At 37.8% G+C, this 112,082-nt stretch overlaps 2 protein-coding genes across 3 annotated transcripts in view; one reads left to right on the forward strand and one right to left on the reverse strand.

Annotated features, from left to right (window-relative positions):
• The first annotated feature begins 12,207 nt into the window (after window positions 1–12,207).
• On the forward strand, window positions 12,208–73,237 carry ICA1 (islet cell autoantigen 1). Its single transcript, XM_026090027.1, has 14 exons — window positions 12,208–12,275; window positions 15,999–16,170; window positions 18,184–18,256; window positions 19,974–20,097; window positions 22,383–22,581; window positions 48,032–48,157; window positions 48,354–48,452; window positions 54,944–55,038; window positions 56,772–56,821; window positions 60,173–60,235; window positions 60,339–60,380; window positions 64,306–64,587; window positions 69,743–69,838; window positions 72,324–73,237. Exons 1-14 carry the CDS (start codon window positions 12,208–12,210, stop codon window positions 72,443–72,445), a joined length of 1,611 nt encoding a protein of 536 aa, XP_025945812.1. The 3' UTR covers window positions 72,446–73,237.
• A 17,024-nt stretch (window positions 73,238–90,261) lies between these two features.
• Window positions 90,262–112,082, reverse strand: part of GLCCI1 (glucocorticoid induced 1) — a 55,344-nt gene continuing 33,523 nt past the window's right edge. The window contains exons 4-9 of one of the 2 annotated variants that reach the window (XM_026090035.1): window positions 108,737–108,853; window positions 105,166–105,318; window positions 98,183–98,393; window positions 92,130–92,250; window positions 91,884–92,005; window positions 91,011–91,081 (exon numbers count right to left, since the gene is read on the reverse strand). In XM_026090035.1, coding sequence (XP_025945820.1) covers window positions 91,885–92,005; window positions 92,130–92,250; window positions 98,183–98,393; window positions 105,166–105,318; window positions 108,737–108,853 — 723 coding nt within the window. In that variant the 3' untranslated portion in view covers window positions 91,011–91,081; window position 91,884. Of the gene's footprint in view, window positions 91,082–91,883; window positions 92,006–92,129; window positions 92,251–98,182; window positions 98,394–105,165; window positions 105,319–108,736; window positions 108,854–112,082 lie in introns of both variants that reach the window. The other variant, XM_026090034.1, reaches the window with a different exon arrangement.

Genomic DNA, 112,082 nt, shown 5'->3' on the forward strand with positions numbered 1-112,082 from the left:
GGCGCCGGTGCCCTCCGGGCTGGGGCGGACCTGCGGCGGGGTGAGGCACAAGATGGCACCTGCGCCTCCCTTTCGCCTTCGCTCCCCCCGCGTGCCGCCGTGCGGGCGTCTCGCCATGATGAGTGCACCGAGCCGTTCCTGCCTCCGCGCCGCACATCCTCCCTGGCCGTTTGCCCGCCGGGAGCGGGGACGGCGGGGAGGGAGACGTCCGCTTCTCCTCGGCGGTTTCCTGCCTCGCTGCCGGGCCCGGGGTTACGGTGCGCGTTGCTGGCCGCGGCGTGTGTCACTCTCCGGAGGGGCGGGCGGCCTGCGCTCCCCCGCGGGCGTCGGGGGCCGGCTGTGGGCTTTGGGCCTGGCAAAATGTGAGTCACGGGCCGAGTGCTGAGGCACTTACAGCTAATGAGACCGGAATAGAAAAAAATTATGTATCTTCTTTTTAAAGCTTATCTTTCGTGCAAGGTTAATCTCTCTAATCAGATTTCATCTGCATTCATCTAACTGGCACATTAATGTTTTTTGAACATATTCGTTTAAAAAAGAAGAAAAAAACATTACTTTCAAACATTATTTTTATGGCCAAGTCAGTTTTTAGTAAGCATAAAGAGCACTGTGCTGTTTAGTTAGTTGGTATCATTGCGTRTATGTTCAGGGCCAAACATATATAAATTGCCTGATCTGCACTCTCTTGGATAGTGCTGATAGTCTTAAGGTCCTGCGTGGACCCTCTTCAAGCAGTAATTCAGTTTTGCCTTAGTGGATCTAGTTCTAATCTACGAATGTGAAAAGGAAGTGATCTTGGGGTTCTGTGGACCCCCACAAACTTGTATTATATCAATATTTTTGATGCTTGATATTAGAGTAGTTCTTACTGTTTGGTTGCTCATCATACTGCCTCTCCGCACAAGCCTTGTTTTAAACCGAGTTGATAGTTTATTACCAAGAAGCACCCGTTATTCCCCCTTGTTTCCCTTGTTAAAACTTCCTCTTTCCTTCAGTTTCTGGATGGGAAAAGGATTTTATTTAATTGAGGTCTCAGAAGGCAACCCTGGTTCTTGTTCAGAGTACATTTCTTGGAAGTAAACTGCTTTCTTGCTTTTGTTTGGCAGGGCTGAGGCTGTCAGGAAAAAGATTTTCCTGTGTTTGTTTGTTCGATTTTCCAAAATGTTGCGCAGAGAAAATGGTAGGTTGGATTTTGCAGCCTGTAGTGCAGGCTGTGTTTTGTTATGACCTTTCATTTGATTTCTCTGTTAATTTACTCTTTCTCAACTTTGTCTATCCAGGGTTCCCAGGGAGTGGAAGTATCGCTCCATAGTGGTATCTGCCTGGCAGTGATCTAGGAGTTGCAGTTCTTAGTAGCATTTAGCATGAAGTCCATGAATGTGTCATTTAGACGTTAGTGTTTTTATACTGCTCTTTGAGTAAGGTAGCCTTTAAACTAGTAAAGTTACACTGTTGTGTGGACAGTYCCTTCATGTGATATAAGTAACTTTAAAAGCTTTATCTTAATGCCACTGAATTTAACTTAAGGCGACAGAGATCTCCTGTATAGTAAACCGCTATAACCGGTATAACCAGTCAAGTTTTTCTCGTGGCAAGCTCTACTGGAAGATGATGTGGCAGTTAAAAGCTGCCAGACATTGGTCAAAATGAGTTTCCAAACTTTTTTTTACTGTTTAAGCTTCATGGATGAAATACTGTTATTTCCAGGAATGTTCAAACAATGATATTGTTGTGAGTTAGATGCTGGTAACTGGAACTCACTGCTTCTTAATTGAGAAATAAAGAAAATAAAGAAAAAAGAAAGAAAAAAAAGTGCTTTTCAGGTACAGGTGACTCTCCATTGTCATCATGGGAGATGAGATTATATACGTGAGTTGAAAGTGTGCAGGTTCAAGAAGATCAATTATGACCATATGGAAAGGAAGGTTTCTTGAATATCTTTCAAGATTTACAAGATTACATTGATGGGGCAGGGGAGGTATCACATAGTGCAAAGTAAAACTGCTACTGAACCCTATTACAGGGCTGTGTTTTTTTTCCTTAGTAGAGTCTGAAGCTAACCTGTCTTATGCTCTCTTCTCAGTTATGCATACTTTACAGGGCTGAAAATTTGTTCTGATGAATTCCCAAGTAAACTTTTCTGGAAGAGTTAAATAATAGCCTCTTTTCACTCTTAAACTAGTGTTGAAAGCTGCTGGTATGAGTTGACAGGAAAACGTACCAATATCTTAGCTAAAACTAAAAGTTAGGAAATAGCCTCAAAGACTCTTTCTTCAAATATCTTCTGTAAGAGGGTTGCTCTGAAGTAGTTGGTTCTTCAAGATGTTTTGTCAGTGCTCAATCTTAAAATCACTCCAGAGACAAAATTATGCCACACGTTGAAGAAGCATTATAAATACAAAAGCCTGGAAAGTGAAGAGTGCTAAACAAAGAACCAAGCAGCCAAGAACAGTAGAAACATTTGACCTTTTGCACRTCGATAGTAATAATAGCCTCACGGTAGTTTTTCCTGTGCTGTTGTTAGCCATGGCAAACCGAGGGGCATTTTGACCTGTTATGTAATCACTTACGTCAGCCTTGGGAACTGTCTGTTCTGAATCGTTCAAACAGTACACAGATCCATCTTGCAAGTAGCTTCCTAGGGGTAACCACTGCTGTGGGACTAGTTGGCTGGTGTGCCAGGATCCAAAAGCGGTAACACAAAGGTTGAGTGGATTATGCATCTATCGAGAACATACAGCCTGTGTTGATCATGCACGTGCACTCAAAGAGCAGTGAAAGAAGATCACCCTGTATTGTTGTTGCTGTGCATGCTAAAACTGTGTTGTTAATCAAATCTCTTATTTATGGGTGTAAAATGATCTCCTGAGGGGTTTTAGAGAAAGTTATTTTCCCTCGTTCCCTCCCCCTGCATTATTCCCCCTCAGGTATAATAATATTGCTTCTTGGCATCTGCGTGGATGAATAAGGGAGGAGGTACTCAGAATACTGGGAGTGTTGACTGTGCCAGGAAATAGGGTATCTAAATAAGGGAGCCATTAGTTTGAACTTACATAACTACATTTGTCCATATTTGTAATGGTATAAATGTGAAAAAGGGGTTTCTGTATTTTTGTACATGCACTTCTTTTCTCATAGGTTCTATAAAAGTGAAGATTTCCTAAGATTAAGACTCTAGAGTTAAGGGTAGAATATGTCACAAAAACTAACTTCTTACTATCTTTTATAATCTATGCACATCAGGTATTCCATATGGCATTTTCTTTAGTAGTATTTTGTTACTAAGTTTAAAAATAGGATTTTAAGTTAGAATAAATGTGTATTACAAAACAATTTGATAGTCAGTTCAGAGAAATTAAGTAGGCCTGCATTTATAATGAGATTAAATACTGGGTTACATATTTCCCTAGCACTGATGCTCATTTGCAGAGTGAAGATCTGCCACTTGCCTTATCTCCAAACTGTTATTCCTTTAAACACCTAAAATACCTCATCCTATCCGAAGGACGTTAGCTCAGTGTTTTTCATAAATATAAATGGAAACTATTAGTCAAGTGAAAGCTTTTACATGAGAACAGACTGATACTGTGTGCTGTTGTTATTTCACAATAAGCAGATAGAAAAATCAATATAATCTGAAAAAGCAATTTAAAATTAATTTTGTGTCTGCTTATGTATATATCTGTCTTTCTGCATATATGGTGAAGTTCTCCATGCAAGGTAACTTATCTAGAAGGGTCTATTGTTTGCTGGTTAATCTGCCAACTACGAGTCCACCAGCATTATTTGACATATTTTGTTCTGAGACTGCATGTACTATATTGTGACTACGTGTACCGTTCTTATCAATGCTTTTGAGATAAACCACTATTTCTAGAAATTTAACATTCTGCTATTTAAAAAGACTAAAACCCAGCTCCACGTTTCATCTCGGTACATGTCATGCTCTGGAAACAAAGAGATCAGCTAAGCCTGTGAGTTGAAGAATTGATGCTCTTTCTCAATTTTGTAATGCAAAGTTTTAAAGACTTTTTTTTTTTTTTTGAGGAATAGTACTGGTATGGGTTATATAGGAGAAAAATAGTGTTTAAATGTTGATATGGTACCAAATTTCCACTTCTTCATGTAGGCTGAAGCTTTTATCTCTAACGGTTTGGGTGCTGAAAACCAATGGAGTTCAGATGGATTTAGACTCTTAAGTTTCAAGCATAAGCAAGAAGTAACCTTATGATGTGCAAACTTGCTGTATGTTATCTGCGACTGATTAATTTGTACATATTGGAGCTGGGAATAGAAAAATGGAAGATTCTAAATGATAGCAAAAGAAACGGGGCCCTAGATATCATAAGAAACAAGGCCCTAGATATCATCCTCTGTTTAGACAACTTGAGGGAATTAACCAGGGTAATTCTCAGTGTTAATTGTGTATTCTAAAATAATTATTCTACATTAGAGGCATAATAATTGTTTTTGGAATAAAATAACTCTTATAGTACTCTCTGCAGTAGCTACTAGTCATCTTCCCTGAGTAGACAGTATTAACTATGAGTTTAAAACTTAGTGAAACACTGATTGTTGTGTACTTAATGCCAGCAGTACTGCTCATATTGTTGGGTGTATTGTTTGCAGAGAGGTGCCTAGATAATGCTACAAAATGACAGAAAGAAGACCCAAAGCATCCAGGTTTCTTCATACCCTATGCATGATTTCTACTGGTGCAAGTCCTTAATCATACAATCTCAGTCATTTAATGCATCCACTTGTATTCCTGTGGTTTGTTCTCCACGCAATTTACTAGCCTGAAAAAGAAGGCAAAGGGAGTGTTATATTGGCTCAAACTACTTCCCTGTAAACAAATTCCAGTTTCACTCTGATTCTTCTGTTGTTTTGAGTTATTCATGCTTACATTTTTTTGTACATCTAGTTTTGATGTTAATACTTTTCTTTTGATCTTTAAAGGATCAAAACAAATTGTCTAGAATAAATGAAATTTTGCCAGTTGGGTCTCATAAATCTTGATAAAGAAAAGGAGAAAATGGAGAAGATCATATGTAAAATATGTTAGTTCCAGAAGTACTTACAGTGAAAGAGAAAATTGGTTCCAGCGGCCTTCATGGGATACACCATGTGCCAAGTGCAATGTTGCTCAACATACTGTTGAATTTTTTTCCCCAAGTGATTCAACAGATCACCATGATAATTCTGTTCTGAGAGAACTGGTGTAGGGAAGTGTTCATACTACCTGATTTAGCCATGTAATTCAAGTGCTTGATTCAGAAACTTTCATTTCTGTGCACTCRAAGGAAAGTGGTAAGGTTCTAATTTAGGTGCTCTGAGTTGCTCTTTGGAGGCACTTTTGACTGTCTGTGGTAGGTGGCTTAGTATTGCGAGGTTCATATTGTAACTTAGGCACCACAATTAGATGGTTGGAGTCAAACAGCATGAATTTTTTCCATCCTCTGGTGTATGGATATAGCGAAAGGAGTTATTCTTCTGTATAATGGATGTTGTTTCCACTGTGCTTCCTCTGAGAATGTGTGAAACTTCTTTCTAGATGTCAACTTCTGAAGTCAGTTGAAAGAGTGATTCTGTTGATAGAAGTCCTCTCTTACAAGGTTGCGACACTTCTTTTCCTAAAAAGCTGTGGATAACTATAAGTTATGTGCTTCTTAGAAAAAAAGCAAGGTTATGGATCTGCCTGTGATAAAGGAATAGACAAAAAGTTGTAGTGAATGGAACTAACTGTGCTAACGCAACACTTGCACACCAGTTCTGCAGACTTCTTGAGCTGATGAACAAGTGCATCAGTGAGTTGTCTAACAGAATGAAACTACTTGCAGATTTAAAGCTGAGCATGGATGAATCTGCAGGATTAGAACATCAGTGATGTGTGGTAAGAGCTTTAAAGGGAGAATTAAATCTTGTCATTTGTCATAGTGATATAACTTTAGATATATGTTAGCTGAATTACAGAGGTAGCCTTTCATGTAGTTAGACTAGGCACTATACTATACTATATACTATACCCAAGCAGATTTGCTTCCCTTCAGAGTACTTTACATAAATGAAACTATCACTCTTACAGATAAACTCTTTGAAGTTCTCCCTGTATTTTATTACGTAGTACCACTCTATTATTCCTGTTAGAAGTTTCTTGTAAGGCTACTGGTTTTAATAAAACTTTTGTAAAGTGAAGCAACTACAATGCCTGATTCTGCCACATTTGTAGCCATAAGTTGGGGTTTTTTTTAAGGTGCAGAGAACTTGTTGGGATTTGAGGATCCTCAGAACGTATTAGCTGCCTTGAAAGAATGGTTAACTGAGAGGATACTGCTAGCTATCAATGAAAGTACAAACTCATCTCCTGTGTCTGTTTTCATGAACACATTAACTTATGGCATGTTGGATTCTGCTCTGCTTTTCACTCTGTTCTCTTTTGTTGTTTCTGGATGCATCCCAGAAGAATGTATTGTTTGATCTGCGGCCTTCCTATGTAGCTATGGTAGGTCATCTTTGGATGTTAAACTTGGTCTGTAGATCAGCATTTATGATGTGTAGATAAGCTCTGAAGATATTTCAGCTCATCTCTTGGTTCTAAGAAGTTGTAGTTGAGTCAATAGTTTGTTTTGGAAACAGTTAAAAAGATTTCTGTTTGCAGTCTTTGGTTGCTTCTTGTTTTTTTCTACAGGATCTGTTGGCTGAGCAATTAGTCTAAGTGCTGTATAATCCACGCTCAGCCAAGGGCAGATACCTGAATGAGAGGAGAAGTTTCTGGGTTTTTTTTGTTTTGGGGTTTTTTTTGGATCATATCCCTATAACCTAGAAAAGCATTAAGATCTGAATTTGCCTTACCACATCGGTCATATATACCAGAAAATAAAAAAATAATCTGAGTTATGTTAATATGCAGCATTGTTTGTTATCAATTTGGCTATTGGGGACAAGGCAATCATACTGACTTTTTCCTATGAATAATCTCCAGATACTAACTGGATAATGTTGTTCAGCTCTTGGGAAATCAGACAAGTTGTGCTGCAACAAACTATAATATAATAAGGCTAAAAAACAGAAGCAAGCAAGTACAAATGGAAGGTAAGCATAGGGAACAGTAGACTTCATGTCCCTCAAATCACCAAGATAGCAGTTGTGATAATTTTCCTGTTTGCAGAGAACAGCAGTGGTGTACTCATATGATCTTGGAGAGTATAAAGAATCAGAGGGTTTTACAGCCATGTGGAATAGAAATGCCATTCTCTAATAAGGTGTCGTTCATCATGTTTCCTTTCAGCAGCATGGTTACTAAAATATTCAATTGGTGATGCAGTATGCTAGAAGTGTGATGAAGTTGTGTGCATTCCAGCTATTTTGGCTACCCATAGAAATAACTTGTGGATTAATAGTCTACGCACCAGATAAATTGCATCAGATGCAGAGATGCGATAGCTGACCGTTTGCAGAGCCATCTTGGTTCCAGCACGTCGTGTTAGCACATCTTGTTAGCTCTGGCAGAGCACTGCCTGAATTCAGCTGTACTGTTTCTAACGCCAGACTGAGTCTAGAAACAGTTCAGCTGTATTTCACAGTGTCCAGGCCAATACGCTCTGCCAGACCTGATCTGGCTAAATGCAGTCCTCCTGTCTAGTATCTGTATGCAGACAGGAAGGTTTGTGAAATATGGTGCTAAAGTTTCTTGATGGCTCCACAGAGGGTCATCTAGGGATATTCAGAGTGTCAGCAGGGTTTATGAACACAGCCAGGTTCATATGGAATTGGATGTTTTGGCATTGTGATCTCATCTTCTAGTAAGGCTTGTTATGGATAGGGCCAGCTCAGGTTTGACACTGAAACTGAGGAAGCCATCTGTCTCAGAACTTGGGGAAGCACATGAAGAATTACTGGAGCAATGTGTGAACTTCTCTAGAAAGCCTCAGATCCACCACTTGGTATGCAGCAATAAGCATGGATCTGCATACAGTTAACTGTAGTCTAGTACTGTTTTCCCTATCATGCTCTGTAGCACCTATTAACTTCTGTCTCCCTTATCCAGAGTATCCCTACCTTTTGTTAGCCAAGATAAAGGCAGCCTGTCACAGAGATCAGCTGTGATTTTTCGGAGAAGGTGGACTCTAGTTAGTATCATGTGCCTCCATTGTAGTCAGGCTTGGCAAAGGACAACTATAGTTATTTCTGTTCAGGACATTCATCTCTCATTCTTCGAAAGCATAACAGAGTTCAAAAGCTAAAGTAGTCAAAGGTTGCACGCTCACTCTTTGGCCTCTTTCTGCAGCCTCAAGGCCTGCATTTCATGACTGTAGGGATTCTTTATGTCATATGGTTGTGAAGCGTTCCTTATAATTCCTTGTTACTTGCCTGGACTGTTTCCAATCCCTGTTTATTAGCGTCTCTCATTTGTAGCTAGAATTCTGTGACTCTGGCATTTCTTTGAAAAAACTTGCTGCTTTCAGCTATCCCAGCTGTTTTTAATAATTTCCTTTGTCACAGCTGAACCAATATCTTAATGCTCTCTGGTTTCTGGACTTGAACTAGACAGTAATAATACATGAAATTAGGAATCATTAAAAATGTGAATGAATTCCAGCCCCATCACAAGCTTTAAGATGACTGCAAAGACAATTTTTCATAGCTATACATGTAGCAACATCTGAAGAAGGAAAGCTCTCTTAATGTTGAAAGATGTTTTCAGGTATGAATGAAAATCAACAACATGACTAAAAGGTGAAAAAATTTTAGATAACACTTGGAAAGAAAACATTCTGTACTCTTTTGTGTAATCACAGTGGTCATGGTGCAATATGTTATACTGCTGTCCCTTTATTCCTTTGTTGTGGAAAGTTTTCTGCAGTAGAACAATAGTGTCGGCAAACTTTCTTCTTCTAATATCATCACGTGGTACAAATTTTCAGAATCAGGTAGGTTGGAAGGGACCCCTGGAGGTCACTTTTCCAACCTCCTGCTCAAAGCAGGTCCAGTTAGAGCAAACTGCTCAGGGCTGTATCCAGCTGAGTCTTAAGTATCTCCAAGGACAAAGATTCCACAACCTTGCTGGGCAGTTTGTTGCAGTGTTTGACCACCCTCATGGTGAAAATTTTTTTCCTTATTTTAAGTTAGAATTCCATGTGTTCCAGCTTGTGTCCATGGCCTCTTGCCCTTCCAGTGTGCACCTCTGACAGTAGTTTGACTCTGTTTTCTCTACATCCTTGCATTAGGTAGTTGTAGACAGCAATAAGACATGGGTCTATTAGTCTGGTTTTCTTACAAACCCAGTTCACTCAGCCTCTCTTTGTATGTTATGTTCTCCAGACGCTGCCTGTTGAACCCGCTCCAATATGCCAGTGTTTTGCTTGTACAGGGAGTCTAAAACTGGAGAGTACTCCAGATGTGGTCCTGCAAGTGCCTTTAAAGATACCATGGGAAACTCTGACAAAGGCCTTGCTAAAGTCAAGGCGTACAACATCCACTACTCTCCCCTCATCCACCAGAGCCAGTCATCTCATTGTAGAAGTTAATCCGGTTAGTCAGACATGAATTCATGGTAAATCCCTTGGTAAATTCATGCTGCCTGTTCCCAGTCATCTTCTTGTCTTTCATGGGGATGGAAATGGCTTCTAGGAGGATTTTCTCTTTGATCTGTCCAGGAACTGAGGCAAGGCCGATAGGCCTGTAGTTCCCCAATCCTCTTTCTTGCCCTTTTGAAAATGGATATGATGTTTGCCTTTCTCCAGTCATCAGGCACCTCACCTAATTGCCATAACCTATCAAAGGTATGTCCAGATGACTTAAGTACTTCCTAACTTAATCTTCTTTACTGTGGGTAATGCTACATACCCACAGACCGGGGCTGGCAGAAGGCTCAGAGAGCTGGAAGGCCAGAGGGCTGACCTTCCAGTGAAAACCAAGGCAAAAGTGTACCTCTGCCATTTCCATGTTCTTTGTCATACAGTGAGCCTGTTTTCCTTAGCTTTCCTTTTGTTGCCTTTTGCATTCAGGCTGGTATCAACTCCAGTGCAGCTTTGGCTTTCCTAACTCCATCCCTGCCTGCTCAGACAATGCTTCTATATCCCTCCTGGGTAGCCTCTCCCTACCTCTGTCATCTTTGTACATCCATTTTGCATGAGGGTCGAGTCACAGATTCATCCATCCTGGCCTTCTGCCAGTGGTGCTCAAGCTTCTGCACATTGAAACGGGCTATTCATGTGTTTTGAAGAGGTTGTCCTTAAGATCAGCCAGCTGTCCTGAGCACCTTCTGAAAACCTCATTAGGGATATGACATATCTAGTGAAATAATATGTTCCTTAGAAAGAAAATCCTAACATTAAATCCTAAAAGTTGATATGTTTGCAGTTGAACTCAAATACAGACATTAGAATTCCTGTAACACACATCAGCTACATCCAGTTCAAGTAAATATTCCTACAGTACATTTTCCTCTACCTGTACCTCACTTTAATATCTACATTAATACATTTTTTCCATTTCAGTAGAGTTTAACTGTAATGCTTAAACATGAAATATAAATTAGTGTGTAGTACCGCAAATATTACACAAGTGTATCTACCTTGAAGCAAGTACTGTGTGAATGGAATTGACTTAGGGTGCCATTGAGATCAATGAGACCCAAGTCTGAACACAAATTTGTGGCCTAAGTTAAGACCAAAAAGAATGGAATGATTTTAGTGGAAATTTGGACTTTCCAGAGTGTTCTCAGTCACTGAGAAATATGAAACTCAGTCAGGGACTTCTCTGGCATAATTGGTTTCTTTATGAAAGTTCCAGTTCCTTGAACAGCATCTGAAATGAATGGGATCCAGGGAATTGTTTTGATGGAAATTATAGATGAAATACCACAAGACCTGTCAACAGTCGTCTGATTCTTTTCTAGCAACCACTCTTCTGTTTACTCACTCCCAGTCCTTACCAAGCTGTCTTTGTAGACCCTCAATTCTCATTAGGAACCAAAAGCTCGGTCTGTATTGCTAAATAAAACTGGGTGAGGGATTGAGCTTGAGAACTGGACTGCTTTTGTTCATGCACTTTAATTGCTGCAAGCTCACTGGCATGATTTTTTTGTATAACAGCTGGAGCTCTCTGGGACCTGTCTCTCTCCTGACACGTTTTGGGTGATACCAAATGCCAGGAACTGCTTGCAGTAGACGGTATAGGCAAGGATCAACCCTGGTTCCCTTCCACCCTGTTCAGCCATCCCAGCAGGCCTTGCAGCCTCAAACACCCCACAGGCCTTCATGTCCCACAGCAGGGCAARGAATACACACCCTCATTTTCATACTGTGAAAGCACTGTTCTAATGGCTGTGATACAGTCCTCACAGGCACTTTGAACTGGAAAAAAAAAAAAAAAAACACAAAGAATATCTTATGGGTATAGGGGTACTATGTAGGACTTAGAGCTGAGTATAGCCAAGAAGATCCCACGGCCAAATATAAGGTTAGATGTTTGGGGAAAAAAGAATGTGAGCTATACTTGCAAAATGAGAATGCTGCTTCGCCGTGACCCTGACTTTTTTTTTTTTTATTTATTTTTTTTAAGAGACACTGGTTTGCAGGAGAGTCAGGTGAACATGTACTGTATGTAAGGTCAGTGCCTTAGGTACCTGTTCCCTGGGTTGGTGATTACACTTTGTCCACGTAAATATGCATGTTATTTCATCTAGATAGGCTGTTATTTGCTTCCTGTCAAACCATAGTGTGCTGCTGAATAATCGAGTCATAGATGTGTATACAGGCCAAATCCTGTGTTCTTATCTCTTTCACACACACCCACAATTGAATTAAGGAGGACCAGCATTAAAACAGTGAAGTCGAGCATAGAAGCATTAGAAAATTCTGGAGTTAAGGTTGCCTGTGCCTTATGGCTCTAGAAGCTACAGCAAAGCAATGACTGATGCTATATGTGTTGTAGCAGATGCAGAATGGACAGCAATCGTAAGCATTTCTTTCTTCCTCTTTGTTCAGTATGTGGCTGTTGGCTTTATATTTAAACTCCACTGTGGAGACAGAGTTACCACTTTCCTCATGGTCTCTCCTGCAGTGCTTATCAGAGCAGAAAATTTTCATGAATTAGAATTTTTGTGAAGTGCTCAGCTCATCTTCCAGCATTGAGTTGCATTCTCATGCAGCTTGGCCAGGAAATTTCACAGGTACTGATAGCAAAGAAGTTAGAATCGGAAATATGGGATTTGGCTCCAGCCTCCAAGTGTATGCACTTCATGGTTGGGTATTCTCCATGGAAGTGCTCGGGTTTGATTCCCTTGTCCCACTTTCTCTAATCTGTCACAGTCCCTTTACCACTCTGGGGTTTGCCCTACTCTCTTGAAGCAGCTCCTTGGACATGTTTCCAGAGCCCTGTCTCCCCAGTGCAGCCCCCTTTCTCTCTGCCCCAGACTAGTGCTAAAGTTCACTTCTGGCACCATTAGCTTCCTAGCTGCTCATTCAGTCAGTGTTTTCTCAGTCAGCTTTCTGTGTTAGCGCAGCCTGTTCCGTATGTTCCTTCTGTTCCTGGTCTTACCAAAGGCCATTTTCCCGAAGCACTGTCTGACCGGCTTCTCTTTTGTCTCTTCTGTGGTCATGTTGGAGTGCCTCTGTTTGTCTGCTAGCTGTATGCTGGAGAATAGAGTCCTCTCTGAAAGCAGCAAAAGAAAAGCCACGTGCTCATTTTTCATAAGGAGAGTCTGGCTTTGTTTGTAAACCTGGCCTGGGAAGGAGTGTGCTCAGTTGCCTCTGGAAAAGTGGTGTGCCTGCCATCTGGTCAGCACCAAGTATAGTGAGAGTCTTGAGTACCCAAATTGGAGATACAAGCTTAAAGTTTGAAGGCATATAAGTCATAATCCATCCTTGTGGACTCTGATATTCCTCTTAGAAAAATCACCTGGTGGTTAAATTTCCTATCTGGGCCCAAAACATGAGGTAGCTAGTATTTTTCAAAAAGGGATCAATGGGACATTTGACTTTCTTTGTGTTTGAGCTATGTTGTGGCTAAAATTTTGGCAAAAGATCAACTGAGGCAGACACCTAGCACTGAAAATTTTGCCTTGCCTAGTCAAAAGTTACTGAATTTATTCCAGCCAAAAATATGTTTTTTACTTAAAAAAAAAAAAAAAAAAGCTTTAAGCAAATACAATAATAGGCAACACTTAAATGTGTTTGTCATGGGTTTAAATGAAAATTCTGTGTTATGTGAGGAAAGCATTTGGTCCTCAGGTTGATAAGTTTTGCCATAACGTGGTACGGAAGATGCTACAACATAGTAATTTCTATATGTGACAAGAGAGGGGTATTTTAGTATCTAACTTCAGAATTGCATTTTAAAGATGCTTGTTTTAACTGATAAATTTTTATTTTATTTAAGTGCCTGAAGAAAATACAGAAACATGGATGGTCATAAGTAGTAAGTACCTTGATCATTTTTCTTATTCTAAAGACCTAATAGTGTTAGGCATGTTGATTTATCGCTGCCTGGGTCTATCATGCATTATGTTCTGGCATCTAGTGTTTTTATGAAGTCACTGGTAGACATGCTGTTTAAAAAGAATAAAAATAAAAAATGAAAAACTGCCAAGTTATCATCAAAGAATGGATAAACAAGTGAATTGACTAGTTGGAAAATAGCATATGTTACCAATTTCCTGCTTAATGGAAAGAACTGTGTGAACTCTGTCTTATTTAAAAGGATTTATCCATGGTCTTCAACTTCAGAATAAAGCAGATTCTTCTTTTAGTTATGCTTTATTATATTTTTGATTGTTTAACAACACCTATATATATCCATGACTGCTTGACAAAACACCTATTTTAAAATTGACTAGTGTCTACCAGTAAAAATTGTTCACCGAATATTTTAGCAACATGATGATAAATCGTTCATCATCTTGAGGATAAACAGGAGTCGGGAATTTCCCCAAATGAAATTAGAAGTTGAATTTGTCTACTGTGATAGAGGATTATATTCCTTTTATTCCTCCAATTGGTTTATCAGTCTTTAATTCAAGAATCTGCATTAATCCCAGGATTGTTTTTGTGGCCTCGTATTAATAACTCATTTTTATTCCTTTCACCATACCCCCAGAATTTCTAGTGACCTCCAGTGAGGTAGATTTTAAGGCTGGGTGACAGCAAATGAATTAAGGTGTTTTCTTCATTTGACCATTGAACTGAGATTTCAGTTATTTGCACAGCTGTAGCACAAGTTAAAAAGCACACAACTAGTTAAAAAGCTAATGTCTTCATACCACCTTGTGATTGTTTTTAGAGTAATGCTGTTTTTATTGGAGTTACACTCTGGTATATTCTGTTTTCTCATAACGCAGGGGGATCTAGCAGGGATGTAAATCTTGTTATTATTAGAAGTTGTAGATTCTGCCTTTTAAAGATGCAACAGATATTGGTTCAATATATGCTTCCCCTGACTTGATACGCTGTCCATTGTCAGAGTATGTGTAATGATTTGTGCAGAATTGTGCATTAAATGTGATGCCTTTTGAGTATTAGGTATTTTGTGTTGTAGCACAAACAAAAAAACCCTTTATTTTAATATTATTGAAGTTTATAAGTAAACTCCTTAGTAATAATTCTTAACATAAATTTGAAGGGGTGCATATATTTGCTTTTAAAGCTTGAGGAGAAGCCAAGTACTTTAAATGATACATGCATTTTAAATTGTTTGTCCTTGCTCATTTCCAGTTTAATTTCATATCATCTCTTTGGTGATTAAACCACTGTCTCCTGACTTACAAATTAAAAGTAACAAACACAAATAGCAGATCACTGTCAAACACACTTCCCGTGAGGTTAAACTTTGTCATTAGTGACTGCGTAGAGCAGAGGTGCCACCCTTTCGGGGGAGTGGGTGCGCCAATGGCTGCTTGTTTCAGAATGGCCATAGCATTTCATGACTTAATGTATTTGCCATGCCTAAGGACTTCTCGGGGGAAGCATCTCTGAACTGTGTTGTGTGAACTGATCTAGTCAGCAGGATCTCACTAAGGCACCCCAGTTTGTAACCTCACAGATGGAGGGGGGAGGGTTTTATTATTTCTTAAATAAACTCTACCTCTTTAAATTTTCCTAGAATATTTATTACAGTAAGTTTCAGCAAACTTTTAAACATCTGCAGAATCACTGCAGCTTTTTATGTATGTACATAGAGGAAAGGGCATCTACTTTTACAGAAATCAGTAGTGAAATAACTCTTCCTAAAAGAGATCAATATTACATTGTAAAGCGATATTTCCTATGCTTTGTGTGGTTTAGATATTGTGGAATATGCAGATTCTGTTTAGATTACACTGTTTATTAGCTTTATTAGAGGGATGCCTGTCATCTCTCAATAGAAAGTACTTGTTGAAAAAAAATACCTTTTATGAACACATGATCATCATCTCAAACATCTACATAGTAAAAAAAAGGAGTGAGCTATCAATCTATCTTGCACATAGCAAGCTCAAAAGAGAGGGATTTTCTCCCTTTCCCTTTCCCTTTCCCTTTCCCTTTCCCCTTTTCATCTAATTCCATTCATAAAATGAACTTTGTGAAATCCTGACACTGCTGAAAATCGCATGAAAATTCCACTGTCTGTTTAAGCAAGTTCCTGTTAGTCTGCCATTCTATTAGTTAGATCTACTTATTCTTAATATTTTTTATGTATTTTAATCGCATGGGCTACAAATCATTCCATCATGTATTGGGAAGAATTATGTGCAGTTGATTATTTGGCAATACTACATACCTACATGTTCAAGTGAAAAGCAGTTTATTATTATCCAAAGTGAGATGGGTAATACTTGTGGAAATATAGCACTAATTTTAATAGCTTTATTATTAATACGTTATGAGGAAATGCATGTTAGAATACATGTGTCTGCATGCAAATATTATATTCTTGATGGAAGCATATTAACTAGGCTTGTTAGAATTATTTTTTAAGTGTCCTGTTGAAATATTGTTATTTTTTTCTTAATGTTTTAGTGGTTATTCAAGGGAATTTTATGATCAATATGCTCAAAGCCAAGAAAAATCTGTGGTCAATAAAATGCAACAGAAATATTGGAAAACAAAACAAACACTTATAAAAGTCACAGGAAAAAAGGAAGATGAACATGTGGTGGCTTCAGATGCAGACCTGGATGCAAAACTTGAGGTTTGTAATGTCTACATAATGCATATTCTTCAATTGTTAATCTTAAAAATGTTTTCATTTCTGTCAAGTATCTATGATGTGTGTGTGTATATATGTGTGTGTATATATATATATATATATAAAATTTAGTAATATATATAGACACTGTCACCATTCTTTTGTCATTTTACTGTTACTATGCTTTCTAATTTGGGACAAAAGTACTTATGGGGAGTATACTGGCATTTTGTAACACACAAACAAACACACAGTCCCTCAGACTGTATGTATTTTGAGCCTAACATCTCTTATATCCCTTTTCAGGTTTTTGGGGCAATTTTTTTTGGGGGGGGGGGCAGTGAGGGGGGTAATTCTGACTTACCATCTTTTGTGCATCTATCAGTTTAAAACATATTATTTTCTTAAAAATAAAATTGTAATCTATGCTATATACAAATAACATTCTTTTATAAAATACCACTATGCAAAGAAAGATCAAGGTACATAGTGCACTCTGCTCTCTGAAGCTTGTGTGCGGATTAGTAGTTTTCAATGCGTTGTCCAAAGGCAGCTTCTGAAAATTTGTAGAAGGGTAACCAAAAAAAGAATCATACTGTGTGATAAATCCAGTCCTACTGTCAATATCCCCAACCCCACTGGAAAAAAGTATAAGGCTCTACAAACTGAAAAGCTTGAAAATCTTTGATCCAAAGCAAAAGATAGAAAATGGGCTTCCAAAGTATAATAACCAAGATAGTGTCTAGCTAAATTTTATCAGTATAATTTTGTTACATAAAGGTAAAAGTTTTACATTACCGTTTTTCTTGCAGTCCTAGAAGATTGTTGACTTACTCTTCTCAGTTTTATACACATTTTAACTGAAATCCAAGTAGTTGTTTGGCAACAAAAAAATCTTGTGGTCTAGCTGATAGTGATAACTTGCAACATGATGATTTCAGCTGTATGGTCTTTATGATTGGGTTTAAGTCATGCGTGTTGATGTAAAACAAGTTGGAGGAACAGAAACAATATTTTATAAACATATCCTTGAGTTCCTACCATGCTGTTTGTATTGCAGATTCATCAGTAAGGAGGCTTTGTTAGCTCAGGTGGGATTGAAAAAAGGGAAATATGTGTTTACCAGCTAGAAAAGGACAAACGTTTTCACTTGGACAACTTCTTCATTGCAAGTCATGCTCTCAGTTTAAAAGACAAGGTCCATGTAAATGTACAGGAAGTCAAGCAGATGCGAAGGATGACAGGTTCTGTGTCAGCAGTCCATTTTGTTTATATTTGTGTAGTGCTTGATATAGTGGAGTTTAGGTTTAAGTTATAGATAGGAGATTTTAGAGGAATTGCTATGAGTCTCTCTGCCTCTCTGTCTGTCTCTAGAAACAATCTCCAAAGATAGTCAAGACTGTTCAATTTTTTCTCTATTTCCTTTGAAAACAACTGCTTTATAAATTTGGTCAGAGAACTCCAGGGTAGAGTTGTGCCAGTAAAGAGTCCGGTTAAAATCAGTAACTTTCCATCTTGACATACCTATTTGCAAGTTTGTGACACTCTACTTTGTGGCATTAAAAATCTAGTATATGTATTGCCATTTAACACATTTCAGTGAAATTCTTGATAGACATTTTGATAGCTTTTTGTTCTGGTGGGGGTTGTTTGGAAACAGTTTTGTAAATGTCTTCATATATATCCAAAGATACCAGTAAAAAAAGGGGAAAAAAAGTAATTTGATTAACTATCAGCTGTTTTGAATAAATGTTTCTGTCTTTATTTACCTTTTGTAGGTTTTGATTGTTCTGTCTGTAGTTTGAGTGAACAATTTGATTGAAAGAAAAGCACAGTTGATAAGGGAAAAAACTTTTTTTCAAGCTGGAAAGGCTACTCATTGTTCAAGGAGGAAATAGTGGTCCCTAATAGTTTTTACAAAAAATTAAGACAAGCTCTTTCTTGTATTTTAATATTCAGTGTTTCTCACATACACTTACAGGGTTTTTTTGTGCCTGTATTCTGTTTCAATTTTAGCTGTTCCATTCAATTCAGAGAACGTGTATGGAGTTGCTGAAAGCAATTGAACTGTATCAAAAGAGGATTTGTTGTAAGTATAATCAACTACAGTAGCTAAGAGTAGGTCTATAATACGGAATCATCTAACTAGCAAAAAAATAAAAGTGAAAATGGGAAACTGCTACTGTTTCATCCTAGTTAAACTTAAAGATAACCTTCATTGCAAACAGTTTTAAAGGCAAACTTGCTTATATGCTTAAAGGTCTCCTACTTTTTCTTAAATTTTGTGTTTGGTATTATGCAGTGATAGGCAGAAAGACTTATGGAAAAAGGCTTGCTTTTTAAGGGTGTTTTTTTTTTTTTCTCGTTACTTGCTTGGCCTGTCTAAATTAAAAAGTGCTTTGTCTTAGAAATTCTAACTGTTGTTTTTCATCAGGCCTGACTATGAAGAATATAGGGCTCATTATGAGTTTGGCTATTAAGTAATCCACACTGTTACAATGAATTTGATAAATGGCTGTAACAAGTGGACAGTCATTAGTGAGAAACAGAAATCTAATTTAGGAAGTTTCAAACAGGAGGTTGTATTAAATGAACTCCAGAGGTCTTCTCCAATAAGTATCTTTGAATTCTGTGCTGCTGTGATTTCTGGCCTGGAAAAGAGAATCAACTTTGCTGGAGACATCTTTTAATTTTTTGTTGTTGTTGTTGTTGAATGTCATCCATATTTTCTCTGTTTTCCTCCTCCAAAGAAGCAAATCGGAGATAATGTTTCAGAATATTGAAGTAAAATTAGAATACAATATAGTCCTGTGTATCAAGCACAAGAAGTGTTTCACACTAGTAGGTGAAATCTCTGATACAAAGATGTACACGCAGCATGTTCTACCAGAATATGCTATGGATCTGCATTGGATTTGACTGTCAAAATTTAGAAAAATGACAAGAGTACTTCAAAAGATCTTCTTTTATAATAGATACTATTCTCCCCCTTGAGAGAGGGAAGAAATGGATACTGTAAGAGACAGACAATTTGGAAGACTAATATAGGAGGCCATAATGAAATATTTATGTGAGAATGCAAGATCTTGACTAGCCAGGGTTCCAGTTTGGAAGTATCCAACATCTCAGTATATAAACACTTTTATTTTTCATCCTGTTCTTGTTTAAAAAACGCTTGGTTATAAGTAGAAATATTTCAGATATTTCAAGTAGAAATTCAAAAACAGTATTTGAAATGTGTAAATATTAGAATTCCATAATGATCCTGTAAAGTAATTTAAAAATAAATGGTGTTTAACATGAAGAATTAGATCCTTCATATAAAAAAATCAGTCCTGTAGTTGAGCATGAAAAAAAGGAGAGCAAGAGAAATAAGCAAGTGAATGAGTTTTAGGTAGCTTAACTCAGAATTAGCTTCAGTGAAAGTATGCTAACTTAGATCAACTGAGGTAGTCCAGGTGCTACACAAAGAATAAAAAAAAAAATTAAAAATACTCTAATCAGGCCACCATTGGGCCCTTTATGTAATCAAACCAAGCTTATTCAACAAAGAAATAGCATGTTTCTCCTGTTGCCTTTCAGCACTGATGTAACTTTGTGTTTCTTGTTACAATACAGCAAACCTATCAACAGATGTCTCAAGTGAATCTGATTCTCTGTTTCATAAATGCAGGAATTCCATGAAATTATTTATTTTTGCTGTGCAGCTTGGATTTGGAGTTACTTATCCTATTTGGTGTTAGGCTAGTGTTAAACTGTTTGAGACCTGTTAAATCACGTTTGACCGCTCATTTATTTTTCATTAGTTCTATCTCAGGAAGAAAATGAATTGGGGAAATTTCTTCGATCACAGGGTTCTCAGGATAAAACAAGAGCAGGAAAAATGATGCAAGCCACAGGAAAGGCTCTCTGCTTTTCTTCTCAGCAAAGGTATATATGTCATCATTACTGTCTGATTTACAAAGTACAGGGGATAATGGTGGTTGATTCTCTGTTGCCATATTTCATGTTGCCATTCTAAGTGTATGAGGAACCAAATGATACAAAAATTATTATTGGCCAAAACTGCTGTAGCATTGGCAATACTATTGGCTTGCTCTGTGCGGTTTTGCCTGATCCTGCTTTTAGGCACATAGCCCTGCTATGCTATGCCCTGCAGTTCCCCCACCCACACTTGTGCAGCTCTCAAATTGCTGAGCTGCACAAGTGTTATTTGCATGGCCGCTCTAGCAGTGGGATTGTAAAGAAACTGATGGCAGCTCCCTATTTTCTGCTTGGTGACCTTCTCACTCTACAGAGAAATGCTAGAGCAGGCCTGCTATGGAGGTGTCTGGGTCCTGGGAGGCCAGGGAAATGGGTAAGAGAAAGCCGTCTTCTGGGCTGTGGAGTGTCATATCCCAAATGGACAGCGGAGAAGGAAGGAGTCTCAGTGCCATTTTTTGCTTTACCTTACACCATGAAGTCCCCCAGGAAAAGAGGCTAGATTCCCACTGAGCTCAGGTGGATTGGGTAGGAGCAACTCAGTAAAAGGTAAGAGGTAAGGAATGGAGAGGGACATGCATGCACATAAACACTTGCTTTTGCCCAGAGCCATTGAGATATCGCCGAACCTGTGTTCGAAGAGTTTAAAAGTAATGATACTTGATGGTATTAAGAGTATTATGATGCTTTTTTTTTCATAGTATTGGTACTGTGAAAGTCTGAAATTATTTGTCATTTGCAAGGGAAAATACTATTCCATCACATGAGAAATTATGAATCAAATTCTGTGCTCTTAATTATTGCTGTGAAATGTTCCAGCTTTAGCTTAGCAGTGCAGCTATTTGGCTCAAAATAAAACATCACATACTGAGCACTGAGCATTTCATATGTTTATCTTGGGCTAGAATTTGGTCATTAGCACACCCAGTAAGAGCCGTGAGTGGGATCTTTGAAACACATGTAAGGCACCTTTGAGCAAAAGCCTTAACGATTTGCCTCTTAAAAAGCTTAACTGTTTATAGAAATCCCACTGTAAGACATGTCCACGTAAACTGAATTTTCCTTTGAATGGCTGGCTAGGTGCTTGTAGAATGTAAGAAAAAAATGTGTATTACACCCAAAAAAGCCACAATAAAAAGCTCACATTTAAATATCTTTTAATTGGTGCATTTTTTTTTCCACGCATCTTTTGAAATAAACTCACATAAAAAGAAAACCAGTTATTTGGCTTTCCTCTCTTCTTTTTCCTTCCATCTCTGAGCCATCCTCGTCTTAGACTCAGGACTATTCTTATTTGTCTTATCTGCCAATAGGTAGCTCAGTAGCTGGAAGTCAAGAAGACTTAATTTGCTGGCTATTTGGAGCTGAAATTAGAAATTCTATTATGCCTTGAAAGTCCTGAAGTAACAAATTAAACTAGCTTTACACCAGTGTTGAGCTAACTGAAACCATCCCAGTGAGGTGGCTGCTGGCTGCAAACAGGAAAACAAAAGCAGCAGGAGGAAACAGCAAAAGTTGGAGTAATTCTGTCTCGTTCTGAGAGCCCATTAGAAGCTGAAGTGATGGCGTAGGGAAGACAACAGTGTCCCCTACTGCTTCTCCAAAGTGCAGTGTCGGGAACAAACACTTAAGAAAATGCCTAAAACCTTCCAAAAGATAAATGTCCTTCAAAAGAATTGTTCGGATTCCTTAAAAAAAAAAAAATCAGATAATTATCAACTTGACAGATGACTTCTAAATTTACATGTACATTTGAAGATTAAAAGGCTAATGGAAGTGGTTTTTTTGAGGCTTAACATGACAATCCTGATGCATCTGTGGTATGTATCCAGTAATAAATTCTTAGGTATATTTTTAGAGTTGTTAAGTGCAACTTGAAAAAGGATTTTTAATAGCATACATGTAAGCAGTTTAGCTAACTACAATATATATACACATAAGGTTCCTTTTTCACTCATGTAAATGAAAGGAATAGTGAAAAATCACTACTAAAATGTGAAGGGTTGCATACCCAATATGCATGCAAAATTAACGTGTTCATATGTGCCCTCAATGAAGTTGTAGAACTGTCTGAAAATATAGTAGCAATTCAGTGAATTCTTTTGACTGTGTGTGCTACTGTTTTTGCTCGCTAGCAGAGTGGCAGTAGCTATGTTATTTGTCTGCCTTTGTGGATTTTTATTTTTATTTTTTTTAACTTCTCCTTCCTTTCATTCTTTCATGCCTTCCCCTAGGTTAGCACTGCGCACTCCTTTGAGTAGATTATATCAGGAAGTGGAGACTTTCAGATATAGGGCCATCTCGGACACATGGCTGACAGTAAACCGAATGGAACAGTATCGGACTGAATACAGAGGAGCACTACTTTGGATGAAAGATGTGTCTCAGGAGCTGGATCCAGATCTTTTTAAGCAGATGGAAAAGTTCAGGAAGGTATGAAGTTTTCCATGGTTTGCTAGAAAGGATGCCTGATGAATGACAATGGAGCGTGATTTTGATTCTTCTGAGGAAGATGTAATTCAGCAGCACTAAGAATGCTATTTATCATAATTAATCTTTTCCATGTGACAGAACTCCAGTTAATCTGATATGGAATACAGTATCCTTCACAGAAGAGGGGGCGGTAAGGAAAGATATGGTAGGAAGAAATAGCATTTTTCAGTAGTTGATTCAACTTCAATTTACATTTTGATAATTTAAATAATAAATATTTTTAAAGAAGTTTATCTAATTTTAAATACTTATCTGTGGTGACTGAATGACTAATGGAAGAAGATATATCTGCTCTCAGCAGGGGACAAGAAAATTGATTTGTAACTAAAAAGTAAGTCCACACAGAATAACAGAAGTCTTCTGCTAAATCTCTGGATGGAGTTAAAGGCCAGCATTTTTTATATTGGCTACTGTAGGCTTTTTGGGGGGAGTTGTGGAGTTGGAATTTGCTTTAACATCCTTGTGCTTTTCACCATGACTCTTGGGCAACTRATAACACTAAAACTGTTAAGAATGCACTCTCCATAAATCATGTTCATTCAGTGTAACTCAGGTTCGCACTCCTCCCCTCCCAAAGGGCTTGCAAAAATCACAAGCCATAGTAGTCTGCAGATTTGCTACCAGGTGTGACTACAGAAGCTGTTTGGACTGATTCTGTCCCAGTTGGTTCAGGAATCCTGAGGAGGCCTTTGCATTTGTTAGTGCAGCTCTATAGCTGATTTTGTCAAAGACTGTAATGTTCACAGTTTGCTGTTTATAAATCCTGACTACTATGAGGAGTTAGGATTGTAGGTATAACATGGTGGCTTGTGCTTTGAGTAAATGCAATAAGAATTTTTACAGAAGCTATGTGATAACCTAAAGCAGAAACCTGATAACCAGAAGTTGTGTTAAAGTGTGTGCATGCATATGCATGCGTGTGTGGCCTTAATACAGGTAATGTACAAAAGAGAACCCCATTTCAATGGTGGCCTAAGCAGTCTTCTTTCTGTGACTGAAAGTATTTGGAGATGAAAAATACTTCAACTGTGATTTTAAAGACTCAAATAAACCATCCTGGTCGGGAAGAACTGGCATGTATCTAGACTATGCCATTATTTGTAAACTGAACCTGTGACAATAGCAATTAAGAAAGGGGTGGAACAGATAAAACTACAGCTAGTCATCTAATCTTTATTTAATGCTTCAGTACAGGATATTCATATACATCTCGTGGCACCAGACTTGTGTTTTATTATGCCTTGTGGGAAATGTTTATAGTGGCAAGTCCTTGCAGGTAAAATAATTGGTATGGTCTTGGCCTCAGCCGATTGCTTATGTGTAATGGTTGATTTATTAGAAAAACACTTTAAAAATGGAATGTTTAAACGAATAAAGCAGTACTGGTAACGGTCTTACAAAACTGATTTATAGCTTTCTTGCAAAACAAATGCTATGAAAGATATAAATTATATAAATGGCAAAGTAATTAAAATAATGTATGTTTTGTATGGTGAGCTGCCGTAGTTAAAAAGTTACTTATGAAATTTCAGCCATCTTAGGCTGCTGTGCTTCAAGGTCAGCAGAAAGAAGACTTTTCAAAAGCTCTCACAAAACTTTTAGCAGTATTTAGGAGAATTTCCCCTTTTTTATCATGTAAGCATTTTGAAATATTTTTAATCTGAAATAAGTTATGTTCTGAGGTAAAGAAGCAATGAATGAGTTAGATGCAAGCGGATTGTAAATTGTGTAACATTGCCTCAAATAGCTTTAAAAAAAGCCGTAGAGGGAGAAGGTCTTTGAACCTCTTCTTTTCTTTGACTAGTTGTCAACCGAAAACCTTTTAGATCCTTTGTAATGCAAAGGACAAAAAAGCTCTATATTTTGTAGCCAACAAAGTAAAGAAACGGTCTTGGTATCGACTTTCCTACATAACCCATCTGTACAACAGGTATGTCAAACTAGTCTGAAGGTATTAACAATTGCAGAAAATGAATTCTTTCTTTTTCATTTTGGAAAAACTTTACAAAAATAAAATCCTAAAGCATAACGTATTTGGATAGATGTTGCCAAACAAGACACAGTAGCTAGTTTTTAGTCCTTTATGAACGTGGTAGACAAACATAACTAGTGGTGGATACTGCATTTCTAAATAATTAAGAGATGAGTTATTTTTGTTGTCTTTTTGTTCTATTCTTGCTTGCAGATCTTAATTGTGCCATAGCGTGGCAGTGTTATGCTAGGTTTTCAAGGCTTATTTTGTATCTGTAACAACAATTTAAGGAGTCATGCTAGTTTTGTTTTGAGAAAGATATCATAATTACAGATGTTGAGTTTTTCCTTCTAAAACATGGCATCACCAAAGAAAAAGTGTTTGATCTGGAGCTGCATATCTAGTCATACACCAGCAAACATTTAATGAAGCTAAAAGAAAGCCTGACATAGCACTTGGGGGAAAATTGTTCTCTTCAGACTTCTAATTGTAAAAATTTTAAGTATTTACTTTACTTTACTAGACAGCTTTCTAATTTTCAAGCAAACAGTTCTGTTTTACTGATCTTTAATGCAACTTGTGCATTAGCAGTATTTATATCACTTGGTTATAGGAATGTTTTTCAGGTGTGTAGCCTTTTATAATCCTAAATATATCATTATGTATACAGATACAGAACTTGCTTTTGGAGACCAAAGTTAAATCAGTCCAGATGGGTTTTTCATACCTTCCCTCAAAGTAGCTCAGGCTAAAAGATCAATAGTTGAGTCAGTATTTTCAAAGCTGATAAAATCTGAGTTAAAACATAGGCATTTTTGTAGTTCTCTTTCAAAACAATGAGGTACTTGAGACAAGTTTCTACTGCTGCTTTCAAGGCATCAGTGTAAATACGTTAGATCTAACAGTATTGCCACTTTGAAAGTGGTACAGTGTTTTTCAGCAATAATCTGCAGAACAACCTTTTTATGTTGTTTCTTGAAGATATTCATAGGATTGTAGTTACTTGAGTCAAACCAAGGAAGCAGGTAAAGCATTTGCTTTTCCTCACGCAGTTCCATAATTGCTGAGTACCTCTATTTTTTTTTCCCTCCTATAAACAGATTATATGGATGCTTCAGTGCAGTTCTAGAGTAGTGGTCTTCTGTCCCAAGTTCAGAGTTTAAAGTGCTGCTTRAGAGAATCTAAACAGTACCTTGGCAATGCTATGGTGTTTTAAAGAATTTGAATGAGTGAATACCTTTTTTCTCCCCAAATTTTTCACTACTGATCATGATTTTAAGGCTCTTAAATCCAGGCTGTTTTATCTGCTGGTGACTGTACACTCTAGCAGAAGCTTTGCTGTGGTGTTATAAAAGTACAGACCAAATAGCACAATTGCTGACGGCTCCCACCATGTCCTTCCCACAGTTCTGAAGAACAGGTAAGTTTTTTCCATGTGTTTTCTAGGACATGCCAATGTGCTATGCCACCAGGCAACAGCCTCCTGTGAGCACCAACAGAAACACAGAAGAGGCTCTGCTCTTCAATTTTACTTCATTAAGATGTCTCTGATGCTTATGCAGTGCAGTATAGACATTCTCATTGAACCTGGATGTTACAGTTTCTCCCTTAACTTAATTTTTCCAGCTCATTTTTTGCCTGTTATGCTGACCTTTAGGCTAACTGTAAGAAAAATTACATCTGTTGCATTGCAGGATGTATATCATGCTACACTTATAGAGCAAATTAATCCTTTCTGTATTTGTTTTTTGCTTCCATCTTTCTTCCACTCCTCTGCTTCCCCCTCATTCTGAGGTTTGAACTCTTGCCAGAGCAGCTTGGTGAATACCCAGAGTTGCCATACTGGGATCTCGCACTCAAGCTGAGCTGCAGTGGTATACTGGGAGCTGGGTATGTGGAGGGTTCAGCTCAGTTTCTCCCTCTTGTCCAGTCCTTTCTGTTTTACTAGAACCAGTTTTCAGGTGCTCTGCTTCTGTCCAAACCAAATGAAACTCAGAGGGGCAGAAGAACAGATTGAAGCTGTATAAGAGTAAAGAAATAATGCATGGGCTAGGTTTGCAGTAAAGCTTTGTAACTTCCATGAGATTCATCTGCTTGGAATGCAGTGCAAGTCCTGCATCTCTATGGCATTCAGATGGTTCAGAATTTGTGAAACACCATATGTGTTGGATGGGATACAGTCTGGAAGAAGGCTGGTTCTTGACAGAATGCAATTGCAGTGGGGAACAGGTAGCATGGTTTGTTCTGGGCCTCTTTCTTTCGGAAGGTTAGAAAGGCCCAACCCCACAGTGCAGAAGCCTGAACTACTTCAGTATTGTTGAAGAAGTTGGATAGATCTTATTATGGAAGAGAAGCATCAAAATATTCCCAGTTCCCCCAAAGATTCTCAACAGTTAYAGGATCCTTAATATCTAGCTGTTACTTTGCATGCAGTTTTGAGAAGCTTAGAGGCTTGCCATTGAGTTGTCTGCCATTGAGTTTATCTCATAGTTTTTCCTAGTTGTAGGACTTTTTGTACTTGAAATTAATGCACTTAAAGGACATTTTAAAGATAAGTCTGGCAAGAGGAAGGAAAAGCAGTGGGAAAAAAAAAAAGATCAACAAGAAGCATTCATAATGATATAACAAGAGCTGAAACTTGTTTTTATAAACCTACTAAGTGTAGGGAGTAGCTGATCTATGCAAGTTCTCTGTTAAATGTCTTTTAAGAAAAAGTTAGAGCTTGTGTGGACAGTTGGGGAATAATGAGGTGCTAAATAAATCAGTTGATTAAAGGTCAGAAGGGAAACCTTGAGGTGTAGGTATTTAATATGAAGATCTTAGCAAGCATGGATAAGTTACATCTGCCACAGTCTTACAGAGAAGGCTTAGGAAGCCATGTGCCCCTCCTGCCTCTCTTGCCTATTAGCACTGCCTGGTATGAGTGCACTTTGTCTTATGTGATGATGGAGAGGCAGTACCATGTTATACTATCGCCTGCTACTCTCCTTTCACCCACCTATCCGTTAGCATCACAGCTGCAAACAGCCCTGCAAACCTGAAGGCACTGTTGAAATATGCTGGTGGATTTTTTTAATTGTCTGTTAAATTTGAAAATTCATGGACATCTGAGGAAATGCAAGAAGACTAGAGAGGGAGAAAAAACAAATACTATACTGATCTTTGAAATAAAAATAGGTGTGGCAGTCACCAGCCTTTTAAACTAATTTCAGTTCCTGGTAAAATAATGAAAAAATCTGTAGGCATTTAGAGGTTAACAAAGTGAACAGTAGTAAACAACATAGGTTTATAAATAACATCACAGAATAGCATTGTTTTTTTAATTTATTTATTAAATTAGTAGAAAAAATGCACTAAATGTAGTAAATCTGGATTGTACAAAAGTGTTTGTTGCAGTTCCTTGTGAAAGATTACTGGAAAAATGAATTTATATTGGCTAGAATAATAAGTACTCTCAAGAATTTAGAAAACTGGCTATGGGACTCTAAACAAAGTTTCAGAGAATCACAGAAAATAAGGATGGAAAATACCTTCAAGATCAACTAAACTGTTTTTGTGCCAACACAAAATTGTGCATTTGTAATATATTTTCCAAGTGTTTTGGTACTTATAATAAATGTAATTCAGTTGAGAATGACTCTCTTAGAAGTTTTGTGGAGATTAGTGTTGTCCTAGTTTTATTAAAAAGCTCAACCAAAAAAAGTACTAATGCTAATTACATCTGCAGATGATATGAGGCAGGAAAGTTTTCTGGTTTTCCAAGCAGCAAAGTATACCAACATCTTAAAGAAAAATGTCTGTGGCCTTTGCAGTCACAGTGGTGTAATCAATACACTTTCAGCTGCCATAGTTACAAATAGCACTGTAAGTGATTCATGTGTACAGCCAGCTATGTTATTCACTGGTTACCAGCTTTGGTTTTAAAAAAATTGTTGTAGACATCAGTCATCTCCATTTCTCCTTAGGTAATACTTTCACATTAACTTTCAAGGTTAAGTTCATCTGGAAAATTTAAAGTGCCTTTGCCTTTAGGTGACAAATATGTAGGCCTTTGCATGTGTGAGAGCAGCCTAAGACTGGAAGATAGTTGTTTTGCTCTGGGGACATCAGGAAGACCTATGAGTAGCATTAGTAGACCACACATTAGATACGAGCTTTTTGTGGCACTATAATGTGAAAAATAATGCTGGCTTTCATAATACCTACCAGGAGTGTGAGATGACAAAAATCTATTACTTTCTATCCAATCTATCACAATCCATCTTTATCACTCTTGGTTCAAAATCTTCCCTTGAAACAAAAACAACAACAACAAAGCAAAAAGAAAACCCAGTCTGTTTGCTGATTTGGTTTACTGCTTCTCATTAAATTAATAGCTAAGGTTCCAGGAGACCCAATAATATTTGCTGCAAGTAGCTGTGTACTCTAGAATTAGTAATACAGTGTCTCTCTGTACTCAGAGACCCACATCCTCATGGAGCAATGTGACAATAGAGATAACTGGATACTGTTACAATATGATGATAAGCAACATTTACATCTGTCACTTGTTGTGACATGCCTGYGCTGCCAAGAGTATGTTGGGTTTCATTCTAATAGGCAATAGTACTAAGAACAACATTTCTTTTTAAAACATCATTGTTTTTTAATCTGGATATATGTGATTCTGGACGTGTTAAATCTGTGAGTCTATCTATAAGAATGATTTACCTGGAAACCATGGTACTGAAAAACAAAAATAAGTGCTCTTTGTAAGAAATCATAGTTTTTTGCTTTGTCATTATTGTCTCTCCTTGTAAAGGCAGATGGAGTTTCAGTGCTGAGAATATTGCCTCTGTGCAGTTTCTGCTGTAATGTTTTTCCCAGGTTCTCCAAAGTCAGATTCAGTAACATTAAGTGGAGAAACCAAACAATTCAAGACAGTTTACATACAAAATGCTCAAGCATTTTAAGACAAAATTATAAAAGATAGGCCTTTTTTGATAACATGACCTCAAGCAGAAATGTTCTCCACAATATAAACATTTTATAGTAGTATAACCTTAAATTACCATTTCGAGTACTATTTGTAAGAATCAGTGTAGACTAACATAAAATCAATAGTTTTCTGAAGCCATTTCATGTATATTAAATATCACTGATGATTGTTACTGGGTTAAAAGCAAAGTAACAATGTGCAATAGAGATGCCCTCTTAAAAGCATAATAAAAGGATGCTACTTAAAAGTAGAATCAAGCTTCATGGAACAGATTACATCATCTTAGGATGTACTGCTTGTAGAATATGCTTGCTTCCAGAGATTGTTGCTTGCCCTTGAGAGATTCCTCATCATCTCTTCAATTCTTTTTGAGAAAGAAGACTCTGAGTGATATCCAGCAAAAATGGCTGTAAAATAGAACAAAACTAAGTGCTAGGCTACAGATACAATATAGTTTTGAATGACCTTGTTTCTCATAATCTAGCTGAAATGCGAAAAAGGTAGACTAGGTTGAATTGTTTTGCAATTTCAGACTTAGGTTTATCTCAAGAAGAGGCAAACACATAATTCTAAAAATTGCTCATCATATAATTAATAGAACTTGTCCTGTTTCACCAGGATACAGCAAATAATCCAAAAATATGTAAGTAATTGATTTAAATGAATAGTAGTGCTAATAATTATTACATCAAATTTGGACTTGGTAGCCCTCGTATTAAAAAGGCACTCTCATATATGTTGTGACAAACTTCAGGTTCCAGCAGTTTTTGAGATCTAATTATAGAAATACATAACCATTAAATGTAATCTTCCGATTTAAAAAATGATTCAACCGAACACTGTTTTCACTTAATTATTCTACTGTATTCAGATCTTAAAATCAGAAAGAAATGGTGATTGCCTAATCAGTTTCTAGTGCTCACATGGAGACTGATTCTGCAAACCGGTCTGTGAGGGCAGGGCCCCTAACCCATGTGTATCATTTTGTGAATTCAGAGCCTAAATGAAGTGTGAAAATGTAAACAAAATAAGTTGTGAAAGGACAAATGAGATTTGGAAAATTTCCTCAGCCTTAACAATCTGAAAAGGCTAGGAGGAGAGCTAAAGAAATATTTTCAAAAAATAAATGAAATACAGATGTGACTAAACCAAGAGAATTCTGCAGGAGAGAAGAATAAACAGGAAGGGGAATACAGCTGTTGGGGAAAACATTGTTTACACAAGAGAACCAAGTTTTTCTATGGTCGCCACTGCCCAGGAATTCTTTCTTAGACTTTCCTAAAATGCCTAGGCACATTCATAATGTAGTCCATCTGCTTTTACTTCACAAGGCCTTTGCTGTTCAGTTATATACTACATAGGAGTTGAATAATTATGAAGGTACTATATTTGTTTTTTCTCTTTCACCTAATAAAACCAAATTAAAAATACAATTAAAAAAAAAAGTACCATTCTGACAAGAAAAAATATATGAGCTAACATGCCATTTCATCTCTGTTTTAGGGATATTCTACCTGAACCCTGTTTAGGTTTCAAATGTCTTGTTGTTTTTTCTATGATAGCACAATATGAAGTCTGAAGAGCACTAGAGAAAGATTTTTTTTTTTATGTGATATGTAAAATCTTTCTGAATTTTTATCTGGAAAAAAATATATATGTAATTATCATGAGGGAAATAGAGATGTACTTATTAATTCATTAAACACTAACCAGAAAACCCCGATTAGCCCTTATGTATTTATTTTTCTATTTAACAGCATAGTGAGTTCAAGTAATGTTATAGCTTAGGTGTGTTTATCATTGTCAAACTGGAGTAATAACAGTCCACAGGATTACATACAACAGATGCTGCGTTATCAGTGAATCTCAATTATTAGTGGAAATTATTTCATATTCTGTGCAGAAAGAGGTTTAAAAGAGTATAAAAACCTAAAACTCCAATATGGAAGTTCTGTTCATGCATTAGTACTGTGAACATTGTGGCTTTGTGCTTGGGAGRCTCAGAGCACCTAGGGACTAAATATTATTTAAGGCAACTTGCTCATCCTGGTCATCTTCCTTCAGGTAGCTTCCTTGGAGTGTATGTGTTGCACTAATGCTGCTAGGATTTGCGGCATCTCTGGCAGTGGCCTTCCTCAGCACTTCCTACATCKACCCCTGTCAAGCATACAATCATTCTTCCCACTTGCAAAGAGGATCTTGCAGGCCAGCTTACTGTTCCCTGGCACTTTTGCTGGGGAAAATCTTACTGCACCTGAACTGGAGCTGTTCACATCCCTTTACCTAATTCCAGTTTATTCACTTCCTCCATCTCCCTGTCCAAAAGGGCTGCAGAGTCACATAACAAGCTYGCCTCTGCCCTGAAGAATTCAATTTGGATGCAAAGAGATGAAAAACTAAAATGACATTTTCTAACTGTGAGGACATTGTAGCTAAAGGATTCAAGATCTCCAAAAACTCTTCAGTAAATGAGCTAGAAACTGAACTGTGTAATTACTAGATAAGTAAAATCATGGGCATAGCAGAGATTGGTGTTGTGGTATGTTGGACTTTTCTCTACATGGTCCTTTCGGCTGGTCTTTCAGTGTTCGAATAGTACTAATTACCTGCCCCTCTTTGCGCTAACTGCCTAATTGCTTTCCCCTTGCCAGCAACCCCCTAGTGTGCCAACCACCCTTTGCTCTCAAATTGTCTGACATGATTAACGCAATAACAAACTCTGATAAACTCAGAGCAATTCTCAGCTAGCTCGCTTAATACTCGCTTAATTAGTATGAGTTTAGAGCTGAAGAAATTCTTGCATACCTGAAAGCTTATTTCTTTGCTTTTCCATCTATTTTGGTTGGCCTGCTTCTTGCTACAAATTTTTGTGCATACATGAACATTTACAACTATTTTTGGCATCTCCTAGACTTCATCATATTAATAAAATGTGGCTCTCTTAATTTCAGACTGTATCAAGTTATATGCATCTGTGCAAAGAACTGTTGGATTTTGTCAGCTCCCTCATAGTCATTTGAGGTGATGTTCTGAGATATCAGAAGCAAACTCTAACCTAAAAAGTGTGTATGTTCATGCACAAAAATGTGCACCTGTTTGCAGTTTAGAATAGTCTGGGTCAAAGCATGCTGTTGTGGTAATTGCTCACAATTGCAGACAGACAGACGTGTGCTCATTATTAGAACTACATTCAGGGCTCCTAATGAAAATCTATCCCAAAACTTTGAAACAATGTTATAGATGAATGTTGCCTTGTTATTTGCAATTTAGCAGTCTCCTCCTGGTCAAAAGAGTAGAAGAATTATTGTTAATTATTTTGTTTGTATGTCATTGCTTCAAGGTCTGTATTAGTGTCAATTTTTTTTTCTTTCAAACTAGTATAGCACACATCCTGAGTTTGAGTAATACTGAAACTTGTGACAAACAGAAAGTTGAGGCATGTATCAAGGCTTCTTAAAGTAGAAAGAGCTGACCTTCTGTTAACAAAGTTAGAAGCTAATTGTTGCCTTCCTTTCTTTTAAATTATTTCATAATTGTTCCCTTTTTAAAATAATTTGCATATTGATCAGAGCTGTAAATATGAATAAAACTACTATGAGAAATCTTTCCTTTGTAATTGCTCGAGGAAGTTATGTTCTGTATTGGCTGATGATCAAAGAATATTCAGAAGGTATAAGCTTTGAGAGGTAAAGCTGATTTTATACACAATTTATTCCTGTAAAGACCTGTCTTGGTCTGGAAATTATTCCTGTCACAGGTTTGACAAGGACTTGGCCTGGTAAAGTGAGAGATTTGAGTGAGGCTGTTTTTGCCAGATGAATTAAAATAAATGCCCTATGCAACAAACAAAAAGACCTCAAGTAAGGATGTGGGTGTATGAAATTGTAACAGGCCAAGAATTACAATAATGCAAAAGTTAAAGGCCCTCTACCAGTCATGTCAAAATGGGTATGTTCTGCCCAGTTAAGGCTGCGCATGTAGGTTTTGCTGCCTTGTGTAGTTGCCCTGGGTGTGTGCCTGTCTTGTAGCCTGTCCACAGTGCTGCTTTTTTAGTTTTTTTTTCCTATGTTATAATGCCTTTTTGTGTCACAAATACCAGATCACCAGGGCAAGTTGCATTCACCCACTGTGAGTGAGTTACAAGGAGACACTGCTAGTGTTCCAGCTCTCAGCTGAATCAGATATCTGACTGTATGACTTCTCCTTTGATCCAGTTCAAAGCCAGGAGAAAATATAACCCATTTTCCTGGGGAGATGTATGTCTGTATGGATATACTACTCTTCTGAAAGGTGGGGCCTAAATGTAGTTTAATTGGTGCAAAATTCTGTGTAAATATTTGCTATGCTTTGAGAATAGCATATTTGAGTTTAGCTTAAAAATGTATTTTTCCCAGCTTAAATTCAAGTAAACAACCCTTAATTTGAAATAAGTCATGTGTAAACAAGCTTAGCATCTGTTTAATTCACAATCATTTTTAAAACAGTTTAGTTAAGCTGTAGAAAGCTAACATATCTCCTTCTTTTCTGCAACAGAGAGCCTGAAGGCTTTTGAATCTTATAAGGTGGTGTGACTCAGTAACTTTTATTTTGCTTTGCCTGATTTCTAGTGTGTGACTATGTTATGATCTTATTTTTAATTAATTAATATGCTATGATTTTAATTTCAATAATGTCCTGCAGCTTCTTTTTGACAAACTAAAGAATGCTACTCTTGTTGCTTCCAGCTCCTTAAATTTAACAAAATTGCCTTTATTTTATAGTAAAAAATAGTTAGAGTTATAAAAAGCACCAACATCTCAGATTTGAGTTTTGTTTGCATCCTGTATTTGATAGAATTCTTTTTTTTTTCTTTTTAAGGTGGCATGTTGCATTATCTGTGCATTTTGCTGTGTATGTTTCATTGCAATGAACTGATTTGCTAATAGACCAATTGGATTCATATTCTAGAATTGTGCTGTGCTGCTCTGTTTGTGAAAGCTGTTGTGAGGCTTAAAGCTTGCAGATTTTGTTGTCTGTTCTTTGGCTGGTTGAACTTGCTGGATTGTGCTCAGAAATGTAACTTTGATCAGGGCTGCATCCAGCTGCTGCATAAATGGAAAGGGTTCTGCAGAGGCTGTGTTCTCACCAAATGACATGCTGTGTCTGCCTACACTGGGCCATGCTAGAGGGGCAGAAATCAGGGAGAAGGAATGTGTCGTCTTAATTCCTGATAATTCCTGACCAAAAAACTTGAGAGTTTTTCTGTGCTATTGGGCTGTACCTTTTAGTCTTTTTTTTTTCCTTCCTGTGAAGGGACTAGATTATTTTTTGATAATGGAGGAGAAAGTATATTCATATTGCTGCAGGGCAGTTGTTCAGAAGTTGGTATTTAGCACAGAGAACACGGTTACTTGGGACAGACAGTTTAAATGTCTCGGAGAAATTTGATTTGGCTATAATAAAATTTTCCTGCTGCGTTGTTTGCAAGATACACTTGAATCCAGATCTCAGCACTACCACAGTAGTAGGGAGGAAAAGATTTCAAATTCAAGTTGAACTATTAAACAGACAAGGAAAAGAACTCATTCTCTTGAGATGCCTTCAATTAGAGTGCCATGTTGAYTGAATAACAGGAAAACTTTTGGCATCTGAATTTAGAGTACCTATAATTGATGGACCTGGTCTGATTAAAATGTCTAACCCAGTAGTAGAGCTATTCTAGCAATATTTATTTCTAGCAGACTACTATTCCCCCCCTTCTTTATTTTTGAGAAAGTAATTTAGCTGTATGCATTTTTCCAGAGGATTCACATAGACAATAACGTGGTTCAGTGTACCACTCCCCTCTTAAATGTCACGAGTAAAAATTTCACTCAGCAGATAACCCTCTAGGACTTGAACAGGAAGAGAGGGAGGCTGCCTGCATGCTTGGGCAATGGACGCTGGAAGCTAAGCTAGGCCTGTCCAGGTGGATTCTGTAGGTTTTGGCAATCTGTTTTCAAACTTCAGACCTCAAGTCTTAGTACATAAACAGACCTCTGCCTGTGAGTGTTCAAAATGTGAAAGTAAAATACCAAGATCTGGGATTCTCTCTGCACTGCAGTTACGATTTGTAGAAGTGTTGTAGCATCTGAAAATTGTGCATGCACCCCTCCCCATGAATGAATTTGTGTGAATGCAAAACTTGCATGCTCTCATACAGTTACAGTATATGGAGGTATTTTTACATGCTTTCTATTACTTAGGCATGTTTGGGCATAGGCAATGCTTGAATACACCCTGGCAATTGAAAATAAACCCTCTTAAAAACTTCTGTAATTCAACTTGGTTTTGAATTTTGATAATGGAAAGTCTGCTATTACACAGGTATTACAGCAGTAAAAAAGAAATTGCTAGCTTTTTGAAAAACCTTATTTAATATGTCTGTGCTGCATTACATCACAGAACAGCTTTCAGCAGCACCATGAGAAGACACAGAGCCAGTCTGTGTCCAGCACTGCACCTTGCTCACACACCCTTCTTGACCTGGGAACATACCATGGGATTACCTTATTCTTAAGGGTGAATATGGTAATAGATATAAAATAAAAGAACATCTAATCTGTCACCTGTCTTCGCTGGTGACCAGTGGTAGATACCCAGGGAGTTGCATAGGGCAAATATATGGTGAGATTTTCTTGCAATATTCTGAGCAGTGAAGGCATCATAACACTTAGGGAGTTCTTTTTTCCATAAAATTGTCCGGTTGCTTTTTGAACCAATGTAAAATCTGGCCCTCGCAACAGATCACTGTGTGATCAGAGAGTGCCCCAGCTAATGCGGGTGTTATGTGAGGATACACTGTCTTTTTGCATTGAGTTCAAACTGTTAGTTCTATAGGATGCCCTCTAGTTCTTGTGTTGGACAAGGCATGGTCTTTTCCGACTTTTACATGCATAGTCTGATGGACTTCTATCATACTCCTTAGTCATCTGTTTTCTAGGCTGAACAATCCTAATCTATCATTCTTTTTACAAAAGCTGTTTTACATCTGTGATCATATAATTTGTGCTTTCCTGCCTTTTTCTTCTTCCAGAGTAATACAGCTTTTCCCCCCCAATGCTAAGCCTGAGCTGATATGCTCTTGCAGATTCAAGCTGGCTATGGCTGGAGGAAAGATATGTATAGAAAAAAAATCTTCATGCCACTGTATAATATTCATGGCATCACCTGCATAATGTGTGCGGAGGTTCTAGTTTTTCTCCATCTCTAAGCAGACACAAGAGTTGGAAAAAGTACAGAGTGAAACAGCAGGAGTCAACACAGGGCYGGGAAGGAAGTTAGGAGGTGGAAAAAGGAACAGAGAAAAAGGAGTAAGATACATGTGTATGTGTTTGCATAAAGGAGAAAGGGAGAGCTACCTGGCAGGATTCAGTTTCTGTGATAGCTGTCATTGATTATATCAAGAAGATGGTACAAGCTCCTTTGCTTTTGAAGAAAAGGAAGAATATTCAAGCCAACTATAAATCTTACATCCTCACAGGGGTCAGAAAATTGCTCACATCTGCTGACTGTCAGTGGTTATGAAGTAAGCAGTAATGACCACGGCTTAGTCATTACTGTCAGGCTGAAGTTACATGGCATGTGAGCCAACAGACTCAAGGCAATAAAATTTTTACAAGCTGAATACTGAAAAACTTAAGAGGGAAGTTTGACATAAATGTAACACAAAGAGCAAATTTCATATCCCACTGAATAAAATCCACAAAGAAATAATGGTACATTTCCATGACCTGGCTGCTTTGTAAATATGATATTTTAAAAAAATCCGCTCTTGGGATTTAAAAATAGCAGTAACTATCTGAGAACGTACTCAGTAACATCTTTTGTTATCTTGAACTTTTATATTACTGTTAAAGGAAAAAAAATAAAGCAATGGTCACTGAGCGCTTTGCTTTTAATGTAACTTTGTCTTTGCCCCAGGTAGCTTACCACAAGAGAAAACACTGACAGCTGACCAGGTGACATGGATTTGAAAATGGGAAGGAAAAGGGTTGCATCTGACAAAGAATACTGAGAGGTTAAGAACACGGATATAAATTGAGACAAAGTTATATAGGCAGGAAAAAAGAAAAGCTCTTCAGTCAAAAAAGAGAACAGAGAATGGAAGTAGTAGCTTGTCTGGGATGTATTTGTATCCCCAGCACGATGGCAGTATGTCCAGTGATTGGAAATTTTAACAACAGGACAGCATGTTTGGAGTTCTGGTTTTTCCTGTGTATTTGGTTCTTTTCTCCTCTCAGGTGGCAGATTGCAAATCGCAGCTCTGCTGGTGTATATGCAAGATTTCTGCAATAGTTTTTGTCAAGGCTTTCTGTAAAGAAGTATCTTAGCTGTCAGCCAGTGGCAGTAGTCTCTAGGAAACTGATACAGTCTGTGTCAGTATAGATAGCAGTCCACATCTCTAGTTTGAAAACTGGAGAGTATAGAAGAGGGCAAGAGGTAATTTGAGGACAATGGGAAATTACATAAGATGGGATGTTTCTAGGTCAATCTATCTTATTTATCAAAGAGAAGATGGAGAGTTGACTTGACCATGGTATGTGAGTTGCTGCAGAGAGAGAAAATACCAGATACTGAAAGGCGCTCTGCTCTACTCATCAGAGTTTATGAAGTCGTTGCTTGGAAGCTCATGCTAGATGAATTGAAATAGAAAAAAGGTGCACATTTTGAGGTTATCATTAACAGTGAAGGAAGTTGGTTATTTTATGGACTCTACTTAGGATTCATCACCCCTAACTTCAGACATCAGTGGTTGTAGATGTCTGCGCTTAATCTAGTCAGCAAAGACTCCCTTTATAGTCAGTGGAGAGAAACGGGCACTTTTACGGTGAGATGAATCAAACTGTAAAGTCGATTGTTTATGTTCATCAGATCTGCATCAACTAAAAGTGATCTCAGGGTAACAGTGTAGATGTCAACATCTGAGCTAGGCAGATGGAGTCTACCTGTGAGGTCTTTCTGGAAGTCATTATAGGAGTAATATTTTATGATGTAAATTTAATGATATGTTCTGGCCTTAAACTCTCTATCCAAGTGCATGGCCTCTACCTAGGAAGACTTTTCTAGAAAACCTACAGAGATCCCCAAAGCTGGTACAGGTATGAATGACCAAAGGGATAGGAATTCTGTTGAGTATAAGGAAAAAATTCTGGCAAAAATTGAGCCAAAACAGTGACTGCGATTTTAAAGACAGCTTTGGGCTCTGCAGTTTATCAGGACCTGTATTGAAAATCACAGAATCACAGAAAATAATGGCTCCTTTTTGGTGCTTCCTGGATTTTGAAAGTTTATTAATCACAAATATCTGGATGTTTTAAATGAAGTGCTTTTAATGTACCAAAAAAAGGTAAATGAAGTATAAATATGTTTTACTTGAAATAGTATCATAAAATTGCAATATTCTGTAAAAGTGTTGGGTTTAGTAAAAATAATGACAAATCTGAGGTACTTTAAAAACTGTGAAAACTTATTCCAACACAAATAWGTTAAGCTTTCCTTATTTTACGATTACTTTGTTTTCCAGTTATAGAGGGTATTTAAAGTTGTGATTACTAATGGATTTAAAGTACTGAACATTATCATCCAACCTTAAGAGCTTTTCAGGTTGTTCTGTTCCATTTTGGAAGATGAAACTCTAATGATAAAAAAAAAACAACCCACTATGTGTGTATAGTTTAGGTTCTGAGTGATGTAACTTTGCAAAGTTCCTTATATATAGCTTCCTAAAAAGCTCCTGAAAATTCTTCTTTTCAAATTATAATTTATTCAATGCCATGAGGCAGTGTGGTATGTTACAAGCAGAAGTAAGAGCTGCCAGAATATGATCAGTTTCTTGATTTAAAAAGAAATAAAAATAAAAATAAACAATTATTCTATAGCATAGTGTGCAGTGTACAGTAGAGAGACAGATGGACCAGAACACAAAAAGCCTTCTTTTATTTCTATTAATTTCATGGACCTTAGAAACTGCATTGCTTTATCAGGTGCATGCTGCACACTATTTCAGAGTTATTTGTTGTATCAAAGCTATCGTGTTGGTGTAAAGTGTCCATATGGAACTTAGTTCTGTCATATAATCCTTGTATAGTACACAAATATTCTCATGCTTATAGCGTCTTTATTATCCCTTGCTGAGAAGGATAGAAGGAGAATGGAGGGGGGAGTTTAAAGTCTCGTGGCCTTGCCCATGAGACCTGATATACGGTGTGCAAGAGCACCCCTCAAAGTCTGCAATTTTAGGTAGAAGAGTTCAGTCTTATCTTCACACCAGCCTGCACACTAGGTGTGTTTATATTTTTATTATAAATCAGTGTAACAAAAAACCCCCTTCAAACTGTCATAATTCTCACATCAGGAGCACAGCTGTAGGCTGAAGTTCACGTGAATGTGTTATATAGACACCCAGTGGCAGCCCTTATGCTGTTTAGCTGGTAGGGATCTCAATGGAAAAGTCTGTAGTAGACCTGAGTGTGTGTGTGCCCATTTGTATAATGCAGTGGGGCTTTTGGAGAACGATGCTCTAGAAATCAGGAGTCGTGTAGGCTATTCATTACCATAATTATGTTTACAGGATAGGGATATGTAATTGTTTTATATGGAAAAACAGAAGAAATGGCTGCTACCTTGTAAAGGACCTTGAGCTTTTTCCTACTTTCTGCATTTTGTGCTCAGCCTGAGCTGCCAAGTGCCCGTCTCTGCGATTTTGGAGATAGCCAGGAAAATCGCTGCTCGGGACTCCTGTGCAGGTGCGTGATACTCCCTGCCAGCGGGTTGTGGTGCTGGACCTGTGCTAGCATGGGTGTCATCCACGCTTAGCGCTAGAGGAAAAGCCCTTAGGCCTGTACTTACATATTCCATAACTCTGGGATAGGTCTGTAATTTATTCAGTGCTTTTTGGTGTCTAGTGCAATGGGACCCAGTTTCATTAAAACCCTTGATAACTGCCACAATGCAAATGTTAAATAATAATAATGAGCAATACCATTAAAATCAAAGGGAATACTCACATATTCAAATGAAAATGTGAATTATCATCAGAGGCTATTGTTCTTATGCATGAATTAAAATTATTACAGCTGTTATGTTTCACATTCTGATTACAGAGGTGGGTAAAAATCCTGTTTTTGAATAAATAATCTCATTTTGTGAGAAGGAAATCTAAGTGTAAGAATTATTCTAAGCTCATACAGTTCAAATACAGTAAGACTGTGAAAATAGCTGACATATGGCTGGTGTCAATGACAAAGTTTGCCTGAATAGCTGCTGCATTTGGGGGAATAACATTTCAATTATAGTGTCATGTTTTACTAGTTTGTTTTTCTCTAGACAGTTTTGTCATAGTATAAGCAGAGTAAAATACATGTTAAAATCATGGAGATTTCATTGTTCTGACTAGAAACAAAAATTATTGTGAACTAAAGGAAAAATAAAACTTTTACCAGCATGTGATGTAGACTTTATGATCGTTCTGTTTGTAGACAGTTAATGTTTCAGATCTAGTTTGACAGAGAAATGTGATTGTTCYGATGTCTAACCTGATCCCAGTAAATATGGTGAAATGCTGCTACTGTTACAYGAATCCATATTAAGCTGCATTTCTTGATAGTCCATTATAGAATGGCATAATATTGCTTTTTTTTCTTTCTTTTTTTTTTTTGCCATACTGCTGTAGTGACTGGGAATTTGAATCATGGGTAGCAGTTCCACTCTGCTAGTCCTGCATAGGAATAGGAAGATGATGACTGTCTGTACAGCAAACATAGCTGGAGTTTTTCTTCTCAACACAGGGAAATACTTATTTCAAATTTGTCTTCTCTGTTGTTCTTTTGTGGCAAAAAGGCAGATCATACTTTTGTTGCTTTCAAGAGTAAGAAAGGTAGACATGCAGTGGTAATTAAGTCCTTTGTATGAACTGCAACATGATTGCAAATTTGCTTAATCAAATTTAATAGGATGAGGGAGTCATCCTTTCAAGTCAAGGGAATAGTTGAGTCAAAATATAGCTGGCAAAATGCAGAACATACCAAAACATACTGGAATCAGGTTTAATACTCTGCAAGACTCTGGAAGTCCTTATGTTGCACATGGAGCAGTTTAATTTCAGGCATCATTTTGTATAAAAAACACTATCTTTTCTGTTCTTAAACTAGCAGGCATCAATCTTGAATTAAAAAAAAAAATCAGTGAATACTTGTATATGTCGGTGTAAAAGTGTAATGGGTGCTCCTTGTCATAACTCCATAGCTTTCGGGTGGTTATTACAGTTTTGCCCTGAGAATCTGGTTCCTTCTGCTTTCTGCAACATATGATAAACAGTTTGTCCTCCAAGTACAATCTACTCAGTTTGCATTTAAGTTTCATGTAGTCTTTCCGATGATTATCTTTGCCAGAAAGGTATTATACTTATTTAATGCAGAGATTTGTGCTGATTTCATCTGCTGGTAGAGTTTACCCAGAACCCCCAATAGGAAGGTTTGCTATATTCCAGGCATTTTTCCCCTCTTGATTTACTTAATCCCCTCCCACCCTATGCACACACTGTGCATGCTTTTTGGATCGAGTAAGTGAGAAGTTGGGTGACAAACTAAATGGGAAGCATCTGTTTCTGCTTCTATGTTGAAAATGCTGAGACAAAAATATACTGTATATAAAATGAGTTAGTGCCATTTATCCCACCTAAGTTCATTTTGGAGGTGACACTTCACTAGCTGAATCGTCCCTGAAATTGAGCTACTACTGAAAATGAATTGTGCATTTTATGGTATACTAAAAGGAAGTAATAACACAGAAATATTAGAGAGGACATAAAAGTTCCTTGAAAATACATGATTAATCCATATTTTAGTTACTAAATGCACCAAACAGGTTTTTTGATTGATCCTGAACATTTCTTTGATGTTAGCACCCTTGAAGATTGGGACTTTTCTGTTTGCATATGGATTTAGGAACCTGTGTTTGCAAATGTTGACCCTTATAATCAAGCATACCAGAGTCTAACTTTCAAGCCCCCAGGACTTAGGATCTTAATGTTAATTTTTTGTCTTTTAAAACTATTTCAGTTTTATCTGGCTTCTTATATTTATTTAAGCTATCGATTTGATAACATACTGCTTTCCAAATTTGTGTTTTACTATGTGCTCTCTTTAAAGAATTCCATCCCTTAAATATAGTATTTTGATATTTGCATTTGGGGAATTAAAAGTAGTTTCTCCAGGTTGCTGCTAGGAAAAAGAAAAAGATTGAGAGCAGTAGCCTTTTTTTTTGTCAACTGTACCATGATGAGATTTTCTTGTACAGCATAAAATTCAAAGCTGTAGAGTGAAACTAGCAAGTGCTTTGCCCAGATGCTTAGGAACTGCCTTTTTCACTGTAAATTGTTTGTCACATTTGGATGGATGCAGTTTTCTAACAGCCAGTAGAATCCTAATGCTCTTTTGAGACCAGGATTTTGATGAAATTTTGTGTGTTCAGCTTTAATGAAGTTAAATATATGCATAAGAATTTGCAGGACTGAGGCCACAATGAGGTCCTTTTGTCTGTCGTGTCTTAAAGAGTAATTGCAGAGAAAGGAGAAGATTAGTATGTATTACATCAGCTTTTCCATGAGTAGAAAACCAAAGGTTCAGTCTGATAACTTGTGTGGTATTAAGTAGATTATGATTTGTAAGCATAAAGGTTTTAAACTTAATTCCTGAAGCTACAAGTAATCTTAAAAGATGTTTAATAATAATTTGAATTGAAAATGCATTTGTAGGCCCACATAAAAGGCAAAAGATCATGCTGATGTATTATGCAGTGTTTTTTTCTTGGCTGTCCTGCACTGCTGCTGTAAAATAGAGAGTACTGCTTAGCAAACGTTCAGTGTATCAAAATGCTGAATAACATCATTAATGTAATAGTTCTCATAGTATTGTCTCTTCCCTGATTGGCAAGAAAAATGTGAGGCATTTGGTAACATGACACTGCATTAAGTATTTTAATCCTCTGTATTGACATATCAAACATATAGGCTTGTATTCCACATTGGGTCAAGTGAATCATCTATTTCTCTTTATAAATATTCTAATWTTTAAAAGAGCCACTAATTGCATATTAAGATAAATGTTACATTGTTGTTTCATGCTAAATCTCTGTGAAGGCTGTATGCTAGAAGATCCTACCTTGCAGAAAATAAAATGATACATGCTACAAAGGGAAAAAAAGAATATCTTCTGTGGAAGTTTTCTAACTTTTTACTGAACTGGAAACTTTTACAGGTTTTTTGTTTTATGGATTTTTTTTTCTTCTAATGAATTGGAGACATAAGGTACATTTGATAGAGCCAAATCCAGTCTGAAACAGTATTTAGATTGCCCAGAGCTAATACTCTTTGTTCTCTTGGACTATAAGTATGCAAAGTCACAGTTGTTTTTTCTTTGTTTTCACAAAACCAGTGCTATCACATACTGCACAGGAAAGAGATTCTGATCTCAGAGGTACCATTTTAAAGTAAAGTATAGTTTTATACTTGAAGCAGTCCACTGACATCAGGTGAGTTTCTCTGGATATTCATGGCTATAACTGAGATTAGAATTTAGTCCTTCACATAGATATAATTGAGATCAGAATTTAGTCTTAAGTCTCTCTGGGTTTCTCAAAGCCCTGCAATATATCTTATTTAAATGCCTACCTGTTGTAGCAATTCTTGCTGGCAAAAGATGTCCGTAATCTCGTGTTTGGACTTCAATTAGAAGTTCCTTTTTTCACAGGCTTACAATTTGCTTTATAATTCTCCTTTTTAGACTTGAAATTCTAAATCCATGTTCTCAGACACCCAGAGCTAAAGCAAAAAAGGAATTTGAGGACCTGATGCAGGACACAGATGTGTTACCCAGTACTGCAATCCAAGGCTCCCCACTCCTTCTGCTACTGCTCACGTAACTCCTCTGTTGCTGCCTAATCTTGGAGGCACATAAGCTCTTTACCCGCCTGCCGTTTTGACTAGAAAATTCTGCGTGTGATCAGTATTCTCCTAGCACAAATAGCATGGTGCCTTGCTTGTGCTTCAGCCAGGCTGAGATCCATAAACTAAAAGAAGCTGTGTGAAGTCAAGGGATCCCAAAGTCAAGATCCCAAGCTAAGGGGCACTCTCAGAGCATGCCAGTGTAGTTCTGACTGGGTAAGGCTTTTCACAAAATATGGTCACTCTTTAGGGGAATATCTTGGCAGTTGTTGGTCCTTCCTTTTATATCGTAGCTTAGCATTCATAGTACTTGCCTAAGGAGTGGAAGTCACGGTTGCAATTTCCTCTTCCCTAAGGGAGTTCAAATCTGTCTCCACCTCACCAAAACGTATCCTACCTACCAAAGAATTCTTCCAGCTATGGAAACCCCTTTCCATGTGAAGCTCTTCCAATACGCAGCAACAATAGCACAAGTAGTCGCTAAGATACTGAAGTCTACTGGTTAGAGTACTGGATCAGGTTCGAAGAAATGTAGGATTTAGTTGTTATTACTGCCACTCAGGTTTTGTTAATTGATTGTTTGGTGTAAAATGTAGAGGTACCCTGAGAATAGGAACCGAAGTGCAAGACTTCTCCTCCTAGATGAATGCACTAACCACAACCTATTTTATAAAGGTAGAGTATCACTCATGTTTCTTATTTAAAAAAAAAAAGGAGGGGGGCAAGTTTTTCTAGGCATGCTGTCTTTTTCCATGTTCAAAATCTAACTTGTGAGAATGCTGCATTTGTCAGCGCTTTTGARTTATGGTAATTCGTTCTTTACGGAGAACTCAGACCTATGACATGTGCCACTCTACTATATTACTTATGCACAGCTGATCTGATGAGTCCGGTGAAAAAGAGTCGCCATGCACTCAGCATCCCCAGACGTTCCCACAATTTGTGTGAGTTGGTCATCTGAAGAATTTGTGATGCAGATCTGTTGCTATTTTTCTGCCTGGTTGAAATTCACATACTCTATAAATGAGTTTGGGAAAACTAGGTTAAAAATATGATAACCCTACTGCTTTGGATTGCATTTTGAGGTATGTATCTGTCCTTATGGTACAGGGAGCACAAGTATTTACTGCACAGTTCTGGATTCACTTCTGAGGACCAGGGGCACACAAGTTTGTTGGATCTTGACTTACTTGATTGAGTCCGTGTATTTTGAACAAAATATGTGTATTTTCTCTTGAGTTAGGCCAATAAAGGAAATGTATTTAATTTGTATTCAATGATTTGCATTCAGTGGCTGGGTAGATGAGGGGAGAGCAGTGGATGTTGTCTACCTTGACTTCAGCAAGGCTTTTGACACTCTCTCCCATAACATCCTCATAGACAAGCTCAGGAAGTGTGGGTTAGATGAGTGGACAGTGAGGTGGATTGAGAACTGGCTGAATGGCAGAGCTCAGAGAGTTGTGATCAGTGGCACAGAGTCTAGTTGGAGGCCTGTAGCTAGCGGTGTCCCCCAGGGGTCAGTCCTGGGTCCAGTCTTGTTCAACTTCTTCATCAATGACCTGGATGAAGGGACAGAGTGCACCCTCAGCAAGTTTGCTGATGATACAAAACTGGGAGGAGTGGCTGATACACCAGAGGGCTGTGCTGCCATTCAGAGAGACCTGGACAGGCTGGAGAGGTGGGCAGAGAGGAACCTCATGAAGTTCAACAAAGGCAAGTGCAGGGTCCTGCACCTGGGGAGGAATAACCCCATGCACCAGTCCAGGCTGGGGCTGACCTGCTGGAAAGCAGCTCTGCGGAGAAGGACCTGGGAGTGCTGGTGGACACCAAGTTAAGCATGAGGCAGCAATGTGCCCTTGTGGCCAAGGAGGCCAATGGTATCCTGGGGTGCATCAGGAAGAGTGTTGCCAGCAGGTCGAGGGAGGTGATTCTCCCCCTYTACTCAGCCCTGGTGAGGCCACATCTGGAGTACTGTGTCCAGTTCTGGGCTCCCCAGTGCAAGAGGGATGTGGCACTACTGGAGCAAGTCCAGCGAAGGGCTACAAAGATGATTAGGGGACTGGAGCATCTCTCTTATGAGGACAGGCTGAGAGAGCTGGGCCTGTTTAGCCTGGAGAAGAGAAGACTGTGAGGGGATCTTATCAATGTGTACAAGTATCTGAAGGGAGGGTGTCAAGAGGATGGAGCCAGACTCTTTTCAGTGGTGCCCAGTGACAGGACGCGAGGCAACGGGCACAAACTGAAACACAGACGCTTCCATCTGAACATGAGGAAAAACTTCTTGACTGTGAGGGTGACAGAGCACTGGCACAGGTTGCCCAGAGAGGTTGTGGAGTCTCCTTCTCTGGAGATATTCAAAACCTGCCTGAACATGATTCTGTGTAACATGCTCTAGGTGACCCTGCTTGAGCAGGGGGGTAGGACTAGATGATCTGCAAAGTCCTTTCCAACCTCAACCATTCTGTGATTCTGTGATTTTTTTTCACTGTGAAACTTTTTGGGGGGTAACTTTTTATTTTAACTGTGGAAGAATATAGGAAAATCATCAGATTTTGTGTTTTGATCATTTCCTATTTTCTTGGAAGAAAACTATGAAGAGCTGTATGCAGATTTTTCTGTTAATATAATATTTAGGATAGTATGTATATAAAGCTGTCATAAAAATGGGACATCCTGGACACAAAATGTCACATAACTTTCTACCCTGATATCTAACAATGAGAATACTAGTATTGTTGTCAAACATGTGGCTTGTTTAATAGACAGTGTCTTGTATATACCTAACAGGTGGTAAAAGAATAGTTTGAAAACTATAAATGTCTTTGAAACTGAAGCTGTTTGCCCATTTGTCCGTAAGAAAGGGAGCCTTCATATTTTTATTAAAATAGTAATAAATAAGAAAAGCACTCCATCTTATAAGAAAAACTTCAATGCGAGAACTTTTTGTAGCAGTTCAAAGTTATTGCAGTGCTGTACTGTGAACAAGAGCTGCAGATCGATGACTTTATAGTTTGTCAATGTAATTTCTTTCTTATGATAAGTACATGTAGATGTCTGTGTGTGCATGTATATTATGTAGTAAGCACAGTTCCAAATCTGTTGATCAGGCTTTAAACTGATATTTCTATAAAAAGACACCAAGATGAGTACATTGTCTAATTATTATCTTCTCAGTATATATTTAATACTTTACCCATCTTATGTAGGGGGGATAGAAAACAAAGTTTCTTCACTGAATATATTATAAGAATAGTAATGTAGAATATAGACGATAGTAAGAATTAGTACATTCTAGCCTGCCACATCTTGATTTCTGTGAGACTGATGCTATAATAAACTTATGTATAATTTTTTAAGTGAGTCTGTTCAGTTGTCTAATTTTCTTAAAGGTTTCTTAGTTTGCTTTTTGATGAAGTTGCGGTAGAAAAATGAGAATTTTTTTGTATTACTACATAAACAATTGTCCCTTTGTTTGAAGGTTCAAGCTCAAGTGCGGCATGCAAAACTCAGTTTTGACAAACTGAAGACTGATGTCTGCCAAAAAGTGGATCTTTTGGGAGCAAGCAGATGCAACCTCCTTTCTCATGTGTTAACAACATATCAGGTATCCAAAGAGAATGCTGACCTTCAAAAGAAAGATTTCCTGTTAATAAACGTTTTCAAAAAAGATTACTATGACAATATGCAGATATGACACAACTATTAATACAGCTAATAATGGAGGAGTGGGGTAAAACTTGCATTAAAAGCAGATTGGTGTTTAAGCTAACATTGTATTGAAATTTTACCTTCCCTTACAGACAACACTTCTTCATTTTTGGGAAAAAACCTCACACACCATGGCAGCTATCCATGAAAGTTTCAAAGGTTATCAGCCATATGAATTCACTATGTTAAAGGTAAGGAATATTCAGATATGTTTGTTTCTTTGGTGATTTAAAAAAAAAAAGGGACCATACAACTATGTAGAAAGCACACATTCGTATTTTGCGTGCTTGTCCAACAGTGGCTATTTTATCCCTGGTATTTTTTTTCATTGAAATATAGGTTGTCTGTCAAATGCACTTCCATCCTGTGGGATTAAAGACTGCATGTAGAGTGCAGTGATTAAGGACCTATTTCAGAAGATGTCATTATTCAAGGCTTCGTTTAAGTATATGTTTAAGTGCTCACTAGGATTGTGCTTGATTGGTCCTAAAGAATAGTAAAATCCAGCAGAATTAGGAATTTCTATTGCTTTCCAAAATCCCACAAAAGAATTAATACTATTTTGTTTTTGCATCTGTTTTTAAAACCTGCCCCTCTTTAAGAAGACCTTATCAGACTGAATATGAATACATAGACTCTCAGAGGTACCACACCCGTTTTGGAGTACTTGGACTTTCTACCCCTTAACTGCTCTGGAAAACATAGTTTTGCTTGACTAGTAGTATTTGGTGAATCTTCTATAAATTTTGAATATGGAATATGTGCAATATCTGACTGAACTCTATGAGTTCAGAGTTTAGCTGAGTATCTGAAAATAAGCACTCAGCACTGCGCCTGCATAAGAGTTTGCTTTGCCCATTGCAATTGGAGATTCGTTAAAGAAATGGGGAAACAGTGGAAAGGTGCATTAACTTTCCAGTTACCCCCAGATGTATTTGTCCTGTAGTTATTTTGTGCAGCCTAGTAACTATGTGATTGGCTGATTCTATTTGCATGGGAGGAAAATAGCATTTTAGTCTGGAGAAGGTCTTATGGCAGGGTTACCACCAGAAGAAAAGTGAAGAGTGAACAGCTTGTGGCAAAGTGCTGTTTGCTCAGAGAGACAACCCAGTTTGAAAATAATTATAAATCATGGCCTCAGTCCATGAGATGTTTGCGTGTATTAAGTGTAGAAGAGGAAGTTGGGCTACGCTGTGCTATATAGCCTGTGGCTGCCCCAGAGCTCCTGGAAAATAAGCACCTGAAGGTATAGAATTTAATTCACTCCAGACTACCAAACTTGTCTGTACATGACTATGCTATATTTAAAGTTGTTTTCTAGAGTGTGGATTGAAAGGGAACGTTTGCTGAACTTTGAAGTGCACAAAAGCTTGTAGGGACTGTTATTCCTGCAGCTTGAAACATCAAAACAAAACAAATCAAACAAACAAAGAAATGTCAAGCTTCAGTCTCTCCTGACCAGAGTTAAAAATAAAGAGACTCTGTTGTGGGCAGCATTAAAACCTCATAAACTCTTCCAGCTTAACCACCCACTGAAGAATTTTGTCTTGCTGGAGAAGTCCTCATTAGTATGAAGTTAATATAATTCTAAGCTTCCTACTGTCCTAGTCCGTATCACAGAAGACAGGGGTCCTAGCCAGAGTATATCTCCAGATTTCAGCAGCAGACAGTTTGGGCATATTTGATTACCCTGACATTTACCAGTAATTGCTTACAGGCTCCCCAGTTAAACTCCAAACCAGAAAGGCAAGTTTATTTCTCCACCATCACCTCCCATCGCAACAATGTCTAGTTCACAGTCCGAGTTCAGAATAGCCAGAGTCCTGTCCAGGAGGCTGGTACCAGGCAACTCAGCTGTCCTGCTCATAACTTTGTGATGTTTGAAGTTTTCTGAAGAATTTTTTCTCTATGCTTTAAAACAAACCAATTTCAGTCTAATTTGTGAGGACATCCTATACTTTTGCTGGATATATATTCTTTATTCTCTTGTATATCTAAAAAGTTGTTTATTTGAGCAAGACAAATGCTGTTTCAAAATTTATTGCAACATTTAGACATCTTGGAGGGAAACTTCTGTAGAAAATGCACCTGTTCTGGAGCATAAAGTACCCAGTTTTACCCAATAAAGATGAGATGTCTGCTGTTCATTTTATGCATTCAAAATGTGCAATCAGAGTATATAATTGCTTAAAACATGCATGAAATCTTTAAATGTACCCATTTCTACATATTTAATCGGGTGTCATCTCTTTCAGAATATTTTTCCTTGTCTTAAATCTTAAAAGAGATCTTTTCTAAAAGAAAAGAGGCACATGTAATTTTATGTAGTTTTGAATCTGGTGCTTGCAAATCATCCTAGTCTTTGTTATGATTTCAAGTTATGATATTAAAGGCTTACTTTCACTCACAAGTGATCCTTCCAACTTAAACTAATCATGTATGTATGTAACATCAGACTTCTACTTTAAAACAAGAATTTAAGGAAACAGTGTTAATATTTCATTTAGATGTATATTGTCCTACTGAAAAATTAGAAGGTGCTATGCACTGGAAAATTACTATTTGTATTTTGAAGTATGAATATATTCATGTGCTAGGTTTACCTCAGAAAAGAGACTCTTAAATGCCTCTCGGGATTGTTTCTGGAAAGAAAACATTGTCTTTGGAGATGTTTGCCAAACTCCATTAATGAAAAGCAGCCTATTTGGTTTTTTTTCTGCTTCAGGGTATATGCTGAAAGTAGTATAATTGTGCTATTGCAGCTGTATTCCTAACTGCTAGTTTTATGCTTGATGAAAGATGATTATTAATGTGCTAACAGCTCTATGTATTGTGATGTAGAAGTATCCTTTTCTGTAATATTAAAGATGATGGGCTGCTGTTCTGATAAAACTTAAAAGGTTTCATTTTCTTGAAATTACTATGTACCAAATGAATTCAAATTTTTGTCAAGGGCTGCTTTCCAAGAATGATGCCTCTTTCTAATTTCTGTAACTGTTTATTTGCCAGAGTTACTTCATAAATTTTTTGTTACATTTTCTATATTTCTTTACTATAATGCCAAACTTCCTGAATAGTTCATATGGCCTAGAAATAATAATGGCTCTGGGTAAGGAAGTCAAAAGACCTGGATCTCTGTGCATCCATTTATCTGTATTTAAAATGGGACACTGCTGCTTAAATAGTTCGGAGAACTGTGTTTGGAAAGGTACTACAATATTACTATGTTCTGCTGACCTTTGCTGTAGTCTGGTACCTGTTCTCATTTCTGTTTGTTATTGACTTTACTCACCAGGCAAGATTGCATAGAATTTTATATCTCTGGGTTCTCTTCTACGTGAATCTCCATGAGGAAATTCCGAAGCCACCTGCTTTTCCTCTTCTCTTTCAGAGCCCCCCACATGAAACATACCCACATTTTTGTCTCCTCACTGGTGTTACGCTTCCCCATATGTTGTTATGACTTCCTGAGACATATCCCTGGCTCCTGGAGCTGCTGTCAGCTATCCTACTTTGATTCTTTCTCAGCAAAGAGGATGTACATAACTTATGCAAGGCACTTGTGGGGAAACTGGGCACATTGTCGATGTTCAGGTGATTTAACTGTAGAGGAAAGGCTTTGTGTGCAGTCCAGATGATCTTGGCTTGGCCTGACCCAGGTTTAGGTGAAAGGCTTTTTATAAGGGAGTAGCAGTCAGCATACCAGTAGTGCCTGATTTGGAATTTGAGTTAACTTTGCAGTGGAGGAACCCCTTGCTGGCTTGGATATTTAGTCTGAGTAATGGGTGCAAGCAAAGTACCATTGGGTACCTTTCAGCTGGAGAGACATAGACAAGATAGGCAGAGTGACTGCGAACTTGCTCTACTATTGTGTACATTCTTACCCTGATTTTTATAGCAAAAGAGAAATAACGAACCCAGGAGGAAGGCTTTCTCAACATGAATGGAGCCTACCTTTGGTCACATGTTTGTGTGGCTCTGCGCAAAGTCAGCGTGAGTTCACACAAGCACCCAGACAAATACTATGAAGTTAGGCATTTGTTTCTTCCAAACCAGTGAAGTCAATGAAGCTTCATACACCAAACCGAAGTGTGCTTGCTTCTGTCTGAATTCAAGCTATATATTTACAGCCTTTTTTAATATTTACATTCTCCAGATAATGAGATTTCTTCCCTTCTTCTAATATAGCCTGAAACAATTACAGAATGTCAGTGGGTTGAATTTCTATGCAGGTTGACGATCGTGATCACATTACTGTGGATTCGCATTGAGAAAACAGTTGATGATTATTTTGTAACATTCAGTTTTATTTCATACCCATTCTTTAGCCTTTCTATCTTTTAAAAAAGACCTATCGGTTTGTAGTGCGCATGGGGATGTGGGAGGGAGGGAGGCAGGAGATAGGAAAATAATTTCATTATTTGCTGGCAGAATTTGAGGGAATATTGTTAAAAATTGCAGCAATATTTTAATGCAATAATTGTTTAACTAATTGTTTTGACATTTAGACAATTTTCATCATAATCCCTGAAACTGAGGCTATCTTTCAGCCATATATTTATTTTTCTAATACAGGAAATAGTAACTCCCATTATTATCATGCTGTTTCCTTCCCAAGGTACTTGTGAATTCCATTTCTATATGCTGTTTCCGTGGTTTGATCACAGTCCTTTAAAAATGGATTTCCTGAAACACTCTGAACAGTAAAGGAAGCATCATAATATAGTATATTGAAGGAGGAGGAGGATTTCTTTCCTTTTTTTTTTTTTTGTGAAGATGCTGGAAATTTTACTTTTGATGATTTTCTTAAGCTTTTATAATTAGGCAGTAGTTAAAGTAGCTCTGTTTGTTATTCAGAACCATTACACCCCTTTTTCTTGGGGTGGGCTCTGTGCTGCTATACTTTGAGGCAGAGCACCACACGCTGCCAGAGCGTAACCTCCTGGGTCTTATACTATGTAGCCTGCTGCGAAGGTGTCCAAGATAGCTTGGGTGCCAGAAGTAGTACAGTCCCCTTAGTGCAAATCTCAGTTATCTTTCTCTGCACTGCATTCTTGTGCAAGTATAATATGTATTCTTATGTTTCTGAATGCTAATCCAGATCCTCTTGGACTCAATGGAATTATTCCCATTGATTTTAATAGTACAAAAAGTACAATTTAATCAATATCTTGTACAAATGTAGTAAAGGGGTAATATATTCATTCACAGGTAATCTCAGGTGACAAGTGTCCATTTCCAGAATTCAAGAAGTCCACTATAAGCAGTTCTGATTAGTGCTGTTACAGTGTTTTTTAAAAAAAAGTGGCAATCATAGAACAAGAAAATTTTCCTTGAGTCCTCTGTTTATTATTGCTGCTTATGTGATCCCTCATCCTTTGATGCACAGTGTCTGCAATGCTTCAGGTGCTTATGGCAAATTATTTTGTGGAATGGAAAGAAGAAATAACTTACTGAGAGGAAAAAAATCCAACTGTAGCATATGAAAAATCCATTAGTTTGGTTTCTAAAATACTGAAGTATACATTTCCTCATAGAGACAAATACTAAACTAAGCAGAAATTGGACTGTCCCTTCTAGTAACTATGTTCTGGTCAAAGGAACAGTGCAAATATGCACTACTAGATGAGTGGGAATATTTTTATCATAACAGATGGGCTGAGGGCTCTAACCTTTATTCAACAGATTAGACAGAAATAGTGGTGAAATTTTTTTGTTGTTTTGTTATTCTGATGACATATACTAGCATTTCATTAAAACTCTAGACACAAAAAAATATTTTTTTTCTATTCTTTGTGTTTTGCATAAAAGGTGGCTTACTCATTTTATATATTTTAGAGCTTTTTCTTTTTGGGGGAGGGAGGAGGTGAGGCTGTAAGAGTATCAGTCATAAATAAAATTGATTACAACTGGTTGGAACTCCTCGAGTGAAACATGGTTTTATTTTTCAGAAAGCTGAGTTGGACTTTGGAAAGAGGGAAATATTTTCACCTGCACAGCAAAACCATTGGATAGACCCAAATATTCACACGTAGTTAACATCTGCAATTATTTAAATACTATCTTCAGCTATTTAGTTTTTCATATAGAAATACTAATTAATGCATAACAGGTATAACTAGTAGTACATTTATCACTTATGTATTCTCAAACAGTCAATATATAATGCTTTGTGTGTTCACTTGTTAGTGTGTCAAATTCAGGATATGGGCAGCACCTTCCCATTACACTACAGGTGCAAAGGTTCTGTAAATAATTGCGTCAGAAAAAAGAGAATAAAGATGCAGAGAGGAAAGAATAGATTGTAAAAATGAATCTCTCATCTTAAAGACAAGCCCCAAAAAGGGCAAAGAAACACACTTTTAGTGCCTGCCTTGCATATGGTATAGATGTTTTTTCTTAAAAACGTTGGGAGCAGAACATGAGTTTAGAAGTAGCCAAGATTTGCCTTCTTATATAAAGCGTATGAGCTTTGTGTTCCTGTGACTCAGCTGGAATGAGCATCTTCTAACATTTTTTGTTATTTTGCTTGTTTGATTCACAGGTGACTTTGACACAGCTCAGAAATATATTCTTGCTTAATTTACACAGGCTCTGTAGTGTTTGACCTTACATGCCCCACTTTGCTTCCCTGATTCTGTTGTGTTTTTTTCTTCTCATTTATGTATTGACTATGATCTAGAGCTTACAAGATCCTGTGAATAAACTAACATCAAGAGCAGAAAAGGAGGACCTGCAGATTGAGAGCACTAAATCAGTACAAGATCAGCAGAGTCAGTAAGTCACGTGTCCTGTATCTCAAAATAATACGTATTTTCATCTGCAGTCTGCTTTCTGGTTGTTAACCTTATTGAACATTTACAACTGGAAATACAGGCGCAACTAGTTTGAACACAGTAGCAAATAGTAAGCTTAATATGAGAATTCCTAAAAATGCTGTCATGTGTATGTGAGAACTACCAACCTTTATGGTGAAATTGAGTTTGAAGTCTCAATAAACCCTTATTTTAACTCTTTTTCATCTTTCCTAGTCTTCTCTCTATTTTTCAGCTTTTGCTTCATTTTTTTCCTTTAATAAAAGAAATGGTAAACAAATTCACAAGGGAGAAGATATAGGAGCATTGTATTTCTCTCTGCAGCAGYGTCTCCTTACACCTGGGAATTGGATATGGATTCCTGATTGCTTTGAGCAGCGATTAGTTTTTGTAATGTATACGGCATTGGTTAGTAATCCAATGAAGCAGTGGGTACTTAGTAAAAAGTACATCTAAGTGAGCTGATACTATCAAGGTTTGAGTTACCTGTAGCTCTGAGGTGAGAGAGACTTATGAATGGGCTGCTGTAGGGAGAGGTGAACAGGAGAACGAGATGTGATCCTTCCCCTCTGCAACCATCAGGATTCAGTTGCGAGGAGATGCAACATTGATATAATCCTGCTGCCACCTGTTGTTTTGACTGTCCATGGTTAAGTGAAGCACCCAGCTAAGGATCAGTTGTCAAAAAGCAGAGAACAGCTTGACTGATAATTAGTGGATTTTGCCTGGCTATTTATAACAATGTTTTTAAGAGTTCTGTTTTCCAGTTCTTTTATTTGTTTAAATGCACATCCAGTGACCAAAAGCAGTTTATAAACTGGTCATGTTTTGGTGCTAAGCAGATTAGAAAGGACTCAGCCAGGTACTGTTTGGCAGGTGGTTGTTTTCACAACAGTTGCATGAATCTGCTGCTCCTCATGTGATGACAATAATGAATTTCATGAATAATTGTTTTCTCCAACATTGAAAAATAAAATTCTAGAATAGATGCATGACTTATGCAAGATGTGTGTGTTGGCAACTACCAACAAATGCTGGGGATGCAATGTCACAATTGTACTTGTTTTTATTTACGGTTTAACTTTTTCTTTCGTAAGACTGGGGAAAAAACATTTCCTTGACATATTTCTTCCTAAAACAACTATAAGCATATAAATTTAAAATTCCAGAAGAATTAAAGAAAGTAAAATAAAGCTTTTAAAACCTTCATGTGTTTTCCACCCACACTAAACATTGTACTAGAATGTGGCCTCAGTCTAATGGTGTGGGACAAAATTCACCTGACTTGGTTGATTTTTAGTTAGTTGCTTTTACAGAGTTAAAAAGACGAGTACAACCTCTTCTTGTCTGTAACAGTTATATCTCCTTCATGATATTTATACAAATAAAATCTGGAAAAGCAGAATACACTGGGTATTTTTTATCACAGATATTTAGTTTGATTAAAATGGGAGGTTGGTAGATTTTGACAGTTGGTCTTCAGTCTAATTTGTCTTTAACAGACCTTTGCCAATGAAAGAATAAAAATTATCAACCAACTAGCATATATGACAAGTTCAGGAGTCCATATGAATTACTATTTGTTGCTATTGATACAATTCTGCTATGATGTGATTGAGAAAGAGAAAAATGTATTATACCATAGCCTTAAATTGCATTCTCTTTTTTTTTTTTTCCTTACCCTATCAAATTAAGGTTGATTTCATTAGATGAGGAGAGCCATACCAAGGAATCAAACTATTCAGGTATTAATTTATGTTATCATAACTTCTTAAATCCCGTAATATATGTTTTTCATTTTTTGTTTATTTAATATATGTTCAGCTTCAACAAGCAAATCCCTACAAATGTGTAAAACTTAAGGCCAGAAAGGTCTGTTAGAACATCCACTCTGATCTCTTATGTATTACACCCCACTACAWTTCATCCTGTTACGCTCAGGTGGATCACATAGTTTGTCTGTCCAAAACGTAATTCTTAAGTTGGGCACACCTTCACGGAAGGGTTCTTGTGATTACAGATAGCAGGACATGGGAAGTTTGCTACTTAGCTTACTAGTTTATTCCAGTCATTAAACATGTATTCTGTTAAAGCCTGATGAATTCAGTGGAACTTCTGGCTAAAAGCTAGGCAAATTCATATTCAGCTGTCTTCAACTGCCTGAATGGGTAGTTATGACACAGTGACCAAGCCAGGCTCTACTTGCAAGTGTACAGTGAAAGGACAAGAAGTGATGGATACAAGTTGCAGGAAGGGAAGTTCTGATTAGGTATTGGGAGAAAAAGAATGGTTATGGTGAGGGTGGCAAAGCACTGGAACAAGTGCCCAGAGAGTCTGTGAAATCTCCATCCTTGGAGATTTTGAAGACCATCTCATGCCTTGACTAGGCATGTCCCTGAGCAACCTAATCTAATTTCATAGCTGGCTCTACTTTGAGAAGGGGCTTGGACCAGGTGACCTCCAGAGGTCCTTCCGACCTAAAGTGTGCCATGATTCTATAAGGTGTATTTCTGTACTAAATAAATGGAGAATCCTTTTAATATGTGGTGTTTTATCCTCCATGAAGGTACTTGCACGTTAAAATTAAGACTCCTCTCAGTCTTCATTACAAGAGACTAACCATATTGATGTCTGCAGGACATCTTCTCTAGTACATTATTTTTGAAAATTTTGTTCCTCTTCTGTTTCCAACATCCCTTTTAAAATATGAAAAATATAACTATATAAAACATTTTTGATGTTGGTCTTACCAGTAGTGTTTCTAGAAGGTAAAATCACATTCCTCTTTCTACTCATCATCTTCCCATTTGTATATCCAAGAATGACATCTCATTTTACTGCAGCATCAGGTTAGAAACTCCTATTTGAATTTGTTGTTTACAAAAACTCAGTTCCTTTTGGTCACAGCTTTCCAGGACTCATTCATCCATTCTGGAGCATGGCCTGTATTCTTTGTTCCTGAAGATATAACTTATGACTTCGTGGTATTAAAATTCTTTCAGCTGTGGCTATAAAAACTGAATGACCAGCCTGAATGACCACCTCTAACAGTCTGTTAGTTGTTTGCACATTTTTTCAACAGTGATTCTGTTTACTTCCAGATGACTGCTAAAGCCATTGAATAGTGATGGATATAACGCTAAATCTTGTAGATCTAAACTAGAAAAACTTCCACTTCGCGGTCGTTTCTGCTAACGACTATTTTTTGACATCTGTTAGTTATGTTCCTAATCTATTCAATATGTTCATTATAGATATTATGCATGCTAACTCTTTAGCTGGAAGGCTATGCAATGCAAAGTCAGTTATTTCTAAAAAGATATCTTTATCAATAAAACTCATAGTTTATCAAAGGATGAAATTAGGTTTCTTTAGCTAGGTGTACTTTCCATAAAAACACTTTTTATTATAGCAGCATTTATTATACTCCTAGTTTTTACTGAATACCAATATGGGATTCAGTTAATGTTTAGCCTGGGGTAATGGTGAGCTGCCAGCCCATAGTTACCTGCAATTACTTGTGTCATTCTGTTAATTATTGTTGTTTGGGTCTTTTGTTTATAAGGAAACAACACTAAGACTTTCCCAGTGTTTTGAAGTTTCATTCATTTTGCAAAATTAACATCAGATCAGATGTCTGTTTGACCAGATCTTTTGGTAGATTTGGATACAAAATTAGACTTAAAATATTTTCTTAGCAGATGTTTTCTAGAATCTTTCTCAGATACTTATGGACTGTAAAATATTTCAGCATCGTCCATTAGTAAAAATACCTCATTCTGTCTTTCTCCATCTCCTCTGAAAGGAACTGAAGTATTTTGGAATACTTCTGCCTCCTCTGCTAAATGTTTCCATCTCCATATATTAGTGGGTCTGTGCCATGGCTAAGATTTTTTTTTTTTCTTAAAGTACTCTGTACCTCCTAAAGTAATGTGGCCATAGTGCTGATAGTGATGAAACTGTGTGTTGTCTTAGTTTTCCTCATGAACTACTGTTTCATAACTTCCAGTTGTATCATTTGCTCACTGTTTTCCTCTAATATCATATGGATTTTTTTTTTAATTGGCTCCATYGTGTTTACCACTGAACTGAGGAAGGCTTTCAGCAAAAGTTGTACTTTTTTCATTRCAGAATTGTGGCCATCCACATACCAGCTGTCATCAACTTTTCTTTCTATTTTTTTTCTTGCCAGTCAGTTTTGTTTTTTTCACTCTGCCTTTCGTGCATTGCCTTTTTGTGAAAGCATCGTTCGTATGTGTCCATCTGTGTATATATGTCTCTCTTATCTATATAGAATGTAATCAGAGTGTGATCATGGGTCCTTAAATAACCAGCTGATTCCAGTGCCGACTGCACATTTCTGTGCCATTGGTCTAGTCAAAAGCCTTGTTAAAACAGTATGATTCAAAGAGCAAACTGTTCTGTTTCACGTAGTTCTGAACACACCTTGAGGTTTTGCTTTAAACAATTTGACTTTCAATTTTTATTTCTCTTCAGAGAATTTTTTTCCCTTTCCAACCTCAAGCTTCAGGCTTTTAGCAAATCTGCGTTCTGGCAATACTGTGAAAGCCCCTTCGTTGGCCCTTAGAGCTACAGACTTGGTTGTGTAGAAGCTATGTCCCTTCAATGTTTAATGGGGAGCGAAAGGCATGTTCAGCAGGCAACTCATCCCTCATGCTTTACTGAATATCTTAAATGGAATTAATCAACTGTAGGAGGTGTCCCTCTCCTTGCCTATAGAGGGAATCTAGAGGATTATTTTGGCTACATGTCTAATTTAAGAAACTTCCTCAGCACTTAAAGAAGTTACAGTTGGGAGGATATATTTTCACTTCTCGTAAGCTTGTATCTGGAGATACTTTAGCCTGGAGAGGGGCTAGTGTGTCAGGCAGTGATTCAGAGGACAATCCCCCCTGTTTTTCAGAAACTTGACTCACGTAGAAATATTTATATCTTGGGTCTTTCATCCATTGTGACCAGGTGCATTTTAAACATGAATGCCAACAACTGTTGCATGTTGATCTTACAGTGACATTGTTTATGAACGTATTTCTGTGCCGAGTGCAATTTGACATGTGTATGCATCTTGATTACAGCTGGTGATGGCAAGGATGTCTTATCCACATTACAAGGAAATTTTAACCCCAAGCAGACCTCAGGTGAAGAGACTTAAGAAAACTACCTTTAAATGTATACATACTGATTAGCTAAAAAAATAGTGTACTACTAATCTTCCTTTGGTGCTTTTCTTTTTGCCATTAGGTGCCATAGATGACTTATTAGACCTGCAACCTGAAGAAAATGGTATGAGACATTTGTGCATATTTGTTTGATCTGCTTTTCAGTTAGAGGCACCAAATATAATTTTAATCTTAGGTGTTAATTGTTTTCCTAATCTGAAAAGTTGTTGTATTTCTGAATGAGGTTATTTAGTTACTGTACTTAAACAATGTTCAAGGAAACTCAGCTTCATATACATATACAGACACTATACCTGGTCTGGGGATGTAAAGTAAATCCTATTGGAGATGAAACATGTTGCAGCAGGCAATTCAGGACATTTGCCCCACTGAAGTATGCACCTTGCCCATTCTATAGATTTCACAGTCTTTTTTTGTTCTCTTCTTGTTGTATCACAATCCTTCACTTGGCAACTGCCAGTGACCACAAGATTTTATATCAGAAACAAATTATTTAGTCCTCTTAAAAACATACAAGAACTGGTGACTTCTTTCAGCCACATAGTTAATTAAATCTGCTGTTCTGTTTTCATTTACACATGAGAAAGCAATCTTTAATTCCAGGCTCTACTCCTATCCTTTTGCTTTTGTTAGAAAAGTGGCAGATCAAGGGGGTGTGCTGTTCTTTTCCAAAGTACTGTTTTACGATGTAACATCTACCATTCCCTGCATCCACATCTGAAGGGTCCAGCCAAAAGTTTTATAGTGAGTTTTCATATGGGGTAAGAATATTGCCTATAGTTTCTTCATTTGCTCTTCACTCATTTAGCTCAGAAGAATGAGAGTTTTTTTTCTGTGGCAACTCAAAAAGCAAGCAAAGAACCAAAGAAAAAAATTCCTTTGTGCAGTTTAGTTAGTCAGACTAAGAGTATTAGTTGGGGTGATTAAGGCACTGCCTTAATGGTAGATAAGGAAGAGAGCGTTTGCAAACATCTTGACTTTCGATATGCCATGGGTAGTCTCTTGTGCTCTGAGGAAATTACATCTTCACTCATGAAGGCAGAAAGAGGGAAAGTTCCTCAGCTACATATGCAGAAGGCAGCCCTAATCTGTGAATAGATAAGGTAATGATGACTTTTTTTTCTGTGGTGTAATAGAAAAGGTCATTTTGAGTCTGATAGAGGCCCTTTTTCCCTGGTTTTCCCCTCATTCAGATGCATTCTTGGACCTTCTTAGTGCAGATAATGCATAACATTTTTGGACTTATTTTAGCCATGTCAATTAGAAGCCTAATTTGGGGGGGTTTTAGTGAAATAGTTAAAGCAGTACAAAAGCAAGTGTGGGGGCAACTACATCACATAAAGATTCTTATGTTAATGTTATATCAACTCTTTACCCTAATTTTACATACTAACTAGCTTTAGGCTAATAAAGATTGTGTAATTTTAGCTGTACTAGTATAGTTAGAGGTACACTTTCATGTGTTTTTCAGAAGGTAGTTCTTCTCCTGTGTTTCTGGTCCTGTATTGTAAATATTTTTAATTTCTCTTTCCACTTGTTTATTTTTTTAATACCAGCAAAACAAAGTGTGGTTGCAAAGGAATATGATAAGCACTGTTACAGGCTTGTTCAAACAGAAGAGAATATGGTGGCATGAATTTTTTTCAGTGCTATTTTGGGGGTTTGGGGTTTTTTGTGGACATTTATATGGCTAGTGGCAGTATGTGCAGGCAAAGAAAGGATTTTTACTGTGCCAACGGGCAGTGAAAAAAGAGAAACAGGAAAAGAAATGATAGAGCCTTTTTGGGGGAGGTAAGAAAGTGCATATCATTCTAGTAATCTAGCATAGATACCATATGAGATGAGTAATATCTTGATGAGCAGGGCTGGTTTCAAGATAACCTTTATTACAAACCAGAGCTATATACCAAAATAAGAGTAGAACTTACTGCTGTTTACTTGAGGTAGCCACCATATGTACAACGTCCTCTGCCCTGTGTGCAGTGTCTCCGCAGGAAAACCAGAAAGACTGTTCAGACAAGAAGTGTGTCACTCCCGTGCTTTCTGGTGGTTATATGCAGTAGAGCAAGACCTAACTTATGATATAAAGCTACATGTTTTATTTTCTCCCTCAATAAAATTGAGACCACTGAAATGGGATACCCAGACGAAGCAGAGCTTTGCTCTGAGCTATGCTGCTGCAAAACTGTTGTTCCATTATAGTAAATGTAGTTTATGGCTGGGTGTAGTATTGGTAGTATGTTTTAACTGATCTGTTTTTAATGATGCCCTCCCCCTGCAACCTTCTGATTTCATGGAGGGGCCTACTGAAAGCAGTTTTGAGATGCTGTCACCCCATAGAGATTAGTTATTAAGTGCCTTTGAAATAGCAGATGTCTTTTCCTTACGAAAGGATTTACCCCTCTGCCCTGCCTGGTGAACAGTTAGAGAGTTGGAAGAACTTGTAGATACTTGGAGAATGTTAACAGTCTTTGCTGTTTCTCTGAAGTCAGGAAAGTGGACCAAAAATTCATGAAAACAAATTGTTTTCTATGGTATTTCGGTTATAGTCTAGTGGGAGTATCAGGAGAATAGACTTGTGCGTAATGTTTCTATTTTTTGGCCCTAACAAGGAATGCAGAGGTATATGGAAATGTAAATTAAAAAGAAGCTGAATCTCAGAGCTGACTTCAGTAGTGAATAAAAATCCTTATTTTATGTGTGTTGGTTTGTTCCTTAGTATGTGGGTGTGTATGTTGACTCATCATCCTATTTTAAAATACAGTTTTGCACTTTTTCCCTCTGACTCACTTTCAGCCATTTCATTATAAATTATTACAGCTAATAAAGAGAACTTACCTGAGAAGGCAGTTGCATTTAAATAATATGGCCTATTGCTCTGGTAGCAACCACTTTGCTACTATCAACCCTTTGTCCATTCTAAGGATCTTTGTATGCCCAAAAAGATTAAAAACATCTCTGCAAGTTGTACACAACCTGGAGAGCTCAGCTGATCTAGCAAAGCTTTGGAAAATAAAGTTGCTTCTGTGCCTTGCCACATGTTTGAAATGAGTGAAATTGAAATATACTGCTCTGGGTTTCAGTAAGGTGACATTATCAACCTTGTTAACCACCATTTTTGTCACTGGCATACTCCCACAGTGGAGCTCAAAATGTTTCTAGGTAAAATAACACTTGGGTTTTCATGATATTTCATTCTCAGAATACTTTGTAAGCTAGAGAAAAGGATCATGATCTTGGTTGCAAGTTTCATGTATTTTCTACAAATATTTAATGTTTCTAAAAAAGGCAAAAAAAATTGCTTTGAAGGTACAACTGCTCAAGCGATCTAACTGTCCAGTGCTAGATGGAAAACAGTGTCAGGAGAGTGAAAAGAAAAGTGGCCCCAGTTATTTCTCAGTAGCCTAGCAGYGCTCTGATTAAGTTAATGGCAATTTAACATTGATTTAACTGAGAGAAAAGTTACTCCAGCATCGAACAGTTTAGAAATCTCACTTTGTGTAGCATAAGTTATTCTTATGGGGAAATACCTGAGTAATTCAAGCACTGAGCAGAAAGCCGTAAAGGTTATCTTAAATACGTTCTCATGAAATTCTAGAGTCATCCCCAGCTCCCATTTATTTTCAAATTGTACCAATCTGATTTTTTTTTTTTGAGAGGAAGGCAACAAGGCAACAACATAAAAGCAGTCTTCTGCTATGTTTTAAACATTAGACTGTGTAATGTTTCTGTGTGTTATTTAATAGATCTTTAAGTGTCCTTGCAGTATTTTTTAAAGGGAAAAATAAGTCTTAACAGAAGTGAGGTTATCTGAAGATAATTAGGGAATAATTTGTTGCATAAGCTACAAGCCCAGATGTCCAAAGGAGCTGGATCTAAAATAGCAAACAAATATTCAGCCAGATATATTCCAATCAGCGTTAACATACAAAGTCTAGATTGGGTATTTTAAAAATACTAGTTTTGTTCTTGGTTTGTTTGTTTTGAATGTTGATTTATCTTTACTCTCTGTTTTGTTTCTGAGACAGCTTCAAAGGATCAGTTTGTGAGGTCCTTGGAGTCTGAACCCAGTGATAAGGATGACATGGTATTACTGAATGAGATCCTCAATGCTTCCTCCTTGGATGAGGGGGAGTTCAGCAAAGAGTGGACAGCTGTCTTTGGACAGGTTGCGCTTGCTGACCTCCCTGTGAACTCTTCAGCTGGAGATGTGGAGAACACTTCATCATCTGTGGCAGGGACACCATCCGGCTATTTGCCCTCACAGCTCTTAGACCAAAACATGAATGACTTGCAGTCGTCTTTACATGGTGAGATCTCATCTTGTTCTGTTAGCAGAAGGCTAAGCATCGAGTTAGTTAGCATCTTGTTTCTGTTTTATGCTTTAGAGTATGGTTTTCTGCTACCTTGAAGTGTGGTGATAGCTTATATTGTGCCATAGCTGCAGAACCCCAGAAGCATTTTATTATTCAAGCAAGGTGTGGCCTGGAGAAATATATATTAAGCTGCATATTTGTTTTTCCAGCCCTGCTCCTTCAGTGTTTGTGAATGAAGTGCCCTAAAACCTGAAGTCAAAATTATCTTGAATATTTTTTCTTATCTTGCATATTTTCATTGAGTTTGTTGAAATGTTCTGTAGGCACTTGAGACATCTTTCTGTAGCAGGAAATATGTTTGACTGGGTTTTACTGTTTAAATCACAACTGCTGTGTCTGTCTATTAAGGGGGCAAAGAACACTGAACAATTTTCATCACCGCCTCTGTTCCCTCTAGAAACCCAAATATGTTTTCTGTATTTTGTCTGGGAATACTGTTTCTAAGCAGCTGAATGAAAATCAGCTGCATTCATTCACTGTCTTTTTTTGTGTGTCCCATACTGTTGCCTGCAGGCACATGGGATAAGGGAGAATGGGTGGTCTCATCTAGCAGCCATGCAGGTGAGTTTGTCTTGTAAGCTGGTTTCGTACAAATGCAGGTAGCAACCCTTACTCTCCCCTTCCTTCTGTGCAGTTCATTTTCTTGGTCTTTCCAAGCTGCTGTGGGGAAGCAAAAGGAAAGAGGGGGAAGGGGGAACTAGAGCAGAGCTTTCCTGCTGCTTCTTTGGCCTGTGCTGAGCAAGGGTAGGAGGCTGGTGGTAACCAGTCAGCAGCAGCCACCTTCATCCTCTCCGCCGTCTAGCAGCAGTCAGTCTGGATTTTTCCCTAGGACATTGCAAGCTAGAGGAAGAATTCACCTTCTGGGGCTTTGTTGTCCCACGGTCATTTTCCTGTCATTTGAGGAAGGGTGATGTAGGAGAGTCTAGCAAAATGGTTTCAGCCTGAAGACTGCTTCTTGGATCCCATGAAGCTGGTATAAACATATATGATATGGAATGACCTGTGCCATTTTGGCAAAAATTAAAAAAAAAACAATTTTACCTTGTAATTAATTCAGTCACCATCCTCACAAAGGTAAGATATTTGGGTCCACTGACATGAACACTTAGCTGGATGCTGGGGAGGTGACATTTGCAATGCTATGCAGTTTTAGATATATTTTTCTTATGATGAGGTGCATGCATATATGAGCATGACTGATAAAATGAAGAGAGACTGAAAAAGCATAGGGGTTGACACCATAAAATATGAACTAAAAAATCATGGAAGAGATTTAGTGATTGTGTTGTCAAATTAAAACAGTATGTAACCAGAAGCTGAGATAGTATCTATTGAAATTAAGAAAGGTGGTTTTCATTGTTTTTTTTTTTTTCCATGACACAGAGGCATTAACAGATTTTAAACAAATTACTAAATATGGCAAAATAAATAGTATGGTGTTGACTTTTTTGAGAGTTTTTACTTGTTTTTAAATGTAAACTTATTTTTGAATGAAAAATATTTTTAAGATGTAAATGGTAAACAGGGCTGGATATCCTTTCTGAGAATGTTATCCCTTTCATTTGCAGGAGACACTGGTATTAGTATCTCAAAATTAAAACTCAAATATGTTGCATCAAAGGAACACTAGAAATGGAAAACCAGTTCTAGTCAGCAGGATATCCCAAATTCTTTTTGAATAAAAATATATAAATAGATATTGAAAAAGAAAAATGTGTTGATGTTTTCAAAGAGACTTCCAAGGCTTTGGTGGAAGATCATGATAAATTGATCTACTGACATTTATAAAGTAACAGCTAATCAGCTGAGTGACTGTATCTGATAATCAGCATGTTCCCAACTGACTCCAGTTGCCAAGTAAAATGCCCTATTTAAGCTAACCTTCAAGAATATTTTTTCTTTTCTAATTATTTGTTTCTTATTTTTGAATTGAAGGTAAAATTCTGTCCATCTTGTGTTTTGTGAAATCTCAATTTTAATCTTAAACTGCATTTCATTTCACAGGACTCCTTTTATACTTTGACCTTTGTCAATATATTTGGAAACAGAGGCTGCTTTTTAAACAAAATACCAACTGTAGAATAAATATATCTAGACATAAAAGCTGAAAATATTAAAATATGTGATTTACGGATGTTTTTACTGAGGACCTGTGATGCATATCCTACATTAGGCTGTATTTTTCTCCTAATTGCTAGAGTTGTTTAATAATTATACAGCGTGAGGTGCTATGCTAGAGCCTAGATGTTACATACTTCCTGTGTGAATTCAGCCTTAAGACCATAAAGATTCTTAAAACTCACATGCTTAACTTTAAGCATATTAACTTTTCTATTAACTTCGGTGGGATTACTTACTTATTTTACATTAAGCACACTCATAAATCTTTGGGGCTTTGTTTTCTCTCTGCCTCAGATCTTAATCTGTAAAACAGGCACAATGCTATGCAGGTTATAAACTGTTACAGTCAGGAATTCCCAACTCGGTTTTCTCTGGTTGAATTTATAGACAGGATCTAGCACAATGGGACTTTGAATTGCTATGGGACTGCCAGGTGCTGTTTTAAAATGTATATAAATATATGTGTGTGTCTGTGTGCATGTTTGTGTGTATATATATAAATATATATATATTTATACACACATACATATACATTAGAAGCAAAGCATGGTCTCAACAAATCCTTTATATTCCATTACACATAAAGCTTTGTAGTTTGGTTGTCTTTCTACTTTCTCATGGCGAGCATTAGCTTTCTTTTTCGTGTTTATGGCCCCATTTACTTATCCGTACCACTAAGGACTTCTCTTTACATTATCTACATAGGGGCTTATTTTAGTTGGTAAGAAAATGTGCAGCTTACTGATTGCATTTCTAAATTTAATTGTGGTAAGTGTCGTGAAGATGCTAGCTGAAAAGTAAGCTTCTTGGTTTCCTTGCTGTCTCGCTGATAATCTTTTGTCTAGTTGTGTAATGAAGCCATTCTGTGAATAGGCAAACCAGAACAGGCTAAGCCAACGGGTACTTTCAAACTGAGAGACTGCAATTTGTTTGTCAAAGACAAAGTTCTCTGTACCTTGCTGTGAGTGGGCACTAAAAATATGATACACAAAACTATTTTGTAAAAAAATCTGTGCCAGTCTTTCCTAAAAACTTGACAGAACCCTAAGTTCAAAAGCAGCATGTATTTTGTGGAACACTTTTGGTGGGACTTTTTTTGTTAGGTTCTTCTTTGTTTTTAAGTGGCACTTGAACTGCCTATGTTTTAATGAACAGAGAGCAGAGCACAGCATCTTTCATGGACATGCTGCTTACCAAATCTTAGTCTAGGGACAAAAAAGTTCCAAAAAAGAGTTAACTGCTCTGCAGGGTTTAGCTTTGTGGTCTGCCAGTCACATCAGTGTAAACTAACATCAGTGAATTCCCTAGGAGCCAATTCCTGATCTCACTGAAGTCAGTGGAACTTGCACAGAAAGTTTCCGGGCAACACTCCCATTCATTTCTACGAAATTAGAATTTGGCCTTGTTCACTTAACCCACTCAATTTATTCATTGCCATCCACTGACATATAAAATATTTTCTTTCAATAGACCTCCAGACATACAAAAGCCTTACAGTTTTCCATAGTTGTGTGCAATGTGCTCTGCAATTCTTCTCTTTTATAACACAGAGAAAATACCTAAAAAGATGTGTTGTTCTGAAGTGCCATACTTTTTATCATTTATAGTTCAAATTCTCTTAAACTCTTAAAAATCTCATTTTCAAGAGAAACAGACTGGTTCATAAGCCTTTGTCACCTTTGACTCAAACAAATATATGTGATCCCTCTGCATCCAAATTTTTGTGTGGCTTATGTGGCTGTTACAGTAGGTCTCAGGATGCAAGGTGCCAATAACTGACAGTAGTGTCAAAAGAGGAAATATTAAGGTGAGGAGGAAGAAGAGCAGAAAAAGGAGATGACAGCATGACTTTGTAGAAAAAGAGACTGAATAAGGAAATGCTAACTGTGCGTATGGATTAATATATCATATGTGATATTCCAGAATTAGATATACTAGATCCCTTAGATGGATGGATGATTGTCAAGTTCATACTTACAGAAGACATAATTGAATTACTGGGGGAAAAAAAGCTATCTACCTATAACTATAACGTAACTTTGGTGTTAGAAACATGACCTCTGTCCTCTAAATGTGATGTAACATAAGGATTTAAATATCTTAAACCAGTAATTTTAAGGACAAAAATTCTCCTTTTTGCCTAATATGTTTCCATGGTATGCCACCTCTAGTTCATCTTGCCAGCCTAGTTCATCTACCACTTGGCCTCATTAACTGTATTTATCATTACTCTCTTGTGGCTATGGAATGTGCATGTTAGAACAATAAATTGTGAGTACCCAGTTTCATTTTCTCCTGTGTAGTTACTCTCTCCCTGCTGAGAAGATCCTTACAAATGAAGGAAAAATGAAAAATATCCTATAAAACCTTAGTTTTAAGTTAACTTTAAGTCATACATGCTGAATTTCGTTCTTCAAAGTGCTTTGGACAGAAATGAATTTTTTTCAGAATTAATCATTTCAAAATTAATTAAAAAATCCGGGTTCTCTGCATATTTTTTCTGGATTTGTCAATGAAATGAAAGTCCTTGGAATTGTAAAAGGAAAGAGATAGAAGAAAAGTTTAGTATGTGTGAGATTTTTCAACCAAATGTGATATCCTTCTCCCAACTTCTGTGCTTGACTTGATTACTGCTCTGGCATTTGTGTAAGCAAGTGTTCCTGTGATTGGATAAGTGACAAGAAAATTCTTTTTTAGCTAGGTTAAAGTTTTGAGAAGTGTGCAGTTGCCTGAATCTGGGGATGGTGAAACGGATCAGCAGATAATCTCTTTTCCAGGATGTTGTTCGTCTGCAGAATCTACCTGCTAATTTCTTGTGTAAGAGGAAAGATACAATGGCTGTAAGCATAATGTAGGAAGGTTCTGCGCCATCAGCTGCTGGGAGCTTTGTCCTGCTAGATAAAGGGGTGTCAGAGTTCACAAAGTAATTACTACTTAACACTAATGCTCCTATGTTATTGAATTTTAGGATGGGCAGCTAACAGTGTCAGCCCTCCATCTATACCACAGCCAGCACAGAAACCAAACAGCCTGAATGTGAATGCTAACAAGACGCCCGTGAAAGGTGATATATTCATATGTTTTTTCAGTTACTTTGCTTTTCCTRTTTAGTTGTGAATCTTGTATCTTTCTGGTCTTCTCGGTTAATCCATCATAATAAAATATATTTTTATATTAGTTACACATCAAGAATCTTATGCTTACTAATGAATTACTCTGTTTCAGTGTTGGTTATGCATATGGTAAATGTATGTGTGTATGTGGCAGTGGGCTTTGTAGGCTTTAGTGCTGGTAGTATGTCAGGAGAGTAGTTTACTGTGTGATGAGGGAATTGAAACCACAGTTTCTTCTACTACTTCAATTTTGAGTCATAGCATCTTCATGCCCTTAGTCTTAGCTAAACACTGTTTGTTTTGAAGCTCTGGGAGGACATTGTAGCTAAAAAACATGCTACTGATTTGGTAGAAGAGCCCTAACTGCAAATCTCATTGACAACATACATCATTTCAGTAGTTATCTGTTTGAAACTTACTTCACTTGTTGCAACTGAGCTGAGAGTGCGTAGTCCTGCCATCTACTGAGACAAAGCCCCACTGATTTTGGCTATGGCTTTCTGGATAACTGAGCCCGGAAAATGTAGAATCCTTATCGCCAGCGTGTAGCCTATTCTGTGCATTCACAGTCAAACAGCCTACATTAAAGATCTTCAGTGCACAAGAAATGAATGATTATGTATTCCTTCCCTCACCTTCTGGGCTTAAAAGACTGACCTTTCTCTGCCCAGCAGAAGAGGATAGTTAAGAGGTTTTGGGAACTGTTTTGTAACGGAGTGAGACATCACAGCTATAATAAATGCACCGGAAGAAGGAGCAACATTCAGTTACTTTCAAATCTGTGTTTATGAAAGTGACAGATACTCTAGTTTTCCAGACACAAAGACAATAAAAGTCTTGCCATGCAGAGCCTTTTTTTTTTGTCCATAAATTCCTTGGTTCACAAGGAATGCTTTTGCTCAGCGCTGGAGCATTATCTCTCTCAAGTAGAAGACTGCATCATATTTCACTATCAATACAGTACATGTTAGCAGAGGATCACCAAAAAAAAAGGACAAGTGGTGATGCACGATCTTATAGCAGCCAAAGTCACCTCCTCTGTAACTTGAACATCTGCCCATTTGGAATGATAGGAGAAGGTAGGAACCCCTGTGACGTCTATATATCATTATAGACATATAGATGCAATAGTCCAGTGGCAGTAGTCTAGCTAGGCTTAAAGAAACCACTGCTGATATTAGAAACCTTGCAAACTATTGCACAATGCAGGCCCTCACTTCTGTTAACAAAGATAATTGAAGAGTGAGCAAACACCTGGTTGTCAGTGCCACTGCCAGTAATCTGAATCACCTTGCTAGCCTTCARCCCTTGTAGGATTGAGACTTCGTGCTCAGGTGACTGACTTCCTTCTGTTTTGTCAAAAGAAACATCTGTGCATATTCACTGTCTCTCTCATTTTGAGACAACTGATAACTGAAATACTCTTGTAGCTCCTTCAAGAAGATTCAGAGAGGAGAGAAAACAGTTTTGTTTTGACTTAGGTTTCTCCTTTCACACCAACTTCTTTTGGACACCAAAGGCAAATACTACCTTGGAAAGGAAAGGTTCTTTTGGATGGTTCAGGACTACAGGGCATTCAAATAGCAATTTCTGGCTACTTGCCCCAGACTACAGACATGAAGTTGACCACAGATTCACATGTTTGTGAACTTCCAGTGTGTTTACTGCTAGTGCTTCTGACAAGGAGTGAAGCTGCTATCCCTGAAAGGCTCCATCTGGTACAACATGCAGCAGCTTGTTGATAGTCAGTACATGCTCTGTGAACTCATCACTATGATCCTTGCAGTAAAAGTAGAAATCAATCAAAAAGCACAACCTAGTACTAGAAGCTGTACCTGGGACTGGATTGGCAATCAAACATACCCTCTTTCTCCAGCCAAGGCCTTCCCGTTAAAACTTCATTCCAGAGGGGTAATGACATTGTATGGCAGTGCAGGAGGGTCATATACAGGGGGACAGAATGGTCACATGAACTGGATTTAGACTAAGGAATTCAGTCCTGTAAGAGACAAGATGTGGTTGAATCTAAAACTTGCTTCCATTACCTTTTACTTTTTGCGGGCATACAGGTGCGCACACAAGTAAAATACCTTTCACAAAACAAAGCAGTTTCTGCAAAAAGCTAGACACAGAGAGATTATTTCTATTTTTAAATAATTAAATTGTTCCTGTACTTATCATTGCAGGAGCCATATAAAATGCACAGGCAAACAGATGTGCAACATTCATTCTTACAAAAATTTCATATTCTGTTGAAGATAGTTTTTTAAAATGTAATTACGCATTCTGATTGTCTTGTCAGAGGTGCCTTAAATAATAAATTAAACAATACCATGGCATTTGTTTGACCTCAGTCAAATGTTCAGTCAGTTTTGTTTTAAAATAGCTGACAAGTAAATACTCCAAGTTTGTACTTTTCTTTTTTTTTTTCTCCAGATCCTGCAAAGAATCCTAAAGATTTGACTGCCTGGTTTAGTCTCTTTGCTGACCTTGACCCATTATCCAATCCTGATGCTGTTGGGAAAACTGATAAAGAACATGAATTGCTTAATGCATGAGTCAGCTGCCTATGGTAACTCACATTCTTCCATTCATCAACACTATTTTGGGGTTTAAAAAACTAAATGAAAATCAGTATGCTGTTGTGAAACTATAAAGTATGTGCCATGATAATAAAACTAAAGGAATGAATCCCCTTTTATATAGGTATAGTTATTGGCTCTTGTTTTGTATAAAGAATTCGCATTTATTTTCTATGTGGATTTACAAAAATGAGGTTAAGAATTAGGGCAGATTTCTTGCCAAATTAAATTATTTCATGAAACAGTGTCTTTGCCTGAGGTGATGCGGAGCTAACGCTGGAGTGAAATACAAATTGCAAACCTATTTTTTTATAATGTTTCTTGAGTAAATCAAAAAATTTATGTAACTGAGGAGACTGCATGAGTCAAACATTTACCATGTATATAATATATATATTACTGCTGTGTTAAGATGTCAGCTAAATTTGTTTTGTTAGTACTCAGTGAAAAATCTGTGCTGGGGCTAATTATTGAAGAAATACATTTGGGTCTATGCAGTCATGGAAATTGTGCCCCTTCTGATTTAAATTATTAGACAAGCTGCACTACATAGAAGAAATGGCCAGAAGGCTTCTTTACTGAATTTTTCCATTGTACTGACAGAATTTGCACCTGTTTGCAGAAGTTTCTTGCAACTGATGATTTACCATGCCTTTAAAACATACATATTTCTGTTTAGAGTATTTTTCATCAAATTTATTTCTGCAGCATGTGTTATGTTGAGCTTGTTGTGACATTAACTCTTTAATAAAATGATTTTGACAAAAAAGACCTTTTATCCCCACTGGAATGCTGGTGTGAGGTTGAACTGGTATGTACCAAGCATCTGAAGATAAAGTATATGACCAGTTTTTAAGCAGTACCTAATAATACATATCACTGACTCACACTGTTTCTGAATAGTAATACCGTAAGACAGTAATAGAGCTTAAACTCACTCGATGTCCYTTTGCTTCCCCGTTTACAGCAAAAGAAAATAAAAAAGACACATCAGCAGCCTGTTAACATAACAAGTTCTGCAGATTTGTTTATGCATTGAATAAATTGCAAAGCAGGTATTATAAAATTTGGCCTTTTTTATTTAGCTGATTTCCTTTTATGTAGGTGCAGTTTTTCCACCACCAGTTCACTGTATCCTCAGTTAATTCTTGCCTCATAGTCAATTAGATAACTAAGTATCTGTATTAGAAACCTCAAAATAACTATATAAAAACAGAAGGTAACTGAACTGATCTGCTTCTCAAGCACATCAGAACATCATTTGAAGGCTGTACTGAGCAGAATTAATCTGCCTTTGATAGCTTTTTGTCCAACAAAGAACATACGTGCTATCTATCAGTGGAATGATGAGTTGGACTGACTGGAGTCCATATGGCTGGACCCTCTGCAAGTCTTAAACACCTCTTGCCAAAACTGTAGTGTTCAAAACCCTGCTTAAGGTGCCACATAGTTTGGAAATCTCAAGGTACTTCAATTTTTGCCTGAGAAGTTCTTCAGATGCTTAACCGTCTCTTTTTATATATAAGGGGAAAGGACAGCCTGGTCTTCCCTGGGGGACCCAAGCTGGTCTCTAGCACTGAGGCCATTTGAACTTATGGTAATTAAGAAATGTAAGCTCATGTAGACATGGATGCCTAACTATATCTAAAGATAATACTTAATTCCTTCCCCAGTATTCCCTACTGTTTGGTACTGGCAGCTCCTTGCTCAATAAGCTCTTGTCTGTGAAGTCTTTCTGAGATGCACAACTTTGCTTGGGCATTAGGAGGGGACCCTGCACTTCTGAATTTGGGCTGCAATGTCTGGTAGTAAATAAGGCATCTACAAAGTGGATTAAACTGGGAAATAACTAGCATTTACACTTAGCTGCATTTATACTTACAAGTGCTAGTATGCACTCATAACACAGGATGTTTGTGTGAAATCATCTTCATCTCAAACTGTAATTATCTACACTGCCAGAACTGTTGGGAACTCAAGAGACAAACAGTCTGCTGGCATTTTCAGCCCAACTTGATCACCACTGAAATCATTGAACAGATTCTTGCAACTGTAAACAAGTCTGTAGTAGGTAAAGTTGCTCTAGATTATGTTTCTTTATAGTTATTAAAACACTTGTGGACAATTTGCTTTAGCATTTTTAGTAGCTAGAGCAGCTCTGATAAAAGCAAAGATGAGGCCATAGTGGCTTCAAAACAGCTAATCGACTGCTCTTTAAGGCTGAAATTTTTTTATGTTTGTTTCTTAGGTCACAGATTCTAGACTTCAAGATAGTAAAAAAAAAAAAAAAAAAAAAAAAAGGAAGAAGAAAGAAAAAGGGCCTCCTGACTTGATTTGGCCAATTTAATCACAAGTTCAGCTAAAGATATGCGTTACTCTGAATCCTTATCATGCTTTTAGGTAGAAAAATAGCTGAATGGTCATCCCTATTACACAAGCATAACCGCAACTGCAGTTTTTTTCCTTTTCCCCCCCCCAAAATTGCAATATCAATTAGTTCATATTATGCATTAATTTCCTCTAATATATGATTTTTTAAAATAAAGTTAGCTTTGAATTCTTAGCTTTTAGCCTATGCAATTTTTTCACACTTTTAAATTAAAAAAGAGCCAGAGGTATTTAAAATGTAATTATTTATATTAAAGAGAAGCAGTTGAAGTCCCTGTGTACAATGGATTATGATCATGAACGTTTTTTAAATTTAAAACTAGAGCAAGAAAGGTAACACTCTGCAAATAGGCATTTTTCAGGCAAAACCCTTAATTACAAAGTTACATACAGTAATAGTTCACTACAAATAGTGAAGTCATGGCATGAGCTGAGCTACAAAGTAACTCAAAGCCAGCGTGCGGTTGTTATAGGATTTTCTATGATGTGCATACAGGCCCAGCAGCAACTGGGACAACAGGGTAGTTAATCATTCTGATAAAATTATAGATTGATTGTTTTGCACAGCATAACATTCGTCTTGATTTCATGTGCCTGATCATATGTGTGATTTCCAGTTGCATATTCTTATTTTGTAGTGGACTTTTTTAAAATAAAAATAGCTGCAGAACCCCTATAGCAAGAAAAAACAGTGGTAATTGATGAACTGTCTTTATCATGAAGTTTATTAAAGTTGATGTAATTGATTTTGGTGAGTCTGGGTTTCTACAAATCTAAGAACAGCTGCTTCAGGGGAATTGGAGTGTGCACCTTGGGAATTGAACCACTCATGGGGAAAACGGACCAGAAACTTTTTTTCTGACCTTCTTAAGTGATCAAGATTTACTTCAAATGTAGCAGAATACGACTCACTGTGTTCCCTTTTGCTTTTTCCATATCCAATTTTGCATGGGCTTGAAAGTGATGACTTTAGAAGTAAGACTGCTTTGCCAAAAGCAGCCACCTGCCTTCCTCCCCCAAAAACTTTTTTCTAAATGGGTGTCCTTTAAACAATAGGGGCAGATAATATTATTTTCAGGCCCAAAAAACAGTGTCCACCTAGCATATGGGTATGCAGGCCTCCTACTCACTCTGATATAGCTGCTAATGTAGCAATGGGTGCAGGTAGTCCATGTCTTCTTAGCCATCAAGCCCTTTTGTTGGTGACACAGACTGGTCTGAGATGAGGTAACTGGGCCTGGCTCAGTGCAGAGGGTGATGAATTTCAGCAGCAGCCAACCCGTTGCAAGCTTAAAACTGAGCAAATTATTGGCAGAGGGAGGTGTTTGAGGARATGATTTCCTCTCTTATGAGGACAGGCTGAGAGAGCTGGGCCTGTTTAGCCTGGAGAAGAGAAGGCTGAGAGGAGATCTTATCAACRTGTACAAGTATCTGAAGGGAGGGTGTCGAGAGGATGGGACCAGACTCTTTTCAGTGGTGCYSAGYGACAGGACGYGAGGCAAYGGGCACAAACTGAAACACAGACAGTTCCATCTGAACATGAGGAAATAGTTCTTCACTGTGAGGGTGACAGAGCACTGGCACAGGTTGCCCAGAGAGGTTGTGGAGTCTCCTTCTCTGRAGATATTCAAAACCCRCCTGGATGCAATCCTGTACAACGTGCTCTAGGTGACCCTGCTTGAGCAGGGGGGTTGGACTAGATGATCTCCAGAGGTCCCTTCCAACCTCAGCGATTCTGTGATTCTGTGATGATGAAGAAGCTCTAGCACCCTCACTTGTTCCTCCATTGTCCATCTCACACCTTGCAAAGCCCTGACTCAGCCCAGCTTTGCAAGCAGAACACCAACAGGACTGGGAGGCCCCGTGTGCCAGCCTGGAGAGCAAGCAGCTCCACATGACAGAAAGCTGGCACCACCAAGGCCACAAGGTCACTGTGACCCAACAACCAGCAGCTGCCTGACCAGGTTTGCTCCACGTGGGAGTAGCAGCAGGCCTACAAACTGTGACAGTGCCAGGATCTGGACCTGGAGCGGCGCATGAGAGCGAAGGTGGATGTGAGAACACACAGGCTATGTAGCATGATGGGTTTTCTTGGGGCTGAGCATCAGGTGCTGCAGCAGGTGCTGGGAGATGCTGGATGAGCACTGCTGAGCTGTGGCTGGTGGTTGTACTGTCCGTGCTTGTTGCCAAGAGGAGCCTCTTCCCAAGTACATGGGGTGAGATAGCTCCAGGGCAAAGGAAAAATGAACCGGATATTTCTTTCTTCTCTCAGTGCACTTTCTCAAGTCCATTTCAAAGAGTAACACCAAGACACTGAGAAAGTGAGGGCCCAGCTGCCCTTCTGAGGTTCCTCCTTACTTTTTCAAGGTCCCTTCACCATCTTCCCAGCATGCAGTTGCTGCTTCCTCCAGCACCCATCTGTTTTGTCCTGCCCTGGGACAGGCCTGCAATGACCAGCGAGGCCCTGCTGTACTGCAGGCAAGCAGCGACCTCCTCCATAGGTAAGGACTGTTTGCAGGAGCTGAGCTTCCACCACAGTAAGCCAAAGACCTCCAAGGACCCAGCACCCTTCCAGGGTTTTAACACTACAGGTGTACAAGCTGAGCCCTCACTGCAGCCTAGGCACACTAGCGCATCTAGAGTTTACTGTAACCTCCYAAGTGTTTAGCCTGCTTTTACAATTTATGCTCTTTGTAAATGCCTTATTTTTAAATAAGCTACCATATGGGAAGGCAGGAAGAAGATCAACCACTAAGCTTGCCAACAGCCAAATAGCAGAGGGTTTGCCTCTATTGAGAAGCAGAAATGCTGAAACAGTCTAGCACTGCATTGACAAACAGGATACAAATGAGCTGCTTCTCACTGTTGGGACTACCATCCTTGCTTTTTGCATTTGTTTAGAGTGCAGAGTCTAATTAAGATGCCCAATAGTGAGTGAGCCTAATAACACAGGCAAGGAACCAATGCTGTGTTTTGATTCCTGCACACACGTATATTCCAGACTCCCAGCAGCTACCGAAGGACACAGGAACAGAGCCTTACCGCTATTTAGTCCCTCTGACAACTAAATACTATTAAGAAATCTATGCCTCAGCCCTTCAGTAAAGGGTTTGCTATCTATCTATCTGGCTTGGTTTCCTTACTGTTCTCTTGCTGGACAGTAACCAAGGGTACCATAGCCAAACAGGCCCTGCAGGTTCAGCAAGTTTTGACTTCAGTCACCATCAGCCCTCAATCTCCAAAGTGGACTGGCTTTGTAGTCAATCAGAACATTAACCAGGTGTTTATTAACAGTGTTCTCCTAAGCAGAAAATTGACTTTTCCACTCATTTACTAATTATAAACACATATAATGTTCCCCTTATGTAACACAAGGTATCTGCCTGCACAGGAAGCCCACCACGAAGCAATGAGATTGCCGTCTGCCAAGGAGCTGTGTACGAGTCCCATCAGGTGCATCATCTCTGACTCTGGTCTATGGTATCGAAAGCATGCTGTGCCTGACCTTGTAACTAACCTGAAGTGGAAAGGTGTGGAGTTTTGGCTGCTTAAAAAAAAAAAAAAAAAANCTGTGGCTTGGAGGTGAAAGTCTGGCTCATTTTACCAGCCAAATATTTGAGCTAGTTGCTTTTGGAATCATTATGGGGTAATGAATATACAAGAGGAAAAATAGCAGATAGATAAGCAATTTAAGAAGTGACTGCGGACCTACCTAAGCTAAGTAAGCTGAATTCTGCCAGCCTTCTCTTTAAATAAAAGTCTTTCCTCTAGCCCAGAAACCTAGTCTGTAGTGTGTTGCGTTTCTATTTTGGACTCCCATAGCTGTTATGGTAGTAGGAAAGGCTTTGGGACAGGTGCTGGAAGCCATGTTCTTCATGAACAGGCTGGAAAGAAAAAAAAAGAAAGAAAAAAGAAAAAAAAAAAGCCCACTATGCAATGAAATCATCAGCAGTGTTTCCACCTAGGCAGGCAGAGAACAGCTGGCTACAGGAAACGAGCCTGCTGAATGTAGCAGCGCAGGATCAGAAATGGAAAAAACAAAACCCGAGACATTATTATTCCAAGTACTATCCTTAGAATAAACCCTTGGCACATGAAAAACAGAAATTAAATGACAGGCCATTAAACCAACTGCTTTGCTATCACAGCTGCTTCTTTTCCTGATCATCCCTATGTAGGTATCAGAGCTTCACCACACAAGAGTTTGACAACACAGGGCGATAGCCTGAGCGTGGCAGGGTTTTAGTTTAGTTTGGCTTGATTTTTCAAAATGCGACAGAGATTCTGAAGAGCAAGACAAGCCCTGGCAGGATTTTTGTGGTCTACAGCATCTTCAGCTTTCTGTGAGCTTGTCACTGGCCTTGGTGACCCCAGCCAGGACTGCAGCTGAGCCCAGGCCCCTTCACAGGGCACAGGTACATAAGCATCCTAACCCCCGCTAAATTTGGGTCACCACCCTCACACTACCAGCCCCATGGTGTCATACCAGGCCCTTTCCAACTGAAAGAAGAGGCCTGTAATGGCTCTGATTGATTTGGCTGAAAAAACTTAAAAAAAAAAAAAAAAAAAAAAAGTTTCAGCTGGTTCAGTGCTACAGGAGCACACGAGTGGCCGGGAAGCAGCAGCCACACAGCGCCGGGGTGCTGCAGCTCCTGCAGCTGGTAGCAGAGGCCCCGGGAGGGCCAGGATCAAGCGCTCACCCCTGCTCGTGGCCAAAGCACTGTCTAGGCTAGCACTGAGATTTTCACAGGCTTTAATGCTCTTCATTTAAGAAAACAATAATTACAAAAAGCCCTGATGATCGAGTGAACAAAACTCTCAGTCTGTTCGTCCTTAACCTTCCCTTTCTTCCCATGCTGAGTACTTAACAGCTTTTGCTTTCATTTTTAAAGGAAGTGATTCAATTCTCTTTGGAGGTAAAAGACCTCTTGGCTTCACTGACCTTTGCCTCTTAAGCTAGTTATTACTGCTGCGCTTTAAAGGCTAGAAAGACCTCAAAGAGTGTATGATGTCCAGCTCACGGCTTGCAATTTAAGCAGTGGGAACTTTGCCAAAACAACGAAAATGGGCAACAAGCTTAAAAAGCAAACACAGACCTTTAGGGAGAAAGGTTGCAGTAACTGCTTCAAGACCCCTCTCCCCCACCCACAAGTTTTAACAGCCCATTCTGTTAGCAAACATTAAGTGAAATTGGAAAAGAGTAAAAATCCATAATGGTTTATTTTCGTACTTACTTGAGATTTTGAGGAGCATTTTGCACTGTCCGGCCTAGGGTTCTTTAAAATGAACAGTACAGCTTGTTTGTAAGTTTTTTGGGTCATTCCCCMCCCCCTCCATAAACACATGAAGTATCTAATGGAGGGCTTCATTGATGCTGAAGTACATAATGTTGTTTTCTTTGATGGTTGTTAGAGAAAACAAAAAAAAAGGAAAGTGTTTTAAGGTATAGGAAAGTGCTTTTACGGCCCCAACGTAAGTCCTTGTGTTCTGTAACATTGCCAAAACAAAACAAGTTGCCTTCCGCGGTGAAGACTTAGTCCAATGTACACACCACCAGCATGGGGGGGGGGGGGGGGGGGGAGGGATCTTGATTAAGTTGCTTCAGTTGCTGCACCAGGGCCTATGAAAGCCCCATGACTCAGAGCCTGGACGGTTCCTGCACCCCGCTTGCTGCCAGCCTGAAGCAGTGACAGGGTGCTGCCTTCCTTAAGGCTGCAGGAGACCAGGTCAAATCCTCGATTTGCAACAAGCCCCAGGAAACCTATCATCTCCCACCCATAAGGGACGGCAGCCGGCAGGCGCACAGAAGGGGGATGGAAACTCTGGGGATGGTGTACGCCTGCTCAGCAACGGTGGTGACGTGCCACAGGCAGGGCTGCCCTCAGAGGCCTTGTCCTGAGGAGGAGGCCGCGCTGCAGGGCTGGGCTGCAGGGGAGCCCGGGGCCCCTTACGGAAGCTGGGCTGGCAGAGACGGGCAGTGCAGGAGGTACACACAGTGGGATGAGCTGCGTGCTGTGGGACAAGCTGCGTCAGCAAGCAAAGGAGCTTCAGAAGGAGGTCACAGACCAAGCGGCATCAAAAATGACAAAAAGGGGCTTGACCAGATCTTCTCTGAGACCCTGCAGCTATGAGAATGCACCCCCCAACTGTACTGAAGGAGGGGCGGGTGGTGTCCATGTTATCGGCTTGGGAAATGGAGACTGTCATGGTGGCAGAGACTGGAAGTTGGTGACTTCTGGCACTTCGTGGCTCTTCCTGACTCTGGCACTTCTGTGACTTTATGGCTGTTGCCCCACCTGCAGATTTGCAACTACAGACAAGTCAGTACCCTGGTTGCAGGTGAGGGACTGGGAGCTCTGTCCTGCGAAGCACCCAAGCTAGCTGATCCTCCTCAAGGATCAAGGACTGCTAGGAAGAGATGGGATCCAATTGACCAAGTGGGGTAAAAGTATCTTTGCCAACAGGCTGGCCAACCTGGTGAGGAGCCCATCATTAGCCTAGGAATGACAGGGGAGGGAGATGATGACCCACAATCATCAAGTGAGAAAGTGGTGGAACAGGTTGGCAAGCAAAGGGTGCAGGGTGATGGGGACAAGACAAACCTCAGGATTAACAAAACAGGGCTAAAGGGGGCCCACCCCAGGTGTATGCACACAAATAAGGAAGTGCTGAGACAACAGCATTATGGGGAAGCTCTCAAACCTGTTCTGGGAAAGCAGCACAGCTGAGCACCTCTCTGCAGTGCCTGTATACTCATGCACATAGCCTGGGGAACAAACTAGAGGAATTAGAGGTCTACATGCAGTTGCAGAGTTATGATCTTGGGATCACAGAGATGTGGTGGGACAGCTCACATGGCTGCAGTGCTGTCATGGATGGATACAGGCTCTTTAGGAAGGACAGGCTGGGATGGCAAGAAGGGGCAGTTGTTCTTATGTGGGAGTGCGGCAGGAACACATGGAGCTCTGCCTAGGGATGGGTGATGAGCCAGCTGAGAGCTTACGGGTCAGGCTTAGTGCACATCCCAACATGGGTGACATCATGGTGGGTGTCTGCTACACTGTACTTACAAATAAAGAAGAACTAGTCAGGGATGTGAAGACGGGGGCAGCCTTGGCTGCAGTGACCATGAGATGGAGGAGTTCAAGATCCTGAGAAGAGGGAAAAAAGCAAAAAGCAGATCACAACCCTGCAGTTCAGGGGAGCAGACTTTGGCCTCTTCAGGGACGTGCTTGGAAGAATCCCATGGGATATGGCCCTGGAGAGAAGAGGGGTCTAAGAGCGTTGGTTGATTTTCGAGGATCATCTCATCCAAGCTCAAGTCCACCCCGATGAGCAGAAAATCGAGCAAAGGTGGCAGGAGGCCTGCATGGATGAACAAGGAGCTCCTGACAAAACTCAGAACTAGCACCATCTGGGTACTCTGTACTGGGCTTCTCTCCTCTCTACTGTTTTGCTTTTACAAATACTGCATTACTCCTAAAACTAAGGCCTGAAACCCAAATGTCCAGGGAGGCAGGCTCAGTAACTCTCTATCCCAGCATATATTTACTGTTTTCCATAAGACAGACTTGCAARTGTGCAGCCTAGAAAAATCAGTAGTTTGTAGTGAAATTGGTCACCTTCCTGAAAAATCAGAGAGCTGGACAGAAATTCACAGTGGGAACTGGAGCCCAGAGCTTCCATCCCTCAAGTGACTATCCTCCCTGCCACGTTATCACCAAAACGGTGTTACTTCCCTCAGCCTTTTGGGAGAAGGGACTTTAAAACAGGATCTCATCTGGTGATGTTAATATGGAGTAAAGCACCTAACTCACTCAGGAATTTCTTTATGAAAATTGCCACCTTGAAGCTTCTATGGTTTACTTCCAGTTTTAAATAAGGTGGGAGATTTACTATGATGTACCAAAATCCTAAACAAGATGATCTGGTGGCAGCACATTTTCTTTAGTATATTTTAGGCCATACAGTTTATTCTATTGAATTAGTCATGTGCAGTCAATAGCAAAAATTTTAATGGAAATGTGCATAACTGGCAACTGACAAACAATCCTTCCTTTATCTACGTTAAAAAAATCACTGTTGTGCAACAGAACCTTTTTATGTTAATAACCAATAAAGGTGAACAGGTTTCCACTGCCATATATTACATGTAATTGCACATAACAATTAACTGCCTCATCACTGCATAATACTGGTTAACTTCAGAATTGCTAGGTCACTCGGCTTTAGTGTATCATCTCAATTTCAGGCACTTCTCCAGTAGCAGGTTAAACTCCAAAATTTTGAGTGACAGTTACTGACACAAAAAGATGTACTATTGATTTAGTCATAAAAGTCAAATTCCTCTTTCCGTTTCTATTGTTTCTTAACATTTACGTAAACCCCATAGAAGATCAGACAAGCTGCAACCACTAAGCTTGCACCCCACCTGAAGATATCCATTATCTCCAGATATTTGTATGACATTTATGACCTATGATTTATGATTCTGACAACTCTATTCAACAGTCCCTAAACCTGAAGGCACATAAATCTTTATGCACTTCAGTTTCCTGCAGTGCATTTCCACAAGCACCTGTGCCGCAGGGCACCCGTGCAGCTACCAAAGACCTCAGACTGCTGGGATGTGCCACACCAAAGCATTCACAGGATTTCCAAACAAGGTTTTTTCCTGCRTGTCTAGTCTGTTGTCCAGTCGAGTAGGTACATTTTCTCATTTAGTGGATATGGTCATTTGCCACTTTCAAAAACAAACTATACTACAAAGATATATTCAACAGCCTAGCAGTTAGGATGCCACCAAAGAGACCCAGATTGGAGACTATAAATGGCTTAATTCGGAGAAAGAATGACACTTACCCATGTCTATTCCCCTTTGGAGAGTTAACGCATCCATGTCCTTCCCAGCCCAAAGTGCACCCTGCACAAATGCAACAGTGTACTGCAGAGACTGTTCTATAGCTTAGAGAAAGAAATATTCCTCAAGGGCATACATACAAGTCTGCCCTCCAAATCAGGTACAGACTTGGTCTAGGCCACCTTTGCACTCCTACAGCATAGGAGGTGAAATTCCTACTCCAACCATCTTTTCTTTTCAAGAGTTTACATATTCCCCTCCAGAACAGGGTCCAAACAGAAAGTCCTCCCTGGAAGGAAGCAGGTCTCTCAGGTACTAACCTCTCAGAGCGGCAAACCTTGCTCCTTGGCATTTTCCACTAGAATAGACAACACTCACATTCACCACTGTATCCAATTTCATTTCAAGAACAAGAACCCCTTGAATGAGGCAGCAGTTCTTAACACACACACCCACACACACCATACGCATCCATCCCAAATGAAACCATGCAATGAAAGTCTGTATTATGGACCCTCTCTGCATTCTCAGAAATCAAAATAAGGCTAAACCTGACACTTCCTATTTTTTCAGTGACTGATATTGCAGTGCTAAATGTTTTTCAGAGTTTTGGAAGGAGGAACAATGAATTAGAAGAGTCAATACAAAGGAATCACTAACGCAGAGTCAGATATTTGCTCTTCTGTTAAAAATTTAATAACTTAAGGCAACACCTTACTTTTTTCTTTTCTTTTTCACAAGTTCTTCCTTCCTGATGCAACATGCCCAAAGATATCACCAGTCTTACGGAAAGGAAAGCTGTTCTCCCTGAGAAACCTCTGCATCATAAAGACAGGGCGGGACTAGAAATTCTTATCTAAATAGAAGTCAGAAAGGAATAATTGTACCACTTAGACATTTGGCATGAAACTTTAATAGGGAGTCTAATTTCTTCCAGCTCTCTCCTCACTGATGAAGAACCTCTTTCCGCAAGTAATTCACAGAACCCCCTTTAGATCTCATCTCCTAATTCAGTAACCAAAGATATACACCTAGAATTAGTTAGCACAACTACTATTCCTAGCAGTCTGGATTTAGATACACTGTTTACTTACAGATTATTTGAGGAGCTAAAAGTAAAAATAAGGTTACAAGAAACAGGTTACCATGGGCATTACTAAACATGTTGCCCTGAGCAAACCCTACTTCCCAAAGAACAGCTGTACAAATCAAATGAACTGCAAAGTTTAACCACACATTTCACTATGCACATACACCCCCAAAAGTACAGAACTCATTTTTCTACAGGCACAGTTATAATTGTTCTTCATTAACAAGCTCTGTCTCTAATTCCAGAAAAAAAGTTTACACAACTTCCCATCTCCCAGGTCTTCAGCTCCTCTGCAACTGGGCTTCCAGACTACAGCTCAAGGCAGCCAATTTTAAAAACAGAACTTGTTAAAACCTAAGATAAAACTTCAAATTCTTCTTAAAAAGGGGCCATCTCTCTTCCCAGCTTGATCTGATTGCTATTCTTTCTTGTTGCCAATTGAATTAGCAATGTTATTTGCATATTTGCTCACTACCAGTAAGGTCTTTACTGAGGACATGCCCTACTTTCTTGATCAACATTTTCATACTAGCCCTACTTGAGTGATACATTATTTCTGTGACCCATTGCACTCTAAAAAGGCACCGCCTACTCTTGTTTCTTGTCATCTCTCCAAATTTATGGTGTTACTGAAGAGGTGACAAAAATCAAAACAACTAAAAAGCTATTCAACCACCTCTGCTTTACTGGATGCTTCACTCAAGTGTGATGCAAACCAAACATTTTCAGAAACCAGAAATTATCTTCAAAGAACTATTCCAGACAGCTAAAAAAGTGTTAATTAATTGCCTAGTTAAAAATATTACAGCATGCTAGTTTTTACTGATGCAAGTATGCTTCAAATAGTTAAAAAATACCTCTGTAAAGTCAGCTGAAATCTAGAAAACCCAACATAATCATGAGTTAGCAATGCCTATAAGATCATTGCAAATGTCTTCCCTAATCTACACAATAAAGGCATTTCAACTTTCACAAATTGATTCTTCTTCCTAAATCCTTTGTAAAATAATCTTATTTTAAAAATACCATGGCCTGAAAATCCATCTTTGCAAGTTGGCCCCAGTACCACACTAGCTTTACTGCTAAAATAAATCCAAATTATAAGTCTAATAATAAAATAGATCTGAAACAAAGCAAGTATGAATTTAGTTATCTTCACTTTCTAGCTATTTCAGTTTAGTATTCCACATCTGTTACACTTAAGTAGCTCATTACAAAATATTTCCTGTGTAGGTATTTACTAACTGGAATTAAATCACTCTTCAACTGTTAAGTTAAACACATTGAGCTCCTATAAAATTTTACTATATATTTTTTCCAGTACCTCACTCATTCCTATAGCTCTTCCCTGAACTTTCTCCAACATTTTACAATCTCCGTTGAACTAGATAATTTTCCAGGACTGGTTACACTAATGCCAAATAGAGGCAAGATATACATGTTTTAACTGCATGATGATGTTTGATCAAATGACTTTCTTTAGACAAGCACCACACTATGAACAGCTGTACATGTGCAGCCCATTAATGAATGTACTTTCTCAGTTTTCACTCACTTCTTCCTTGGATTTAGGTCCTGGAAACACATTGCAGGAAATATGGTCATTTTCTCCCAATTGTGTAGCTTCAAATTTCAGCTTGCACGGCTTCATCTTGCAAAGCAAACCAGGCTGTTTTACAACAGTGATTGATTTATACTTCTACTAATCTTTTGTCATCTTCAAGCTGCTTGGATTTTACTTTAGGTAACAGATTACAGTATCAATCCGTTATGATGGAGTAAGGCCAAGAGCTAGTCGGCAAAGTCTCAGTGGTCTTTGCTTGCAGCTGCTGTCTTGTCGGCCAATGTCTCTAATTCATTCAATTCTTTATGTTTATTTTGTATTATTTCAGGCTTAAGTTTAAATACTATGAGATATCAAGGCTCTACCCTTGGGCCAATATCTGGCCCTTGARCTATTTTGTCAGGAAACCATAAATCATTTCCCTGACAGCACCCTGCTTCCTAAAACAAGCAGGTCACTATCTGTTCCCCACTAGCCTCCAGTGTACGTAGCCAAGAGCTCCCCTTACACTGCCCACTGAGGTCTCCGAGTCCACTTCCACAGCCATGAATTGCTGGATAATGCAACAGTCAAGTCAAGCAAAATTCTTAAGTCACAAAGCAGAGACATAAGGCACTTATTTCATTACAGCTCCACTCCTGGCACTTTTAATACTACTCATCTTGATGGCTTTGAGGAAGACGCGTGCAGTGAATTGCACTAAGGACAGAATTCAAGTGGAAGCTGCATGTTACAGCAACCAGAAACTAACGTGGCAAGTGCCTAGCTTCCCAGCAATGGTGAAAATTTGACCTGTGGCGCAAGTCGTATGACATCTCAGGATCAGCTACAGGCTCCTGTCAAAGTAATTCTTGGGAGAGAATCTATCCTTGTGTGGAAGGGCACTGAAACTGCTGCAGCCACATCCATTTTGAAGGACACCACAGTCACAAATCTTTTCCTAATAAGTCATGTAAGCTTATGATGAAATGACTGAAACCAAGACGTTTCTGACTTAAGTACACCAAGCACTTTCASAGCAGGGTAGGATACTACATCTTTGCAGCTCCAGACTTTCAGTATTTAACTTTCAGTTAATGTTTTCAACACAATCACAGGCAAAACTCTGTAATCTTTGGTGTGCTGAAAACTTAATTTTCCACTTAGTGATAATAAGCATTAAGCCATTCTTACTGATTATTGCAATATTGCTCTTCAGTAAACACTGACTTTGGAGGATTTACATGTATTTAAATATTCTTCTTCTTTCTTCCTCTTCCTCCCCTCTCTATCTGGAAAGAATTATTTTGCAAGTCAAATGACAATCATTTGACTCACACAAAACAACATGAAACCAAGACTGTCAGTAGATTTATACCACATCCTTTAGGGTTTTAGTTTAGTTTCACATAGTGAAACATCTAATGGCTTTCATAATTTTGAACAGATAATGCTGAAATTGGGCATACCACAAACACAGCAGTGGATATGCATTTTCCAATAATATTTAACTGATTTTTTTTCCTATTTTCTGAAGAGAGAAAAAACTCATTATGTGCAGAAATAATATGCTATTTTTAGCATGTTTTAGATTTTAGCTTGTTTAGCAATTTTTCCTCCCTAGAACATAGTGTTATGCAAAAATCGATTCATAAGAGATTATCTTAGCTTAGGAGACACAGCATACTAGTCAAAGATACGTGGTTAACATTATTCTAGATGTAAATTTGGAACAATATTAAACTTTAATCTCATTCTATGGTGTTTTATACACAGTTTCCAAAACAAATATATGAACCATTGCTTTTGTGTGCTCCCCCCCCCCCACCATTTTTTTTTACTAATAATTTTTATTTAAATAAGACACAGGAACTTCTATACTGAAAAAAATACAAAACAAAAGCCACACTTTCCTCGTGTAAAGCAATATTGTGTGATAACTTGAATACTGTTCAGCACAGTGGCTAGAAATAACAGTACAACTATGTACAAAACTTTAAACAATATCTGACAAATTTCTACAGCTTGATGTAGAATACAATTGAGATAAACAACTGCTGGGAAATTTACATGGCAAAGCATTAGCTTTAACACATTTGGTTCAAAACCTTCAAACCTGCTAAGAACAAATGTGCAATATAATTAATATTTAGTTTCTCATGGAAAAATAAAAAGAACATGTCATGGCATTGCAAATATTGTACAGAGTTCATCACTGATCTAAAAACCACTCATTGTATCCCCTGGTAAGCTAACACCAGTAACTGAGACTACAATTTCTTATCTGGACACAACCAGAGCATAAAAAGGTCATCATACTGCAATGTTAATCTAGAAGGTAAAATATTAAAAGGAATTGATACTTACATCACAAGTACTTTCTCCCCTTTATCTTCAGTCTATAAAATATATAGTGTTTTCACCTAGGCCTGAGATTAGTAGGGTTAAAGATGGCTGCTGTGTTTCAAGAAGGTTTTTCACATGAAAAKGGTTAGAGACAGACCTCTCCCTCCTTGTACATTTTCTGCAAGGGGAGTCAAAACCCAGTAACTTTTATAGGCTGCAAATTCCACCTTGTGAGACAGTTTCAGTGAAACTTCGTAATAAAGAGGAAACTATGCTTCTTCATCTCCAAAGCAAACACATATTTAGTGAGCAGTTATTGGCGGCTTACTCTAACCCCCCTCCAACCTCATCTTCAAAAGAAAAAAAAAATAATGGAGTGAGTTTAAATGCTCAGTAGCTGCAGGCTACTAATCTCCTCAATTCCTGGAAAAGGTGAACCTTATTCTCTTAGGAACAGACAGCATAAATGTAGTTCCACTGAGCTGAAAGCAATGGAGCAAGAACTTCAAGTTTATTTTGCCTCTGGGGTCCTCTTTGTATCACAGGAAATTATCTCTGAAAGCAATGCTCTTGTTGTTCCAGTACAATAGAAGACCACTACGAAACAGTTCTTGCCATGTACTATTTTGAGAAAGCGTCCAGCCTGCAAAATCAGGATTATTACCAGGATTTTTTTTATTCACATATAAGGAGGGGAGAAAAAAACACTTTTACACAGACAACTTAAGTAACTGAAAGTTATGGGAGAAACTTTGATTAAGTAACATGAACTTAAAACTATTGTTTTCCCCACCCCTCTTTAAAACACCCACTTGCTACTTTTGGACTTAAATCCACACACTATTACTCACTACATAAATAAAACGCTGCTCATCTAACACTGCTTAACAAAATCTGAAAGCCTATTTCCAACCAGCAAATGAATGAACATTTCCAAAAGAGAAACTAAACATTAATTTGACTTTTAGTCSGTAACAGTAGCATTTCACATCCTTAACTGCCAACAAAATCATGAGAGGAAATCCCCATCACCCCCTGTGAAACCTGAAAGAATTTCTGTAGTTGAACAAAAACATTCTTGTCTTTCAAAATCCTTTCACGCACAACATGGAATGTTTCTCATGTACAGCCTAGTACTGAACACTTTATTTGCAACAGTTTAACAGTCATTAACTGAGCAACACCTGAAACCTTTAAATGCCACATTTTACATATATCAAAATGACAGTAAATGCAACAGTTGTTTTACTTGTAAGCACATGACAAAGTGATATACATCACAGATTTGCTGGTTCTCCTCATGTTCACCCATGTCCAGGGTCATCATCCACCTGGATCTGAATGCACTTATTCCAAGAAAGTGGAATGTAATGAGGAAATATTAATGCATAAAATAAGGAAAGGCAAAAGAGTGATGTTCCCTCTTTAGCTTTGTAGCTGTAAAATATTTTATATCCCAATATGATATACATTCCAAGTTACCTGAGTTTACACTTCGAGAGAAGTACCTGAAGCTAGGCCATAGGGTGGGCACTGTGCAACTGTTGTGGCCTTTTTTTTTTTTTTTTTTTTTTTTTTTTTGCATTGTGTGTATTACAGAAGTTAGAAACATAAACACCTGGATCAATTGTAAACATAATCCTGAAGTACAGTATTTTCCATAGGACACAACACAGCAAGACATTTTCTATTCAGACAGGCAACTTTTTTTATATATATATAGAGCTTATTTATACTGTAGAATTTGAAACAGAACACAGGACACAGTACTAATCTGGTCAAACATACTATGAAATGCATAGTCTCCACTTAAAATGCTTAATGATATAAGGATTCTGCAGGCATCACTGCTTTTTCACAAAAAAAAAAAAAAAAAGTTGAATATGAATTCTGTCCCTGCCAAGAACAGTGTTGAGATATTTTTTAGAATGCTGATAAGTATTCTGTTTTGTTCTGAAAGGTTGCCACCTCATGCAGATGTATCTGAACTATTATCTCCTCAGTCCTTGTTTCAGGGCAGAGGCCTGCTCCACCTTGGTCTAGATTAACACATAGCTCTGAGGAGAGGAATGCTCTTCAGTCTGAATTTCTTGCAAAAGCGACTGCTGCTGTTGGGATGGTTGTACTGAGACCTCTGTAGAGTCCATTGTGCTGGTGTCATCTGACAGAGATGAGAAAGAGACCCGAGTTGAAAGCTGCTCAACAGTCAGAGTGCTCAAAGCTGTGCTTTGACCAGAGTTTGGAGAGTTCTTCAGTGTCAGGTCTGAAGCAGGAAGTAGGGGGCCCAGAAGTTTTACAGGACAGAAAGCTGATCCGGTTGGGATGAAATTAACCTTGTTTTTGTCAGGACATGAAAAGAGAGGGGCTGAGACAGGCTGACGAGACCTACAACAAGAAGAAAAATTATATATCTGACCTCCCAGAAATGTTTTATACRTAATGAACTTTGTGGTTCTACAAGTTGCTAAAATGGGAATGACAAGGAATGGGATTAATTGGACAGAGGGGCAAACATCTTCCATATTGGTAGTCAGCTAACTGATCCACAGCATCAAAAATAGTACTGTCACAAAAATGACTTGATAATTACTGAATAAACATGCAACTTTCAGCAAAAAAAATCTGCAGTACATATGCACRTGAAAAAATGCCACAGTAATTTAGAATGACACAAATTTTTCTTTAATAAAAACATTGCAGCAAAAACACAGGCATATTAAATTCCTTTGAGAAACTCCATGAAATAGACTTCTCCTTTCCCATATTCCGTAATTTGTCTGGAGGCTTCCTCCACAACCCAACTTTGCTCCTTCACCATCCAGCAGGCAATGAATGCTATTAGAGCAAGAAATGTCCCCTCCTTAATCCTTTCATACACAGGAGCTATGCATGCAACCTCGACAGCATGTGCTCAAATATTGCTGGTTCTAGGGAAAAAGACATGACGTCCAAGAGTTTAATTTCCAATCTCTTGCTCAGCAACAAAACTATTAAGCAAAGCCTATGCCATACTACCATCCACAATCACTTTACATAGGTTTCATTCCATTTTACATGTTTTATATGTATCAAAACATAACTTATGCTTGAAACTGATAAAGTTTGACAAGGACAGTTTTTGTTTTAAGCCATGAATATTTACAAAGTAAATAAAAAGGTTTATAAATGCTTAGGAAATYAAATGTACCTTATCTTTTCTGCTCGGATTTTTGTTGCCTTTTATAAATGCACAAAAAGAGTTCAATCATAAAAGACTCCATTTCCTCTTCAAACCAACGTGAACACTTCAACTTCTCTTCTGTACAAACTCTAAGAATAGTTTGCTCCTGAAAAACTCATCAGCTGGAATAGTTTATTCATCTGCAGTTGAATAGGCTCAGTAAAAAGGTTTACTGCTTTGCAGATACCAGCTGATATAAAAGGCATTACTTACGACATTTCCTCAAAGACCTTCACTCGCTCACATCCCTCTGGGGGCTCTCGTTTGAACATGTAGCTGTTGTTTGGTTTGGGAGATGAGGCATACTTGGGCAACGGTGAGCTACTCCCACTGTCTGAAAATTTAAAGCAGTTATATTACTAGAGATTGAGAGTGCTTTTTAATTAAATTTGATTTCCAAACAAAATGCCTTTTTCACAATTTAGCCACTATGCTGGTTTGCTTCTACCACAATGCTTCCTTTATTGTAGGCTATTTCTAACACCCTTGTATAGCACATTTCTTCAGAATAAAAGCTTCAGTGCAGCAGTAATCTATCATATAACAACACATAACAGGAGGATATTTTTATCCAGAGCACTGCAATTGGAATAAAGCAGAGCTGTAATCCTGGAAACAAGTTCTTTATTATGTATTTCAAAAAAACATAAATCAACAGGATAATATGCATAATACATGCAGAAGAATTATGAGTGGTAATGATAACATGCCTTCTCACTGTATAAACACAGTTATTGAAAATGTGCATATACAGCATATTGCTTATTTTAAAACATAATTCTTCACAGTAATATTGACCTCAGTCTCATAAATAGCTCAGAAGTTGAAGAAAAAAAAAAAAAGAAGTTTGTAATACAAGTACTGGTATCTCATAATTACAACATCCTACCTTATTTGCTTCACAATTTAGCTGTTTTAGTATCCAAAATAAAGACAACTTCCATTATTCAGTTCTCTCATCACTACTAACTATATGGTATATAGCTATTAAAAGTATTTTTGATAACCTCTAGCTGTCTGGATATATATTACAGGTGACTACCAGGCACACATGGAACTAAAGGCGTGAAGATCTAGGAGACAAAACAATAGGCAGATTTCTTTGTACTTTCTGGCAAAACACTAAGAGATACACTCAACTTTGGTAGTGTCAAAAGTGAAACATTTTGAAAACTTAAGACACTTGAAAGGGTTCACTTTAAATAAAAAATGAAACAAACTTCCCCTCATCTTGGCACCATGATAATCAATGCTTCAAGCAAATAAAGTAAGTATGAGATAATTACTCACAGAAATTTAGCTTTTGTAGTGGCTTCCACCTTTTCAAAAAGAAGTGCCTATTTAAGTCCAATATTAATGACTCCCTATTGTCTCTGCTCAGGCTTACAATTAAAATGAAACACCAAGTTTAAAGAGGATGCCAGCTTACAAATGCATCTAATTTGGAGAGGAATAACTGCTGTTGCTTTACTGCTTTTGAATCTTTATGCCAATTTGGAGTATCTTACCATTTTTAACTCAAATACCCTTCTTTATTTTGCTGCTGTTTGTGTGTGTCTTTCCAGCAACAGTGGAAAACCAACCAAAGCTTCAAGCATTATGATCTAGATTTGCTCAAGCAATCAAAGGTTCTTTTAACAGCTTGCAAACAGTAACTACATAAGCACTTGTACAACCATGACTCAAATACTGAAGCTAATCATTAGAGGTTTTGATACATCAGTATTTCCTCTTAGATGACACTATCAACTCAAATGTCGCACTTCCCTTTGAAGATTTACTATGAAAGATATGAGAAAAATTGTTGAAGTGAACTTCAGTAGYGTATTGATTACTCTTCTCTTTCTTGCTGTATAGTGAACCCAGAACTTTTATGTACAGAATTTTAGGTGTTAACTGCACAAAGATAGAAGAAGCTTAGAGACAATATTAGATATTTATCAAGCTGAGAGCATGATGGTCCTTCTGGAATCTTTCCACTATTGGCCCACACAGCTCATTCCAAATATAAAAATCATTAACAGAGCCCAGACAGTTTGTTTCCTCCTTCTAATTTTTAAAATTGAAGATCCAAGTTTCTATTTAAAACCTCTGAGACACAAAATGTGCTACTGTTTGTTCTACCACATTAATGGAAAACTGTGGAAGTACATCCAAGGAAAGAATCAAACTAAATTCAAAGTTAAGTCAGTTTTTGGACGATTTAGAGTCTTGTCTAGCCAGGTCAGTGTTCAATCAAGTTCTTGGTTTACTTAGATCTGTCTGGTTGAAAATTTCTATAATAGGACAGTAGTTAAACAAGTCAAAAAAATTATGTAATATAATTTAATTGGATCCGTTTCCCCCTTTCTCTCCCCCTGCTTTTTAAAGCTAAGTTGTTAGCTTTTCATTTTGACCAAGCACACACTACACTGATATTTGAAAAATACATATGGTTATTCAGAGGCTTGCATGTATAAGCTTAGTATTACTCCTCCATTTAGAGCAGTGGGGCTAGAATGGAAGGATACTGGGAAAATATGTCACTATTTAAACTGTTAGGAAGCGCTATTTACTGTGTAAGCAGGTCTCCACTTGTGTGAGCACCCTGTAAGCTCTTAAGTGCCAAATTGCAATATTAAGAATCCTTAAAGACATTGCAAACAATCATTCTCAAACACGGCTATTAACACATTTGTTTACTTTCTGAGAGGCTGAAACACATGGTCTTTCATGTATCTTCCACTCTTCCACCAGCAGGGTATGCTCTGCTGGCATATTTCAGCAAGCTAATCAAATTTCATTAAGATGACAATGATTGAAGATTAACAGATGTAACCCTTAAAAGAATTTTGTTACCATAATCACATGGAAGACAATCATGGAATCTTATTGTACTACACAGAATTTCTAAACATAAATATTTAGAATTGATAAATTCTATTGTTTAGAAAGCATTTGAGATTGCAATTAAACACTAAACAACAGTATTTTAGCCAACAGATTTAATATCACAAATTTTAACTTGCATATATTATAACAACAGAAGAGGGGCTGAAAGACAACATGTAAAACAATTTTTTTTTTTGAGTGACATAACTTAAAGGAAAAAAGAAACTTCGCCAATGAAACTTGAGATTTGTTTTGATAGATTCAAAAAGATTTTCCAGTTCAAAATGCTTTTGTCTCTGAAGACTCTTCAAAGACTTCATATACAATTTTCATTTTAAAAATTAGCAGTCAGATACTGGGAAGCTAAAAAGTATCTTCAGTCCAACAGATAACATCTCCATCAACAGGTTGCTTGTAACACCCTGCTAGCAACAGCAGGAATGCACAATGCTACAGAAAAGTACCTAAATCAAAATCCCTGAAAAACAGGTTACACTGTTTTTGTATGAGAAAATGAACTTAACCTGCTTATACCYGGGGATGCACTTGAACTTCACCTCTGTCACAATTATACTTATGCTAGGTAGGTAACACTCAAAATTACAGTTTAATGGACCAGAATGATGTAAAACAGATCTAGTGAAACTGGTAGCTTTAATGCAGCAAGGCAGTCACTTACCTTGCAATAGGCTGATATTTGAAAACAAAATCATAATACCAACTGCCATTAAAATATCTTATCTTCTGCCCCTCCCTCTCTGCTCCAGTCAATACTGTTTAGAATCACTACTCTGTTCAGAGCAGTATTATGATCCTTTTCTGAAATTTAGCTTTCACTTTCTTTTAAAAAATTCAATAGATTTAGCAGCTCCTTGCAGAAATGTAAAACAAACAGCTGATACAGTCCAAAGAGCAGCTGTGAGGGCCTCAGGCCAAAGCACAGCTTTGCACAAGAAATAAAAGATGCTTTAGAAATGTAAAGCAGTGATGTGTCTGTGCAGAGTGYTGGCTCCTCTCGCTGCTCATGTGTCTCAATCAAACTACTAACCTCCATTTCCTATTCAGAAACATGCTCAGGAGCATTCCAGTGGAGAGGAAAATAAAACTCAAACTTGAGAAAAAGTTGTAAGATATTTTCTTGCTTTTAAAATGTCTACATTTGGTTATCTGCAAAAATATTTTTTTCAAAAATTAACAGGCTTTACAGCAAACTCCTCACAACAGTTATATTCTAGCATCACAGAACTCTCAAAAAAGAACATGTGAAAAAACCTGAGTTTTGTTTTATAAAGCAATTAACATCAATAGACGTTAATAAGTTTTCTCTTTCAAAGCTTTCTACACCCTTGTAATTTCTTTCTATATCCCTCATTTATCTATAATTCAACTACTCTGACAGAGGGATAAAACATTCTTATTCAGAACAACCAGCTTATGTGATCATAATGATCTGAGAGTAAAAGGTGCCTTTCTGGCTACAGATGCACATTTACAACCTCTGAGCTAATAACTTCAGGTTTTGGAAAACTGCTACATGTTTTTCTAGTTTCTACCTTGTCCTTAAAGAACAGAGTTGTGATGATCAAACTTTTATTTTTCATAAACACAGTATTAAATATCTTAAGAGATACTTAAACTAATTTAAATAGCCAGCTTTGTAAAGTTAACATAAGTATATTTTTAACACTACCATCTATACTGCTACTAGTAAGCAGATTTTTGATACAGTGATAGCATTTAAGCCAGTTTTAAGACCCAAATCCACAAATTAAAATCTATTCCTTGTAAAGTTCAGTAATAAATTTTACTCCAAGTAGTGGTTTAAAAAGCCAAGACAGAAGATACGATCCTTGAAAAGCAATAAAAAGGTTAGCTGCAATATTCCCAATTCTGTCTTCACTTGCTACTGCCAATAAAATACCACTGAAAATTCCAGGTACTGTGACACTGAAATTAAGCACTAACTGCAAAAGGAATTATTTAATTTCTTTGCATTTCCTTACTTTTTAAGCATATATTTGTTATCAGAAGAGACATAAACAAATTTACCAGTCAGTTAAGAACTTCCCCATGTGCTAGCACTTAAGTGGATGTCTACACAGTGATTCAGTCTTGCAACAGGACACAATTCACATGCATTCTGTTAGTAAGAAAAGTAGGAGGGGAAAAGCTAAAATCCCTGTTATTTTTGGAGCATAGTTAACTATCATGTTGGGCTAAGTGTTTTACTTTTAAGTGGTTAATTTAATTTCCCTCTTCCTCCAAAGTTTTAGGATTTGGGTAGGTGACTTTTTTCTTTTTTTTTTTAAATATCTACTCACTTCCAAATCTAAAATAGGAAGGCAATACTTTTCAGAAACAAAAGAGAAGTTATTTCTCTTTCCCTGTTCCCCAATCTTATTCCCTTCAGATTACATGGAATTAAAATTACTTTAAGAATATATGATTAAGCAGAGTATTTTCACAGAAAAAAGTTCATATCTTAATCATGTTCTCAAAAAACTGTTTAGTCTGTTTAGTTTATTAGTAAATTATGCTAAATCAAAACCTTAGAAGTTCTCATTTCCTCTGTGAAATTTACTATTCTTAGCTTGCAATTTTCTCCCAAATTCTGCATCCCTCCAAACTAACATCCCCATTTCTAGTTGATACAAAGATTTAAGTCTAGCCAACCAGAAGCCCAAGAACCAATTAACTAGTAAGAATAGTTTTCCAAAAATCAGTCTTTTTACAGGTGTGGTTATATTTTTGTTCTACAAGCTTTACCTGCCAATTAACTCTTTTAATTGCTGAAACTCCAATTTACCTTCTGCAAAACTAAACTACTTTTTATGGACTTAGCAAAAATGCAGGATATTGATATATAAACACAAATTATTCAAAAATTGTGGTTTGTTATGCAACATTGCACAAAAAACTATTTCTCCATCAGATTGTTCAAACTCATATTTGAATTCCTCACCAAATAGCTTAAAGTGTAGTGTAAGAGTTGATTAGCAGAGTACTTTCAAATCAGTCCAAACAGTCATTTACTAATTCTCCATTTTGTTCAGCAGGTAACTCACCCATGATGAATACACATTCTACCACAAACCTCCTGGAAACCTTTTTTAAACATGAACATGTTACTGTCTCAATTCTTCACATTAGAATCTTCACAAATAGTTTTGCTGTGCTCCTCTGACGTATTTATGGAAGATGTTTGTGAAGTTTCACAAACAAGAGGGAAAAAGATATGTAAACAAACAAAACCAATTTTAAGATAAATCTTCAATCCCTCCACAACAGTCAAACCAAAACAAACAAAAACTGATGTAATGAGTAAAATGAAGGTAGTTGTAAAAGCAGGACATCACATGCCTCCCATAGGTAATGGTGGACCATTCTACTCTCACCTTTATCACGGTCATAGAGTAAATCTTCTGTTGAGCAAGGACTCCCATCCTGAGATTCAGGAGGGCAAAAGGGAGAGACACATGGTGAATGACTGCTGCAGCTGCTGCTGCGCTCTTGGACAGACGGAGTCTGAGTGTCAATGCTTCGTGTACTACTACTACGATAGTGAGCAGGTAATGGGGCCCTTCGACCATCAGGGATATCCAACGGCTGCAAGAGAAACAAGTTATTCAGATTACAGAGAAAAAAATCTAATTCCTATGCAATGTCGGCCCGTAGCACTCAAAACTGAAGAAGCAAGGCAAGGACTTAAGAATAGCAAACAAGCCATTTTTGAAAGAAAAACAGCTTTTATACAAGAAAATAATATGATGTACCATGGACACAATATATATTAATTCCACTGAATTTTGGGACAATGTGCAGATGGTCCAAGCCAACTGTAAATACAACTATATTATCTAATGCAAAGTTAATAACAGAATGTACTTCAACATTTATGTGCACTTGCTAGCATTATGTTGGTACATCATTACTCTGATACTGATAATCTCTAATTATACTTAGCGGTACAATTTTAATAAAGGTCACTGTTGTTATAAAGGAAAAACAACTACCCTGACAGAGATCACATTTGGATAAAAGGAAAAGAAATGTCAACTGCAATAGCATATTATTGCCATAATAACAAACTGAATTAAAATTACAAATGAAACYGTCCAAGTTTTGCTAGTAAGTCGTAAAGCTCTGGCACACCTCTGCATACCATCCTTCATCTCTTTAGGTGACCTTTGACAACACAGGAACTAAGTAGGAGATGCACAGCCTTATATAAGGTTCACAAGCTCTGACTTGAATCAAAGCCACTAAAAACTGCCTGCTTTTATACCAGTCTAGCTGGCAGTGGCCAGAGTGATCTTGCATCCATTCTGCAATATACTGCATAGACATGTTCACAGTAGTAGATTGGCACACTCTACTTACTTGTCCTTTCCCAGTGGAAAACCAGTTTTATCATAAAGACAGTGCTGTTTTAAACATAAAAAAAATCAAATGAGAATTATGGTTTTGCTTAAAAGTAAAGGGATAAAAATGTCTGCAAGATTTAAACATTAATTTTACCCTCACTTCAATAAGGATTGTATTAAAGCCCTGCAGAACTGATCAAATGTTCTACTACAAAACTTCACGTCTTTTTTCTTCTCACTTCAAATGCACACTTTTATTTCATTGTTTTGCTCCTYCCCATGCACTCCAAAATTATAACAGCCTGTTCAGAGCCTAAAATTCAACCCAGTACCCCTTTATGAGCAATAAGGACATGAAACGTATTGGCCAAAAATTGCATTCCCCCATTTTCAGCATTTGTCTATCCAGAAAACCACCAGATGTTATACAAAGAGGCAGATACAGTAGATCTGGAAGGTCCTCTCCTTCTTATGAGCCTTCCAGTTAATACTATTTCACATTTCAATTCAAAGCAAGGAAACACACTTAAAAGAACATTATAGTTGCTGTATCAAATGCTTGATAGTTTGGAAGCAGCTGTGTGGTCTGTTCCAACAGACCACGGTTCAATTCACATTACATGTGTGTTACAACATGACTACATGTTGCTATTCCCATTGCCCCCAACAGGCCATGACTCATTCAATGCACAAATCGACCTGAAGCACTACAGTATTTGTTACACAGACAGAAGAGAGGTGGAAAAAGAGACTGAGGGGGCAGAAAGGAAACAGACGGTCTCATAATTAACATAACCAAAAAACCCTGCCATGCAGAACTGCATTTTAGCCTTGTCTCTGCCACAAAGATTCTATGAGATGCCAAAAAGTTATCTGAACCAATGTTTTTCTTCTATGGTATCTTTTCCGGATGACCAGTCTATCTAGGACTGATTTGCAAAAGCCCTCAACGTTCACAGATGCAGAAGGAGACTATGGGAGCTGCACTTAAGACTCCTAAAATGGCATGCAATATCCTGAGCTACCTGAACATTATATATTATAGAAACCTGATGGATTTGTTTCTCCATCCATTAAGTGCAGATAATATCATTGTTCTTCTCACACAGGTGCGATAAAAGGCGAACAACATTTCAGAGGCACTCATATTGTATAGAAGCAAAAACCCACGAAGAAATTCAGACTTCTGACTTCAAAGCAAGGTTTAATAGTGAGCAGTAAGATGCACATCTAATGAGGAGAAAACAAAAATACTGAACAGCTGCTCATTAAGTGCACACACTATATTCTATGTAACAGGTAAAACAAGGATTCCAGAGAGGAAAAAGAATAGAACATGATCACATAGTTAAAGACTTCAGGATAACACAGATGTTCTTCCACACCTGGAGGAACAATGCAGTGTTATGTACTGAGCAAGCATATCCCAAATCACATACTTCAACTTTCACTGAATTAAAATTTCAGGTACAGAAAGTCATCYGTACTTTCAGACATGCCTCTAAACATACAAGTACAAAAAGCTAAATATTTATCTCTGTTTCCAAGTCAAGTAACATCTGATATGTAGAAAATGACTGCAAATATTTGATTACTGTGCTTCTGTAGTTACATTTCCCTACATATTGAATCCAAGTCTTGACCACAAGTCCAGAAAAACTCATGAAAACATCAACTAAAATTATATTCCACTTCTTAGTTTTTAAAGATTTAGGTATTAAACCCGATTAAAAAAAAAACAAAACCTTTAGAAGTCACTTTCCATGAGCCATATCTAAACTCAACTTCAAAAACTGAAGTCCTTAGAATCCTAAAATATACGAAACAGAATAATCAACTCAGTACAGCTGCTATTAGTTTTCATAACTCTCAATGCATGAAAAATGACTGGAAACTACTCCATTCTGTATACTTTTTTGCAGAATGATCCAGTTGTGTACAAGCTTCATGGCAAATGCATTCTGACAGGATACCAGCCAACCCCTATAAGACAAAATGTTCCTGGATGTACTTATATACCGTCCGTCCCCCCCCATCTCCCTGTAAAGGTATGGAAATAATCAATTTGACAGCAGCTTGCACTTCTCAATACAGTGTTGAGATTCACCAGATTCCTTTCAGTACCAATCTTTCTGCTGGGGAATGGGGGGGGGGCGTGGAAATATCACCCCACAAATCATTGGGAATGCTACTAAGATATCATATACCCATGGCAGCCTCAAAAAATGATCTGTTTTTCACAAGTCTTAAATCTTTTTGACAGGCAACCTCTTGAGAGCGGAGCATTTGCTATTTTTTATTTTAAAATTATTCCCTAGACTTGAACACAAAGGCAGAGATGGGAAAGTGCTTTTGCCTTCTATGAAGTAATCAATGTGTTAGACAAGGTGCATGTGCAAAAACACATAATGTATCCTGAAGAGACTGTTCCTGGGAAAAAGCACTTGAAAAAATTAATTTTCAGATGAAGGATATGAAGATGTAAGGTAAAGATCTCCTGCGTCTATGCAAATTAGAAAAATAGTAATTTTGTTACAGGATTAAATTTTCTGATAGGGACACAAAAACGTTATCTCTTTCCAGAAGTGTTAGAAGTTAAACAAGAAATACAATCATTTTATTTTTATTGTGTGACAGTAAAAAACTGCTTCATTACTAATTACTCTTCTATATTTGAAGGAAGTATCAGCTATAGGAGACCTATAAATGTGTATGCATCCTAAGGCATGGCACTTCTCAGTAGTTTCATATCATTTTCCATAACTGGGAACATCTTCCCCCCACTCCCCACAAGAAGCTGACCATCCTATGGCACCAAAGTCTCCAGCATTTGTATTGTGGAGTCACTACGGGACTAAGAACAAAAGTCAAAGTCGAAACTTCACAAAAAGCTGATTCCCTTTTACAGTTTACAGTGGGAACGGACTACTACAGTTTCCTTGAAAACTAGTCAGCAAATTATAAAGCAGGAAGAAAAATATATCCGTGATCTTTTAATAAATGCATTAGAGGAGGAAATAAAGTTTATTAATAAACTGGAGGAGGAAGAAGCTATTATAAAGTGACTCAAAAATGCCACCTTTAACTCTGTTTTCATGAAAGAAAATGCAGAAAGCCTTCAGTTAATTAAGCAAGAGGGATGATCTGAAAAAATACATATACACGCATAGCTAACATGAAAAGAACGAAATATCTGGAATGTTTGACAACTTACAATTCAACTACTCTAAATTTATGATCAATTAGATTATTATAGGAATTAGCTAATGACATTACTGTATCATCAACTATCTTTGTGAAGCACACAAAAGTAACAAGACTAATCTCTATAACTATGTTTCTGTCAGTACACTTTCTATTTTTACTAAAAAAATTGTAAAAAACAAAGCCAGCAAAGTAGAAAGTTTCCAAAGAATTAACAGTACTAAGACAGAAAAGATATTCCAATGAATTTATTGGTCTTTTAAGAAATGGGATTGCAAAAATTCAAGTCAACAAAAGGGAAAATAGAAACTATGCAATAATACACCCTGAAAAACACCAACAGTCTAAAAATTAAATCAAATTGATTTGTATGTCTGAAGATTAAGCAAGAAAGTATGAAACTAGGAGGAAAGTTTTACAGGTTACCAATTGRAACTGGAAGCTAAATTAAAAAAAAATTTTCTTCAAGTATTGTCCACAAAACTAAATCCACTTTAACCCAAACATTTATTTTCATCCAATATATTAGTCCAATTTAAAGATGATGAACAAAGAAAMAGATCAGAGCCCCTTAAAAATATTCACGTTTACATTGAAAAAATATAGTGAGACTGATGGAAAAAAATCCAAGAGAAACAAGACTAAAATTTTAAAAATTAATTAAAATAAAATGCATTTTGTTTTATTCAGGAGAATAGAGGCCAAACGTGGTTAGTCAAAGGAAATGAAGAAGTCTGAAAGCTACTAACACATGCCTAAGTTTGATTAAAACATCAGGGAGTGAACTGCACCTAAAATGGTGAAAAGGATTATTACTTTTAACAATTGTTACATTACCATTCCCAAAATCTTTCTATAACTTGCTGACAAATGAATATAGATTCACAGTAGGGCACAAAGTGTTTTACACAGCTGGATAGATGGATTGATATAAAAATTAAGGTTTAAACATGCATTGCTAAACTGGGAACCAAACTTAAAAACAGGTTACRAGAAACCAGCTGAAAACCTACATGCAAGACATACCAGTCTTATAAGCAAACATGTAAAATAATTTATCCTTACACATCACCCAAAGCAACCACTTTCGATTGCTCTTTTAAAACACTTCTTAAAAATACAGAATGTTACAACTAGAAAGAATAATGGCAGAAAAATGAAAGAAAAACAAATTGTTCCACTAGCAGTGAAACTAATGAAGTTTGGTTTCCTATGGTTTATCTTTTGTCCAGTAACTCCTAACCTTTAATGCAGTAAACCCAGCTTCCCCAGGCTAAAAATAAGCTGAACTACTTTATTAGGAAAAAGTTTACTGGCAATAAGATTTAGTAAATTACTCTTACTATGATCTGCCATAAGCAAGCTATGAGTAAGCTCAAAGACAGCAGTAACAGGAGTCTCCGTTCAGGTTGCGCTAGAACAGACTTCACAGAAATGGACAGTTATATAGCAGGAAACAAACCTCTGCCCACAAAGATGGGCTTGACTTCAAGGGCAATATCTAATTTATGACTTCTTTTGTGTCTGAAGACTCTCCCCAGCTAGATGTTTGGAGGAAGGGTTCCCTATTGCCTTGGTTGAGTAAACTGCTGAGCACCTCTGGCCCCAATCCAACAATGCACTTAAGTATGCGCTTAACTGTTTTGTTGGATCAGAGCCAGTACATTCACTAACTTATGAGACTGAGTTCTGCATCCAAAGTAATAAGCTGTTAAAACCCAAGGACAACATTTACAAAGACGATTTGTCTGATAAATAAATGAAATGACCTCTAACCGTAAGAGATTACAACCCTAGCTACAGCAACATCAATGGTGGCACTGTAATTACATACCTTTTTATACTGTCTTTGGAGATGGTGCTACAAAGTTTACTGATTATGGGCTTTTTTTTTTTTTTTTTCCCTCCTCTATCAAAACACAGACCCCTTCTAAAGGGATGAGACAGACTTAGGAAAGCATACTTAGCATAAAACATTTACTATTGCAGTATTTCATTTTTAAGACCGCTTTGTCCACACAACTAAGTCTTTGGAGAAGGCAAGAATGTTCCAAAGCTTTTTAAGATAACTGCCATAATGAAGAACTGAAAATATCAGGTTTTGAAATCTTAAACCTCTGATTAAAGTTTTATAGTTTGATTTGTACATTGATTTGCTTCTACATGACCATTCACAAGATTAGGACCTATATTTTAGAGAAGATCGGAGAAAACAGGAGAGTAGCTTATCCCACAGCAAAAAATTTAATTGGTTATTTAGGAGACAGTGTCCATAAAACACATATTTCAAGTCTTAAGCATCATCTAAACACTCCAACATTTTTTGACAAAGTTTCGAATGCTCCAGTTCTCCCATATAAGCTAGATTCCCTAATTTGTCCATATTTCCCATATGGAGATCTCCCATGGCACATCAGAGTCTTCCATTTATGGAAGTAAAGATTAAAACCGGAAAGTATAGTATAACACAGGAAACCAAGTCTTGTCTAAAAAAAGAATATAAAAAATGAAGTAAATGAAGTCATCTCCCAATCTGTGATTACTTACTCCTGTAGCTTGAAGTATCTGAATTTTCAAGCATTTTCTTTTCTCAAGAAAAACATTCAAGTTTTCTACGGAAAGGACATTCTAAACAAAGCATGTTTGGCCAGAAGCCCTTTCTTTTTAAAAAAGGAAATGAAAACATCAGAAAAATTTTTTGAAACAGTCTTTTAAAGAAAATGATTTGTATTTTCAGCCATTAGGAAGTGTTTCACATGTTTATAGGCTACAGACAAAAAGCAACCATATATACATTAATATTAACTTACCTTGGACACTTCTTCTTTTCCACTGTTCTCCTTAATGAACACTTTTTCCAGTTCAGGGCTTATTCCTTCTACATTACACGGCACACGTGAAACAGCTGATTTTGGCACTGAAATGTTTGACAGTGGCATAGGGACTGATCTAGAAATAGAAGCCTAGAAGGTAAAGAGTTACGTGGTTTAAAGCTGAAAAATGGAATGAGGTAAAAGTCTGAGATCCATACTAAACAACCTAAAAATGGTAAATTAAGAAACTTTGCATTAATTTTGCCAGCCAGAAGACCATCTTTATGTGTCAAGTTCCAATTAAAAAAAATGCTTGCATAAATCAAAAGTCACTAAAACAACCTCTATCTGTTAAACCCAAAAGAAGAGTTCTATACTAAAAGCATTCTACTACCTTAATTACCAAAAAATAGACAAATGTATATACTTTCCAGATGTACTGAATATAAAGCATGCAATGGTGGGGAGGGGGAGCACACACAGGGTACTGATTCTGATGGTTTAGCTGTGATCCAAAAGGCATTTCCAAACATTCCTAAAGCTTAACCACTCAACTCGAATATTCACTTAATGCACTTTTATTCTCCTTTGGTTGGCTTCAGCAAAGAAAAAATAAAGCATTCATTCTCAACCTCTAATTTCATTAGCTTGTAACATTTCAGAACTTTATGTCAAAAGTCCTAAAACAAACCATTTGGAGTATAAGAATCAAGCATGCAAATAAATGCAAGTATGATTCTCAGAAAAAAAACTGTCATAGCAGAGCTCTGCTACTGCCTGGAACCATTCACAATGAATGCATATGCATCTTGTGCTGTCAATCTCAAAAGTTTTATCCTGGCAGCACCTACATAGCATAGATGCATCTATGCTGATGCCATGAGTGGTGCTCACCTCCCAAAAATATTTTCCTCTTGTTCAGAGAATCACAGGATGCATAAGACGACAGAAGGCAAAATATACCTGTGGACATCCCTGAAGTTCCAATCACTACAGTAATCAGTATTTTTTTCCCCCTTTGAGTCCTTCCCAAGTGAACATGGCACCATGTGCATTCCACAGTGTGGAATTCCAAGGTGTGTGCCACTTGTATGCAGGCATTTCTCTGAATTTGAGAAAAACACTGCTTGCAGGATGGCTTCCTACAGCAGTGCCCGACTTGGAAACTTCATTGCCCTTGTTAAAGAACACCTTCTTGGAAAAATCAAAGCTGCACTAGCCATGACAGGGTGAGCCCCAGCCACTAAAGAATGCTACTTCAAAGCATATGTTAAGGGTCTTAGGTGGATTTCAGTCTGTTTCAAAGACTGTTTTTACTATTACTATAAATAGTGGCAAAGATACATGCAACAACTTGCTTTTTTGAGATGGAAAGCAAAACCCTTTTCTATATAGAATGCAGTGAATCTTTTGTTATAGAGGAGTAAGATTTTCAGGAAGAATATCAAAGAATAGGTGTGCTGGCTCAGGTAGAATTCCCCAGATGCCTTCATCACAAGTTTAGGTTTTATCCACAATGAGATTTTATCCAAACAGAAGAAAGAATATGAAGGATCTGCTATCACAGCTCAAGCTTTTCTCTTCTTTCCAAAACACAACCTATCTAAAAAGGCTGTCAAAAAATACAATGACAGAGCATACAGATTTTAGTAGTTCAAATCGTGGCCTATTAGTAACACAGGGAGCAAGTTAAGGATCCACTATAGGATATTTAATCAGGACACAAATGCCTGCATTGTCAGACGAGGAAAGATTAACTGCTTTCCACAAGTGGCTTAAGGTTCAAAGTCATTGACTGAACCTTGCCTGAGCTTTTGAACTAGTAATTGGGTTTCAATTCCACTGGCAGTTTGTAATTGTTGGAATAGACACCTTGTGGGGGATATTCCATCACACATTACTGAGAATCTACTTCATTTGACCAGGTAATTTATCCAAAGCTATTCTTCATACATGTCAGCATCTTCCTAGTGGGAAAGATGCAGGTATTCCTAGTGGGAAAGATGCAGGTATTATCAGAGGACAGGCAAACTCTTATAACTTTGTGATATGTGAAAAGGACCTGAAAACAAGAATTGTCTTAGCCAGGCTAGTGTTAAAAAAAAATCAGCTATATTAAGATCAGCCTAAACTTTTGCATCACTTTGAAAAATAAGTAGGTAATAAGAAAATAGAAAACAGAAGGTGTCACACTAGGAGCTTGAGAGAAGTTAAGAGATTTTGATGTCCCATTCCTGATTCAGAGAGAGATGTCTCCTGATAGTGTCTGCCCAGGTATTCTGAAGGCTTGAGAACATTCAGTAGAAGATATGTCAAATGCATAGACTGACTGCTAGAAAGAAGTCATGTTACAACATTGCCCATTGACACAGAATATGAGAATGGTCATGAACATAATCTGGACATACCATTTTGCATCCTAAAATCTCAGTCTTTCATCATGTCTAATTGAGTTTTTACACTGAGTGTTTGGAACAAGAACAGTCTGGTGAGGATGGCAATTTTTCCATTCAATATGATGGAAACGCTCAACAAATACTGTAACACAGCAATGTTGCTTCAGCTCAAGTAAGCCACTGCTACCACAGAGAGCTATGTGAAGGCTCTCAGCCTAGAGGACGGGATCTTCTATTAACAATGATTCTGGACTACCATAACAATCAATAGATACATCCTAGGCAAAACCATGATGAAAAGGATTTGCGTACTGAAGTGTGAGAGATGCTAACAAGCCCTCTAATTCTAGTGATTGGGTTGCTGTGGCAAGTATTGTCTTGATTTCAGCTGAGTTTGAATTTGAGATGAATCAATCACCCTCTTTAGGAAGTAAACAGTTTTCCTTGATGTTATGTGGAAATTGCCTCTAAGGCCAGTAAGTCAAAGTTGGCCAGTAAGGCAGGTATCAGAAAGATTCCAGAAATGGAACAAGAAAATGAGGTCTTCTCCCAAATCACTGGTGATATCAGTGTTGCTCTCTTTATCTGACCAATCGATGGAAAGGTGAATTACAAGTCTGTCTGTAACAAGCCAGTTAGTTCCAGAAAGGCAGAAAACTGATTTCTGTAATCTTAATATTACAAAGATCTTTTAACAGGTCCCATTCAAAGTTCTGCTTGATGTTCAAAGACTGATCATTTGTTGGGCTGCCAATCCAGATTGCTTACCCTCAGTAATTTTTTCTTTTTTAACAGCTCAGGTGAAATTCGGTGGCAAAATAAGCAACTAACTTCCACAGGAGCAGAAACTTTTGAAAGTGCTACCACAAAAATCAGTCTTCAAAGCAAGTACATATTCCAGGAAACAGTCTTATCTGGCCATGCTCAGAGTTTTTACAGCATCTTAATATATTTTAGTTGCTATCCTGCTGCAACCCTTCTTTCTTTCATTATATGATGACCATCAGATAAAATTCAGTGTAGCTGCAACGGTATCAGGTTGTTAAGCATTTCAATATAACACATAAAAACATAAGAAAAAAAAAACAGAAGAAAGGTGGGAAGAAACATCAGGCTATTCGCTTAGCACTGATAAGAAAAGAGGCTGTTAATATAAACAGCTATCTACTTACCTGAGTCTGACTGACTGCTATATGGTTGCCATGGAGAGGTGACTGACGTTCTTTCTCTTTACTGTGACGACTGCTGTGCTTACTGCGCTGAAGCTGCTGCCTCAGTTTGGCAATCTGCTGGAAAAAAGTTCAGGTGAAGTAATAACAAGTTATGAAATCGATAACTGCTCATATCTTTCCTTATAAAGTAAATCACAGACATTTTAAGTCCTCTTTAGAGGATTTTACAAGCACACTGGATTGTTTCCCCTTGAAGCATGAGCATTAAACCTTCTGTCCGCTTATTAGATTCTTTTTCCAAAGTATCTGCCCTATTTGCCAACCTGAATATGACAGCAGGCATAGTTTAATTACTAAACTTCCTCATTTACACACCACCATCGTAATAACAGATGCAAACAAAACTAGTCCTCCTGACAACTTGCAGGAATTTTTGGCCTGGGGACCGTGAACCCTACAGTTTAATTTCTTTGATCTTAAACAGAACTAATGTTGTCCAGTGATAATCCATCAAAAAAGCAAAGGAGCCTTCACAAACAACTGGCAATCAATATGCATTGCTCTATCTTGGAGAACTTGTTTTATACATTTAATAGCATTTCCCTGCAGGCTGAATTATCACAGATTTCTTCAGGCAGACAAAATTATCTTTTCTGCTGTCTGCTGCAAAGATGTCTAATCAAAAGATACATATTTTAAAGGTCAAATGCAACTACAGCCATTATCCCTTTCACCTGATCCTTAACAGAAGCCAAAGAACTTCATTCAGGATACCTCCACTTGTTTATTTCTCCTCAATAATTTCTACATGAAAGAGAGCATTTACCTCTATAAGCCTTTTCTGAGAAGTTTAGGCTGCATGCAAATTTACACTACAAGTATGGACACTTCCTTAAGACTGTATAGATTTTTCTTTTGTGCTCAGGCCTCACTCTCCTTCATGCTCAGCACACTGTAAGGCAGAACATGCATGGCTCCATTTCATTTTTAACTCAGCTGTAGATGTAATTAAAGACCTGAAGGTCAATGAGGGAGAAGTGAATCACATGGAATTCATATTTCAAAGAACTTCATCAAACGGAAAGTAATCTCTCTTTCTGAGTGATGGCCTAAAAGTACATTCATTCAGTGGTTAACTCCAAGTAGATAAATATATCACTAATGCCCCTGCAAAGTAACTGCGTGGTAGAAAATCACTCCATATCACTCTTCACAGTTCACAGATGACAGTGCTTGGTGAAAAGGTTTGGATGGAGCTTAGCTCCAGGCTGTGGACTTTTCTTGGTGATGTTTCTGTTATTACTCACAGAAAAGGGATCCACCTTAGTGGCTTCATATCAAGTCTTGCCACAGCTTGTTATCCATATTCAAAGAGTTGCTACTCAGAAATGGTTGAATCCTTTGGATCTGTCAACAATGGACAAACAGTTTAGATCTCCAGAAGAGCCTGAGTGTACAATAGATCAAGATAGAGTCCTCTTGTGACTGAGTATCTAAGTATCTAACTCTGAAGAGCCATATTTAAAGAACTGTGAGACTATCTCTTGATTAAAGATGCAACTCGGACACCATGTTGGAAGAAAATCTGAAGGAATCTGAATAGATACCTTATCTGTGGAAAAAAAAAAAAAAAATTGTCCAGAAACTTCCCCATTTACCCTGCAAAAGTAATGGCAATTAGGAAACCCAGTTCCATAGAAGGATGAAGAAGAAAGTAGAACTAGATTAAAAAAGAGAATGTGAAAGTATACATACATCTACCAGGATTTAAATATAAAATATTGGAGAAGGGGAGAATAGGGAAAACACCTTTATCTTCCCCTTTAAAAACAGAGCAAGAGAAAAATAAGGCCCAAACCAGAAGACAGCGGTGGACTGAAATGGATGCTACATGAATCTTTGCTGCTAATTAGAAAGCAAGGACACTAGATAGGGAGAGTGCTGTATGTAAATCTTTCATTTCTGCTGCATTTCCTTGATGCTGTGCACTTCTTCCTATTTAAAAAGTTAACTATCCTATTTTTTATTCAAATGAAATCTAGTTTTCTGAGTATACCTCAGGAGCATGCTATAGAAAAGGTCTATATAAATCCACCCCAAAGCTCTGACTCAGTCCTGTTGCAAACAGCTTGCAAACCTTTAAAAGAACATAGCCTCTCACTGTAAAATTTGAACAGTGAAAGCATTAAATGGTAAAAAAAGAAATGGTAAAAATTTGTTTTGCCCATTCTCTTCCACATATAGACAAACTCTAAGAAAGCAACTATTTCTAAGAGGAAGAAGGTAGCTGTGCTAGCTTCCTAGAAAGTTTATCTTCACCGTCTTCCTAAGCAGCAGAGACATACAACCAGAGCATCAAACATCAACCAAAATAAGCTGTTGACACATAAAAGGTACACTGATTCTGACAAAGCAGATCTAATTTGTGTAGTAAGGAAGGAGACTGAAACGAGTGCCTTTATGGCACCTTTTTACCTGTTTTTTCAAAGAAAAAGCAGATCCTCTCTCTTAGGCACTCAACTGATGCAACTAATACAAGTTAGGGAACTTGCTGTATAAAGCAATCAGTCAGTGCCAAGTGACTGGTACCACAAAGAACAGGTACTTGAAGATTTAATTACTACTGGGGTGTAGATACACTTTGACAGTGAACTCCATTCAGGGCGGAAGACAGTGCCAGAGGGCACTAGAAGTAGGAAAAACACTCAAGTCCGCCCATTCTGAGATTTGCGATGACCAATAAGGTGTCATCAGTGCCAAGCTGTAAACTAGCTTGAAGGGTCAACAGGATTTGAAAGGCTGGTTCTAAAGTCAAAGAAGAGGAAACACTGCTACAGTTTTCATTGTGTTTTTCGTCAAGTGACCTAGTGCCAATCTACACACTTTCTCCAGCACTAATTTGTGATCATAAAGTCTTACCTATGTCAAATGGAAGCAGAAAGAATGTAGATCAGATATTTCTTYGTGGCACTTCTTACAAGAGTGACCCCTTTATAGCTCTACGCTGCAAGTTTTCACCTGTCTAAACAAGAGTGCCAAACAATACACCCAAGATGAGGCCTATTCGTGACGGCCTCAGGTTCCCAGATCTGGCAAGACCTTTGTGATATTCTTGAGCAGATAGTTCTGCAACTTAAGTAACCAGTCACTTTTTGTTCTAGGGTTTAACTGAACATTTAACAATGAACACATCCCTCTCTAAGACAGTAAGGCTGCATTGCATATGGATTGGAAGATGGAATCTAGCCCTCAAGCTGTACAGCAGTACAGAGATTTTAGTGAGGTAGATTAGGCAGAAAGGAAACAATGTGTTGTGCATCTTTAAAAAAAGAGAGGAAAGAGAGAG

This window comes from Apteryx rowi, unplaced genomic scaffold (assembly GCF_003343035.1).
Source record: "Apteryx rowi isolate R43461 unplaced genomic scaffold, aptRow1 scaffold_845, whole genome shotgun sequence".
NCBI lineage: Eukaryota > Metazoa > Chordata > Aves > Apterygiformes > Apterygidae > Apteryx > Apteryx rowi.

Coding starts and splice junctions, on each gene's coding strand:
- ICA1 (XM_026090027.1), top strand. CDS start 12,208: ATGGGATTTGGCTCCAGCCTCCAAGTGTATGCACTTCATGGTTGGGTA. Junction 56,822..60,172: donor CAAGGAATCAAACTATTCAG/GTATTAATTTAT, acceptor TCTTGATTACAG/CTGGTGATGGCAAGGATGTC. Junction 69,839..72,323: donor TAACAAGACGCCCGTGAAAG/GTGATATATTCA, acceptor TTTTTTCTCCAG/ATCCTGCAAAGAATCCTAAA.